Source organism: Melozone crissalis, unplaced genomic scaffold (genome assembly GCF_028551555.1).
Source record: "Melozone crissalis strain CALT ecotype California unplaced genomic scaffold, PUWL_Pcris_2 ptg000023l_1, whole genome shotgun sequence".
NCBI lineage: Eukaryota > Metazoa > Chordata > Aves > Passeriformes > Passerellidae > Melozone > Melozone crissalis.
The window spans coordinates 39,916,587-40,040,594 of record NW_026535801.1 but is presented as its reverse complement, the minus strand read 5'-3'; the positions used below and the strand labels follow the sequence as shown (position 1 = coordinate 40,040,594).

Genomic DNA, 124,008 nt, shown 5'->3' with positions numbered 1-124,008 from the left:
AGCCCTCCTGGCCCCCTCAGCCACAACAGGAATAACTGCAGAGCAAAACACACCTGGAATATTTCACACAATGTTTCCAAAAGCACCTCTAAGCACATCCTGCCTTTGTCCCAGTGCCAAACAGTCCCAATTTTTTCTGGAATTTCAAACATTTCATCTAATACATTCGATAGATCAGATGTAGATATCTAATGTATCTACATACTACGACACTACACAACATCTCCAAAATTCCATTGCTAAAGATTAACACACACATTATGATTCATTATCCAACAAAGAGAATTTTTCTGGGCTGTTCTAAAATGTTTCAATCTCTTAATTTTGTTTTCCATTTAAGCTTTGGATTTCAACCCAATTTATTTGGGGAGGGAAAAGCAAGCACCCCTCTCCTGCTTGCTGAGCTCTCATGAATGCGTTCTCCTGCAACTGTTCTGGGGGCAAAAGCTGTGATTTCTTGTAAATTAGCGATGAATAAAGCTGAGGTTTCTGCAGTATGGATGGATGGATGGGTGCTGTGGTGCTGGGAAAGGGAATTCACCCCACACTGAGCACGGACCCAGAACTGGGGTCATTCCACACCTGAACATCAGATTTTGCTTCATCTCCTGCAGCACCTGGCAGCAGCCACTCCACACAAAGGAATAAAAAGCCCTGGATCTTGTGTCTCCCAGAGATTAAATCCCAGTTAACAGCAGGGGTTGTAGCATCACCCCTGAGGAGTTCAGAGTCAGAGGGAATTCCCAGCAGGGGCATGGGAAGGGAAATGTCCTTCCCCAAGGTCCAGCACTGCCAGCACTGGGAGCTGGGATCCAAACCCTTCCCATGGCTCAGGAGCATCCTGACCTGGAAAGCTGAACTCTCCCAAGGAGGCACATCTGGAACCAAACCAAGAAAAGCCACAGAGCTTCCCCTTGCAGCTCCAGCTGTTTGTCCCATCCTTTTTCTCCGTGAGACGCAAACAGGGTCAAAAATCCTGAGAGTTTTGCAGCCCAGATCCCACCCTGTCCTCAAGGACCTGCTCCCGCCTTCCACCAGCACTGGTGACATTCCAAGGTCCCTCCCAGCCCTGGGAATCCCAACCTGAGGGGAAGGTGGAGAGAGAAAAAGCCCAGAAGCCACCAAACCACGAGGCCACGCCAAGTCTGGGAACTCTCAGCTCTTTTATTTGCCCATGTAAAAGTTGGAAAAGCACCTGCAGCACTTCCTCTCAATAAACACCCATCTGGAGAGCTACAGTACAATATATACAGATCAGAATCCCACAGGGAAAACCTGGGAGCTCTGGCTGAAGGTCTCCAAGCAGCAGCAATGCAATCCATGCAATTAAAACTCCATAAATTATTACCCAACATCTGCTGTGAGTCTGTACACAATATACAAAGAGCTCTTGTCCAAATCCATCATTTCCTCACGGAAAAGCCTTCCCACCAGGAGAGCTGCTGCCAGCAAAGGCCAGGGGGCGCAGCCTGGGGGGCTCTGCAGAGTCTCTCCTGTGCAAGCACATTTCCTCTGAGCTTGAGTCGTACAAAAATACATGGAAAAATAGATCCAGTACAAATCCCAGGCTCCTGCAGGAGGGAATGAAGCCCAGCTCAGCTCACACAGGCTGCCAGAGCTCCAGAGGAGGCAGCTGGGCCAGGAGGGGGCAGAGCTGGCAGCTGCAGCTCTCAGCCCGCTCTCAGCAGGAGTTTGCAGCAGTAAGAACACTTTGGGTTTGAAAAAAAATAATTTAATTACTCTGTTGGTTTGGTTTTTCACAGTCTCTGCTATTGCACAGCTTTGTCAGGTTTTCTTTCACGGCCTGAAAGAAAGATGCATAGCAATCCCACAGGAACAGCTCTGCAGGGAGGGAACCGGCCCACGGCTCTGGGAGGGGGAGGAACCAGCAGAAAATAAAGGCAAAGAAATAAAGGGCAAAGAAAAAAAGGGGGAAAAAAAAAGGCAAAAGAAAAAAGGCAAAAGAAAAAAGGGGAAAAAAAGAAGGGGAAGAAAGGAAGGGGAAGAAAGGAAGGGGAAGAAAGGAAGGGGAGAAAAAGGAAGGGGAAAAAAAGGAAGGGGAAAAAAAGGAAGGGGAAAAAAAAGGAAAGGGAAAAAAAGGAAAGGGAAAAAAAAGGAAGGGAAAAAAAAGGAAGGGGAAAAAAAAGGAAGGGGACAAAAAGGAAGGGGAAAAAAAGGAAGGGGAAAAAAGGAAGGGAAAAAAAGGGGGAAAAAAAGGGGGGAAAACAAAAAGGAAACAAAGAGGAAACAAAAAAGGAAAAAAAAAAGGAAAAAAAAGGAAAAAAAAAAGGAAAAAAAAAAGAAAAAAAAAAAGGAAAGGAAAAGAAATAAAAGAGGAAAAAAAAAGCTAATAAATCCACGAAGATGTTAAGAAACTCTCCTCCAGCCCCAAAGCAGCAGCAGGTGAGCAGCGAGGAGCCCCGTGCGGCACCGAGCCCCTCCCGGGCGGGCGCGGCTACTCGGGGGTGCCCGCGTGGGGGGGGCAGTGCCAGCGGCCCCGCAGGCTCCGGGCGATGCTCGCGGCCATCCCCAGCAGCTTCTCCTGCATCTCCAGCAGCTGCCGGCCCGAGTAGGCCCCGAGCCCCTCGGAGCTCAGCTGGGCTGCCAGAGCCTGCACCTGCCCCGGCAGATCCACGGCGGGCGGCTCGCTGCCGCTGCTGCCGCTGCTGCCGCTGCTGCTGCTGCCGGTGCTGCTGCTGCTGCCACTGGTGCTGCTGCTGGTGCTGCTGGTGCTGCTGCTGCCTGCGTCCACCAGATCTGCAGGGAGGGAAAGGAGACAATGCAGGGAAATCCGAGCACAATTCCAGCTGGTTTTGTACAAAATCACATCTCTGAGCAGCCTGCAGTGCATTTATTCCAGGGGAAACATTCCCAGAAAGGCACTGCACCCTGCCCTTCCTCAGGGTTAGAATAAACCTAAACCCAAAATAATTCTCTCCACTGATAGTGGAACTCTGGAAAAAGTTAAAGATGGAATCTAAAATGTTCGGCTTTGCGCTTTCCCAGATCAACTGCACCTGCGTAAGCAGTATGATAAATTATATAATTGTTAGATGTGATGATTGCTTAGTAATTAAATGTAATTATTATATAACCATAAGAAGAATAGTGAGAAACTATGTTGGAAATTCAGAGAGGGGCTAAATTTATGTATACAATAGAACAATATAAGTTTAATAATTAACATGAAAGTTATGTAACGATAGAGTATAAAACATGATCATTTGGGATGTGTGGTCAGAGTCAGGTTTGGGTTGAATACACCCCGATTCCCAGAGCTCTTAATAAAAAGCACCGCATGTAATCCCCCGTGATCGTGTGTTTCTGAACGCTACCACCACCAGGACAGCAGAACCCTCCAAATCCAAAGCAAAAAGCCACCAGCAGGTACCTGCTGCAAGTTTTTCCTCATCTCCACTCAGAGATTTCTCCTCCACATCATTCCCAGGCTTCTCAGCATCTTCGAGCACTGCGCTTTCCTCCAACACCCGAGATTTCACCTGGGCGTGTTTGGGGGAGAGAAAACATTTTCAGATTGAAAAAAGAATTAAATTACATGGTGAGTAATAAATAAATTGTAAATCTCAATAAATTTTAAATATCATAATAAATCCAATCACTTTTCCTGTTAATAATAACAGTTTAACATCTTGAATTCATGGTACTGAGGCAGGCAAGGATTAGGTTTTACAGTGCTGTTTTTAATGAAGGAAAAAGGCACCATTCCTGTTACAGGGAATGGGATCAATTTTGGCTCCCAGGGTGCTGAAATCCCACTTTACCTGCTGCTCATGGTATCCCTTCAGAGCTCTTTTGACATTGGAGACCTTGGGGGAGCGGATGGGGAGGGTTTTGATCTCCAGGGCTGTCAGAGTGCTCAGGTCTCCCACGGTCTTGATGTTCTTGGCTCGGATGAGCTGCCCCAGGCCCCTGGCACTGCAGCAGGGGAAGGAAAATGGGTTATTGGTGCACAGTCAGGGAATATCCCCAGCTGGAGGGAGCCACAGGATCAGCAATCCAACTCCTGGCCCTGCACTAACTCCCCAAACCTGGGGAGCTTTTCCGTCACCAAAAAAGTTGAAGAACGTCAAAATATTCAAGTCTCTTCCTCACCCAACCAACCCCAATCCCTTTAAAGAATTCTGGCTAAAACTTAGGCTCAGTAAGAGCTCAGTCTTTACTGAAATCACCTCCAAAAGCAAGGAGCCACTGACCAGATGTTGGATGTGATCTGAGGTAAAATGACATCCACAGGGGCTTTGCAGCCGGCCAGGGCAGGGTACACAAACTCCGAGAGGCACGGCAGGGACTCCTTGGCCATCTCTGTGATCTGGGACAACACAGGCAGAGCATTAAATTCACTGTCACCCACTGAAAACAGGGAAAAAAAATAGAAGGGAAACATGAACTAAAGCACTTCTTACTAAACACTTCTTTGAGCTCTTAAATTTAAGGGTACGAGATCCTGGGGACAGAAATCCTTTGGTTGGAGTGGTAATGTGCTGGATAGAAAAAGAGGAAAAAAACATCTCAGGGTGGTAGGAATTGAGTCAATGGTAGGAATTCAGTTAACAGCAGGAATTCAGTTAATAGTGAGATTTTAGCCCCTGAAACCTCAGAGTTCACAGTAACAGAATGAGTCCGGCTAAGGCAGTTTTGTTTCTTACACTTCTGCTCCTCAGCCCTTACAACTGTGTGTAAGTGATTACAAACATGCACCAAAGCCATGCTGTTCATGATAAATACACAAATACTTGGGACACACAGAATATTGTACAGGATTTACCCTGACCTGCATGTTGGAGAGGATTTTAAGGCTCCTGGAGGAGGGTGAGGAATGGGATCTGATGACAGGACTCCTCCTGTCGATGTCGTCTGCCAGGCCCTCCTGGAAAATGGGGTTGGCAAAAGAGACTCGACGGATCTGAGGAGAGAGAGGGAGGTTTCAGAGTGGGAACTCAACCCAGCACAGCCTGGGGAAGTCACTCTGAGGAGACAAAAATAATCAGCTTGGAATCACTGAAGTTCTTGAACGACCCAGGGAATGTTTCAGCAAGGACAGACTGAGGATTCCCTCAGGAATCTCTGTGTACAACCCTGAGCGTGCTGCTCCTGGCTGTGCAGTGATCCAGGGTGCTCTGGTTCAAAATAAAACCCTCACAATGCAAATCTGGCACATTCCAAACCCAAACCTCACCATTCCTGTAAGATCGTTCACACCAGTCACCAGTTATTTAACAGATTTGGAGTGATTTCAGTTCCCCATGGAGCAGCACCCAGTTCCCAGGGCGTACCTTGTTGGCAGGGGACAGGGAATCGTCCTCCTGGCTCCTCTTGACCCCTCTCTTGAGGATGCTGGTGGAGGGGGAGGCTGAGGGGGACCACGTGCAGCGGGCCTGGAGGCTGGTGGGGCTCTCAGCCACCTGCCCTGGGGCAGCCCCTGCCCCCTTCAGGGGGGAATCCACGCTCGGCTCTGCCACGGCCACGCTCTCAGGCACTTTGATTTCCTTCTCCTCCAATTCCTCCTTCATCTCTTGATCTGCACCAACACGAGTTTCCCCAGCAGAGTTCTCAGCTTCTCCTTTATCCTCCTCATTTCCTTCCAGCTCCTTCACCTCTTTTTCCTCAGGTTTGCTGTCAGCACTCAGCTCCTCAGGCTCCAGCTCTCCATTCTCCTTTATTTCCTCCTTTTCTGCAGCTGCTGGTTCTTCCCCCTGCTCCCCTGAGTCCAGGCAGCTCTCCCTGGGCTCTTCAGGAACGCTCTCAGGCAGAACCTGCTCTGTTTGCTCCTTCTGCTCAGCAGGTTCCTTTATTTCCTCCATGGACTCGGTGGTTTCAGCTGCTGAAGCCTCTGGATCCTCTGGATTCTGCTCCTCCACCCCCACACTGCTTCCCTGCAGGTTCTCCACGTCCATCTCCTGCCTGTCCAGGCTGAAGGTGCTGGGTTCCTCAGGAGGGTGCAGTGGAGTGCTCATTCCACAGGGAGCCAGGGCCAAGCTCTCCTCCAAATCTGAGGCACCAGAAACATTCTGGGCTGGGGTATCAGCTGGGGTCTGGGTGCTCTCAGGCTCCTCCAGCTCAGCTTTCTCCATTTTAGACTCAGAGAGCTTCGATTCAGGCACCTGCTGCTTTGGCTTTTTGAAGCAGCAATCGCAGCTCTTGATTTTTTTCACCCTTTTGCTCCTCTTGTTGTGGCACTCGGGGCTCTGCACAGAGGAGGGCTCAGCACCTGGGGCACAGTCCCCCGAGCTGCTCTGCCTCTCCTCTGCTGCTCTCCCATCCTGCTCAGGCTCACAGGGGCTGCCCAGGGACTCCATGGATGCATCAGCCTTGTTGGGCTCCACGCTGGTGTCCCGCAGAGCTCCTGGACTCTCAGAGCTGCCAGAGCCCTCAGCCTCTGCAGCAATTTCCTGCTTTTCCAGGCCACCAGGCTCAGCTGGCACTGCGGCCCCTGTGCCCAGCTCAGGCTCACCTTTACTGGCCTCCAGGGCACTCTTGGTGTCGCTTCCCTGGGCAGGTGCCTCAGGGCTCTGGCTGCCTGCCTGTCCCTCTTTCAATTTCCCTTCCAGAGAATTGCTTCTGCCTCTCACTTTCAGAGGTTTTTTCTTCTTTGTGCTCTCCTCCTTGCCCTCAGAGCTGTCAGCCTCAGAGTTTTCTATGCTGGCCAGCAGCCCTTGGGAGGATCTCCTGGTGTGGTACCGTGGCCGCTCCACCTTCGGCCCTGCTGAGCCTTCCCCCTCTGCCCTGGGGGCCTCCTCTGCCCTCCTGCCAGCCCTGCCAGCCTCCTCCTCCAGCCCCCTGAGAGCAGGGGAGTCCTTGGAGCCCCACTCCTCTGCCACTCTCTCGGGCTGGCTGCTCTCTTTTGTGTTCTCCATGGTTTTCCCGGGAACTCCTTTCTGCTTCTGGGATCCATCACCTTTCCCCTGGGACAGCTTCTTCTGGCCAGCTTTCTCCTCCTCTTTCCTCCTGTCTCTCTTGGGGGGCCCATCCTCCCTGTCCTGGCTGCCCGAGGAGCTCTCCGCGGGCTCCGAGCGTCTCCTGGAGGAGCGTCTGAGCTGCTTCTGCTGCGGGGACGCCTGTGGCCCCTGGCTGTCCTCCCCTGGGGGCGGCTCAGGGCAGCTGCTGCTCTCTGGGGGGGTGTTTTCCTTCGAGTCCGTGTCCTGCCCCCGGGCCTTGTCCATCTCGGCGATGGCGCCCTCGGCGCTCTGGATGTCGGCCTCGGTGGAGAGCAGCGCCTGCGAGTGGCTGAGCAGGATGTGCTCCACGTCCCCCACTGCAGAGCCCAGCTCAGCACTGCTCTCCAGGCTCTCAGGGGCCGGGGGCTCCCCTGGCCTGCCCTGGAGTTTGGCTTTGCTGCCCTGCAGCTCCATCCTGCTCTGCCGGCGCGTCACCCTGCGGGCAGGCGCGGCGGCCTCGGCTTTTGGGGGGTTTCTGCCCTCCTCCCCAGATTTCTCTGCCTTAGCTCCGGCCCTGCTGTCACTGCTGCTCTCCCGTGTGGCTGCCTCAGGAGGGCTCCCAGGCAGCTCTGACACAGAGCCCAGCGGGGCTGGGCTGAAGGGGCTGCTCTCTGCAGCCCCGAACTTCTCCAGCGTGATGAAGGACTGGCGCCGGCTCACGGGCTGGGGCGTGCCAGAGACAATGTCACTGGAGGCTGAGCTGCTGGTGACATCTGGGGTGTCCTCCTTCCCTGCTGATCTGCTGGTGACATCTGGGGTGTCCTCCTTTCCTGCTGAGCTGTTGGTGACATCTGGGGTGTCCTCCTTCCCTGCTGAGCTGCTGATAACATCTGAGGTGTCCATCTTCTCTGCTGAGCTGTTGGTGACATCTAAAGTGTCCTCCTTCCTTGCTGAGCTGTTGGTGACATCTAAAGTGTCCTCCTTCCCTGCTGAGCTGTTGGTGACATCTAAAGTGTCCTCCTTCCCTGCTGAGCTGCTGGCATCCAGGTGTCCATCTGAGGTGTCCTCCTTCCCCGCTGAGCAGCTGGTGACATTTGAGGTGTCCTCCTTTCCTGCTGAGCTGCTGGTGACATCTGGGGTGTCCTCCTTCCCTGCTGAGGCCTCCTGAGGAGCTGCTTCCACAGAGCTTGTCTCCATATCTTCTCCAATGGAGGTTTCCTCTGGGATCATCTCTGCTATCTCGTTTTTGGTCTCCTCCTCGCTGGTGCAGGCTGGGCTCTCCTCTGAGTGAGATCCTTCACTCCCCACGTGCTCCTCCTGTCCCAAAAACATCAACAGCAAAAGGTTTGTCCCAGGAATCAAATGGAACAGTTGTACCTGCCCAATGAATATTATACAATAATCAACTGCAGTTCTGGTGCAATAGAAAACAACACACCCACAAGGTTTTTCTAACCACCACATGATTTATTATGTGTGTTTTGACAGCTATAAAAGACACTTTAAAAAGCCATTTAATCCCAAAACAAATAACCACAAAAATGCTTGAAGTTTTGCTGTATTTCACCTGCTCTGAGTGGCTGTTAGCACAGCAGCTGTTCAGGCAAGTCCGCCCCAGAAGGAATTCAGGATTTACAACCTTTACCCCAATGAAATACTGTGGCAGCAGAGGCACGTGGGGGATCAGAAACTGCTCACATAAATCCTCCCATCCTAACATCAAATACACAATGATTTGGCCTCAATGATACTCTAATTAATCCTAAAGGAATAAATTACATAAAGCAGAACACGGCACTGCAATGGTGTTAAAATTCTCTCACTTGGTGTTGAGAACGGAGAACAAATCACAAAACCTGTCACATTTGGTAGAAACTGATTTTAGTGACCATCAGACAATGGGAAATTACCTGAGGTTGGTTTGCAGGGTCTTCTTTGGCAGTTTCTACTGCAGGTGGCATTTCCCTAGAAGAGAATGACTGAAATCAGTGCTGCTGCCAAAGGAGAACCCTTCAACAACCACAGCTGGGCATTTGTACTCACAGAGAATCCTCCTGGCTCTGGCTGTACTGGGAGAACGAGCTGGTGTCCTGGGAAGCATCCAAGTTGTTGTACATGGCAGGAATGTCAGCTCTGGAACAACACCAGGAATGGGAATTTATTATCTCCTTATTTCAAGGCCATTCTTATCAGCTGCACGAAATCTTTATTTTTGGGGAATAAAAGCTGTGATTGGGATTCCCTCTCTGCAAAGAATTCACCACAGCCCAGAGCAGTTCCTGCCTCACGTCCTGCTTACACTGCTGCTGCTGCCCAAGCACAGAAACACACCAACATTATCTTCTCTCATTAAAAGAGATCATTCCAAAGGTTCTTCTGCAATCAAGGTGAGTCTTGGGAATACCCTAATTCCTGACCTGCTGTGACTCAAGAAATCCCTTCCTCAGATTGTTTTACCCAATCCTTTCATTTCCACGATTTATGAAAAATGACATCTTTTATTTCACACTCTGAGTCACAAAGTAAAAATCTGGACTCCAAACAGACTAGAGAGAGTGTATTTAACCAGAAGAGGAAATGCCATTGCAAGGATAATTTGGTTGCTTTAAAACAGCAAAGCAAGGAACTCTCTTAGCTTTAAACTCCATAGCTGGTATGGAAGAACAAGACTCAATGGCCTGGGGTGCTGTGAGAACAGGAACTGAAGTTAAGTCAAGCTCAGCTACTCAAGGAAAGACATTCCACATGAAGTTTAAAACAATAAATGACAGACCTCTTTGACCTAAGCACTTCCTTCTGATGTTCTGTCAATATTCTTGGTTTTGTTTCTGGAGGAATAAACACAAAATCAACAGATTTCTCCTCTTCCAGAAGCGTCTCACTTGTTGTCTTAGGAGATGGAAATTCTAGTTTTAACTGCAGAAAGATAAAAAACCACCAAATCCTGGGTTAGGAACAAGAGAGGAACTGGAAATCAGGAATTTCTGAAGGGCATGGCCTATCTCTGTGAGGGATCTGCCAACCCCAGAGCCCAGCAAAACCCCAATCTGTCACAACCAGCACAGAGAATTCTGACAGGAATGTTAACTGACTCTGCTGGGCAGCCCAAGCTGGAAAGAAAAATATTTCAGCATCCCCAAAGTGCTGATTTTGCCCTGAAGAGCCTGGATTAGATTGCAGGACCCCTCTCTGGGAACATTTACCTTGGCAGGTGTTGCTTGCACGTTGCTGGGCTTGTCCTTGCCATCACTTCTGGCTTCACTCTGTACCAAGATTGAATCTCGTTTCTGTCCCACCTTCACCTCCATTCCACTGATCTTTGCATCCAGCTGGGAATTCTCCATCTGTCCACACAAAACCACACTGAGTGCGCTGTGGGAAGGAGCTCCAAGCTCACAAACCCACCCTGTGGTAATTTCTAGAATAAAACCATCCCACACCTACCAATTTCTTTTGAATTATGTAGAGGGCAACTTAAAAAATTAATTATTTCAAAGAAATTCCTAGAACTCAAATTCCTAGATAACAACTTAAAAAATTAATTATTTCAAAGAAATTCTTAGAACTCTAAATTTACAATGCAGGAAGTGGCAAAACCAAGCTGAGTCTTTTGATATTGCTAACCCAGCAGAGTTTATCATCCTTAATACGAAACCAGTGCAGGTCAATCAGATCAAAAATCCCAGCTGACCTTTCACTCCCTGCTGAACAACTCCCAACAAAACATTTACCAGGTCAGAGAAGGGGCCACTGCACTCCTCAGACACCTCAACGCTCTCAAAACCAGGCAGCAGCAGAGGGATTTTCTTTTTCGCTTGGCTTAACACAGACCTGCTCAACAACAAAGAATTGAAAATTATTTTAGATTTATGGGAGGGGAAAGGTGCAGCAAAAGAGCAGCAGCTTGCCCAGGGAACCAGAATGGCACAGCACCATTTATGAGAGGATGGGAGCAATACAAAGCTGTGTTGTAGTGTGTTCATTAAGTTCATTTTAATTCCTCCCCCATTTTATGTACCCGCTCCCCCCCATGTTGTGTAGGGTGGTTCTGCCCTCCTCAGTTTTCCCGCCACAGCCCTGCCAGTTCTATTGTCAATCTGTTAGGTTATGCAATTCCTCCTCCCCTTTTTCCCTTACATGTATGCTTTTTCTCCTCCCTGGGCCAAGTCAATCACCCCCCCCACTCCACCTAGCATTCCAGAAGCTTCTCCTCTTTGGGGGTTGTGGTTGGCTGTGGTCCCGGGGCCCCTCCCATACCTGGTACCCATTGGGCTCTCCACTATCTCATTTGTGTTAAGCTCATCCCCTCTTCTCCCCCCATTGGTCTTCTGTAAACCCCTCCCGGGTCCACCCCTTCCCTTTATAACCCTGAAGCACCCTTTGTTCTGGGTCATTCTGTGGGTTTCCCAATAAACCAAGTTTAGCCCCCAGCGAGTGTCCAGCTCCTTCCTTCTCGTGTTTAGCAGCGATCCCGTCCTCAACCAGCACAGCCCGAGGCCTCGCGACGCCGAGGGTGCTGGCAGGATTGCAGCTGGGTGTCACCTTAACCTCAGCCAGCCGGGCTCTGACCTCCTCTGCTCTACAAGGCCAAAACACCTCGCTGCAGAGCCGTTCCTTACTTGAGCTGCTGGGGGTAGGTGAGGGAGGAGGCCTTGGCGAAGGTGCAGTTCCAGAGCTGGGCGCCCTGCTGGCGGATCTGCCGGTTCCTGTGCTGGAAGGCCGCGCACAGCACCGGGCTCAGCTGCTGCAGCAGCTCCGAGTCGCACGAGCCCGGGCAGTGGCACTGCAGGCACTGCAGGATCTCTGCCAGCAGCTTCTCCAGCTCGGGGAGAACAAAACATACAGGGTTTAATAGACATTTCCAAATCAAATCTGAAATATTTGAATTACAAGGTAATTTTCGACATTAAATTACAGCGCGAAATGTCACATCGCATTAAAGTCCCAGGGCTGAGTGCTCCTCGCTTCTAGAATTTCAATTTTAATTTTTTTAATTTAAAATAGTTTATATTTAAATTTAAAATAATTTTTAAATTAAATCTCTACCCTCATCACATTATCTTTTCTTAACACAGCGCCGGGCTCAGCTGCTGCAGCAGCTCCGAGTCGCACGAGCCCGGGCAGCGGCACTGCAGGCACTGCAGGATCTCTGCCAGCAGCTTCTCCAGCTCGGGGAGAACAAAACACAGCAGGGTTAATAGAAATTTCCAAATAAAATTCAAAATATTTGAGTTACAAGGTAATTTTCAACATTAAATTACAGCGCGAAATGTCACATCGCATTAAAGTCCCAGGGCTGAGTGCTCCTCGCTTCTAGAATTTCGATTTTAATTTTTTTAATTTAAAATAATTTAAATTCAAATTTAAAATAATTTTAAAATTAAATCTCTACCCTCATCACATTATCTTTTCTTAATACAGAAGAAATGGTAGAATTCTGCTATTCCGCATCTCCCCCAAATCCTTAGTTCTGCAATTTAAATTTTAAACTTAAAATAATTTTAAAATTAAATCTCTACCCTCATCCCATTTTTTATTTTATTACAGTAGAAATGGCAGAATTCTGTTGTTCCTCATCTCCCCCAAATCCTTACTTCTAGAATTTAAATTTTAAATTTAAAAGAATTTTAAAATTAAATCTCTACCCTCATCACATTATCTTTTCTTAATACAGCAGAAATGGCAGAATTCTGCTGTTACCCATCTCCCCCAAATCCTCACTTCTAGAATTTAAATTTTAAATTCTTTAAATTTAAAAGAATTTTGAAATTAAATCTCTACCCTCCTCATCACATTTTTACTATCTTTTTTTAATACAGGAGAAATGACAGAATTCTGCTGTTCTGCATCTCCCCCAAATCCTTACTTCTGCAATTTAAATTTTTAATTTTTTAAACTTAAAAAAGAATTTTAAAATTAAATCTCTACCCTCATCGCATTTTTTATTTTATTACAGTAGAAATGGCAGAACTCTGCTGTTCCGCATCTCCCCCAAATCCTTACTTCTAGAATTTAAATTTTAAATTTAAAAGAATTTTAAAATTCAATCTCTACCCTCCTCATCACATTTTTCATTATCTTTTTTTAATACAGAAGAAATGGCAGAATTCTGCTGTTCCGCATCTCCCCCAAATCCTCACTTCTAAAATTTAATTTTTTTTCATTTAGAAGTTTTTTTTTTAATTCCAGGAGAAACGGCCTGAAGAACTCTGCTGTTCCCCATCTCCCCGAGCCCCAGTGATTTCTGCAGCAGATTTACCTTGTTGTTCAGACTGCTGTACACTTTGGGTACCTCAGGGAGCCTGCCAAAACAAATCCAATTTATTTCTCTTTTGCTGTCTCATTTATCCCGAGCATAAAAATGTAACAAATTCCAGCACTGCACGCTGGTTTTAGTGAGTAACTTGATGGAATAATTCTGTGAAATGAGCCTCAGTTGGGGACTAAACAATTTCCTGATGGAGTTTCCCAGATCATCCTTTAAATTCCATGATATGCTGACTTCAGGAGGAGTTAAAGGAAAAGTCAGTGGTAATAAGTACAAATTTAAAATTAAAGCTTTTCTTATAGATGAACTTCTAATTGCACTCTAAATGCTCTCCTTAAACACATTTGCATTGAAAAGCTGAAATACTGGCATTAAAAAGCTGAAGTACCCCTGAGCAATTCCATAAACTAAACAATTCCAAATAAACAAATAAATAAATAAATAAATTCCATGTACAAAAAATCCTTAGGTGAGGTGCACTTAGCCAGAAAAATGTGAGCAAAATGCATTTTTTAACTTGTTTTATAAGCCTGTGAAGCTTATAGAGCTCCAAGCTGATGAGATTCCCAAATTTTTATTTGCTTCCTCATGTTTTTCTTTAAAAATATTTATCCAACTTCTCCTTTTTCAGGAATAAATCTTAAAAAAAAAATGATGCTCAGAAAATAATCTTTTCCATTTTTACAAATAAATGCAAAGAAAACAATGCTCAGGAAAAAAGCACCAAGCAAAGTTGTTCCAGTATTTTCTTCTGCTTCAAAACGTGAAGGATTTTGGTGCACCTCAAGAAATTATCAATAATTTCCTAGAAAATTTAATGCAAAATTTTTATTTTTTCCTGAAAAATTTTTATTTATTTCTATCAATAAATATCTTTACTGCAGGGTATGGAAAGTAAAATTTTGAGCCTTGCAGAGATGCCAACAGAGTCACTCTGAAGAGATCACAACGTGAAATATGGAGCTTTTTTCAAGCCCTGCAGACCCTGAGCTCCACTGTCAGGGAGATATTTTATGAAAAATAGTTTTGCTAGAATTATTTCTCTTGGGAAGCTGAGAGGCCTCAGTGGAAAAGAAAATCAATGGTTATCTGCTGCTGTGGGATGCAACAGGGGCATCTGGGATTGGGCTCATGGGGTTGTTTCTAATTAATGGCCAATCACAGTCTGCTGGCTCAGCCTCTCTGGTCAGTCACAAGATTTTATTATCATTCCATTCCTTTTCCTTACCAACCTTCTGATGAAATCCTTTCTTCTATTCTTTTCGTATAGCTTTAATATAATATATATCATAAAATAACAAATCAGCCTTCTGAAACACGGAGTCAGATCCTCGTCTCTTCCTGGCAACACCACAATCCATCCCACACAACTCCAGTTTTTTTGAGTTTCCCACCCTGTCGCAGGTATTTTTTCATAGAAATCTTTCTTTGGGACTTGTTCGTTTTCTGGGAAGCAAGGGCCCCAGAAAGAGAATGTAAACAATTGTTATCAGCTGCTGTGGGATGCAATGGGATGCAATGGGATGCACCTGGGATTGGTTCATGTTCCATGTGTACAATTAAGGGCCAATCACAGGAGCAAGCTGGGGACAGAGTCCCTGGACACAGAACTTTGGTTTAGATTTTTTTTCTTTTCTATTCTTAGCAGCAGCCTCTGCAACTTCTCTCTGCATTGTCCTGTTCTATCACAAAGTAAACATTTGGGGGGACATAATAAAGAAATAAATTGGCTTCTAGAGAATCAACATTCAGCTGCAAAGAATTACACATTGGTAAAGGTTAACCAATAGGAAACTGTTTTTATTTGTGATTCCCAGATCATGACCTGCAGACTGCAGTAAGTTCTGTCTGTCCTGTGCTTGTAGTTGTTTCTAAGTGTCGCAGACGTTTTTTCACAGAAATCCTTTCTTTGGGATTTGTGCATCTTCTGAGAAGCAAAGGCCCCAGAAGGAGAATGTAAACAATTGTTATCAGCTGCTGTGGAATGCAATGGGATGCACCTGGGATTGGTTCATGTTCCATGTTCATAATTATGGGCCAATCACAGGAGCAAGCTGGGGACAGAGCCCCTGGACACAGCTTCGTTAGAGATTCTTTTTTTCTATTCTTAGCTTAGCCTAGGAAGCAGCTCTGCAACTTCTCTCTTTATATTCTATTTTAGTATAGTTCTAATGTATTATATACCATACATCAATAAATCCAGCCTTCTGATCAAGAAACAAGATTCTCGTCCATCTCTCACCCCCAGCGACCCCATGCAGGGCGCTGTAATACCCCCCCAAATCCCCAGGCCCCCCTCAATCCTGACCTGTTTTTCTCGTAGAACAGCGCCAGGGGTTTGGAGAAGGTGCCCAGGGTGGTGCCCAGCAGGGAGGGCAGGGAGATGTGGCTGATGACGCTGTGCAGGGCGGCCAGCAGGGCCAGCCCCGGGGCCAGCAGGGGCTCCGCCGGCTGCTCCCCGCAGCTCAGCTCGTGGAACCAGTTCAGCAGCAGCAGCAGCAGCCTCAGCAGAGAGCTCAGCTTGCCAAGGGGCTCCTTCTTCTTCTTGGCCCAGTCCGTGGGGGTCTGCGGAGCTGAGGTCCAAAAATTCATTAAAAATTGGATTTTTTCCCTTAACCGAATTGAAAACACAGCTGAACATTGAGTCTGCGTGAGAGGAAGAACTTTGATTCCCAAACCAGATCTACATATAGTCTAAAAATTGATTTAACAACTTAGCCACATTTTAATCCATAATTTTATCTGATTTCTATTCTTATTTATATTTTCTGGCTGCTCAGACTCTGCTTTTAAGGATTTAATGCCTGCTTGAAAATAAACAACTCCTCAGCACCAGATACACAAATTCTGGAACTGTGAACAGGAGGGAAGGAGAAATACAATCCCTTATTACTTTATCTATTTGGAAATCAAGTTTACATTATATTCTTCCTCCACTTTGCTTCACCTCCCAAACTAGATCTACATATAAATAGTTTAAAAATTGATTTAACAACTTAGCCACAATTTTAATGCCTCATTTTATCTGATTTCTGGTCTTCTTATTTATATTTCTGGCTGTTCAGACTCTGTGGGTTTTAATGCCTACTTGAAATTTTTAAGGTTTTAATGAACTTGAAATTTTTTACTTGAAATTTTTAAGGTTTGAATGGCTACTTGAAAATAAAAATCCATTCCTCAGAGAGCAGCTGACACACAAATTCTGGAACTGTGAACAGGAGGGAAGGAGAAATACAATCCCTTATTACTTTATTGATTTGGAAGTCAAGTTTACATTATGTTCTTCCTCATCAAAATTTCCAATTGCAGCATTTCATTCCCTCAGCAGCCCAACACTGAATTTTACCACTTTAACAAATTCCCATGGGGCAGGTAGATTTTAACTCCTTTTTTACTGAATTATGCTTTTTTGGGAATTATTTCTTCAGCTTTAACAGTTTTAGTGGGAAAAGGAAACAAAGCAAAGAACGTTTTATACCAGCGACCTTTTGTCTTCTGTTAAACTCTAATTTTTAATTTAAGTATTTAAAATTTAATGTAAGTATTTCCTTACATCTGGTTTTGGGCTGGAATTTAGTGCCATAGGGGGCAAAGTTGATGCAGTCAACCATGACTGACACAAGGTGGGTGAGACCTTCCAGCATGGAGAACACCTGAGAGGAAACAGAAACAAAATTCAATCAATCAATCAGCAGAAACAGAAATCAATCAGAAAAAACAAAAATCAATCAAGCAGCAGAAACAGAAATCAATCAGAAAAAACAAAAATCAATCAGCAGAAATAGAAATCAATCAGAAAAAACAAAAATCAAGCGGCAGAAACAAAAAAAAATCAATCAATCAGCAGAAACAGAAATCAATCAGAAAAAACAAAAATCAAGCAGCAGAACTAAAACTCAATCCCCAAAAGAGCAACAATGACAGAAAAAACCACCCTTGGTGTTCAGGACAGCAAAGAAACTTTTAATTAAAGGTGGGTGATTGTTTTGCATGATCAGTGAGGTTGATAAAATTCCATTTTAAATACACATTTACACTGAGGATGGGCTGACTAATTCTAATAATTAAGATAAACAGAGTCTAAAGCAGCCAGCAGTGGCAGGCAGCTGGGAGAAGCAATCACATGTAGGATAAATCAATTAAAAACCATTTATCAATTTTTCTAATTTATCAATTTATCATCTATCAATTAAATCATTTATCCACATTTAGGATCAATCAATAAAATTAAGGTTCAAAGCCCACTGTGTGCTCAAGGATAAAGCCTGGATGCCAGAAAAGTCATTACAGGCACAACAATTAAGTCAAACCACAAATCACAAATAATTTTTAGTGCATAAAAAGATGTGCAAAGTTGCTTTTTTCCCCCCTCTCTTAATCCAAATTTTCCTAAATAAGTCCAAACTTGCTTTAAAAGGAACACTGATATTGTGAGCTAAAAGAAGTTGCAATATAACTTCCCACTGAACTTTTAAATTGTTTGTCTTGTTTAGTATTTATTGATTTTTAAAAGTGATATTTATTTATTTATCAGGATACAGCAGCATCCAAGGTAGGTTGCAATGATGCAATCCTCTCAATTTCAGGCTTTTAAATTCAATTTTTTTTGTGTTTTTCACAGTATTTTTTCCAAAGTGAACTTTGTGCATGAAGGGTTTTATATCCCAAACTAAATGCGGTGCGATTTTGGGAAAAGGAAATTTAGGCAACAAAACCACCGATTCTTTCAAAATCTTTATTTTTTACACAGCTTTAGGAGTAAAATCCCTAAATTTTAGAGTACAAGGCTGATGGTTCCATGTTCTCCTTCCTAACTGCAGTGCCTGGGTTTGTGGTATTTATAATCACATTTCACCTGGACAAATCCCACTTACCACCACCATGACACTCATTAACCATTATCATTAATTAGAAGACAAATCTAAAATTTGCTTAACTCTCTGAATATTTAACCTTTATACTTATTTTCATTTTTTCATTTCTCTACCAACTCCTGCCAGCAAAAAGAATTCCTAAAGCTCCAATCCCCCCCAAGGCACTCCACACTGCAGAAATCACCACGTCAGGATTTACACACACATTCTTAGATTCAATTAAAAAGAGATCTTTTTAAATGATCATTTTATACTCACTACTGGAGTTTCACCTTCTAGCCCAGCCATGATTTTGGCGCACAGCTCCTCACAGCACAGGTTTTCCTCTGCTGTGGCCACCAGGGCAGCACAGCGAGCAAAGGCTCGGTACAGCTCGGCCCAGGAGCGCAGCAAGGACTTCAGAGTGGCCTTGGACAGAGAGAGAAAGGTGGGAAACAACAATTTCTGTGCACAGAAAAACCTGCTTTGGGTTTTCTTCTGCTGGCAAAACCTGGGGTTTTAAGCTGGAGGTTTAGGGTTGAAAGTTGGAAGTTTAGGGTTTTAAATCCATGGTGTTGCACTGAGCCCAAACCCAGCTGACTGAACCCAATGTCAGCTCTGAGAGTTCAGAGATTTAATAAATCCCACGTTGTTTTGAATTAATTTGATTCATTTGATTGATTTGCTGTTACCTGTGGGAATCCCTGAGTTAAATCCACGTGTTATACTGAACCCAAACCCAGCTGACTGAACCCAATGTCAGCTCTGAGAGTTCAGAGATTTAATAAATTCCACGTTGTTTTGAATTAATTTGATTCATTTAAGCTGGAGGTTTAGGGTTGTAAGTTGGAAGTTTAGAGTTTTAAATCCATGGTGTTGTACTGAACCCAAACCCAGCTGACTGAACCCAATGTCAGCTCTGAGAGTTCAGAGATTTGATAAATCCCACGTTGTTTTGAATTAATTTCATTAATTTGATTGGTTTGCTGTTACCTGTGGGAATCCCTGAGTGGGGAAAATGTGGGACACTGGCAGCAACAAAGCACTGTACACAGCACTGAAGTTGTGCTCCAGGGCATCCCCCTGGTTCACCTCGTTATTCTGCAACAAGAAAAGAGTTTTATTAATGTGATTAATTTTTCTTCAGACTTGTGAATACTTTGCTTGTTAAATAATCATTCTTTTCCTCTGTTCTCCAAGGAGACTATCTCCCAAACACCATTATCTTCTGGGAGAGGAGCTGCTAAAATCTGCTTTTATATAAGAGACCCCCTGGGGAAGTCACCTCCCAAATTTTGTCTCCAACTAGGACATTTAAATATTTAAATTTTATTCTTATTTTCACTCCCTTTTTTCATTTCTCTTCCAACTCCAGTCAGCAAAAAGAATTCTTAAAGCTTCAACTCTCACCCAAACCACTCCAGGCTACAGAAATCACCACATTAGAATTTACAGCACATTTTTGTATTAATTTAAAAGAGATCTGTTAGATTATGCTTAGCAAAGCTAAAGCTGCAAAATTGGGCTGGCAAATAAGGCTGCTCCTGATTCAATGCAGGTTGAAATCAGATGTTCTGCTCTTTCAAGAGCTCGGGAGGATCCTGCCAGCAAAGGGTAAAAAGCCAAAATATATTTATTCCCAGAAAACCAAATCTGGGAAATGTTTGGGGTTCCTCACTTATTTCAGCTGCAGGGAGTGATGACAACCCCAGAGAATCCTGGCATGGGAGGGCTCAGGAGGGACCTTAAATCTCATTTTATTCCAACCCCACTGATCCCATCCCACCCTCCTTGGGCACTGCCAGGGTGTTCAAGGCACGGAGAGACAAAAAGGTCCCACAGCCAAGGACCATGAGGAAATGGTTGTTAATCAGGCTGTTATTAATGAGGCTGTAATTAATTTTTAAGTCAGTCTCTGTTGCTGCAGTTTGGGATCAGGCTCTGACCTGACCACAGCATTCCCTCACTGAGCACTCTGAAAATGTGGAGAACAAAACTTGAAGCAGGAATCATCTCCATGGACATTTCAATTCCTGGACACCAAATTTTACATTTGCTGATCAATAACACAGATTTCAGGAAGGCAAATTCCATCCCAGCCCCTGCCCACCCTCCCAGGCAGGAATTCCCAATTCCCAATTTCCCATCCATCCCTGCCCTGGCAGTGGGGAGCAATTCCCTGTGCCCATGCTGCTGGAAATGGTCACAGCATCTAAAAATTTCTTCATCAATTCCATGATTTTTATATTTAATGAATAATGAGGATTAATTAATTCACCAACTCCTACACTACAATCGGCTTACTTCCAGTAAATAAGGTGCTAAATCTCCCAACTATTATAATTTATAAGGCTTTTATTACTCTAAAGATGTCCAACATGAGTAAAACTCTGCTCTAATTACATCCTGAACATCCCAATCTGGGAATAATTTGATTTTCACACCAAGCAATCCAACCCATGGTATTTAAAAGTTAACAATTCCTGGGGGGAACCTTTCCATGGTTTTCACCAGCAGGATTATGCCAAGCTATGCAATTCCAGCATCACTTCAAGACATGGAATTCCTCAAAAAATTCACATAAATGCTCAGCAAAATTCCTTTAAAAATTCAGAGAAATGCTCAGCAAAATTCCTTAAAAATTCAGAGAAATGCTCAGCAAAATTCCTTAAAAAATCAGAGAAATGCTCAGCAAAATTGCTTATGCTCAGTAAAATTCCTTTAAAAATCAGATAAATGCTCAGCAAAATTGCTATAAAAATCAGATAAACGCTCAGTAAAATTCCTTAATCAGATAAATGCTCAGCAAAGCTCTCCTGTGGGGATGTCAGTGTTGGGAAGAGAACTGAATCCACTGCTGAATGATTTATTCACGATGAATGAATCAATGAATGAATTCATTCACTGCTGAGTTAATGAATGAATTACCTGATTGATCCACTAAGTGAGAGGATTCACCGCAATGAATGAATTACCTGATTGATCCACTCAATGAATTACCTGAGAGGATTCACCGCAATGAATGAATTACCTGATTGGTGAGAGGATTCACCACAATGAATGAATTACCTGACTGATCCACTCAGTGAGAGGATTCACACAATAATGAATGAATTACCTGACTGATCCACTCAGTGAGAGGATTCACCACAATGAATGAATGACCTGATTGTGAGGATTCACCACAAGGAATGAATTACCTGGAGAGGATTCACACCACAATGAATGAATGACCTGATTGAGAGGATTCACCACAATGAATGAATTACCTGACTGAGAGGATTCACCACAATGAATGAATTACCTGACTGAGAGGATTCACCACAAGGAATGAATGACCTGACTGAGAGGATTCACCACAAGGAATGAATGACCTGACTGAGAGGATTCACCACAATGAATGAATTACCTGGAGAGGATTCACCACAATGAATGAATTACCTGACTGAGAGGATTCACCACAATGAATGAATTACCTGACTGAGAGGATTCACCACAAGGAATGAATGACCTGACTGAGAGGATTCACCACAATGAATGAATCACCTGGAGAGGATTCACACCACAATGAATGAATTACCTGGTTGATCCATTCGGTGAGAGGATTCACCACGATGCTCCACATCCTGCACAGGTGCTCCTTGCTGCCCAGCTGCCCCGCACTCTGCTCAATGACCCCCAGCACGGACTCACTGAAAGCCAGGGCAGAGGTGGGCCCAGACAGGGCAAACCCCACCAGGGCCTGCAGGATCCCGAAGAACCTGGCGAGGAAATGGCACAGTCAGAGGTTGGCTTTTCCCCAGCTGCAGTAAAAATGGTGAAATGAAGAGTTTCTAAGCTGCAGTACCTCTCATCTGTCACACAGCTCTCCAGCAGGTTGTTGTGGAAGGGCAGCTGGATCAGGAACAGAGCTGGGGTGCCCTTGGGACAGAGAGGGGAGAGGTTAAACGGCGCTGGGGGATGCAAGGGCAGCCTCAGCTCCACCAGGAGCTCTGGGCTGCATTGCACTGAGCCCCAGGGCACAGTCAGTGTAATTAGCCAGAAATTCACTGCCATTATTAGCCAGAAAATTCCCCAATTATTGTTATTCCTATTACCCAGAAATTCACTATTATCTCTATTCTTATTAGCCAGAAAATCACAATTATCGTATTACTGTTAGCCAGAAATTCCCAATTATTGTTACTATTATTAGCCAGAAATTCCCAATCATTGTTACTATTTTTAGCCAGAAATTCACTATTATTGTTACTATTTTGTCAGCCAGAAATTCCCAATTATTGTTACTATTATTAGCCAGAAATTCCCAATTATTCTTATTCCTATTACTCAGAAATTCACCATTATCTTTATTCTTATTAGCCAGAAAATCACAATTATCGTTATTACTGTTAGCCAGAAATTCCAACGATTGTTACTATTATTAGCCAGAAATTCCAATTATTGTTACTATTAGCCAGAAATTCCCGATTATTGTTACTATTATTAGCCAGAAAGTCACAATTATTATTACTATCATTAGTCAGAAGTCACAATTATTATTGTCATTCTTATTAGCCAGAAATTCAGAATTATTATTGTTCTTATTAGCCAGAAATTCACTATTATTGTTATTCTTATTAGCCAGAAAAATCACAATTATTATCATTATTAGCCAGAAATTCACTATTAATATTAGCCAGAAAATCACTATTATTGTTATTATCATTAGCCACAAAAACACAATTATTATTGTTATTCTTATTAGCCAGAAAGTCACAATTATTATTATTGTTATTCTTATTAGCCAGAAAACTCACAATTATTAGCCAGAAGTTCACAATTATTATTGTTATTCTTATTAGCCATAAAGTCACAATTATTGTTGTTATTCTTACGGGCAAGAAATTCACAATTATTGTTATTAATTACTGTTATTAAAAATTCACTACTATTATTATTAGCCAAAAATTCACTATTATTATTCTTATTAGCCAAAAATTCACTATTATTATTCTTCTTATTAGCCAGAAATTCCCAATTATTTTTACTGTTATTAGCCAGAAAAATCACTATTATTATTGTTATTCTTATTAGCCATTAAGTCACAATTATTATTATTATTAGCCAGAAATTCAGTTATTGTTATTAGCCAGAAAAACCACAGTTATTATTATTATTATTAGCCAGAAATTCACTATTAGTATTAGCCAGAAAATCATTATTATTGTTATTATCATTAGCCAGAAAATCACAATTATTGTTATCTTATTAGCCAGAAAACCCACAATTATTAGCCAGAAGTTCACAATTATTGACTGGTTATTGTTATTAGCCAGAAATTCCCAATTATTGTTACTATTATTAGCCAGAAATTCCCACTTATTATTACTATTGTTAGCCAGAAAGTCACAATTATTATTGCTATTCTTATAGCCAGAAGTCACAATTATTATTATTATTAGCCAGAAATTCACAATTGTTATTAGCCAGAAATTCACAATTATTATTATTATTAGCCAAAAAATCTACAATTACTATTCTTATTAGCCAGAAATTCACTATTATTGTTGTTATTGTTAACCAGAAATTCACAATTATTATGACCCAGAATTTCACTATTATTATTATTATTATTATTAGCCAGAAATTCAGTTATTGTTATTAGCCAGAAAATCGCTATTATTGTTATTATCATTAGCCAGAAAATCACAATTATTGTTATTCTTATTAGCCAGAAAGTCACAATTATTATTATTATTCTTCAGAAATTCACAGTTATTAATGTTATTCTAATTAACCAGAAAGTCAAAATTATGTTATTAGCAAAAATTCAGGATTACTGTTATTCTTATTAGCCAGAAAGTCACAATTATTGTTATTCTTATTAGCCAGAAATTCAGAATTATTATTATTATTAGTCAAAAATTCAGAATTATTATTGTTCTATTAGCCAGAAATTCAGTTATTGTTATTAGCCAGAAAAATCACAATTATTGTTATTATTATTAGCCAGAAATTCACCATTAATATTAGCCAGAAAATCACAATTAGTGTCATTATCATTAGCCAGAAAATCACAATTATTATTACTGTTAGCCAGAAAAATCTACAATTCTTGTTATTATTATTAGCCAGAAATTCACAATTATTATTATTATTAGCCAGAAAAATCAAAATGATTGTTGTTATTATTAGCCAGAAATTCACTATTATTGTTATTATTAGCCAGAAATTCACTATTATTATTACTGTTAGCCAGAAAATCTACAATTATTATTCTTATTAGCCAGAAATTCACAATTATTGTTATTCTTGTTAACCAGAAATTCACAATTATTATTACCCAGAATTTCACTATTATTATTATTATTATTATCAGCCAGAAATTCAGTTATTGTTATTATTATTAGTCAGAAAAACCACAATTATTATTATTAGCCAGAAATTCACCATTAATATTAGCCAGAAAACCACAATTATTGTTATTATTATTAGCCAGAAATTCACTATTAATATTAGCCAGAAATTCACAATTGTTATTATTAGCCAGAAAAATCAAAATGATTGTTGTTATTATTAGCCAGAAATTCACTATTATTGTTATTCTTATTAGCCAGAAAATCCACAATTATTATTATTAGTCAGAAATTTCCAATTATTATTACTATTATTAGCCAGAAATTCCCAATTAATATACTATTATTAGCCAGAAAAGTCACAATTATCATTGTTATTCTTATTAGCCAGAAATTCAGTTATTAATGTTATTCTAATTAGCCAGAAAGTCAAAATTACTGTTATTCTTATTAGCCAGAAATTCACAATTATTATTATTATTTCTATTAGCAAAAATTCAGAATTATTATTGTTATTATCAGCCAAAAATTCACCATTATTGTTATTATTAGCCAAGAAATTCACTATTATTAATACTGTTAGCAAGAAATTCACAATTATTATTCTTATTAGCCAGAATTCACTTTTATTGTTATTCTTGTTAACCAGAAATTCACAATTATTATTACCAGAATTTCACTATTATTATTATTATTATTAGTTAGAAATTCACAGTTATTGTTATTATTTTTAGTCAGAAAACCCACAATTATTGTTATTATTATTAGCCAGAAATTCAGTTATTGTTATTAGCCAGAAAAATCACAATTATTGTTATTATTATTAGCCAGAAATTCACCATTAATATTAGCCAGAAAATCACAATTAGTGTCATTATCATTAGCCAGAAAATCCCAATTATTGTTATTATTATTAGCCAGAAATTCACAATTATTATTACCCAGAATTTCATTATTATTATTATTATTATTATTATTATTATTAACCAGAAATTCAGTCATTAGAAGTTGTCATATCAGCCCTTTTTCATTATAATAATTATAATTAATACAAAAAAAAAAATCAAATTAATTTCATTAATTACACAGTTCAATTAGCGAGGCCTGCAAACGAAGTTCTGTGCAACATGAAATAATTTGATTTTCAAAACTTTTCAGCTTAATGAAGTCCCAGAATTAATGAACTAACTAATCAATGAACTAATAATGAAGTAATTAATTAATGAACTAATTAATTAATTCACTTACATTTAGAAGATCCATATCAGCCACCTGGTAAGCTGGGGACCCAAAACTTTTGGGGGCAGCTCCTTGACAGTGATGTCAATGAGAGACTGAATAGGAGAAAATTAAAATAAAATACATTTAAATGATTTTTGCTGAGGGTTCAAGTTATATTTTTTTGTATTTTATTTGTACTTATTATATTTTAAGCAAAATGTAGTAAGTACAGATAAAATACAAAAAACACAACCCCCCCCCCCAAAATTACAAAAACCACAAAAAATATACAAAAAATACAAAAAAACCCCAAAAATACAAATAAAATACAAAAAAAATACAGATAAAAATACAAAAACATATAAAATACAAAACCCACCAAACCTACATAAAAACCCACCAAACCCCAAAATACAAAAATTACAAAGCAAAACAACAAAAACCCAAAAAAAACAAACAAAAAACCCCCAAAATTACAAAAAAAACCCAAAACAAAAAAAAAACCCCAATACCAAAAAATTACAAAAACAAAGTTACAAAAAACCCCCCAGAGACAAAAAATTATCAAAAATACCAAGCCCCCAAATACAAAAGATTACGAAAAATACCAAAAACTTACAAAACCCCCCCAAAAAATTTTCAAAAAACCTCAAAAAAATTTTCAAAAAAACCCCCCAAAATTTACAAAAAATAGCAAAAAATTTACAAAAAATTACCAAAAAATACCAAAAAATTTACAAAAAATACCCCGAAAATTTACAAAAAAATACGAAAAATTTACCAAAAAACCCCCAAAAAATTTACAAAAAAATACCAAAAAATTTAGAAAAACATACAAAAAATTTACAAAAAAAACCCCAAAATTTACAAAAATTACCAAAAAAATACAAAAAAATACAAAAAAATTTTCAAAAAACCCAAAAAATTTACAAAAAAACCCCCCAAAATTACAAAAGATACAAAAAAATTTAGGAAAAAACCCGAAAAATCCACAAAAAAACCCAAAAAATTACAAAAAAACCCCAAAATTTTTTCACAAAACCCTCAAAAAATTTACAAAACCCCCCCCAAAAATTTACAAAAAATACAAAAAAATTTACAAAAAAATACCAAAAAAATTACAAAAAACCCACAAAAATTTACAAAAAAACCCACCCAAAATTTACAAAAAAATACCAAAAAAATTACAAAAAACCCCAAAAATTTACAAAAAAAACCACCCAAAATTTACAAAAAAATACCAAAAATCCACAAAAAATTACAAAAAAAAATTGACAAAGCTGCAGCTGCTTTTCAGGCAGAACTCACCAGGACTTTGTGCGCAGGCAGGGAATTGGAGCTCACAATGTTCTTCAGGGCCTGCAGCAACAGGGTCAGAACTTCTGAGCCTCCCTTCTCCTTCTTATTTCCTGAAATAAAAAACATTTCTTATTTTCTAAAATAAAGAACATTTCCAGTCAGAGCACAATGGTCACTCTGAGCATCAATCAAACTTTCAGTGGAAAAAACCAAAAAATTCTGTGTAAATTTGTAAAAATTCAGCAAATCCTTCCGAGATTCAGGTGTGTTCTGCTCATAAATTCCAAATTTTCAATAAAAAACCTTCAAGTCTAATTAGGAAATGGAAACATCTTTGTTCCATTAAGGATCTGATTTTTGGTACATTAAAGTTGGTGGTGGGGGGAATTTTGTATTCATCCAAAGGATGGATGAATTCTTTGTGTTCTGATTGATTTTCAATTCAAAGTTTGCATTATTAAGTATGGTTATTTCTTGGATAATGTTCTTTATCCAAGGAAAGTCCAGAATATGCTTAATAATACAAATTTTTTCTTATTTTTAAAATCAGAAACAACTTTTATACATCTGCAGACTCTACAGTTCACTGTGGAACAGAGTTTCAATGAAGAAAAAAGAGTGAAAATCTTTTAATTTTTGTCTCCATTTCTCAATACTAAAGACTTGAGGGGAAGTTGTTTTTCTATTTAAAATAGAACAGAATTATTGATTCAGACTGAACCCGAGCAATGAACAATGAACAATTTCTGGTCTAGGCTAAAAATGAACCACCTGGGAGTGGTAGCAATGGCAAACTGAAGAAAATTACCCTTTTTTATTAAAAATAAACCACCTGTGAGTGGTAGCAATGGCAAATTGAAGAAAATGCCCTTTTTTATTAAAAATGAACCACCTGTGAGTGGTAGCAATGGCAAACTGAAGAAAATGCCCTTTTTGATTAAAAATAAACCACCTGTGAGTGGTAGCAATGGCAAATTGAAGAAAATGCCCTTTTTTATTAAAAATAAACCACCTGTGAGTGGTAGCAATGGCAAACTGAAGAAAATTACCCTTTTTACCTGCTTCAATTGCTGTCCTTACAAATCCATTGATGTCCTTCCAGATAACACTCAGCAAACAGTCTGCAAGGGAACAATGGCTTTATTCAGTTTGCAACAAAAACATCCAACAAAACTGCAGCTAAAATAGAAATTGTGTTAAAGAACAGGTTTGGGTTGAAGCCAGAACTCAAATTTCAATGCAGTCAGACCAGTTCTGCTTTTTCCAACATCAGGACATCACGAAGTGTTGGTTTCTTATCTTTCCCTCGCCCACTTGATTTCCCAGGAAAAGTTGGGATTTCCCCACTTGTCCCGTTCTCGGCTGTTTTTGGTGGCCTGGAAAGGCTCGGGATGGCCCTGGTGCTGCTTTCTGACGCCAGGCAAGGCGGCCTGGTTCTGAGGGACGGCACGGCGACCCAAACTCTCCAGGGTCGCTCGGGCCAAGAACACACGCGGGCACCAACGTGGTGGACGGTCCAAAGGCCTTTATTGCCCCGTCCCGTGGGGTTTTATACTCCCACGGGGAGGTTTTTCTCTATGTCAGGGGGTCTTACCTTACTGCAATTGGTTAGTAAGGAGTGGAAGGTTACGAGTGTTAGGGGGGTGTACATTCTTGGGTGAACCCTTATCACCGGGCGTTAGGGGAGAGGAATCCTGCTGCTGTCCCTGACATGGCGGGATTTTCCGAGCGCCTGCCCCTATCTACCACACCTCGGGACAGCCCGCGCTCCAAAGGACGAAAGGAGGCTTCAGGTTTTTTCTCGGCCTTCAGGGTTTATTAATTTTTATCTACAAGATTTTCTCTCAACCCGACAGAGGTCTGCACAGCACGTCGGCCATGGACACACTGACTGCCTTCAGGGCGGTCACTGATCTTTATACCCTAAACTACCTGTAAGATATTTACCTATTTTCCCCAATGCTTTTCACCCTTATTGACCAGTGCACTTTTATTAAGAACCAATCCCAAAGTGCCACCACCACTGTCCCGTTCTCGGCTGTTTTGGATGGCCTGGAAAGGCTCGGGATGGCCCTGGGACAGCCCGTACTCCAAAGGACGAAAGGAGTCTTCAGGTTTTTTCTCGGCCTTCAGGGTTTATCAGTTTTTATCTACAAGATTTTCTCTCAACCCGACAGAGGTCTGCACAGCACGTTGGCCATGGACACACCGAGAGCACTCTTTATCTTTATACCCAAAACTACCTATAAGATATTTACCTATTTTCCCCAATGCTTTTCACCCTTATTGACCAGTGCACTTTTAGTAAGAACCAATCCCAAAGTGCCACCACCACCACAGAAGATGGAGGCCAAGAAGAAGAAGAAGAAGGACAGGACACGCCCCAATTCCTCCATCTTGTTTCTCTAGACCCCTGTCCTGGGGTGACGTTATGATGCTTGTATCCCCATTCGTCTGTTCTGTGCCTTTAAGACTGGCTCTGAAGAGTGGAAGTTTTGTTTGGGTTTCTCTTATCAGGGACACAGAGACAGGCAGTAAATACACAGGGCTGTTTTTCACTTCTTGCTTTCAGCTTGCTGCCTTGCTTGCTCGCTTGCTTTCCTGCTCTCGCTTTTGCTTCTGCTTATTAGCTAGTTTAGCTAAACAGTCCAAACTCCTTCCCGGACTGTTTCTCCTCTCCTGTTTCTGTGACCATCTCGAACCTGCTCCGGACTGGGAACACCGAAGGTTTGGCTGCAGCAGCTGCCCCAGCGCCGGAGGGACTGAGAACAGAGCAACCACCCCCGAAAGAGACTTTCTGATTTTGTCATCTTTCTCAGAGCGGTGTCAGCTGGTATTGTTCATTTTGTGTGCTGGGGGGTGCTGTGCCTGAAATAAACAGGTTCTTTCCACCTCTCTCCAAGGAATTTTTTCCCGAACCGGTTGGAGGGAGGGGCCGTGTGGGTTTTGCTTTCTGGAGGGGCCCCCTTTGGAGACTCTTTAACAAATTTGCCCTAAACCAGGACAACCCCCCTGTACCGAAATTCTAAACCCTGTGTTTCACACTGTAATTAACCCATCCCTTCACCATTTATCCCAGTGTGACCCTCCCATCCTCACACAGGTGTCGTCTCCCGTGCAGGATCACAGCCCAGCCACCAGACACTGCTGGCAACGTCCAGGACCTCCGAGCCCCCCAAGGGTTGTCTCGGTGACTCTGCACATCAGGGCTGATGTGCTGAGATCCCACACAGGGGCACTTTTAGTAAGAACCAATCCCAAAGTGCCACCACCACCACAGAAGATGGAGGCCAAGAAGAAGAAGAAGAAGGACAGGACACGCCCCAATTCCTCCATCTTACTTCTCTAGACCCCCCTGTACCAAAATTCTAAAACCTGTGTTTCACACTACAATTAACCCATCCCTCCATGGTAATTTCCAACCCTTCAGGTGGATCTCCATGGTCACTCCCAACCCTTGAGGTGGATCTGTGTTTCACACTGTAATTAACCCATCCCTTCACCATTTATCCCAGTGTGACCCTCCCATCCTCACACAGGTGTCGTCTCCCGTGCAGGATCACAGCCCAGCCACCAGACACTGCTGGCAACGTCCAGGACCTCCGAGCCCCCCAAGGGTTGTCTCGGTGACTCTGCACATCAGGGCTGATGTGCTGAGATCCCACAGCCACTGAATTCTTACCAGGAACTTCTTTTCCAATGGCCACAAAGCCATCCTGAACAGCGTTGATCAGAGTGCTGGCATGCTTGCAAAAAAAAGAAGGGCTACTGATCAGTGGGTGCTGCAGAGGCTCTACAAGAACAAAAAAACACATTCCATAAAGCTCTTACTTTGCAGTTTGCTGGGAAAACAAACCTTAACAATAATAAAATTTTTGTGTATTTACAGCATTTTTAACATAAGGATATCTTCAAACTGACAACAGTTATAAGTTTAAATCATTTCAGTCTAACAGACAAGATTTGAGATGACGTCAATATATTTTTACAGTTAAATATACATATATAAAAATATAAACTGTACAATTAGAAATATAAATATATAAAAATATAAGGTATATATTTATAAATATAAAATTATTAAATTATATATAAACAAACATATAATTATAAATTCTATATAAAAATATAAAAACATTATATTATATATACAAACATCATACTATATTATATTATACTATATTATATTATACTATATTATATATAAAATTATATATAAAATTAAATTACATATAAAATTATATATATAAAATGATATTATATAGGATATAAGATATAGGATATAAGATATAACATTTATATCATATCACATTATATTATATTATATCATATAATATTATATTATATCATATCATATTATATTATTATATCATATCATATTATATTGTATTATATCGTATTATATTATCTCATATCATATTATATTCTCATATCATATCATATTACATCATATCATATAATATTGTAATATATCATATTATATTATCTCATATCATATTATATTCTCATATCATATCATATCATATCATATATCATTATTATATTATGTTCTATTATATTATATCATATATCATATTACATCTTATATCTTATTATATCTTATTATATTATATTATATCATATTACATTATATCATATATCATATCATATGACATTATATTACATTACATTACATTATATTATATTATATTAAAATTATATGATATAAATATTATATTATGATAGTAAACTATTAAAATACTATAATATTTATTAATTAATTAATATTTAGTAATTTAATAATATTTAAATTATTTAATAATTAAAGTCATTTAATACTATAATTATTAAAATGTTATAATATTGAAATATTACAAATAAAAATATTATATTACATACAAAATATAAATATAAATCCCACATACCTAAACTAAGCACGAGTTTGTTGTGCTTGGCAAACTCCACCACGTGCGGTCCCATGAGGAAGTGGAGCAGCATCTCCATGGCCAGGAGCTGGATGGAGGGGAAGAGCTGCGCTCCTGCTGGGCTGCTCAGGGCCATCCTGGGGGTACCTGGGCTCACAAACACCAAAGGGCCTGAGGGAGGGCACACACATGGGGAACATCACAGAAATCCCAGGGAGGGCACACAAATGGGGAACGTCACAGAAACCCCAGGGAAAAACCCCAAATCCCCCAGGGAGGGCACACACATGGGGAACATCACAGAAACCCCAGGGAAAAACCCCAAATCCCCCAGGGAGGGCACACAAATGGGGAACATCACAGAAATCCCAGGGAGGGCACACAAATGGGGAACGTCACAGAAATCCCAGGGAAAAACCCCAAATCCCCCAGGGAGGCACACAAATGGGGAACATCACAGAAATCCCAGGGAAAAACCCCAAATCCACCAGGGAGGGCACACACATGGGGAACATCACAGAAACCCCAGGGAAAAACCCCAAATCCCCCAGGGAGGGCACACACATGGGGAACATCACAGAAACCCCAGGGAAAAACCCCAAATCCCCCAGGGAGGGCACACACATGGGGAACATCACAGAAACCCCAGGGAAAAACCCCAAATCCCCCAGGGAGGGCACACAAATGGGGAACATCACAGAAACCCCAGGGAAAAACCCCAAATCCCCCAGGGAGGGCACACACATGGGGAACATCACAGAAATCCCAGGGAAAAACCCCAAATCCCCCAGGGAGGGCACACACATGGGGAACATCACAGAAACCCCAGGGAAAAACCCCAAATCCCCCAGGGAGGCACACAAATGGGGAACATCACAGAAACCCCAGGGAAAAACCCCAAATCCCCCAGGGAGGGCACACAAATGGGGAACATCACAGAAATCCCAGGGAGGGCACACAAATGGGGAACGTCACAGAAACCCCAGGGAAAAACCCCAAATCCCCCAGGGAGGGCACACACATGGGGAACATCACAGAAACCCCAGGGAAAAACCCCAAATCCCCCAGGGAGGGCACACAAATGGGGAACATCACAGAAATCCCAGGGAGGGCACACAAATGGGGAACGTCACAGAAATCCCAGGGAAAAACCCCAAATCCCCCAGGGAGGCACACAAATGGGGAACATCACAGAAATCCCAGGGAAAAACCCCAAATCCACCAGGGAGGGCACACACATGGGGAACATCACAGAAACCCCAGGGAAAAACCCCAAATCCCCCAGGGAGGGCACACACATGGGGAACATCACAGAAACCCCAGGGAAAAACCCCAAATCCCCCAGGGAGGGCACACACATGGGGAACATCACAGAAACCCCAGGGAAAAACCCCAAATCCCCCAGGGAGGCACACAAATGGGGAACATCACAGAAATCCCAGGGAAAAACCCCAAATCCACCAGGGAGGGCACACACATGGGGAACATCACAGAAACCCCAGGGAAAAACCCCAAATCCCCCAGGGAGGGCACACACATGGGGAACATCACAGAATCCCCAGGGAAAAACCCCAAATCCCCCAGGGAGGGCACACAAATGGGGAACATCACAGAATCCCCAGGGAAAAACCCCAAATCCCCCAGGGAGGGCACACACATGGGGAACATCACAGAAACCTCAGGGAAAATTCCCAAATCCCCCAGGAAAAGGACACAGCATCTGAGGGAGGAAGGGCACACAAATGGGAACATCACAGAAATCTCAGGGAAAATTCCCAAATCCCCCAGGGAGGGCACACACATGGGGAACATCACAGAAACCCCAGGGAAAAACCCCAAATCCCCCAGGGAGGCACACAAATGGGGAACATCACAGAAACCCCAGGGAAAAACCCCAAATCCCCCAGGGATGGCACACACATGGGGAACATCACAGAAACCCCAGGGAAAAACCCCAAATCCCCCAGGGAGGGCACACAAATGGGGAACATCACAGAAACCCCAGGGAAAAACCCCAAATCCCCCAGGAAAAGGACAAATCATGGAGTGCTGGTGTTGGAAGGCACCTCTGACAGCCAGGCTTCTCAGCTAAGCAGGGTTTGCTATCACAGCTCTATTTTCCCCAGGATTTTAAATATCTGCCCCAAAACTGTCAATTCTAGGACACCAAAGTTTATTTTGGCCATACAAATCTCCATGGAAGCTGTGGCTACACAGCCACCGAACACTTGTATCAATCTGCTGCTAACAAAACAGCTTCCATTGGAAATTGTCACCCGGAATACAAATTTAAGAGGACTTGGCAAAATACTTTGACCAACTCAGCTGTGATCTCCCAGGACTAAGATGAACTTTTTTAAGAAGGGGAAAACAGGAAACTCCCCAAATGCAGGATCCCTGAGGCTCCTGATTACAGCACAACACAATGGCACAAGCCATGGGTGCCAGGCTTCCAGAAAGGGAAGGAAAACCAGGAGTTCCTCATTGGATATTTAGAGCTGGTTACTTTCATTTTCAATTAAAAAGTTTGCATTATTAAGTATATTCTGGACTTTTCTGGGATAATGTCCTTTATCCAAGGAAAGTCCAGAATATACTTAATAATGCAAACTAGAGGTGGTTTTACATGTGGTTAAAGCATTAAAATTCCTGCTGGATCATCATCCCTGGGCAGGGTTCGGTGGGATTTTGGGATTTGGGAAGGAATTCCTGGCTGGCAGGGTGGGATGCCCATCCCTGGAGTGCCCAATAGTGGGAGGTGTCCCTGGATGAGCTTTAAGCTCCTTTCCAACCCAAACCATTCCAAGGTTCTCTGCTATTCAGGCAGAAACTAAAAATGCTACAGAAATAAAAGGGCACATATAAATAGATGAAAAAATAGTTGAAAAAATAAATTTCAAACCAGAGCTCTCTTGTAACAGAGAACAGAATTCAGGCCATTAAAACTGGTCCTCAAACTGTGATTTCACAACTTGTGAAACTTTAAATGATGACTGCAACAGCCTCACTTTCCCCAAATAAATCATGCAGTGACCATGCAAAAACTCAGTGTTCTGAAGAACAAGAATGAGAAGTGGAAAAGCAGAACATGGCAAACAGAGGAGATGATTCTCTATATGTGAAATGGAGCTGAAATTCCCACAGGTTGATGTTTCAGTACCTGGTTTCTGCCCAGGGGTCCCTGAGCCCTCAAGTGTGATGGGCACAACTTTTGAAACTTTAAATAATGACTGCAACAACTTCACTTTCCCCCATATAAATCATGCAGTGACCATGCAGAAAACTCAAATGTTGTGAAGAAAAAGAATGAGAAATGGAAAAGCAGAACATGGCAAACAGAGGAGATGATTCTCTACATGTGAATAGAGCTGGAAATTTCCACAGGTTGATGTTTCAGTACCTGGTTTCTGCCCAGGGGTCCCTGAGCCCCCAGCTGTGATGGGCACAACTTTTGAAACTTTAAATAATGACTGCAACAGCCTCACTTTCCCCCACATAAATCATGCAGTGACCATGCAAACAACTCAGTGTTCTGAAGAACAAGAATGAGAAGTGGAAAAGCAGAACATGACAAACAGAAGAGATGAGTCTGTGCATGTGAAATGGAGCTGAAATTCCCACAGGTTGATGTTTCAGTACCTGGTTTCTGCCCAGGGGTCCCTGAGCCCTCAACTGTGATTGGCACAACTTGTGAAACTTTAAATAATGACTGCAACAGCCTCACTTTCCCCAAATAAACCATGCAGAAAACTCACTGCTCTGGAGAATTATAAATGGAAAAGCAGAACATGACAAACAGAGATGAGTCTGTACACATGAAATAGAGCTGGAAATTGCCACAGGTTGATGTGTCAGTACCTGGTTTCTGCCCAGGGGTTGCTGAGCCCAGGCTGGGGTTGTTTGGCCGTGAGGGCGTCCCGGGGAAGGCAGCAGCAGGATCCACACTCAGGGTGCTTTGGATGAGAGGGACACAAACCTGCAAAGGGACCCCAGCAACAGCTACACCACCAGCAAGGCACAAAAATCTCATTTCAGTCAGCACCAACTGGGCTGCTGCTCACTAATCTGGGTATTTAAAATGAATTAGAAATGTCTAATCAAACAAAAATTTCTGGTGGATGCAGTATATTTTAATAATGCTAAGAAAATACTTTTCCCTCCCTTTACTCCCATCTTGAAGATGAATTCAATGGAATCCAGGTGTTGAAGAGAAACAGGTCCATTCCACTTAGAGTGACTAGAAATGCAACACCTGCATTATTTCTATCTTCCTAAATATTTATGGTCTTTCACCACTTTTCCTGCGACAGCCTTTTCCAAGCCCACACCTCCTTGGTGAAAGGAGGACACAGCCTTTATTGAACACACCTATAATCCATGGCTGCACTCAGGGCAGGTTTTCAGAGATGCTCACAGGGCATTCCCACAGACTCCCCAGTATTTTGGGGCTGTGAGTCCCAGATATCCCTTCTACACAATCTGTAGTCACACACAAGCACAAATCGGTTCCTTGAGGGATTTGGTTTCAGTACCACAGCAGAAAGTGATGAAGCAGGAATATTTTGCACTCTGCTGCACAGGGATCAGGATTCCTGTCCCCTGAGTTACCTGCTCAAAGTTGGAGGGCAGGTGAGGCCCCAGCCTCATCAGCAAATACCACCAGACCTCCAGCTTGGTCAGGGCCAGAGCCTCAGTCCTCACGTGGATGGAGCTCAGGGGCTGCATCAGCAGCTTCAGCCTCTTGGCACTGCACAGGATGTCTGGGGGATCCAAAAGGTGAATTTTAAACAAGCACAGCTCAGCAAAAGCTGATTAAACCATTGCTTTTTCCCCAATACCTTTTAGCTTCAAATTCAATTATCTGCAAAACTCAACCACACCAACCTTTCAAATTCTCTTACTGCTCTAATTATTGCTCAGAACAACTCTGCAAAAATCAAGGATTTCTTTGCAATACAAAGACTGAAATTAAATTTTCTGCATTGCAACCTGACCCCACTCGAGAAGGGAGGTTGGACCCAGCCTGACCCACGTTGGGATTCTGGGATAAACAGAAGAAATTCCCTCTTGCCTGCTCTGTTAGGTCCCATCTGCTCCAGGGACAGCAAAATCAAACCCTGAGTTTTCTCTTCAGAACACAGAGAAGCACAATCAAGGTAAAAAATATTGTATATTAACAGAAGGTAGAATAAAAACTTCAGATTCAGGTTACACCTTTAGAACAACTTTTTTTAAACTTTTTAAAATTTTCTTCTGGAATTCTGAAGTGTTGCCTTCCTCCAGTAACACCACATCATCCAAAATAAAACACACAGAACGTTTCATTCTCTATTTCACTGCTCTTTGGATCATTTATATCATTACAAAACACAACTTACTAATTTTATTCTATTTCTAGCATTCCCAGCACAAAAACTAGGATAGAACAAATGATCAAACTATCACCTTGCCTCAAAAGGAAAAGAGAACAAGGAAAAAACCAACAAAAACTTGAATTTTAGCTATGTACATAGACAATGAATTTTTCTGCAAGATTATGTGGATATCCAGTGGTATACAAATATCTAACAGATTTTTTTTCCAGTTATGTATTAATACAAATAACGTATTTATCATTAATTCCAGCAGGCATATTTTTCCAGCTATGCATGACTCGTATGAAAACAAATCAGGCTAAATATTTTGTTCAGACCCACCTGGATTTAGAGCAAAGTTATCAATGAGGCTCTTCCATGCAATGAAGGCAATTTTCTTCACCACAGGGGAGCTGCTGCGGAAGCCCAGCTCCTCCAGCTGCAGCAGGGAGTTGATGAAGCTGCCACTGCGGTGCAGGGTCTGAGCAGGAGGAAATTCACAGTTAAAAGAGATTTCTGCTCCTCAAAACTCCTCTCCTAAAGATTTCCTGATTTTCTGCTCACCTTTCCAAGCAATCTGACAAACAGGGGCCACAGCTTTAACACGAAGGTCTCGTTTTTGGAGGAAAACAATTTCTGAAGTTCGGAAATTAATTTCTGCAGGCAGAAAGAAACAGAATTTCTACAAGAAATGGATTTTAAATGTTCTAAAATCTACACACTCATACCAATGTCTGGGGACACAACCAACAGACAAGATTTGAGATTATGTAAATATTATATATATAATATCTATTTTTACATATTTTATATATATAGTATTGCACTATATATATTATATACATAATTATATATTATATTGTAATATATAATACATATTATATTATATATAATACGTATATTATATATCATTATGTAGTATATATTACATAATATTACATATTATGTATATTATATATATTTGTATATTATATTTATATATTATTATATATTATATATATGTATATATATATTATGTATATTATATATATTATGTATATTGTGCAATATATTATATTGTAATATATATTGCAATATAATATATTACATAATATATAACATATTATTATATTATATATAATATATATTATATATTATATATAATACGTATATTATATATCATTATGTAGTATATAATATTACATAATATTATATATATTATGTAATATATTATATTGTCATATATATTGCAATATAATGTATTACATAATATATATTACATAATATATATTATGTAATTTTATATACTACATGATATATAATATATTATACATATTATATATAATATAATAGATATTATATATATTACAATATAATATATAATTATGTATATAATATATATAGCAATACTATATATAACATGTAAAAATGGATATTATATATATATAATGTTATGTATAATATATATAATATATATATTTTTATGTATTATATTATACATAACATAATTATATATAATGATATATAATATAAAATTATATATAATATTATATATATTATATATAATCATATATACATAATATATATAATTATATATATTATATGTATTTTTTACAATGAAATATATATAACTTATATACCTAAACTAAGCACAAGTTTCTTTTGCTCAGCCCAATCCACAGTTTTTGGTGCCATGAGGAAGTGGAGCAGCATTTCTGATGGTCCCACATCACAAGGATTTCATTCTGTACCACACAGAATTTGCTACAACCTGATTCTCTTTTTAGTTGAAATTTATGGCTCTTATTGACAATGGCAAAGTCATTCAAACAAAGCGAAATACATTTCTTCAAATATTTGCATTTCCTCCAACTCTGAAGTCAAAACACGCCCTGTCCCCAAACACCCCCTTGTTTGGTTGGGTTTTGGGTTTTTAGCAGAAAATAAAGCAAAACAAATGAGCCGAGCGAGGCCAGTCCTGGAAGCGAAGGGGAACATGAACAGCTCCATCAAGGACACCCAGGGGCTGCTGCTGCTGCACAGGATGGGGACTCAAAGGACATGGAAAAGGCTGAGCCTGCTCTGCTTTCCTGCCTCCCTCTCCAAACTCTGTGTCCCATCCCCTTTGTTGCTGGGCACTTCTTGGCAGTGAATATTTACATTTCTATTTTTTCCCATTAAAACCAGGCAAGAAATTGCTGTCAAGGCACAGGAAATGGAATGAATGCTCCCCAAGCAGTGTCACTCACTGTGGTCATCAGGTGCTCGGTGACAGCTGCCACCTCCTGCTGCCTCTGCAGGAGCAGGGGCTGCTGCTGCTGCACAGGATGGGGACTCAAAGGACATGGAAAAGGCTGAGCACGCTCTGCTTTCCTGCCTCCCTCCAAATTCTGTGTCCCATCCCCTTTGTTGCTGGGCACTTCTTGGCAGTGAATATTTACATCTCCATTTTTTCCCATTAAAACCACTGGCATCACGAAATCGCTATCAATGCACAGAAAATGCAATGAACGCTCCCCAAGCAGCGTCACTCACTGTGGTCATCAGGTGCTCGGTGACAGCTGCCACCTCCTGCTGCCTCTGCAGGAGCAGGGGCATGCCCATCTCCAGGGCAGTGGCACCTCTCAACTGCACTTTGTGAGAGGAGTGGACAACCAGGGGGATGATCAGCTTGGCCCACCTCACAGCCTCCGCTCCCATCTGGGCTGGAGCTTGCTCCATTAAGCTGGATCCAAAAAAAAAAAAATCAAAGAAATTGAGATTACAGAGCTCCAACAGCAGCTCAGGAACTCAGGTTATCTGTGTATCATCAATAAGTGCTCTTATTCAATAAAGGTTTTATAGAAAACCATCCCTAATTTCTTAAATCAATTTTTAATCCCAAAAATAGGGATTACAGAACTCCAACAGCAGCTCAGGAACTCAGGTTATCTCTGTATCATCAATAAATGCTCTAATTCAATCCAGGATTTATAAGAAACCATCTCAAATTTTCTAAATCAATTTTTAATCCCCAAAAAAATAGAGATTACACATCTCCAACAGCAGGCACTCAAGTTACCTGTGTATCATCAATAAATGCTCTAATTCAATCCAGGATTTATAGGAGACCATCCCAAAATTTTTAAATCAATTTTTAATCCCAAAAAAAAATAGAGATTACAGATCTCCAACAGCCATTCAGGCACTCAAGTTCTCTGTGTATCATCAAGAAATGCTCTAATTCAATCCAGGATTTATAGGAGACCATCCCAAAATTTTTAAATCAATTTTTAATCCCAAAAAAAAATAGAGATTACAGATCTCCAACAGCCATTCAGGCACTCAAGTTCTCTGTGTATCATCAATAAATGCTCTAATTCAATCCAGGATTTATAGGAGACCATCCCAAATTTTCTAAATCAATTTTTAATCCCAAAAAAAAATAGAGATTACAGATCTCCAACAGCAGGCACTCAAGTTATATGTCTGTCATCAATAAATGCACTAATTCAATCCAGGATTTACAGGAGACCATCCCAAAATTTCTAAATAAAGTTTTAATCCCAAAAAAAATAGAGATTACAGATCTCCAACAGCCATTCAGGCACTCAAGTTATCTTTGTGTCAATCTCTGATACAAAGATAATAATCAATAAATGCTCTAATTCAATCCAGGATTTATAGGAGACCATCCCAAATGTTTTTAATCAATTGTATTTTGAGATTGTAGTAAAAGTGCAAAGTTCCAATGTAATTTCAGATAAACCTCTCCAGAAGCACAGCAGCCTGACAGAGCTGTGTTTTCCATTTCACCCCAACACTTTGGGCCCAGGAGCTGAGAGCTGCCAGGAATTCCCAATGGCCAGGGAAGGCTTGGCCATGAAGCATCCCTGGAGCTCCCAGGCAGCTCCCACACAGGTGGAACAGCTCCAGCAGATCCTGGCCAAATCCAAACCAGGGCTGCACACACTCCTTCAGCACTGGCTGCTCAGAGCTCTGATTTTATCCTCCCATTCCCAAACTGTTACAGCGCAGCATGACAAAATTCCACACGTTTCCACCAGCCCACTCGCACCAAAAAATGTGCAAAAATGGGAATATCTGGCATATTTTCAAGTTAGCCTTAATCTAGAAATCCTGGAATTTTTTAAAGTCCCCTTTTCCCCAGGAAAGTCAAAATCCCCATCTCTACAGTTTAAGGAGAATTTGCTGCACTAAGGAAAAGTTCTGCCTTTCAAGTCATTTTATTAAAGCCAAAGGACAAGAACTGTTTAAAAGAACTATTTAAAATGGATTTGCAGCTCAAATCCAATGCCAGAAGTTAAAGAAAAAACTTAAAAATGAGTAAATATAGAAGCTCTATGTATTTACTAATACAGAAATTAAATTAGCACTAAATAAAGGTAAAATTTGAATATTTCAGTTCTGCTGACCAGAACAACGTGCTCACAGTGATGGTCCTAAAAAGTCACTTTTGGAATTTCAACAGGAATTGAATAGACAGGAATTTCAACAGTGTGATGGGAAACATTGCACTAAAATGTGTTGCCAAGGGGTTATTTCTAAATAAGATATTTTTAAATAAACCCCCAAATAATGGCAGAGAATTTCTATTTCTCAAGCAGGCAGGTTCTGGATACAATATGAAGAACATGACTTGGAAAGCACAGGTGAGAGGTGGGAAGTCATTCCCACAGAGCCACTAAAAATGAAAGCAGTATTTCTAATTTCTGCCTCAGGATGATGATGTTATAATTAAGGCAATATTTTAATTATCATAATACACCAAACAAGTGGTGCACAGCCCAGCAGCTCCCCAGCTCACCCTGGGCACAATTCCATGGAATATCCCCTGGCCAGCAGTGCCAGCTGTGTCCCCTTGTCCTTGACTCAGAGCAAACTCTGCTCAGCACTAACTCCAACAGCCCCGGTGTTATCAGCACCATTCCCATCCCAAATCCACCCACAGCACCCAGCAACCACCTCCAGCCCAGTGAAAACCAGGAGACAAACAAACCTAAACACAATAAAAACTTAGGAGTTTTTCCTTTAGAGCATTTAGTGCCACCTGGGTTTTGTATAAAAAGCTTCCCCCCTGAAATGAATGCTGCCAGTGGAATATTGCAGAGCACTCACCGGATAATGACATTAAGTGCTTCATACTCAACCACAACAGACTGAACTTCTCCTTTAGTCAGGATTGTTTCCAGGGTAGAGAGAATATTGGACACCTGAGGGAACAAGGGAACAGCACAGTGAGCACCTGGACACAAATCATTCCAGGAGGAGCTGGAATCGGGACATTTCATTTTCCAGGATTCCGTTTGGATTATGCCAGGTGTCATTTTAAACTGGAATATTCATAATTTTCTGCCCTGTGATATTTCATTGCTTTCTGATAGAACTGCTCACATTGCAGCTTTCCCCTCAAGGAGAGCAGTCATTTGTGGCTCAGGTTTTCCAAGAATTGATACTTGGGTGTCAGATTTGATGGGAAACAACCTTTGGATTCAAAAGCTACTGAGTGGAGAGTGAGAAATAATTTGCCTCCTCTCTCTAAGAAAGGGCAGCACCAAAAGGAGAAATGAAGAAACTCATCTTCTTTTAAACAACTTCTGAAGGCTCCTCTCTGTGAGAAATGAGACCACCAGAAGAACAGTGTAAAACTTACCTCCTTCCTAACAATTTCAGGAGGAAATGCCTGCTTGGAGATGACCCAAAGTGCCCGAGTGCGAGTGTTCTTGTCAGAGCATTTCACAGCCACGCTGTTCACTGCTGCCAGCAGCTCCTGCACGTCGGTGCCTGAACAGAGCACACACACAAACCCTCACAGTGCCTGCACAGAGCACACACCAAACCCTCACAGTGCCTGAACAGAGCACACACCAAACCCTGACAGTGCCTGCACAGAGCACACACACAAACCCTCACAGTGCCTGAACAGAGCACACACCAAACCCTCACAGTGCCTGAACAGAGCACACACCAAACCCTGACAGTGCCTGAACAGAGCACACACCAAACCCTCACACTGCCTGAACAGAGCACACACCAAACCCTCACAGTGCCTGAACAGAGCACACACCAAACCCTGACAGTGCCTGCACAGAGCACACACCAAACCCTGACAGTGCCTGAACAGAGCACACACCAAACCCTCACAGTGCCTGAGACAGAGCACACACCAAACCCTCACAGTGCCTGAACAGAGCACACACCAAACCCTGACAGTGCCTGAGACAGAGCACACACCAAACCCTCACAGTGCCTGCACAGAGCACACACCAAACCCTCACAGTGCCTGAACAGAGCACACACCAAACCCTGACAGTGCCTGAACAGAGCACACACCAAACCCTGACAGTGCCTGCACAGAGCACACACCAAACCCTCACAGTGCCTGAACAGAGCACACACACCAAACCCTCACAGTGCCTGAACAGAGCACACACCAAACCCTGACAGTGCCTGAACAGAGCACACACCAAACCCTGACAGTGCCTGCACAGAGCACACACCAAACCCTCACAGTGCCTGAGACAGAGCACACACCAAACCCTCACAGTGCCTGCACAGAGCACACACCAAACCCTCACAGTGCCTGAACAGAGCACACACCAAACCCTCACAGTGCCCGAACAGAGCACACACCAAACCCTGACAGTGCCTGAGACAGAGCACACACCAAACCCTGACAGTGCCTGCACAGAGCACACACCAAACCCTGACAGTGCCTGAGACAGAGCACACACCAAACCCTGACAGTGCCTGCACAGAGCACACACCAAACCCTCAGAGTGCCTGAACAGAGCACACACCAAACCCTGACAGTGCCTGAACAGAGCACACACCCAACCCTGACAGTGCCTGCACAGAGCACACACCAAACCCTCACAGTGCCTGAACAGAGCACACACCAAACCCTCACAGTGCCTGAACAGAGCACACACCAAACCCTGACAGTGCCTGAACAGAGCACACACCAAACCCTGACAGTGCCTGCACAGAGCACACACCAAACCCTCACAGTGCCTGCACAGAGCACACACCAAACCCTCACAGTGCCTGAACAGAGCACACACCAAACCCTCACAGTGCCTGAACAGAGCACACACCAAACCCTCACAGTGCCTGAACAGAGCACACACTAAACCCTCACAGTGCCTGAACAGAGCACACACCAAACCCTCACAGTGCCTGCACAGAGCACACACCAAACCCTGACAGTGCCTGAACAGAGCACACACCAAACCCTGACAGTGCCTGAACAGAGCACACACCAAACCCTGACAGTGCCTGAGACAGAGCACACACCAAACCCTGACAGTGCCTGAACAGAGCACACACCAAACCCTGACAGTGCCTGAACAGAGCACACACCAAACCCTCACAGTGCCTGCACAGAGCACACACCAAACCCTGACAGTGCCTGCACAGAGCACACACCAAACCCTCACAGTGCCTGCACAGAGCACACACCAAACCCTCACAGTGCCTGCACAGAGCACACACCAAACCCTGACAGTGCCTGCACAGAGCACACACCAAACCCTGACAGTGCCTGAACAGAGCACACACCAAACCCTGACAGTGCCTGAACAGAGCACACACCAAACCCTCACAGTGCCTGAACAGAGCACACACCAAACCCTCACAGTGCCTGAACAGAGCACACACCAAACCCTGACAGTGCCCGAACAGAGCACACACCAAACCCTCACAGTGCCTGAACAGAGCACACACCAAACCTTGACAGTGCCTGCACAGAGCACACACCAAACCCTGACAGTGCCTGAACAGAGCACACACCAAACCCTGACATTGCCTGCACAGAGCACACATCAAACCCTGACAGTGCCTGAACAGAGCACACACCAAACCCTCACAGTGCCTGAACAGAGCACACACCAAACCCTCACAGTGCCTGAACAGAGCACACACCAAACCCTGACAGTGCCTGCACAGAGCACACACCAAACCCTGACAGTGCCTGCACAGAGCACACACCAAACCCTGACAGTGCCTGCACAGAGCACACACCAAACCCTCACAGTGCCTGAACAGAGCACACACCAAACCCTCACAGTGCCTGAGACAGAGCACACACCAAACCCTCACAGTGCCTGAGACAGAGCACACACCAAACCCTCACAGTGCCTGCACAGAGCACACACCAAACCCTGACAGTGCCTGAACAGAGCACACACCAAACCCTCACAGTGCCTGCACAGAGCACACACCAAACCCTGACAGTGCCTGCACAGAGCACACACCAAACCCTCACAGTGCCTGAACAGAGCACACACCAAACCCTGACAGTGCCTGAACAGAGCACACACCAAACCCTGACAGTGCCTGCACAGAGCACACACCAAACCCTCACAGTGCCTGCACAGAGCACACACCAAACCCTCACAGTGCCTGAACAGAGCACACACCAAACCCTGACAGTGCCTGAACAGAGCACACACCAAACCCTCACAGTGCCTGAACAGAGCACACACCAAACCCTCACAGTGCCTGCACAGAGCACACACCAAACCCTCACAGTGCCTGAGACAGAGCACACACCAAACCCTGACAGTGCCTGCACAGAGCACACACCAAACCCTGACAGTGCCCGAACAGAGCAAACACCAAACCCTCACAGTGCCTGAACAGAGCACACACCAAACCCTCACAGCCACTGCAACCCGTTCCAGGTCATTCTGCTCACTTCAATGTGCCCACAACCCATTCAGCTGCAAGTCCCAGTGATTTACTGCCTTAAACATCACTTTGGAGCAGCTCCTCTCCTACTAAAGTAGCCAGAAAGCTGGAAATATTATTAGCATTAATAATATAAAAATCAATACACAACTATCACCTATTAATATTAAAATATTACAATATTAATATATATTAACATTATAATAATATTCGATTATATTAATTATAATAAAATTATTTTCATTTTATTACCAATATAATATATTATATGTTATATATAATATGTATAATGTATATGTATATAGAATATACTATATATATAACATAACATAATATAATATTATATAAACATTATATCATATTATATGTAATACATAATATAATATTATTTTACATATTATATATAATATACATTATATATAATACTATATTACATATTATATATAACATGCATTATATATAATATATTCTATATTATGTACATCATATATAATATATAATATATTATATACATATAAATTATATATAATATGCATATAATATACTATAATATACAATGATATATAATAATATAATATACAATAATATAATATACAGTAATATAATATACAGTAATATAATATGCAGTAATATAATACATAGTAATATAATACATAGTAATATAATACATAGTAATATAATATATTATAATATAATTTATTATAGTATAATATAATATAATAAAAATATTAAATGTATATTCATATATATAATATCGATATTGATATAATATAGCTATATAGAATATAATAAAATAATATAGAAATATAAAAATATATAATGTAAAAAAATATAAAAATTTGTATGTGGATATATAAAAGTATTTCATATAAAAAATAGAAAAATAGAAAAAATAAAATAATAATAAATTTAATACATGCATTGCATCTGTATTACCGTTATAAGAATCTATAAAATTAGAAGCCAGTTTTAGTTAAATACACCTGAGCTAAAGATGAATATTTAATTATTCAAAACCTCTTGGATTTTAAGTGAATTTAGCAGCACTTTGGTCATAACTTGACATAAATTTATTTTAGAGCCTAGAAGAGCTTTTTGTTACTGAAGTAACAAAATTGTAGTAAAATTGTGGTAAAATTGTAGCTCATTACATAAAAATTAATAAAGTTAATACAGGACTTAGATCCAACTAAGAACACAGATGGAGAAACGTGTTCCTTTAAAATTCAAGGGTAAAAAGTCAGATTTTTGGCAAATGTGCACTCTGTGGGTGACTGCCCCCACAGTCAGAGGAATGGAAGGACACTCTCACTCCTCTCCCCAGCCAAAAGTACACTCAGAGGTACAGGAGCTGCTTGTCCTCCCTCCCTTCCCAACTCCCCATTGTTTCCAGGGCTTTGTGACTTCTGGAGCCTGACATTCTGTAATAAAATTGTTATTTATCAGCTGGCTAGAAAAAATGAGAGCAAAGAAAGATAGCACACAGACATTTTTAGAAATGCCTCGTTCTCACAGGAAATCAGGGGGAATTTTGCATTATAGGAAAGCAGAAGGCACTGAAAAAGTGGAGTAGAAGAACTAAAAGAACCAATTTCAAACAGGAGAAATGCCCTCTCCCCTGGTACCAAAAACCTGTGGTTTTGCCTTGAGGCAAAGCCTCAAGTTCTCAAAAGCAAAACCTTTTGTGAAGGGGATTTAGCACTTTCTAGGAATGCACATTATAAGATTTTGGATTAATTTGACATAGCTGGGGCTGGACTAGATGACCTTTAAGGGTCTCTTCCAACTCAAACCAGTCCATGATTTGATGGAACACAGAAATCTCCAAGAAAAAGCTGGAAAAGCTCTACTGTGCACTCCCAGATCCTACAAACAGGTTCTTCACTCTTTTCCCATAAGAATATATTTTTTTGATCACTAATTCCACACAACTAATTACTGTACTAATTGCTACCAAAGCATTTAATGAAACCAGAAGTTTGTAAAACAGAATCGGTGTAACAGCATGAAAAATCATCACCACACTTATGTACAAGATGTAATTAATAAACTCATCACACTGTTCATATTATAAACAAATCCTGGCCAAAATGAAAACAAATGCTAAGAAAAACATAAAGAAAGAGCTCTGGTGATATATTTATAGTCACAGTTTGTTTGCTCACCAGATAATTCAGCTGTGTTGTTGGAATTAAAAGTGCAGAAGCCCAAGGCCTGCAATGCTGCATTACTGAGCTCCAAGTTTGGACTGGAAATGTGGGCCTGGAGAAAAACAATAAAAAAACCCAAATCCACAGAATGTCAGGTTAGAAAAGTAACAGAAATCTTGAGTTTATTGTCTGAATACCAACAATGCTGGGAAGCTGGGAAAAACACACACTTGGTGAAAAACCCACCCAGGCAGGAAACCCTCCCTGAATTCTGGACACACCAAATCAGTAAAACAATCTGAGGGGCTGAAGGCATTTTTGCTCTCTGTAATAAAAGCATCTTTAATGAAATAAATCCCAAACATCCCAAGGTTTTCACTTTGGCTCTCTATGTTGTATTCCCACACCTGACTCTCCAATTGTTTTTAGGCTTCTGAGACAGAAGGGAAAAATGGCTAAGAACAACCTGGACATTACTGCTTAAAAAGCCTTGACATTTTCTGCATATTCTGAATTCTGAAATGTTTCTAAGGCACTCAGGACACACTGTCCCTCCTGGCTGGAAGATTAGATTTGACTGTGGGATGCTGCCTGACCACATCCAAGCCCCAGCATTTTGGTTTTTAATGCAGTAATTCTTCATCACAAGAATGATCTATTATGCCAAAAAAACCCTTTCCTGCTCTGCATTCCTATTAAAGGTTGGACTCCGTGACTCAGAGGTTTTTTCCAACCTTAATGATTGTGACTCTATAAATGAACTGAAATTTGAGTCTTTCTCTGCCCACTGACCTTGCTCACCAAAATATATCTTTGTTCACTGAAGTGGAAGAGAACTGAGTGTAAAAACCATACCTTGAACACCTTGCAGAGTTGAGGGAAGTGTTTCCTGAAGTCTGCAGTGAATGCTTTGCCTCCTTCACCACTCAAGCGACTGCAACGAGGAGGGAAAACAAACAATATTTTCACGTTAAATACTTCGTAACTGACTCAACTTTTATCTTCTGACACACAGCAGCATATTTTCTTGAAGGGAACCAACAAAACACTGAAAGAGCTAAGGAGCAGAAATGCCAGCACAAGGTCTGACCCAGCAGCAAAATCCTATGTTATAGCATAAAGTGAGTAATGTCTCCTTTTCTGCCTAAAGAACACTCATAAAAACATTAAGGGCTTTCATTTTGTTGGCCAGCTCCTATAACAACGTTAAAATTTAGCATGCAAACTTTAAATGACTTGCTGCAAATTAGAAAAAAACAGAAGTACAGGAGCTGAAAAAGCATCTTCCTCACGAGCAGTCCCAGAATGCAGGAAAATCCTGGTCTGACCAGCAGCAAGGATGACTTTGCTCATATGTGAGGAACATTCTTGGAGAAAAGCTGCAATTATCCCATAAAACGTTAATCATCAGCTTCTCACTGCAAATCCCAAAGCGTGCTGAGTTCAGTCAGCCAGGGACAGCCTGAGAAACCTGTTGATGTTTAATATTTACATCGGGAGGGTTTTTTTGCTGTCAGTTATTTCTAGAAACCTGTAAAATCTGCTATGTGAGTAGCTACAGTTTTAAATTCACCGCAGGACCGGAGGGAGACACTGAGAGAAAGGGGTCGTGCCTTTGCACATGGTAAAAGCGGCCAGATGCGGGTAAAGGCACAAACACATGGCAAGATGCAACTTCCAGAAAGAAATGCAATGAAAACATGGCAATTGCTAACTAAAAACTTCATCCTTACAGTCATAAATTCACTGCAGGACCGAAGGAAAACACTGAGAGAAAGGGATCGTGCCTTTGCACATGGCAAAACCGGGCAGATGCGGGTAAAGGCACAACCTCATGCGCAAGATGCAACTTCCAAAAAAAAATGCAATGAAAACGCGGCAAATGCTAACTAAAAACTTCATCCTTCCAGTCATAAAGCTGCAAAGCTTTATCGTTCCAATAAAGTTATTATTTCCTAACGTAACTCTGACGATCCCCCAGGAATCCAAGGGGCAGCGAGGCTCTGGGATGCGCAGATCCTGTGGAGATGCGCTCCTTCCTCCTCCTCTTCCTCCCCTCACTCCTCCCTCTCTCCCTTCCCTGCTCCTCCTCCTCCTCCTCTCCCTCCCCCCAGCCCCGCATGTCCCCCCTCGGCCACGCTGCCCCAGCCATGCCGGCAGGTCCCGCTCCGACGGCCCTCCCGGCTCTCCCGCTCCGCACGCCCGCCCCGATCCCTCAGGGCCGCCCGCTCCGCTCGGGCAGCGTGCGCGTCCCCCGCGCCCACCTGACGATGGTGAGGTGCGCGTCCGTCAGCTCTCCCGGCGGCGCGCCGGGGTCCTCCAGCGTGCGGAGCAGCGGGCCGAGGCTGGAGCCGGCGGCGGGCTGGGGAGCGGCGGGTTGGGGCTCGGGGCCGGGCGCGGCGGGCTCGGGATGGGGGCCGGGAGCGCTCATGGCGACACCGCCACCACCGCGCCGCCTCCCCCCGGCGCGGCCGCCCCTCAGCGCCGCGCGCCTCCCGCGTTAAGATGGCGGCGCGCGCGGGCCCGGCGGCGCGCGGGCTGCGGCCAATGGGAGCGCGGCCCGGAGGTTCCCGCGCCCCGCGGCAGCCCCGCCCCTCGCCGCTGATTGGAGGAGGCGCGGGGGAAGGGCGGGGCGGCCCGGGGGGCGGGCCCGGCCCGGCGCTGAGGGCGGAGCGGGCGGCGCGGCCCGTGGGTGCCGGGATCTGAGAATAGCGGCGGAAAAGGGCGATCATCCATGGCCCCCTCCCGGCCCTGCCCGATAATCCACCCTGAGAGCGCTGTCCAAACGCTCCCGGAGCTCCGGCGGCCTCGGGGCCGTGAGCATTCCGCGGAGAGCCTGGTCAGGGCCAGCCCACGCTGTGCTGGGAGAGCCTGTCCCTAATTTCCCACCAAAACACGCCCCGGCCGTTCCCGGGCTCCCGTCCCCGGTCACGAGGCCGGAGGTGACCCGCGGGAGGAAGCACGTGAGGTCAAATCCCGAATTAATGACTGGGAATGAGCTCCAGCTCCGTGGGGGCACAAGTCGGAATTCCTTGAGTTCTCTGGGGTGAAATGGGAAATCCCGAACCCCAAATTGGAAAGCCCTGGAGCTCCGGGCCATGGCTGAGGCTGGGTCACCTCCAGGGCTTCCCTGTGCCACCAGACATGCCCAGCGGGACTGGATCTCCTGGGTTTCTTCCCCCAAAAATTATCCCTTGAGGATTCCAAGTGTTCCCTGATTCTCATCCCTGTCCATCCAACACCTCTCTCTTCCCAGTTAAAGAAACAACAACAAAAACCCCGCGCCGAGGTCATAAATAAAATATTGACATTCTCATTCTCCCCGTGCTTTCCTTATTCTCTTCCCTATGGACGAGCGCTGTGGCTGATCCTGGAAAATGGGAATTCTGTGGTACAGCGGGCGCTGTGAACACAAGGTGGCAGGATTAAAAAGCACATTTTAAATAGTTACATCCCAGAAATGTGGTGATACCAAACTCGTTTCGTGGAGCACGAATAACGTGTTGGAAGTAACCGGGAGAGCAGCTGCAATGTTCTTCAGTACTGCGAAATTATATTCCCAGTGAAATGACAATAGAAGCTCAGAAATGAAATAAATTAGAAGAAATAAAGCAAAAATGGGGCTAATTAGCTTAAGATCTTCCTTGTGCAAAACTATGGGGATTGGGGAAGGAATTCCAAGTGAGTCAGAGATGGGAGCGCTGAGGTTTTTAGATTCTGTGGTTTATTTTTCTTCTACACAGGCAGGAATGGTGAATTTGGTTCACAGCTTCATTGCATGGCCCAGAAAGTCCCAAGACCCTCAGTCACAAGACTTTTAAAGGATCTATTGACCAATAAAGCACTGCCAAAAAGGATATTTATGGTTTTGACCTAATCTTTAAATATTTCATCTTATGGACTCATGTGCGAGCTTTCTTAGCCATCACGTTATGGCACACAAACCCACAGTGCTGCATCCTGAACTCCTTGTTCACCTCTGGAACTACTTTTGTTTTTTCTATATCTTAAACTCTAAAACTCTGAACTTTCCTCTTCCTACCTTATTATGTCTTTGCTTTAAACTATAAATCCACATTCTCACTTCTAGCACCTGAGTTTGGGAGCCTTTTCCAAGGTCTCACACCAAATCCTGGTTTGAATTCTAACCTTTGGCCCAAAGTTCTGAGAGTTCCTGCATTTCACGTTCCAACACAAAACCATTCCTGATGAATTCAGGTGATGAGGAATAAAAATGCTGCAAACAAAATGGAATTCACAGGAAAATTCTTAGTGGGCATCAGATTTCAGCAGAGCTGGCGTCAAGAAAACACTCAGAAACAAAATTTATTCTTTAAATTAATAAAATTAATTACATTTGCAAGAAACAAAAATAACTCACTGCAAACTTGGTGGGATTAGACCAGAGGTAGCTTTAATGCTGCTTCAGGTAAAAACATTTGGAGAAGGATTTAAAATCAGCAATTTCAACTAGAACAGTCTTAAAATATTTAAATTCAGCAATTTCAACTACAACAGTCTGAAAGGATTTTAAATTCATAGAGCAGTCTTAAAGGATTCAAATTCAGCAATTCCAACTAGAACAGTCTGAAAGGAATTAAATTCAGCAATTTCAACTCGAAGTCTTAAAGGATTTTAAGTTCAACAATTTCAACTAGAACAGTCTTAAAGGATTTTAAACTCAGCAATTTAAACTAGAACAGTCTGAAAGGATTTTAAATTCATAGAACAGTCTGAATGGATTTTAAATTCAGCCATTTCAACTAGAACAGTCTAAAAGGATTTTAAATTCATAGAACAGTCTGAAAGGATTTTAAACTCAGCAATTTAAACTAGAACAGTCTGAAAGTATTTTAAATCCAGTAATTTAAACTAGAACAGTCTGAAAGGATTTTAAATTCATAGAACAGTCTGAATGGATTTTAAATTCAGCCATTTCAACTAGAACAGTCTGAAAGGATTTTAAGTTCAATAATTTAAACTAGAACAGTCTTAAAGGATTTTAAATTCAATAATTTCAACTAGGACAGTCTTAAAGGATTTTAAATTCAGTAATTTAAACTAGAACACTCTGAAATTATTTTAAATCCAGTACTTTAAACTAGAACGGTCTCAAACCCATGTAAACAAGGTCCAGCACCTCGGTGGTGTCTTCTGAACGTGCTTGGTGAGAAGTTCCTCCTGCTGCTTCCTCTCAGCACTTTTATTCTCTTTACCAAGTCATTCCTTTAATTCTTTTGGAAGGACTTCATTCTCTGGATGAGGAAACCCTGACAGAACCCATGGATGTGACAGGAAAATGGAAGTGTGGATCCAGCTGATCCTGTGCTCTCTGTGCTGCTTCCCAATCTTCACCTGGTGGCTGCCAGGCCATCCACAAGATGAATTTTTGTCTTAAAAATAACCTTACACTGAAGGCCCTTCCAGTTCAAGAAGACCAGTTAATTAAAAAAAATAATAATGTGTAGAGAACAGGGAAAAAAAAGCAACAGTCTAAAAAATAAATATGTGGGAATCAAGGGAAATAAGGAGAGAAGAGCCTGTTAAGTTTTAAAATAATCAGGACAGACACACAAAAAGTTTGTTCAAGTGGTGCCAGAAATGAGGAAAAGGAGCAGTTTATATAGAAAAAAATAAATTTAAAGTCTTTGGTAGCAATGAATTCTTTGATTTTTACAGTACTTGTATTCTAAAAATAATTCTCTATTATCCATGTAAGTATATTTTATAATTTATTCCCTAGTGTAGTTTATTACAAAACATAGAAAAGGCAAGGAGAAAAATTCAGAAAGAGAAATGAAAAAATCTCAGATGAAAAAAAAGTCAGAAAAAATCTGAATTTTTTTTCAGTGTTCAGTCCAGAGCCCCTTTCTGTGCCTGGAGTTCTGCTCACATAATCCCAAATTTCCCAGCCTGGAAGGTGTTTTTGCCCTGTGCTGAGGCATTTTTGGCTGGGGCAGGCGTGTCCAGGGCGGAATAGCGGATCTGGAACCCCCCTGCAGTCACTGAGCCGTCCGTCAGGAACTTCAGCGTCATCACGTTCCCTGCGCAGGAAAAATCAAATTTTATGGGCTTGGGAGCAGAAAAATGGGGGGTTTCACATGCATTTTGGGGGTTTTAAATTGTTTTCACATTTATTTTGCTTTTTTCAGAAATATTTTGGGCAGTTTTAATTTTCTTTATTTAATTAATTATTTTTTAAACTATTTAAAAAAATTTAATTAATTTCAGGGTTTTTTTTCCCAGATATATTTTGGGCATTTACTTTTTGTCACATATATTTTGGGTTTTACGTTTTTCTCAATTCCCACAAAGAGTGCAAATAATTTACCTGTGCTAATGATGTCATCTGGCAACTCATCTCCACAAAATCTGGGAAAATAGGAAATGCTGATGATTAAAGTATGTAATATACTATAGTATATATCATATATAGTATATCATGTACTATAGTATATATACAATATAATACGTAATCTATGATATATAATATATAATATATAATATATGATATATTATATATTATAGTATATAGTATATCGTATATAGTATATAGTATATAGTATATATAATGTATAGTATTCTATAATATATTGTATCATTAATAATATAGTGATAATAATATAATGCTATAGATATAGCATTAATAATTATTGTATATTGTAATATATAGTATAGATTATATAAATACTATATATAGTATATTTATTATACTATATAATATGTACTATAATATATAGTATATGATATTATTATATTTTATATATTATTATTAATAATATAGTAATAATAATATAATAATTATATAATACTACTAATATAGCATTAATAATTGTTGTATATTGTAATATACAGTATATATAGTATATACTATATATAATATATAGTATACTATAATATACTATATATTATATAGTATATGACATACATACTATAGTATACAATATACTATATACTTTATACCATAAATGTGACAGACAATATATATAATATATACTATATACTATATACTATATACTATATACTATATACTATATAATATATAATATATAATATATAATATATAATATATGATATATATTATATATTATATATTATATATAATATATAATATATAATGCATGAGATTGAGATATGAGATATGAGATATGATATTTTATATGTTATATGTTTTACATTTATCATGTAAATGTTAAAATTTATAATTAATAAACAGCATTCTTCTGAAGGGGGGTACAAATTTACCATAAATCTGCATATCAAATGTGCTTTACCTGCCCACAAATCCATTGACATCGTCGTAGCTGTCGTAGACCTCCAGGAAGTCACCCTGGCAGGCAATGTCATCCTCCACGTCGAACTCCAGGAACTGCAGGTGGATCCTCTGCCCGTACCTGACCCGGATGTGCCAGTAGCACACCTGGTTGTTCTCGTACTCGTTCGGGTAGCCCGGCGACTTGAAAACATATTTGGAATCTGTGAAGACTCCACCACACTCTTTTCCTAAGGGGGAGGTAAAAGCAGGGAGAGTTGGTGTTTTAATTCTGGCCGTGGTTTGAATCTTCAGGCACTTGGAGCTGGAGGTGTCTAGGGAATCACACAGGGACATCCAGAGTGACAAGGATTCTTGTGGATGGGCTTAGCAGCTGCTCTGCAGGTTAAACAACTGAATTAGCAGAAGAAGAAATTGATAAAATATTAATTTATCTACAGCAAGGAAGAAAGCAAGGCTGTTAGCAGGGAAACTGATAAAATAGATACATAAGGGATATTTGCAGCCTTAGTGAGCAGCATTTGTGCCTTAAAAATTTGTTACTAATTCCTGCCAATTAATTATTGACATTAATTTTGTACCAATAAAACACAATTAGTTATTGCTTTGTCCATTGAATATAATGAGCTATTTGATGTAACTAATGACTTGGTGAATCCTATCACCATCTGTCAGAGGTGGAGCAGTTCTCTGCTGTCCATTGGGCAGTTTTTCTTTATCTCTCCTACAGCCAATCCTCCCTCAGGAGATCTCTTCTGTTCATGGGCCATTAATTATTAATTATCTTCTGTCCATGGGCCATTAATTATTAATTATCTTCTGTCCATGGCCAGTGAGTGTCCCTGCATGGCTGATCCAATTCCATCATCCCATGGGGAGATGCTCTGCCCAGGGGAGGAGCCAAGCATTCCTACCTGGATACAATCTGAGCTTTGGGACAGCACAGCAGCCTCTGCCCCCTGCATTGCCAGAGGAGCAGCTTTGTGCTGCCCTGCATTCCCAGAGGAGCAGCTTTGTGCTGCCCTGCATTGCAGAGGAGCAGCTTTGTGCTCCCTGCATTCCCAGAGGAGCAGCTTTGTGCTGCCCTGCATCCCCAGAGGAGCAGCTTTGTGCTGCCCTGCATTCCCAGAGGAGCAGCTTTGTGCTGCCCTGCATTCCCAGAGGAGCAGCTTTGTGCTGCCCTGCATTGCCAGAGGAGCAGCTTTGTGCTGCCCTGCATTGCAGAGGAGCAGCTTTGTGCTGCCCTGCATTCCCAGAGGAGCAGCTTTGTGCTGCCCTGCATTGCCAGAGGAGCAGCTTTGTGCTGCCCTGCATTGCAGAGGAGCAGCTTTGTGCTGCCCTGCATTCCCAGAGGAGCAGCTTTGTGCCCCCTGCATTCCCAGAGGAGCAGCTTTGTGCTGCCCTGCATTCCCAGAGGAGCAGCTTTGTGCTGCCCTGCATTCCCAGAGGAGCAGCTTTGTGCCCCCTGCATTGCCAGAGGAGCAGCTTTGTGCTGCCCTGCATTCCCACAGGAGCAGCTTTGTGCTGCCCTGCATTCCCAGAGGAGCAGCTTTGTGCTGCCCTGCATTCCCACAGGAGCAGCTTTGTGCCCCCTGCATTGCCAGAGGAGCAGCTTTGTGCTGCCCTGCATTGCCAGAGGAGCAGCTTTGTGCCCCCTGCATTGCCAGAGGAGCAGCTTTGTGCTGCCCTGCATTCCCAGAGGAGCAGCTTTGTGCCCCCTGCATCGCCAGAGGAGCAGCTTTGTGCTCCCTGCATTCCCAGAGGAGCAGCTTTGTGCTGCCCTGCATCCCCAGAGGAGCAGCTTTGTGCCCCCTGCATTGCCAGAGGAGCAGCTTTGTGCTGCCCTGCATTCCCAGAGGAGCAGCTTTGTGCTGCCCTGCATTCCCAGAGGAGCAGCTTTGTGCCCCCTGCATTCCCAGAGGAGCAGCTTTGTGCTGCCCTGCATTCCCAGAGGAGCAGCTTTGTGCCCCCTGCATTCCCACAGGAGCAGCTTTGTGCTGCCCTGCATTCCCAGAGGAGCAGCTTTGTGCTGCCCTGCATTCCCACAGGAGCAGCTTTCTGCTCCCTGCATTCCCAGAGGAGCCCAGGCCCATCTGCAGCAGCCCTGGAGCTGCAGAGGAAAACTCCCCCCTTGTGCAGGATCCCTGCTGCAGCAGAGCCACAGCTGGCACTGCAGGAGGGCTGAGCCCCCATGGGATGGGGCTGGGACACCGCCCTGACACACAGGGGACAGGGCATGGTCTGACTCTGTCAATGTTTTGTTTTCATTTGTACTATTATATTTGTATTTTTAATTTTCCTAGTAAAGAGCTGGTATTCCTATTCCCATATCATTGACTGAGAGCCCCCCTTAATTTCAAAATTACAATAATTCAGAGAGAGGGGGTTTACATTTCCCATTTCAGGGGAGGCTCCTGCCTTCCTTAGCAGACACCTGGCTTTTCAAACCTAGACACCCAGATTTTGGAAGGAGATATTTTGGAAGCAAGAGGCGTGATCCAAACCTCACTGAATTCACAGGAAAAGCTTTCATTGCCTTCAGTGGGTTTGGGGCCAGAGCTGTGTTTTATGTGAGAGGCTTTTGGGATTTCTGGCTCTCTCCAGCTTTACAGCTGTACTTGCACATCACACTGACACATTCATCCTTTCTTCTTCAAAAACCCCTTGCAAGCGTGTCTCAAACAAAAACCAGCTCGTGATCACAGCCCTGCTGTTGTACTGCTGCTGTTCCTGCTGCTCCACATTCCCTTTGGGATAACACCACTCCTGCTTTGATCCAGTGGCCATTTGGGCTTTGCCAGCTCCCTGCCAGGGGGGCTCACCAAACTGGGAATTCCTGCCTGAATTTAGGATTTATCCCCGTTTAGAGCTGGGGAGAGGGAGGTGCTGTGTCAGGGGATTCAGGGCACAGGAATTAGGAGCAATAAAATGGATTAATCCCATTGATCCCCTGAGTCTGTACAGTGTCCACAAGCCCAGAACTTCCCAGCTCAGCTCCTGGAGAGCTCAGGGGCTGCAACACAAGAAAGACTTGGAACTGCTGGAGAACCAGGAGCTGCTGCAGGGCTGGAGCCCCTCTGGAGCCAGCCTGGGAGAGCTGGGAATGTTCCCCTGGAGAAGGGAAGGCTCCAGGCAGAGCTCAGAGCCCCTGGCAGGGCCTGAAGGGGCTCCAGGAGAGCTGAGAGGGACTGGGGACAAGGGATGGAGGGACAGGAGCCAGGGAATGGCTCCCAGTGCCAGAGGGCAGGGATGGATGGGACATTGGGAACTGGGAATTCCTGGCTGGGCTGGGATTGCCAGAGCAGCTGTGGCTGCCCCGGATCCCTGGCAGTGCCCAAGGCCAGGCTGGAGCACCCTGGGACACTGGGAGGTGTCCCTGTGTCCCTGCCCATGGCAGGGGTGGCACTGGATGGGCTTTAAAGTCCCTTTTAACCCAGCCCATTCCATGATTCCATGATCACTGCTAGGTGGGATGAACACTTCCAACACCCCAACAATTCCCCAAGTTCCTCCTGCCCTCTTTGGCCTCCTGGAGCAGGGCACAGGCTCAGTTCTGTCAGGGATTTGTCCCTGTCCCCCCAGCTGCTCGTGTCCTGCCTGCTGACAGCCCAGCCAGCTCCACAGCCCCTGCACACCAATCCCTGCAGGGCTGCCGGCTCGTGGCTCTGCACTTTTGGCAGCTCTGCTTTCCTTTGGAGCTCTGACCAAACTGGACAGCAATTCCCCGTGGCCCAGAGCGGACAAAGGAACGGTCCCACGCCGAAATTCCGAGGGCAGGAGCGTCCCTGCAGCTCTGTGTGGAACATCTGGCAGGGCCCCCACCCCACAGAGCTATTTGGTGAACAAAACAAGCCCCAGCCCTGGGAGCACAAACAAAATGTGCACAGCTGTGCAGACGTCATGGCCCGGCCTGAGAGCCTGCCATGGGAGCAGCAGCAGGGCCAGGCTGAGCTTTGCTGCCCTGCCTGTGCCACCTGTGCCTGTCCCTGCTGGCTGGAGGGACACCAGGAATGCTCTGCTGGGGCTCTTGTCAGTCCTGCTGGAACTCTGGTCTGGAACTGGCGGGAGTTTCTCTCAGAGAATCACAGAGTTACAGGACGGTTTGGATGGAAAGGGACATTAAAACTCATCCCATCCCACCCCTGCCATGGCAGGGACATCTCCCACTGTGCCAGGCTGCTCCAAGCCCCGTCCAGCCTGCCCTGGGACACTGCCAGGGATCCAGGGGCACCCTGTGCCAGGCCCTCCTTCCCACCCTGCCGGGGAACAATTCCTGCTTAGGAATTCCCCCCAGTTCCTCCCATGGATAATCCTCCTAAGAATGCCAGTCCCAGGCAGGGCATTCATTTTCAGAGCTGTTCCATCTCAGACCAAAAAAAAAGGTTTAACCTTAAATTTACCCTGTTGCAGGCAGAATACCTCAGATTACGGGCAGAAAGCCCTTAGATTATACAGATAAATTTTGGATTAAATGCAAAAGAGGACAGAAAAGGACAGAAGGACAGCCCCATGATTGCTCAATCCTCCTAAGAATGCCAGTCCCAGGCAGGGCATTCATTTTCAGAGCTGTTCCATTTCAGACCAAAAAAAAAGAAGGTTTAACCCTAAATTTACCCTGTTTTGGGCAGAATCCTCAGATTACAGGCAGAAAGCCCTCAGATTATTCAGATAAATTTTGGACTAAATGCAAAAGAGGACAGAAGAGGACAGAAGGACAGCCCTGTGGTTCTCCTCACCGTTGGGGTTGTAGCAGTAGGCGTCCCACCTCTCGCTCCTGTTGAGGCGAATCCCATAATCAACAATCCCAGTCTTGCCAAAGCCACAGTTGGCTCCAGCTTTCACTATGGGATAGCCAACTCTGCCCTTGGCCATCCAGCCAGCAGCACACACGTGGAAACCTGCAGCAAAGGAGGCAGAAAATGGTCAGAACTGGGCTGCGCTTATTGCACCAAGTCTCACTCAAAGGCCTGGCTGTGATGGGCCTGATGGAAATTGAGCTAAAGGGGAGAACAGGATGTTGAGAGGATAATTTTAAATGCAGAGGGCAAAACTGAATTGTGTTCTCCACAATGTGATTACTGGTTCCTCATCTGAAACCCCAAATCAAATGCAGATGGACTGTACAGTCAGGTTTAAGTGCTCTACCAGCACTTGTAATCAAATTAGCCATTGGATGAGTTTTCCAAGGGTGTTTTCTGTTTCCCTTTTGAAGTCAGACAAATTTACTCAATCCCATCTCAAGGGTTCTCAGCATTAAGTTCTAAAAATAAATAAAATACTACAGACGGCTAAAATCCCCAAGCATTTGCTTAAAACACTTCCAATTTAAATTTAAATACCTGAAATGCCTCGGGGATTTCTTGCCAAACAAAAAGATCCCCTTAATGCATTTTGTGGCTGAGAACTCAGCACCAATAGCCAAAGAATGCAATGTTGTAGAGACCCATCCAGTGTTTTCATGGAGAGGAGCTGGAACATATTTGTGGCATCTCAGGGCTCAGAGCTCCTCAGAAGAAACAAAAGTGCCCTTTTCACATGTGCTGCTGCTGGGAGCCAGCTCCTGACTCAACAGCAGAGTGAAAAAATGTCTGGAGTGGAGGATATTTTCCATTGTTTTCCCAGTGCTCTGAATGAATGAAGAACTTCTTAGGAATCAGCTGGAAATGCAGGGGAGCTCTCACTCAGCTCCACTTTTCACTCCAAGCACAGAACTCATTCCCTTGCAGACAAAATATCCTGATGGAAATAAAAGTGGTTGGAGCAGGTCCAGAGGAGGTCAGGGAGATGCTCCCAGGGCTGGAGCCAGCCTGGGAGAGCTGGGAATGCTCCCCTGGAGAAGGGAAGGCTCCAGGCAGAGCTCAGAGCCCCTGGCAGGGCCTGAAGGGGCTCCAGGAGAGCTGAGAGGGACTGGGGACAAGGGATGGAGGGACAGGAGCCAGGGAATGGCTCCCAGTGCCAGAGGGCAGGGATGGATGGGACATTGGGAATTCCTGGCAGGGAGGGTGGGGACACCCTGGCACTCCTCCTGCTCCTTACCAAAAACCCTGTGGAGTTTCCAAAGAGCCCCAGAGCTCGGGACAGAAATGACAACACCCACCCAGCCCCCTCAGAAGGAGCCCTGTGTTTTCCAGACCTATTTTCCGGGCTGCCTCCAGCTGCTGCAGTGTGGCCAGGTGTCCTCCCTCGTACTCGCACACGGCCTTGGCCTCGGCGAAGGTCAGCCGGTACTTGCCCGAGCGCGCCTCGCGGTGGTACACGCCGGCCGCCCGCTCTGCGGGGACACGGACGGGGACACAGCGTCAGCTCTCACCTCTGCCACACAATCACACAACCACAGAGAATCACAGAGAATCACAGAATCACAGAATCACACACAATCAGAGAATCACACAATCACAGAATCACACACAATCAGAGAATCACACACAATCATACAATCACAGAATCACACAATCACAGAGAATCACAAAGAATCACAGAATCACACAATCACAGAATCACAGAATCACACAGAATCACAGAATCACACAGAATCACAGAGAATCACAGAGAATCACACAGAATCACAGAACCGCACAATCACAGAATCACACAGAATCGCACAGAATCACACAGAATCACACAGAATCACAGAATCACAGAATCACACAGAATCACACAGAATCACAGAATCGCACAATCACAGAATCACACAGAATCACACAATCATACAGAATCACACAATCACAGAATCATAGAGAATCACAGAGAATCACAGAATCACACAGAATCACAGAATCACAGAATCACACAGAATCACACAGAATCACACAGAATCACAGAATCACACAATCACAGAATCATAGAGAATCACACAATCACAGAATCACACAGAATCACAGAATCACAGAGAATCACAGAGAATCCCAGAGAATCACAGAATCACACAGAATCACAGAATCACACAGTCACAGACTCCCAGAATCACAGAGAATCACACAATCCCACACAATCCCACACAGTCCCACAATCCCACAGAATCACAGAATCACACAGAATCACAGAATCCCAGAGAATCACACAATTACAGAAAGATGAGGTTGGAAGAGACCTCTAAGATCATTGAGTCCGACCCGTGCCCCAACACCTCAACTATAGCACCAAGTGCCATGTCCAGTCTTTTTAAAATTTAAACACATCCAGAGATGGTGATTCCACCACCTCCCTGGGAAGAGCATTCCAGTGCTTTGTTATTCTTTCAGTGAAAAACTTCTTCTTAATATCCATGTCACTGTAGAGCGTGACAGCACAAAGCATCAAGGCTCCATCAGAAGGGTGCATAAGAGGGGTTTGTTATAGCAATCTGTTGCTTTTATAGTTTTCCAAGATATTTACATTCACTCAACATACACATTCACTGCCCACTGGTTATAGGAAATAAACAAAGTTCTCAGTAGGTGAACAAGGATCCATGTCACTCTGTGAGCCAGCTGGAGTCCATATCTCTTAACTTTCTCTCCTTCATCACCTCTCCATGGTGACAACCTTGGTGTCTTCCTCAGCAGAGATGGGGCTTCCCTTTATCTTCAGGAGGCCTTGCTGGCTCACAAGAACAGCACAGAATGCCTTTCCTACAATCCAACCTCTGCCTTCCCTGACATAGCTGGAAACTGTGTCCTCTGGTTCTGTCAGAGACCAACCCCACCTGTCCACAGCCTCCCTTCAGGAAGGTACAGAGAGCAATAAGGTCACCCCTGAGCCTCCTCTTCTCCAGGCTAAACAGCCCCAGCTCCCTCAAACCTTCCTCACAGGGCTTGTGTTCCAAGCCCCTCACCAGCCTTGTGGCCCTCCTCTGGACGCACTCAGTATTTTCTGAAAAAAAAATATTTTTCTGAAAAATCCTCTTTGCCCAGGATTTTCTCCTGGGAAGCTGAGAAGCCTCAGAGAGGAATGAAAACAATAATTATCTGATTGCTTCTCCTGTGTTTTGCTGCTTTGGAATGCGATTTAGACATTCTTTACCAACAGGTGAATGTTTGATTGGTTCCATGTGAATTGTTTTTAATTAATGACCAATCATAGCCAGCTGTGAGTGACTCTCTGAGGAGTCACGGGTTTTTTTATGATTCATTCTTTTCTACCCTTCTGATGCATCCTTTCTCTTTAGTGTAGTTTTAGTATAGCAATATAGTATAATATTGTGTAATATTATATAGTATAATATAATATTGTATAATAGAGTACAGTATAGTTAATATAGTATAGTATATCAGCCTTCTGAGAACTTTACTACTATGTCTAAGCTAATCAACAACAGAAATAAAAACTACATCTTTGTAACAAAGTTACTTTAGCATTATACATATACAATCTATTTTAATATTTGCAAAAAGACAATATTTTAATATTTTAAAGTCAATATTTTAATTTCTCCTGTATCTATAACACAGGTGAAGAGGAAATGTTCACCTGTGCCGCCCAGGGAGCATCAGGAAAGCTCAGCCCTGCAAACCCCACAGGGATGTGTGTGACAGCCACAGGGGTGTGTGAGACCTAAAGGGGTGGATGTGTGTGATGCCATAGGATTTTAGCTTTTATATTTTTCATGTATTTGTAATACTGCTGTTCTTTAGTGTAGAACTCCAGACTCCATGTCCTGTGTCAGCTGCTGTTCTCCCATTTTGTCAAACAAACAATTCCTCTCCAGGCCTGGAGATCGAGGACACCTCACTGCCTCAGGCCCTGAGAGATGGAAACAAAAGGGAGTTGGGGGCAGCAAACTTGGGGTAAATGACTTCATTACCTGAAGCTGGAATTGGGAGATTCAACCCCAACATGCAAATGGACCAAACTTATAAAAGTCTGAAACCTGTGACCAGTTGACCATTTTGAGTTGTCCATTTTGAGCCCCAGGGGCTTTGTCTGCCTTAAATGTACCTGAAGGCCCTTCAATAAATAAACTGCTTCTTATTCCCTTAATTCTGTCTGGCCTCTGTTTTTAGGTAGCCCAAAAAGGGATTTGTGTGACCCATAGGGGTGTGTGTGACCCCCAAAGGGATGTGTGTGACCCAAAGGGATGTGTGTGACCCACAGGGGTGTGTGTGACCCAAAGGGATGTGTGTGACCCATAGGGGTGTGTGTGACCCCCAGAGGGATGTGTGTGACCCATAGGGGTGTGTGTGACCCCCAAAGGGATGTGTGACCCCCACAGGGATGTGTGTGACCCAAAGGGGTGTGTGTGACCCATAGGGGTGTGTGTGACCCAAAGGGATGTGTGTGACCCACAGGGGTGTGTGTGACCCATAGGGATGTGTGTGACCCCCAAAGGGATGTGTGTGACCCATAGGGATGTGTGTGACCCATAGGGATGTGTGTGACCCATAGGGATGTGTGTGACCCAAAGGGATGTGTGTGACCCATAGGGATGTGTGTGACCCACAGGGGTGTGTGTGACCCAAAGGGATGTGTGTGACCCACAGGGGTGTGTGTGACCCAAAGGGATGTGTGTGACCCATAGGGGTGTGTGTGACCCCCAGAGGGATGTGTGTGACCCATAGGGGTGTGTGTGACCCCCAAAGGGATGTGTGACCCCCACAGGGATGTGTGTGACCCAAAGGGGTGTGTGTGACCCCCAAAGGGATGTGTGTGACCCATAGGGATGTGTGTGACCCCCAAAGGGATGTGTGTGACCCAAAGGGATGTGTGTGACCCATAGGGATGTGTGTGACCCCCAAAGGGATGTGTGTGACCCAAAGGGATGTGTGTGACCCCCATAGGGATGTGTGTGACCCATAGGGATGTGTGTGACCCCCATAGGGGTGTGTGTGACCCATAGGGATGTGTGTGACCCATAGGGGTGTGTGTGACCCCCAAAGGGATGTGTGTGACACCCAAAGGGATGTGTGTGACCCACAGGGATGTGTGTGACTCCCACAGGGATGTGTGTGACCCCCAGAGGGATGTGTGTGACACCCAAAGGGGTGTGTGTGACCCATAGGGATGTGTGTGACCCCCAGAGGGATGTGTGTGACCCACAGGGGTGTGTGTGACCCACAGGGATGTGTGTGACCCACAGGGGTGTGTGTGACCCATAGGGATGTGTGTGACCCAAAGGGATGTGTGTGACCCATAGGGATGTGTGTGACCCACAAGGGTGTGTGTGACACCCAAAGTCAGGATTTGGGGTGGAAGAAGTTTAGGCCAGAGCCAGTGAGAGCTTGGAGGGTTTGTGAAGAACAGCAAATCAACAAGAGCTCCCCTGGGATGCTGCAGGGGCAGAGCTTTGGGGACAGTTTGGGGCCAGCACCCCCAGCCCTGTGTGCCCTGCCTGGCCCAGGGGAATCCTCCTGGATCCCTCTCACAGCATCCTCCTGGCTGCAGCTCCCACAGCCTCTGCAAGATGAATCAGAGCTTTGTTTGGAATCTCCAGAGAAGTGAAATCACAGCTACTTGGAGAGAGGAGAGGCAGGAATGAAAGGGGGGAAAATGTCAAATAAAAATATCTGAGCGTGTGTCACCGAGGGCAGGACCAGAACAATTGCTGGCTGACATTTCTGCTGCACGGAAAATTAAAGCAATTTCTTCATTATTTTTTACTTTGCCACGGCAATGCCGAAACAAAACAGCTTTCCAAGGAAACCTAGAAACTGCCAGGGCTGCTGCGAGTTTTACAATCTTTGCATGTTGAGCTTGTCTGGTGCCATATGTATGGAAATCTGTCTCAGCAGCAAGCTGCATGTCTCATCTGAGGGGTTTTTTGTTTAGGTCTCACTTCTATTTAGCAGAATCTGAGAGGAAATAAGGAAAGCAGGATTTTTACAGCAGTTATTTGCAGCATAAAAATAAAGAATGTGTTTTCTAGGGACACGCTTGGGGTCGGTGATTTTGGCTGGGTTAGGGGAGGGTTTTAAAAAAGCCTCTGAATTGTGGTTGGGAATGGTGAGAGCCCTTAATAGACAGAGGATGATGTTTGCCAGGGTGGGTTTTGTGCCCAAATAAATAAATTATGTTGCTGATATCAGCCTGAGGAGAGGGAGAGCCTCCCTCTGCAGCATCCCTGGGAATATCACTGCCATGGGATAACAGATCCTGAACGGAAAAACCTTCCTGAAGGAGCCTAACAACTCACAGCTGGGGGATTGTGGCATGTTCTGGTATTAAACTCCTTTTTAATTAAGAATTTATTCATAGGAATTCATTCACGAGGCCTGATTTTTAAATATACTGTGAAAGGGAGTAGCATCCTTCACTAAAGATGGATCTTTGCATGGATAATTCAATTTTACACAACAGGTCATGGACAGGGAGCCAAGGATCTCCAATTCTTGATGCTCAGAAAATGCCTTGGGAAGGTGAGGAACCACTGTTCCCATGCCTCCACCAGGATCCAAAGATGATTTGGGATGATCCCATAAATGTGCCTGCTACAGCTTTAAAATATCTTTTGGGATTGGCCAAACACCCACTGGCACTCCATTTAAACAGGTGGAAAATGGTTTTTTGGGGGCTGTGTTGGACAAACATTTGGTATCTAAACCTGAAGCATTAACCAAAGTCACCCAAACATTTGGTTTAGGTTGGCAAATTGGGAAATCTGCACGGCTCAGAGCAAGCAAAGCAAAAAAGCAGAAGCATAACTTTTGATTTATTCACAGGAAGTATTAGTTTTCAGTCAGTCAGCAGTCTGTCATGGCTGAGCCCATGAGAAATCAAGATAAATCAGCTCAGTGTGTGTGTGCAGGGCTGGGAATGTGGGGTTGGGAATCCCCGAGTCCCCCAGGAGCCAGCTCAGAGCTGGGCCTGCCTGCAGGCTCTGCAAATATTTTCATTTTTATTTCTATTGTAAATTTGTATTTACAGGTGCAGATGATAAAAAGCTGATAGTTTGCTCGATGTATAAATTATGCTTTTACTCTTGCTTGTTGGATTATGCCCTTTTCTCATTTTCTGACTCAGAGGCATTTAAAAAACTTTTATCCTGTTTTTAGTCTCATGAGAAGGGTGAGACAACACAGATGTTATAACTCACGTAATTACAAGCTAACCATTTTTAATTACAATACACTATAAACGTAATTTAATTTTCTATAAATCCATTTCCCACGTTTCTCAGATGACAATTTAAAGAGTTGGGATGATTTTTTTCCCATGTTTGCTGTGTTTATCAGAGTGGGGAAGGATCTGCAGAAGGCAGCAAGAAATGGTCCTGGAAGTGTCTGAGGCACAGAAAATTGTGTTGATTTTCTTAGAGAATTCAACACATTGAAGATTTTAAAGCACGGTGTGAGGGACAAGGACTGGGAACAAAAGTTCTGAAGAATTTCTGAAAGTTTTCAATTTTTTTAAAAACTTTTTTAAAGTTTTAAATTTTGCAAGAGTTTGTTCTCAATTCTGGGCATGAAAAGCATCAATCGTTGGCCTGGAAGCCTGAAATGCCCATTATTGATCCTTGCAGAGCCCAGGGAAGGGGATTGGAAACCACTGATTGTATTCCCTGAGCTCTCAGAGCTGCCACTGAGATCTCACCATTTTCAGTTGGGTTTTTTTCACCTGGCAGTGTTATTTCCAGATCTTATCACTCTAAAGGTATCTCCCCACACTTACTGCTGGAATTTTTTCAGGTTTTCCAGAATATTGCTGTTGGTTGCTGAGAATTTCAGATTTTCTTTGCTGGGAATTTCAGATTTCTGTGCTGGCAGGCACTGACCCCCAGCAGAACACTGCACTGACCTGAGGCCGTGGAGAAGCTTCCAGAATGGGATGATGGAACTGGGATTGTGGGTGTGGAGTTTGGATAGAAGTGTGTGATAGCACAGGCTGGGAAACTCAGAGTTTAAGGGTTTAGAATAGAGAAATGTATACAGAGCAAGGTGGAGGGTTTAGGGCAGAGGCTGCTCCTTCTTTACCTTCCCCTCCATGGGTTTGGGTGGTTTTGTGTAATTGGATAAAAAGTCCCCATTGCAGGCCATGAGTGATTGGTTTTTGGGTTAAACTGAAAATAATTGAGGTGTCATTTCTTAATTGGACAGTTTATCCTTAAAAAGCCTTGTAGAGAGAGACACAGCTCCATTTTTAGTGTGTCAGAGTGAAGTGCTGCAGAGCTCAGGGTTTGTGAGACTGTGACAGAGATAAGAACCGATAAACACCTGAGTCCCAACAAGAAATCCCATCTCATCCATTTAATCCTGACCTAGGCAGAAAATAAGTAAAGAATGGACATATTGCTGGGGAGGTTCAGTCCTTCAAGAGTCTGCAAGGCTGAATGCAGCAGCAGCAGCTCCACCCTGTGAGGAGTAACCAGCCTCCATCCCTTTTATTCCTCTGCAACATGGCAAAACAGCCTCGGGAAAACAGACCACACACATCCTGCCCCAGCTCTGGGTGTCCCAGTCAGTGACACTGACAGAAAATCCCAATTAACTGTGGGATCTTGCTCTGGCAATATTCCCCCCTCTCCCTCCTTAATTCCACTGTGCAGGGAGATAAACTCAGCATCAGCCACGGAGCTGGGTCAGAGCAGGGTTAACTCCTCATTTCCATATTTATGGCTCTGGAAGCGCTCCCATGCCCACACTGACAGGAATTGCTGTTCATGGAGGTGGGCCCTGAGGATGAACCTGCAGGAAATGTTGATTTTTCTGGCAAGCACAAGCACGTGCCACAAGGCCATGGGTCACACTTCCCAAAATGCCTCCTTGGAGCCCAGGGACAGCAGGATCCTGCCAGGACAGGGACCCTCAGCTCACCCACAGCAGCAGGAAAGGGTGAAGTGCAGCCAGCCTCTGCTGCACAAACACAGGCAGCACGAAATTTGGCCAATAAACGACCTGAAATATGCACGAGACCCGTGCTAAATGCTAAATAAAGAGGAATATTTCACTTTTAAGCAGAGGGTGGCCACGCAGAGCTCCTGGCAGGGGCCTCTGCTGCTCAGAGAGCTTCACCAAACGGGGCTGGTGCAGCTCCTAAACCCTCCTGAGACAGGGAGTGGGATGGGAAAGGAATTGGAATTGTGAGCAGAGGGCAGCAGCTGGCCTGGAAAACCCCACAGCGCTGAGAACTGGCGCTGGGATGAGCCCAGGAGCAAATCTGGGCAATAAACCCCTCTCACAACGGGCTGGGGGCAAAAAGGAGCAGCACCAAAGTTCCAAGGGCACCAGGAATACATCCCCAAGGAGGTGACAGGGGCAGCAGCTCTGCCTGAGGAGCAAGAGGGGCTTTGGGACAAGGAAAAAGGTAAAAGGAAAAAGGTGAAAGGTAAAAGGAGCGTTTCCAGAGTCACGGCAATTCAAGATTTTATATGATTTTTATATATATATATATATAAACATAAATAAAAAGCATTATATATATAAAAATATTTTAATGTCTTTGTATATTTATAATGTCTATTATATACATCATGTTATATATATTATATATTAGATATATAAATATACATAATTATATATTAATATATACTCATGTATAGATAATATATAATATATAATTATGTGTATATATGAAATATATAAAATAATGTATATAAATTATTTATATATTTATTATATATTTTATATATATGAATGCTACGGGTTTAAGGAGGAAAAAGGTAAAATGGAAATTTTCCTGAATTTTGGGTTTGGTTCTTTAGCAGAAGAGGAGAAAAGCAAAGCTCAGATGTCACTGTGCATCCCCAGCTTTTATTCCACTGATGCTCGAGCACAGTGAGGCTGAGATTGGGGTGACTCCTTTTACTATTCAAGTTATTTTATTTTAAATGCAAAGAAGCATGAACTGGATGGCTGTGAATTTGCCAATTTTATCTTCATTTATATACAGAGTCACTGAATTCCACTGGTGATTGAATTAACTGCACTCTGAGGTTCATTTCAGTAATGTTATTGCTGCACTTACACAAGATGCTGCATTTCTATTTTGGTTTGTTTACTTAGCAAAAGCCATCAGGTTTTTTACCCCCTGGTTTATTTTTATTTACTCTCCTGCTAAATGCTTGGAGGTGTAGCCAAACAGAATTTTATCATGCATTCCAATTAGCACACAGTTGCTCCATTTTAAGAATTTTAAAAGATTTGCCTTCAATTCATGAAACTGCTGAAATGATGGCTGTTATCCCAAATTTCTGACCAGCAGAGGTGGAGCCTGGAGCTGCCAGGCTGCTCTTTCCTGGAGCAGCCTCAGGAATTGTGAGGCACAACAGGCAGGGGGGAAAGAGGAGCCACTAAAAGAGCAATTTTCTTATCTCTTCCACACTCACTCCTCCCTCTGGGGGGACATCTGCTGATAACAGGCCATTGAATGTCACTGCAGGGCTGATAAAACATCTGCTGATAACAGCCACTGAATGTCCCTGCATGGCTGATAAGAACTGCAGCATCCCACTGGGAGATGTGAGCCCAGAGGGAGGAGCCAAGCATTCCTACCCGGATATAATCTGGAGATTCTGGAACACCAGCACGGCTTCTGCACTGGATTCCCCAGAGGAACAGCAGCTGCCTCTTCTTCCCCTGGATCTTCAGAGGGACACTGCACCTTTCTGCAGGATCCCTGCTGCAGCAGAGCCACCCCTGACACTGCAGGAGCTCTGCAGCCACAATTCCAATGGGATTCTCCAGGATCCCTGCTGCAGCAGAGCCACCCCTGACACTGCAGGAGCTCTGCAGCCACAATTCCAATGGGATTCTCCAGGATCCCTGCTGCAGCAGAGCCACCCCTGACACTGCAGGAGCTCTGCAGCCACAATTCCAATGGGATTCTCCAGGATCCCTGCTGCAGCAGAGCCACCCCTGACACTGCAGGAGCTCTGCAGCCACAATTCCAATGGGATTCTCCAGGATCCCTGCTGCAGCAGAGCCACCCCTGACACTGCAGGAGCTCTGCAGCCACAATTCCAATGGGATTCTCCAGGATCCCTGCTGCAGCAGAGCCACCCCTGACACTGCAGGAGCTCTGCAGCCACAATTCCAATGGGACTGCTGCCACCACCCTGACCCACAGGGTGTCAGGCTGTGCTCCGACTCTGGCAGTGTTGGTTTAGTTTACTCAATGCAATGAACCTCAGAGTGCAGTTAATTCAATCACCAGTGGAATTCAGAGACTCTGTATATAAATGAAGATAAATTTGGCAGATTCACAGCCATCCAGTTCATGCTTCTTTGCATTTAAAATAAAATAACTTGAATAGTAAAGGAAGTCACCCCAATCTCAGCCTCACTGTGCTCGAGCATCAGTGGAATAAAAGCTGGGGATGCACAGTGACATCTGAGCTTTGCTTTTCTCCTCTTCTGCTAAAGAACCAAACCCAAAATTCAGGAAAATTTACATTTTACCTTTTTCCTCCACAAACCCTTAGCATATCTATATATTATAGATATATTTTTTATATATATACATAATTGTTTATTTTATCTTTTTATTTTCTTCCCAATTAAAGAACTTCTTTGTTATTCCTTAATAACTTATATTACTTCTATATAACATATATATTATATATAACTTATATAACTCATATATATATATATATATATATATATATAAAACTTATATAACCATATATGTTTTTTATATATATATACACACACATAAAACTTATATAACCATATATAACTTATTGTTATTTCCTGCTCCCATGTTTTTGCCCGAGAGCCCCTAAATTTAAAATTTATAGCAATTCAGAGGGAGGGGGTTTACATTCTCCATTTCAGGGGAGGCTCCTGCCTTCCTTAGCAAGCACCTGCCTTTCCAAACCAAAAGAGCAGCCAAATGGAAAAGGATCCTTTCTGTGCCTCGTTTGTGCTCCTGGTGCTTTGCAGGCCCCTCTGAGAGGGGCTGGAGCCCCGTGGTGGTGGCTCATGAGACACCTGAGCACTGCCAGCTCCAGAGATTCCTGGAAATCCTCAGGGAAATCCACAGCACTCAGTGGGGATGGGGGATTTGGAAGCATTTGTCTGGAAAACAGAGCACTCGGTGCGTGCCTTGATTGTGGCATCCCCGGGCAGGCTCTGGGCTGAGTTAGCTCTCTGCTGCAATGGATAATTACAGTGAGCTATAAAAGAGCCCTCAGAGCTCTGGAGACCCTCTGGAGGTAGCAGAAACCTTCCCACAGCATTTTTGTCTTGCCCTTTTGAAACCTTCCCCAAACGACGCGAACAGCCCAAACATCCCCGTTTCTGCACTTTTCAGAGAGCCAGGAAATGTTATCACTGTTATTTCCACATCATTTAGCTTCACATGCAGGACCCCAGGCATGGGAAGTATGTTCATGCAGAAAGCAATTCATTCCTTTGGCAAATGTTTCTTTTCAGGCTCCTTTTCCCTCAAAACAAAGCTGCTGTTATTTAATGAATGCAGTTTTCACTTTACCTCCCGCTGCACGAAAATACATTCATATGAAACGTTCTATAATTACCTTTTTAAATAAATAAATAACTTTTGCTGCAGGAACATACATTCAGATGAAATGCTCTATAATTACCTTTTAAAATAAATAAATAACTTTTCCTACAGGAACTTACATTCAGATGAAATGCTCTATAATTACCTTTTTAAAGAAATAAATAACTTTTCCTGCAGAAACATACATTCAGATGAAACGTTTTAGAATTACCTTTTAGAATAAATAAATAAATAAATAAATAAATAACTTTTCCTTCAGGAAAATGCATTCAGATTATATATTTTATAATTACTTTTTAAAATAAATAACTTTTCCTGCAGGAACATACATTCAGATGAAATGTTCTATAATTACCTTTTAAAATAAATGAATAAATAAATGAATAAATAAATAAATAAATAAATAACTTTTCCTTCAGGAAAATGCATTCAGATTATATCTTTAATACTTATTTTTTTAAAATAAATAAATAACTTTTCCTGCAGGAACACACGTTCAGATGAAATGCTCTATAATTACCTTTTAAAAGAAATAAATAACTTTTCTTGCAAGAACATACATTCAGGTTATGTGTTCTATAATTACCTTTTAAAATAAATAAATAAATAAATAAATAAATAAATAAATAAATAAATAAATAGCTTTTCCTGCGGGAAAATACATTCCGATGAAATAAATAAATAAATACTTTTCCCGCACTTCCGTGAAAATGTAACGCATTAGTAAGCTTGTAGAAGGTGACAGCTGCTATTCAGATAACGCGATTTCAATGAATTTCAGTGCAGATAAACACTGGTGTCAATGCCCAGCTGAGTTTTGTGCTGCTGGGTGCTCATCCTCGCCCTGCTGGGCAGACACAGCGATGCTGCAGCCCAGGATGGGCGATGGAGGGGAGGTTTCTTACCCATCCTGGGCCGATGAAGGGGAGGTTTCTAACGCAGCCAGATGGAGCTGTGCAGCACTCCATCCTCCCCTGCTTGCCCTGCTGGGCAGACACAGCGGTGCTGCAGCCCAGGATGGGTGCTGAGGGGATGTTTCTTACCCAGCCAGATGGAGTTGTGCAGCACGCCATCCTTCCCGAGGCCCCAGGCTGCAGCCCGGTGCCAGAGCAGGGCAGAGAGCAGCAGCAGTGCGAGCATCCCGGGGCTGGCGGTGTCCTCTGTGCCTCTGCCGGCTGCGCTGCGCTGCCCCAGCCTCCCGCAACATCTGCGAGCCAGATCTTAAATACACAGCTCGGCTCTGAGGTCACGGGGCTGCTCCAATTGTGCTGCTGCGCTTCTTACCCAACCTCTGCGGTGGCTGCGGTGACTCACGGCTGGCTCTGCTCCTTCGCAGCCTGGCCAAGAATCCTTCCCGTCCCGTCCCATGCCGTCCCTCAGTGCTGCGGCACACGCAGACACTGCCCAGCCAAGCTCTGCTCCTTCCTCAGCGCTCGCTGCCTTCAAATCCCGCACAATGAAACCAGGAGCCAGCCTGTTCTGCTGGGAGCGCTCCACTCACACATTTACAGCAGCCACGGGATCCCACACACTCCCCCTCGTCCTCATTTCAACATTCTCTCCTTCAGGAGATCCCACACATCCCTCTAATCCCCACTGAAACATTCTCTCCTTCAGGAGATCCCACACATCCCTCAAATCCCCACTGAAACATTCCCTCCTTCAAGGGATCCCACACATCCCTCTAATCCCCATTGAAACACTCTCTCCTTCAAGGGATTCCACACACTCCCCCTAATCCTCATTCCCTCCTTCAGGAGATCCCGCACTCCCCCTCATCCCCAATTAAACATTCCCTCCTTCAAGAGATCTCCCACACTCCCTTGAATCCTCATTTCAACATTCACTCCTTCAAGGGATCCCACACACTCCCTCTGATCCCCATTTTAACTTTTCCTCCTTCAGGAGATCCTACCATACCTCTCATCCTCATTTCAACATTCCCTCCTTCACGAGATCCCACATATCCCCCTCATCCCCATTTCAACATTCTCTCATTCAAGGGATCCCACAAATCCCTCTCATCCTTATTTAATCCCATTTCCTCCTGAAACACCCTTGGAACCCCAAGAATTAGAGCTCCTGGGTTCTGTGAAAATGCATTTTTGTGTTAACTGTAAATAAATCAGTCTAAAGTTTGGGATGTTTCTCCCCTATCACCCTGTGTATAAAAATCAAACCTTTTGGTGCAACTCTACTCCTGGCAGCCTTTTTAAATCCAGCAATGCCCCCCTGCAGCTGCCATCAGGAATGGTTTTGGCTCTCCTTTTATAGAGAATTAGGGTTTATTTTCCTAGAGGACTCATTTTCTCAGTGGGTCTATTTTCACAGTGACCTGATCAATGAAAGGAGGCAGGAGAGAATATTTTCCATGTAATGTTTGAGTTCAGTTTCCCCACACAGGATCTGTAATCGCAAACCCCACTCCCTCACCAGAGCGAAGCTGCCAGTGTCAGAAGCAGCTGCTCTTTGTTCTGCGGTGGGAGCCCAGAGCTCCCCTCCAGAGCAGGGAGCAGGGGCTGATTCACAGGCTGACAGCTGCCTGCCTTCCTCCTGGCTGCCCCTGCCTCCTGCAGCTGCTCCTGCAGCCTGGGAGGGGGACGGGGCTGGAAAACGCTCTGGGCTCCACGCTCACGAGCAGCCCTTGGAAAGCTCTGCCCCTGGAAAACTCTGCCCTGCGGTTGTGGTAACACAGCTCCTGAGTCAGGGGCTGTGCACAGAGCTGTGCTCACCACCCGGCAAACACTCAGCAGGGTGGGATGGATGGAAAGGGAAGGGAAGGGTGGAGGTGTCTGTGCCCACTCAGATGAGTTGTGCCACTGAGCAAGGTTCCTCACCACCCCAGCCCTCGCGTGGTGGATGCTGAACTTCCAGGCCTGGTGCTTTATCTGTGCTTGTTTTCTGCTCTACACAATCCCAGGATCTCTGAGGTTGGAAAAACCCTCCAAGGTCAGAGTCCCAGCTGTGCCCATCCTCACCTTGTCCTGAGTGCCACCTCCAGAATTCCTGGGACACCTCCAGGGATGGGCACTGCAACCCTCCCTGGGCAGCCCCTGCCAAGGCCTGAGCACCCTTGCCAGGAAGAATTTTCCCCCAAGATGCAAAAATGGGACTTTAAGGGCTTCCAGGACTCCTTTTCTGTTGTTGGCCTGGGCACCCTTGCCAGGAAGAATTTTTCCCCCAAGATGCAAAAATGGGGCTCATTTTCAGGCTCCTTTCTGTTGAAGGGTTTGGAGCTGTGGGGGAACACAAAATGTTCCCTGCCAGAAGGGGCTGGGGCAGGGACACCTCTGTTGCTGGGGGTTGGATTGATGGATATTCCCTTCTGGGAAAAGCCTTGGTGTCTAGGATCCCAGAAATGAGGTGGGAAAACAGCTCCAAGGTCCCAAAGTCCCAGCTGTGCCCATCCCCACCTTGATCCCAGCCCAGAGCACTGAGTTCCTCCAGAATTCCTGGGACACCTCCAGGGATGGGCACTGCAAACCTCCCTGACCACCCTTGCCAGGAAGAATTTTCCCCCAAGATGCAAAAATGGGACTTTAAAGACTTCCAGGGCTCCTTTTCTGTTGTTGGTGTGAGGGGTTTGGGGCTGTGGGGGAACACAAAATGCTCCCTGCCAGAAGGGGCAGAGACACCTCTGCTGCTGGGGTTGGATTGATGGACATTCCCTTCTGGGAAAAGCCCTGGGGATTCTCTTTTCCACCAAATCCCCTTGTTTAACGGCCTTATTAATTAATCTCTGCACACATTGAAAGGTATCATGATTAAGACAATGATTATCAAAATTGCCACATACATCCCTAACCTAAAAAGAATTTTTTAGTTAAAAAAACCTTAGCCACTAAAGGCTCAGGCTTGATCTTTATAAACTAAAACCATTCCTGATGGCAGCTGCAGGGGAGGCATTGCTGGATTTAGAAAATCTGCCAGGAGTAGAATTGCACCAAAAGGTTTGATTTTTATACACAGGGTTATAGGGAGAAACATCCCAAGCTTTAGACTGATTTATTTAAAATTAACACAAAAATGCATTTTCACAGAACCCAGGAGCTCTAATTCTTGGGGTCCCAAGGGTGTTTCAGGAAGGTATGGGATCAAATTTGTTTTGGTTTGCTTTCCAAAATTTTTTGTGTAAATATTGGTGTAAAGTTCTGGAGGAGCTCTGCACCTCCAGGGAGCTGCAAAGGAAATTTTCTACCTGCAAACCCCAGCAGAGCCTCTCACCACCAGGAGGACATTCCACAGCTGGACACAGCATCCAGCTGACATTCTTCAGCTCTCTTCCAAGTTTCCCACATTTAAATATATCCCAGACAAATCTTACAGAAACTGCAGTGGGATTTGTTAACTCTTTCCTTAACTTTTTACTTAACTCTTTCCTCATTAAGAAATAGTTGGAAAGCTTTTCTTTGGGTTTCACCAGCACTCAAAGTAAACCCTAAATCATCTTTGGGAATCACCTAAACCACACTAAACCATCCTAAACTACCTTTGGGAATAACCTAAACCAACCTAAACCACCTAAACCACCCTAAACCAACCTAAACCACCCTAAACCACCTTTGGGAATCACCTTGATGATTCCCAAACTGGTGTGACACCCACAGTGATAAAAGAGAGAAAAAAACCACACAGGAGTTTAATGAATGAAGTTTAATTCCTTCATCCACTGAGGAAGAAGGAATTTTTAAAAAATAAGCATATGTGGGTCATGAATCTTTTTACATTAATTTAAATATCGAGCACCTAAACTTTTCTTTCTTCTTCTATTTATATACACAGGGAGAATATTTATAGACAAAGTTTGGCTTTTAGGTTTTGTATTCATATCTTATTGTTGGTGAATATAGAATATATTACAATTACATTGTTTATGGCTTTGAGAATGATCCCAAGAACAATCCCAAAAATGATGGATTTAAATGGAAGGAATGCAGTGAAAAGCCTTTCATTGGGATTTTTTTTTAAGAAACCGTAATCTCATTCAGAAAAAATTACTTGGAGGGAAGTGTGGGGAAAGAGGGAGTGGGAGAAAGCTAAAAAATCAGCTGCTGTGAATTGAATTTACTATTTAAATTTATCTGGGGGGAAACCTGGGAATGGAGGAAGAACTATTGAACCAAAAAAGAGAAAAAAGCCTGACAACACAAACATCCCCATCCCATCCCATCGCATCCCATCACATCCCATCCCATCCCATCCCATTCCATCCCATCCCATCCCATCCCATCCCAGTTAAATTTAAAAGATAATTTCAAACCAGAAGTTGGGATAAATTTTAGAACAGCCAAACAAGAAGAATGCCTGGTTTACTCTGGATATTTGAGGAGGAACTTGGACTTGATGTTCTTTAAACATCGAGGCCACATCCACCTCTTTTATCTTTATCCCATTTTAAACCAATTTGATTTCATTTTAAACTTTTTTCCATAAACTGAGGTTCAAGTCCAAGGGTTGTCCCAGGACCTCCATGGAGAACTTCAGAATCCTCAGATCCCAACCAAATGGCAGAAATAATCATCATTATTGATAATGATGATGATTATTAGTCATTGTCATTATTAATAATGATTCATCATTCAATCATAATAATATCATTATTAATAATGATCATTATTGGTGATCATTATAAATATCAATGGCAGAAATAATAATGAATTATTCCTGCTGGATACTCAAACTTTCCTTCTCCACAACATCTGCTATTAACTCAATCTGTCCTGCTGCAACCTCAGCTTATTTCTTCTTTTTCCCTTTAGCAATTTAACACATTTTTTAGTGCCACTTCCTAGCAGGAAAATTATGTTGCAACTTTAATTGTCTCTTGTTTTAGATCTCCTTAAAAACCACCAGGCTGCTCTTTCCATCCCTCCTGCAGCTCATATTTTCCAGACTCTGGGGTCATTCTCATTCCTGTCCCTGCTCCTTTCCCAGGTGTCCTGCCTCCTTCTGGGTGGGGATTTTAGAAACAATTTTGAATAAGTTAGAGACGGCACTTTTGACTTTTTAGATGATGCAATTTATTTTTTTAATCTTTTATACAGCTAGGAACAGTAAGTTCAGCTCACATTTTTATCACGTAGCTCAGAAAGTCACAAGCCCCTTAGTTACAAGACTTTTGAAAATTCATTGACCAGTAAACCACTGCTAAGAAAGATATTTATGTTTTTGACTTATTGTTTAAATATTTCATCTTAAAGACTCATAAGTTTTCTTAGTTAATCATGTTATAACACACAAACCTACAGTACTGCATTCTAAACTTCTTTTTTACATTTATAACTACTTTTATTTTTTCTATCTCTTAAACTCTAAAACTCTAAACTTTCTCCTTCTTAACTTAACGTGGTTTTGTTTTAAACCATAAATCCACATTCTCACTTCTAACACCTAACTTTAGAAGCCCTTTTCTAAAGGTTCAGATCAAATTTTGTGTTTAATTCTGAACTTTAGCTTACAGACCCCAAGTTCTGAGAATTCCCTGCATTTCAGATTCCAACACTTCTGGAAGAGCCTCGCCAAGAAGGGAACATGGAGCTCCAACCAAGGCTGGGCCCTGTCTATGATATTTATGGATATCTTGTTGTTTAGACACAAGATTTCCAAATTTTGCACACATTTGTTGTACTTAAGGAAAGACAGGAGAATTTTTAATGATATTTCCCAACTTTTTCTGTCCCTTATAGGCTCCAGATGATGCAATTTCAGAAGAATTTGATAACGTGAGAACTTCTTGGCCAATGATGTTGCTATTTACTGGCCCAGGGTTAAGTTAATCTTTCAGGGAGGATTTTCTCTTAGAACTAAATATTTTTAAACCTTCTCTCCTTTGTCTTGTAGTTGAATTCTCCTTGAAACCGGTTGCCATTTTTATCAGCAACATCAATGAGAGACAAGAATGGAGCATTGTGTGTAGTGGTGCTTTGGTTTAGAAAAAGCAAACAAAAACCTTCATGTGGAAGCTGAACAAACCCCAAACATTTGGGATTATTAAGAGCAGATGTGAGCAGAGAAGAATGGATTCACTCATAAAAAACCTGAAATTTTGCCAAGTGCAAATATTTGAAGTCCTATAGTGACAGTTGCTCTGGAGAAAAGAGATGAACCTATCAACATTTAAAATGTATATACTGGATTGATGTAAAACAGATATAAAATTAACAAATGGCTCAGGGATGCCCTTCTGGGTTTCCATTTTAAAAGTGCAGAAATCCAGTCAAAAAGGACAAAATGCTGTAAACAGAGCCTGTGGTACTGAGGAATAGGTAATGGGGTAGGGGGGTGCCAAGACAAACAGGCTCCAAGGATTGCCAAGAAACTCTGAAAATTAAAAACAACTCACAGCTCCAGCCAAGGCAAAGCCAACTGCAACAGCCTGGGGGGTTTATGAAAATATGAATGTTCAAGTGCAAAATTAATGTATGCAGAGGGTCAGATGTACAGAATTTATGCCTTTGGCAGCACAGGTAGGAGATGAGAGATTTGTCCCTTGGGTATTAAATAGAGACCAAAGAATCAGAGGTTTAAAAATTATGGCCTTTCACAGAATGTATTATATATTATTTCTTTCTTTATATATCATCTATCTATAAATATCTAATATTATAAATATTTATTTGCTGCTGGAGAAATGTCCTTTAGGAATAAGTCAGGCTTTGAAAGCACCTCTTTCACTTAAAATGACTTTGACAAGGAGATGCCTTAAGCAGGAAAATGCATCCAAAATGAAAGCACCCAATGGGATTTGGCAGGCCTAATGTAATATATATTTATATAACATATATTATGTTTTTATATATATAAAAATAAAAATATTACTGCCTGGCAGACGTGCATGAAACATCTGGGATTTACATTGCAGGAATTTTTAAAGCATTTTATATTAATTATTTTCACGGTGCTGAAAGGAAGGTTGGAGTTGAAGCACTGGTGAGCATTCAAGCTTGTGGAGACAATTTTTGGGAAAAAGACTCTCTATTCAAGGAGTTTGGGGGAATCAATATTCCTGTAAGCTCCCAAGCTTTAAAAATAGGGAGTTCTAAGAAATCCTCCCATGTGTGAAATAGTAGAGATAATTATTTGTACCAGCAAAGGCACAAATAAACTGCAAGGAATAATTACTTCTGAGAAAGGAATGATAACAATTCCATTCATCCCCTAAGCTGTGCATAGGCAGGTTGGGAGTTTTCAGAAGCAAAATATTGCCATGAGTTTGGGAATGAAATTGAGAAAATGCTATTTTTGGGAATGATAATTGAGAAAATTTAGATGGGTCTATGAATACTTTGGAAAAACTGGTCTTTTTAACCATCATCCAAATGTCCCCTGCTCTGTGTTCTTGATGTTCCTGATCAATATTCCTGGTAGATGGATTAAAAAAGGAATTTATTAGCCCCAGGATGGAAGTTTGTGTGGAATACCACTTTGTGTGGTATTCCAAAGCTTGTGGCTGAATCCTGGGATCCTCCACAGGGATAATCCAAACATCATCTTATCAGCCTGGACACTGCTATGGTGGTGGTGGAACCTGTCCTTGTACAGGGTCAGAACCTCCAGCTCCACAAAAATCAAGTTCACACACTGATCTGCTTTGAAGTTTCAGTCTAAATTCCCCCTGAATCCCAGTGAGATGGATTTGGTGACAACACACTGGGATTGCTCTCAGCAGCATTGCCTGGGATGTCCCTTCATGTCTGCAGCTCTCATTTAAGAGGATGTTAATAGCTTAGGACAAACCCTCCCTGTGTCCTGGTCTCCCAGCAGGTTCCTCCACTCTTCACTTTGTGTGGTATTCCAAAGTTTGTGGCTGAATCCAGGGATCCTCCACAGAGATAATCCAAATATTAATTTATCACCCTGGACACTGCTATGGTGGTGGTGGGATCTGTCCTTGTACCAGGGCAGAACCTCCAGCGCCACAGAAATCAAGTTCAGACACTGATGTGTTTGCAGTTTAAATTCCTCCTGAATCCCAGTGAGATGGATTTGATGACAACACACTGGGATTGGTCTCAGCAGCATTGCCTGGGATGTCCCTTCACGTCTGCAACACTCATTTAAGAGGATGTTCACAGTTTAGGACAAGCCCTCCCTGTGTCATATCCTGCTCTCCCAGCAAGGCCATCACCAGGTTCCCCCACTCCTCACTTTGTGTGGTATTCCAAAGTTGGCTGCTGAATCCAGGGATCTGATTATCCACAGGGATAATCCAGATATTACCATATCAGCCTGGACATTGATATGGTGGTGGTGGAATCTGTCCTTGTACCAGGGCAGAACCTCCGGCTCCACAAAAATCAAGTTCACACACTGATCTGTTTTAAAGTTTCAGTCTAAATTCCTCCTGAATCCCAATAAGATGGAGATGGTGACAACACACTGGGATTGGTGTCAGCAGCATTGCCTGGGATGTCCCTTCATGTCTGCAGCTCTCATTTAAGAGGATGTTCACAGTTTAGGACAAACCCTCCCTGTGTCCTGGTCTCCCAGCAGGTTCCCCCACTCCTCACTTTGTATTCCAAAGTTTGTGGCTGAATCCAGGGATCCTCCACAGAGATAATCCAAATATTAATTTATCACCCTGGACACTGCTATGGTGGTGGTGGAATCTGTCCTTGTACCAGGGCAGAACCTCCAGCTCCACAGAAATCAAGTGCACACACTGATGTGTTTGCAGTTTGAGGCTAAATTCCTCCTGAACAGCGAGATGGATTTGGGGATACCAGGCTGGGATTGCTCTCAGCAGCATTGCCTGGGATGTCCCTTCATGGCTGCACGCTCATTTCCCACCCCCTGCCCATGGATTTTCTCTCCTCTCTCCAGCTGTGCGCTCCAGCTGCAGAGGAAATGAACTTTCTGTCTTTTCCTAATGACTCAAGGCTTCATCAGCTTTTTTGGGGTACTCTTAATTCATTTCTTTAGGTGTGATGTGTGAGACCTCAGTCAGCATTGCCCGACGTCTGTGAAGGGTTGGGCTGTGGGTTTCCTATAGCCATGGGCACGGCTCCCACCCTGTGGGTTTGGGAGGAGCCAGCTGCTGTCTCTGCATGGCCTCACACACGTAATTCCACGATTGCAGCACCCAGTGGTGCCAACTCATGCTCCTGACGTTGCCTCCTAATCCTGGAAATTGCTGCTTGCACAGCTTAGCTGGAAATGGGTTTATGATGTTTGGATTATTCAATTTTCTTCTGAAACAATGCTTGGGGTTTCTCCTCCAGGTGGTCCCACTCAGCATTTTCCCTATGGAATGCCCTGCTGGAGGTCTGGGCTTCCATAGGGGGCAATCCCATCTTTCCAGCCTGATGATTTACTGGGTAAATTATCTGCTGTGGGTAACTCACACTTTCCTCTTCTCATCCTCCTGTGCTTCAGATATTTCTCTACTTCCTGTGCCTGTGAGCCACTGTCTCCTTCCCAGATTATCCTGGCTGTGTGGGTTTTTTATGGAGTTGGAATTCCCCTTCTTTACTTCTTTTTTAAAGTCTATTTTCTCTCCTATCTTTCTGAGTATGAAATAAAATGGAATAGCCTATCCCATGGTAACATCACTCCATTAAAGTCATTTTTACATGACTGTGGCCTCAAGCTCCTCTTTACACATTTATTAAAATTCCCCTTTGCTTTCTTCACACACTTGGCAGGCTGTGACTGATCACATTTTATTTTTATAACATTAATTTGTCTTTATTTTTCATGCTCTGCCTGTGCTTCTCTTCATCTGCCAGCTTGAGAGCCATCAGAACACTTCACCCCTGAATAACAATTCCAAAGGCAAACCAATCCCCTTCAGTGAGGTTAATTCCATTGTACAAACACATCCACTGACTCGAGTTCTTTTAAATCAACACCACATCCAAAGTGTCAAAAATGGATCAAAATAACCCAGATAATTGCTCTGAAACATTCCCAGTCATTCTGAGGCTTCATTTGTGAATGGAAAACACAACTTCCCTGTTATTTACAATAGAATTGATTAATATTCCTCTGATATTTATCTGGCCCAGGAGTAAATATTATTAAACATCACTCCAGGCACTGTGGAAAAAAAAATATCAGTGGGGTAATAAGTGGAAAATTATATTTCTTGCCACTTAAAGATGAAAAGGTAAAACAAGAATTCTTGCAGCTGTCACAAAATAAGTGAAAATGATTTCTTTTCTCAGTGTGAGGAGTTTATAAACAGCACCAAAGTGCCCCAGTGGGGTATAAAATACTGCATTTAAAGATAGATATTCATGAGTTTACAATTTTAGGTGAATTTTGCACTGTCACAAACCCAGTGTGGCTGGCTCAAGTGACAAACTGGGGTTTGCATCCAGGCCAAAAGCAGGATGGAAATTCAGCCTGAATTCAGAATCTTGGAACGAGAGGATCTTTAAGGTCCCTTCCAACCCAAGCCTTTCTATGATCCCATGATCTCAAAATATTCAAATTCAGCCACAGAAAAACTGACCATCAAAGCTTTCCTTGATATCATTGCCACAATGGACTACCCTAATGAAAATCAGATTAATTTTTGTTTTCTTCAGTTTTATTCCCATTTTCCTAATTTTTTTCATGTTCGTGCTTCCATCCTGGTGGAACACGTGTGGAGTTTGATATCCAGGGGTTTGCTGACCAGATCCAGGTTTTTTCCAGGAATCCCAGCCCAACTGGAGCAGATTTCCAAAGTTCCCCAGCTGGCAGTGTCACCCCAGAAACCCCATTCTCTCCCTTCTCTGAATAGTAGCAGCTGTGTCCCATTAAATAAATCAATATCCCAAATTTAGAGCAGGGTGATGAGAGCACAGTGAATCATCTTTCCCCAAAAGCTGGTGATACAAATTTACCAAAATTTCCTGCTTGTGGAATATCCGAGGCTTTGATGCAGGATTCCTCCCGCCAGCACACTCATCCTGGGAAAGGTAATTCCTGAGGAATTCAATATATTTCAATATATTTTCTTTTTTTCCATAACTCCTTTTAACCCAACTTTTTAAAAAGTTTTCTCCTCCCTAAAACTTAATCAATTTCGTGTGGTGAAATAATAAAAACACAAATTCATTCAGAGAATTTTAAGGCTGTGAATAACATCAGAGCAGATACTTAATGTTGAATTAATGTGAAACTTGTCAGATCTAAACCAGAAAATTAAGGATTAGGAGCCACTTCTTTTAGAGCTGGACACAGGAAAGTATCTTCAACCAGAATCAGTGCCATAAAAACCAGAGTTTAAAGAAATCCTGTAAAAATAAAGCAGTTTTTAGGAGTTGGTAACACTGGGAAATGAACTGGGCTGAGAGCTGTTGGTGCTTTATGTACATGAGTGAAGGGGAGAAAGTGAAACATGAGTGCATCCAAAACAGTGCAGCTCTGGGTTATTTGGGAAAAACGTGGAAAAAATTAAAAGGGAAAGGGAAAAGAGGAAAGGAGAAAAGGGAAAAGGAAAAGAGGAAAAGGGGAAGGAGAAAAGGAAAAGGGGAAGGTGCAGGAGGAGCTGCCTGCCCTGAACTCGGGAGCCTCTGGCTGCCAGTGCTCCCAGTGAGGGTTGGTGAGGTGGGAGACGAGTCTGGAACGTCAGGGTGAGATCCCAGGCTCTGTCAGGACTGGGGAGTGGGATGAACTAAAGCAGGGGTGTCAATGAACCCACCCCAGCACACCCAGCTCTCATTCTCAGAAATGACCTTTCCTCACCACTCACTGAATTTTTTTCCAGGAACGTGTTGAGGACAAAGCTCTGGATCACTGGGATTACTCTCCTTCCTAGAAATATCTACACGAGCAATTCCCATGTTTTAACTCGCACATATTCACTTTTTAATTCATCTCAGCTGCACCATGGCTTTCCATTTAGGACTTTCCCCTTGACACTCAATCAATGTTTCTTTCAACAAGAATGGACGCTATAAAATAATTTTGGGGAAAAAAAGGGGGGGGGGGGGTGGAAATGTCACAACTGCTTTAAAAAATAATTTCTAGAGACAGAGGCACTTATTTAAGTATTACCAAAAAGATTACCTTGGTAGTTTTCATTCAGAGTTGTAATCTTTCAGAAATCCCGCTGACTACAAAGTTTGGCAACAAACAGAAAAGGTGTGGGTTTTTTAATAGGATCATGGAATTCCAGAGGGATTTGAGTTGGAAGGGATATTGAAGACCAGGGGCAAAGACACCTTTAGCTATCCCAGACTGCTCCAAGCCCTGTCCAGCCTGGCCTGGGACACTGCCAGGGATCCAGGGGCAGCCACAGCAAATCTGGGAATTCCCTCCCAGCCAGGAATTGCTTCCCAATATCCCATCCATCCCTGCCCTCTGCCAGTGGGAAGCCATTCCCTGTGTCCCACAGAATGATAATTTTGTCAGGCACATCTCCACACCTGCTCTCCTGCTTTCCCTGCCCTCTCATTTCCATCTTCTCAGCACAAAGCAGGCTGCACTTGGAATTTATTCTGCCTCAATAAACCACTAATCCTCCCTGCAGCACCAGCAGTGCCATTTGCAGAGTTTAATTCATTATTTCATTAACATGCAGTGATTTTCCAAAGAACAGGAACGGGATTCAGGCCTGCCAACGTGCATCTCAGAGGATTCCTCCTGCATTGTTTGCTTTCAGCAGCCGAGCTGGGATTCATTCCTAGCCCAGGGCACTGCCTCACAGCGCTGATTCCCGGGAAGTACACAGCCCAAGGAAGCTGGAACTCCCCCAGCTCCTGCTGGAACCCTTCCTGGGAACCACAGAGATTGGTAAAGAGTGTTCATTTCATCCTCCTGCTCGTGTGGGGAAGGTAATTGCAATTTATGAGGCAGAATAAATTCACCTAAACTCAGGGTGCTCCTTGTCAGGTCTACTTTCCTCCTTTGCCTAGCTAGAACTGAAAAGGGTTGAGAAAAGGATTGAGTTTGTGCTGCCTACAATGTTGGCCCCTTAAAACAATCTGGAACCTGTGCTGGGTCCCCTGTCCCTCCTCAGAGGAGACTGAAGCCCTGTCACCCTGAACTCAGTCATCCTTCACCCTCCCTGAGCTGACCCTGCTGCCCATCACCAGGAGGAGCAGGAGTGGAGAAAGGAGCCAGCTAAACCCAGCTTGATTCTGGGTTAACTTTGAGCCTGGTTCATTTCCCAGCCTGGGCTGGCTGCATGAGTACTCAGGGGAAACAGGGAGGTGAAGGATTGGAAACTTCTTGAGGGATCCACGTGGTTTTGGAGTCCCGTTGACATCAAGGTGTGAGAACTCCAGATTTTGGTTCCTCAGCAAATTCATATCCTGGTGGATTTTCATGCTGCTTTCTGAAGCCTAAATTATCACCTACAGAACACAATAAATGGAAGACCCCGATCTGCTCCTCAACACTGGCACAGCACCAAGGACAGAAAGATTTCTTTGCTTCCCTGAGGTCTGTAGGGTTTTTCCTCAGTAATTTAGTTGGGATTCCTGAGGATGGGAGGTGGTACAGCAGTCCCCACTGTTGTCCTGCCGGTGTGACAATGTGCAGCTCCTTAAAGAAGAACCTGGAAATTTATTTCCTTTTTCCCAGGTCTAATAAAATACAAAAGCACCTCAAGCTACAAAAGGCCCATTTTCCAGACTGAAAATCCTGGAGATGTCAGGGAAGACACCACTAATCCCAAGCATCTAATTTCCATTCACTTTCCTCTTTGAATCTGTTGTAACTTTAAAAGAACCCAAATTTTCTTCCTCTGAAGGTAACTCCATGAGATTCTTAACTGAGCTATGGTGAAGCAGTTTTGGTACCAACAAAAGGCACCTCATGGCTGTGAAACTTCCTCCAGGTTAATCAGAGTTTTCTTGCTGTAGATGAGTCCTGATCATGATATTCTTCTCAAGTTTCCAGTTCAGCCTCCTGGGCTCATCCAGAGTTTTTCAGGCTCCTGAAGAGCAAGTCTGGAATCAATGCAGGCAGCTCAGAGAGTGGTAAAGCTTCTTATACTCCATGCTGTATTTTACTCCTTGATTTTCCCCTTTGGCAAAACTCCTCAGAGTTATGAAATTCACACTTTTCCCTCTACTCTGCTTCACATGTAACACCATAAATCCACAACACCCAGAAATGCACTAAGATCTCAACTCCAAGGCAACCCCATTTCAGTTCAGGAACTTGGCCCAGGTCAGCATCTCCAATAAATTTCCTTTACCAAACAAGCACAAACACATTGTTCAGCTCAAATCCCAATGCTGGCCGTGTAGCCAGGCTGACGTTGCTCGTTCCCTGGAGTTCAGGGAAATAAAGCTCCTTCAGATCCCAACATGAGCACGGCCACTGGAGAGCAGCCCACCACTGTGACATTTGAATCTGAAAATCTGCGGGGCTTAGGTCATAACAGAACCACCTCCTCCTCCCTGGCTACTCCAGCAAACCTCTCCCTTTTACTCATTGGTAACCAGCTTTGTGTTTATAAAGCAATAGTAAACATTGTTAGCCATTGTCAAGGCAGAAAATAATAACAAAAACAATAATAATAAATCTTAAAAGCAGGGTCAGAGTTTCAGCCACTTATCTGGAAAAACAGATAAGGACTTTTGAAGTTGCCATAACAATCACGCTGTGGGTAAAACTCCCAGTGAATCTGGTGGCATGAGGTGATCACTATCCAAGCAGGGGGCAATCCAAGATCCCCTTTGTGGAGCCAGTGAAAACAAAAATTCAGAAGCCCTTAATCTGGCTGCTCCAGCCAGACCTCCTCGAGTGTGCTCACAGAGCCCAACCAGTTCCACCACAGAGCTCCGTTGTCATCCAGCTCCGTCTGCTTTTCCTCCGAAAGCACAGTCCACATCTGCAAAGTGACAAAGTCAGCGTTTACACTTGTCCCAACTATTTGGCGTATTTTGAATTTTTGAGGATTAATTTCGTGAACAGTCAGCGCTGTTTGGCTGCAACGCAGACAAAATCCTTCGGCCTATGAGTACAAGTCTGTTTGCAATTTTGAGGGGAACACTAAAAGATCCGTCTGCTTAGTTTGAAAGGAAACCTGAAAGTAATATACTTCATTTTTCTTCTCCGTCTAGGATATGGACTCTTTCTTTTAGTTATCTGTGTGGAATCATGGAATGGGTTGGATTGGAAGGGACTTAAAGATCCCATTCAATCCCTGCCATGGTAGAGACACCTTCCACTGTCCCAGGCTGCTCCGAGCCCCATCCAGCCTGGCTTTGGGCACTGCCAGGGATCCAGAGGCAGCCAAAATTCTGGGAATTCCAGCCCAGCCAGGAATTCCCAATTCCCAATGTCCCATCCATCCCTGCTCTCTGGGATTCCCTGGGTCCTGTCCCTCCATCCCTTGTCCCCAGTCCCTCTGCAGCCATTTACCCTCCCTTGGATGAGAACCAAGTGCTTTCTCTTCCTCAACACGACTAACACCACTTCCTCAACGCCACTGAAACCCAAGTGGGTTGATTTTTTTCCAGAAACCTCTTTAGAGGTCACATTTCGGTGACAAGCCGACACTCGGTTATCCAGAATTCTTCTACACGTTAATTTCTTGGAATGCGGCATCTCCATGCGCAAGGGCTCTTTCTGTCCGGGGCGCTTTTTGTCACAGAAATAAGCCATATTCCTTATAATACACCACGTAATCCCAGAGAATTACAAGTAAATAAATAAATAAACACACAGACAAACTCAGCAGAGTCCGCTAAGTTTGTGTTATTTGATTTCACAGCCGGGACGGGCGAGCAGCGGCTCCGCCGTGAGACGATGACCGCCCTCACGCCCGCCCTCAGGGCGCTGCCCCAGCGCCCTTTCCCCGCCTCTTCCCGGGGAAAAAACAGGGATTTCCCCGTTTTCTCCACATTTGTGCCCGTTAGCCTCATCAGGGCTCGGCTGAGGGGCGGCTCCTCCCTCAGCCCACTCGGACAGAGCCAGACACACCCCGGTACCCCGGCGGCTCCCCGGTGTGTGAGGGGGCCGGCCGGCCTCCAGCCCCTCCCTCCCCCGGGCCGGGAAGCGAAAGCGAAAGGCGGCCCCGAGCCGGCTCCGGAGGTTTTGAGGAGCCGCCGGCAGCTGCAGCAGCCCCGGCCGTGCCCCCAGCCCGTCCCGGCCGTGCTCCATAGCCCGTCCCGGCCGTGCCCGCCGGGAGCCGAGCGGTGAGGGAGGCCTCAGGTCCCTTGGAGGAGTCGTGGATAAACCAAAGAACAACTATTGTTCATTTCTGCTTTCACTTTCCTTTTTTTCGTCCACAGAAAACTGTACAGAAGTGTCTGAATTTTCGCTGCCCGATCCAAACCAGAAAGGGATTCCGGGCTCCAAAACCTCAGTTTCAAGCCTCTGAGTGAGAGCGGTGTCGGCTCAGAATCAAGGCGAGGATTCCCAGGTGAGAGGGTCAGAACTGCCTGGATGGATCGGGAATTTGGGCTGCTCCCGCTGGGATTTCAAGGTCAGGCTGTGGAGTATCCAACTGTGAAAAACGCCAATCGCTTGTTTTTAAAATTTTAGAAGTTTAGTAGTAGTAAAATGGTTATAAAAATAGTAATACAATTAGATTAATAATAATTTGGACAATTTGAATTAGGACAATAACGAGACAATAGAAACAAAGAGTTATGGACGTCTGGGTACCTTTTTCTGGGCAGCATAAGCCTGAAAGAAGCACACATTAACAGAGGATTAACCCTTAAAAACAATAACCTGTTGCATATTCATACATCTTATACATGATGCATAAATTCCATTCAAACACAGGATTGTGTCTGATCAGTGTCAACTTCTTCCTCTGGATCCTAAAGGCATCATCTGCCCGAGCGAGGCAGGAAGAAGTTTTTTTCCTGATAATGGAGCAATAAATTCTCTTTCTCTGAAAGATTCAGGTGTCCTGTGGCTGCTATCTCACTACAAGTCCTTTCTTTAGAAAAAACTATCCTCCATAGCATAGTTTCTATTTTAACATTTTGTTACACTCTAAAACTATATTTAACACACTACTTAAGAGAATTAATACAGCATTACTTTCTAACACAACACGTGTAATATTCATTTTAATATTTGTGAAAATTATTGTGAAAATATTTGTGAAAAAGGAGGCTTCAGATATGCAGTATCTGTCACTTTTGCATATGGAATTACACATTTATGTTTAAAAATTCTTTCAGCTTAGCACAGCTTGTGGTATTCCTGATATCAGTTGCATAAAAAATACACACAATGTCGTAATTTTTTTTCCTGGTCCCTCAGGTTTCCATGGATTTTACCAGCCCTCCATTATCTCTCCAAGACAATGGTTTTGTAAGTATTTCCTGATGTGCTGCCTGGGAGTGAAATCTGTATTTGACTTTCGTATCTCTGGCTGGAGGTTTGTGCTCCCACTGTTTCTGCTTGTCTCACCTTCTTCCACCCTTTAACACTTGGGACATTCCCCATTTCCACCTCCTGTTTCCATGGGGAGAATCCCATTCCCAAGGCTCTGCATCGCAGATTTTCCCAGAACTTTCTGTCCTGCCTCTCTTGCTCCTCTGTCTTTGTGGAGGATTCCAGGGGAATTTCCCTTTTCCTGGGATTCAGCTCCAGCAGTGCACAAGTGGTTTGGATGGGACTTTCCCTGGCCTTTCTTTTGTTTTCTTGGTTATTTTTTTCCTTCTTTCAGTATGTGTGAAACCATTCTTTTAGTAAAAAATATTTTTTTTTTAATCTTCCAGCTGTTGGCATGTGCATCCTTTTTATTCCCTGCACTCGGTCCCTGGAGTGAAGGAATATTTTTCCCATTGTAACTGACACAGATGGATATTTCCTTCTTGCTTAATTTGAAACTGGAAGAAATACTTTCTATTTTATTATTTTTAGGAAATACCCAGCATTATCAAGAGAACTGACAAGATCATCTAATTCAGATATTTTCCATAAATTATCTAATTTAGATCTTTTGCTATTTCTAAATTTCATGGTTCCCATTCAAGCTTTATGTAATCTTGAGTAAAAAGGGAGAGAATATTTCAGCAGATCTTTTTGGATTTTTTTTTTTCCTGCAGAACATTGCAGCCATAGAAACAAATCAGAACAGAGATTTTCCCTTGCTTTGGGCTTTGTAGTTTCCCTGCCCCTGTGAACTTGTGCCCTGAATTTCAATTCTGAAATGGTTCTTTTATCACCTTCCTTGATATTACCTTTTATTATCCAATCTCCCTGAGCTTGGAAGATCAAAATCCCATTTTCACTTTTATTTTTTTTTATTGACACCTCCTCCTGGAGGAACTGCTGAGAAAGCACAGAGCTAAACATTTATGGGTTTGAGGGGCTTAGTTCTGTGTGGAAGAACATGGAGACAGCTTGATTTATTATTTAGCTAAATATTCACCTGTACATTAGCAGCAGTTAGATAATTAGCAAATAATAATGGCTGGCCACTAATTCACAATTTCACAGATTTTTGTCCTGTCCAGCCATTAAAATAATTCAACAATTTGACCTAAGTGAATGATGTTTTAAAATTTTTTTTTTGGTTAAGCTTTTTAATTTTTTAAAGATTGTTTTGGAATTGTTTGGGGTGTCTCAGCTGTTGGCCAGGAGAGGAGAAAACCAATATGTTCCTCTTCTCTCTGCAGAGTATGGTACCCACTGATCCACTTGGGACACCCCTGGAAGAGATTGAAAAACTCAAGGAAGAGCTGAGGATGTGGAAGGCAAGTTCTGTACATGGAATCATGGAGATTTGCTAAAATACAAAGATTGGTGCATCCTTCTAAAATCAGATCAAACCCCCCACATTTATAACACCTTTAATTTGTTCTGCTCTTCCATGCTTTGTGCTTGTGTTGATGGCACTCTTGTGAGTTGAATATTTACCCAAAGTGTTAAAAATTAATAACTGCAAAGGGCTTACTCAAGCTTTTGTTCGTTCCTCTAGAAATAAACCTTTAAAAAACTTAAAATCTTCTTCTTTTTGCTCTCCAGATAAGACTTGAAGATGCTGGGAAGGTAAAAGCTGACCTGTTTCACTCCAAACTAGCAGCAGAGGCAGAGTGCGGCAGAGCAGAGAAGCAGCTGGCAGAGCTGAAGGAGCAGGAGAGGCAGAGGAAGGACAGAATCACCAGCTGTGAGGTGTGCAGGGGGCTGGAGGTGTTTGCAGGGCTGGGAGGGAGCTGGGGCTGGCAAAATGGGAGAACATTCCCAGTTTCACTGGCTGACCAGTGTGCAGCTGTGCTGCTCGGGTGTTCCACGTGTTTTTTGCTGCACTTCAGTTTTTCACCGGCAGGCAAAGGGACTGCAATAAACTGGATCTGTTTTGGGGTGAAACCTGCCAAAAGCAGCCTTGCTCTTCCAAGGTTCTCCCCTGTGGATGAGTTTCAGGTCTGGGTGAAGGGGATGAAGCCCAGTGGGATGATGCCACTGCTTTGCCAGCTCCCTGCTCTGCACCCAAAGGATCAGCATTTCTTAGGTGCCAGTGAGCTGGGCAAGAGCCAGGGCCTGTCTGAAGAGGGATTTTCCTTCTAGAACTGCTGGTTCCAGAACCCCTTGGTTCATTCCCTCGATATTCCACGGGCAGGAACAGCAGAAGGTCCCACAGGCTGCCAAGGAGGTGCTTCCAGTGAGCTTTGGTGGATCACTGATGAGAAATTACAGCTTTAAGCCATTACAATATAATTAATAGCTTAAACACGCTCAGGTTGAGGGGAGATTTTCTGAAAGCTGATTTTTGGTTCTTTAATCACAAAAGTTTGGATTTGTACCCAGGAAAGGTCATGATCACCATGTGGCTTTGGCCTTCAGCTGATGGGAAGTGCTCCAAGTGTCTGCAGTGGTTGGTGACTTCCCAGGAGCCACCACGTGATGGTGGAAGAAGGTGACAACATCTGACAACATCTGCTCTGCTTCCTTCTCATCCTCTCACATTCCCTGTCCAGGAAATCCTGGATTTGCTCCCAGAGCTTTGTGTCCAAGCAGGATTCCTTGTTCTGGAGGAATTACGGAGCAGACAGGAGGAAGGAGAAGGACACGAAGAGGGAAGAGCAGCAGCATGGCAGAAACTGCCCAGATGTTGCTGAACTATATTTCTGTCTTTATTTAAGTGTTTAACTCTGCATTTCATCTTTTTGGCCTGTAGCAGGAACTCTTGCTGCTAAAGCAAGAAAACTCTGAGCTGAAAAAGGAGATGGAAAAGCTCAAAGAAGACCTGGAAGAACACAGTTCCCAGGATAATCCGGTAAAGGAGGTGGAATGTTTGGAAACTGGTCTTTTAGGAGAGCAGATTTTTATTTTCAGAGAATGGTTTGGGTTGGAAGGGACCTTAAATCCCATCTCATTCCAACCCCAGGGACACCTCCCACTGTCCCCAAGCCCTGTCCAAGCTGGCCTGGGACACTTCCAGGGACCCAGGGGCAGCTGCTGTGGGAAACCTGAGCCTCCCCCCTGAATCTGTCCCTCTAAAGGCTGCTGGGCCACTTGTTCAGCATTTGAACCTCTACTAATTTCAGTATGAAATAAACCTGAAAGTGTCTTGTTTTTCCTGGCAAGCCAGTTTGAAGCAGGGAGAGGACGTGGAAATAAATCCAAGAGGTACTGGAAGTGTGAGAGGAATGGAAGCAAGCAGACGTTGATTCAATGGGAGGCAGTGGAATCAAAAAATATTCATAGCATTGGTAATATTCAAGTTTTCTTTTTTTGTGTCAATTCTAAAGTTGGAGGTTAAAAAGAAGGTGGCAGAAATGCAATTGAAGTTCACTCACCTGGAAGAGATGAAGGATGGTGGGGCAGATGAGGATATGGACACCCACTGTGTCTTTGGGGTGGCCACAAAAACCCCCTTCAGACTCAACCAGAACCAGGCACTGCTGACTTTTGAAGATGAGGAAGGTAGGATGTGTATTTTAATTATAAAATTAATGTCTCTGATGTATTTCACCTGGTAGTGGTGGGGTTTTCCCCCAAGGGTGTTTTGAATGGAACAGGAAAAAATCTTACAATATTTTATACAATAAGAGCATCTTTCATCAATTTAAAAGTTCTACTAGTCCCACTCAAAATTTATTTTTATATGTAGAATTAATAATATATTTGCTCTATTTATTGTATATTATTTTAATAACATTGTTTATTGTTAATTGTTATTATTAAGGGTGATATAATATTTTGTTATTGTATTATTTGGCTTACATAAAACCACAGAGATTTTATGGAAGTAGACATGGATGCTTGGGATCTGGTTGCCTAATTATTATTTATTTCTCCTTTACTGATGCAAAAGGAGATTTTTTAAGAGACTGGGGAATAATTTGGGGTTTATAATGATTAAACAAAGCTTTTCATATCTGAATTCTCTCAGTTGCCCAGAGGCTGACAAAGATGAGCAAGCACTGTGTGAACCTGGACAACAGAACAGCAAATGTGACAGTGAAGCCTTTTGAACTTGACATGGGATTCCAGTTTGAGGTAAACAGCTGAAATATGCAACTCTCAAAATCTGAGCTCTTTAAAAGCCTTAGGGTCTTTTTTTTTCAGTGTTTTCGGTCACAAAGTGCACAAAAATTTGATGTTTTTAGCTCCACGTCACTGTGTCTGGAAAGAAGATCAACATTTCAGACATACCTGAGCTTCCCATTCCTGAAGAGTGGATGAGAGACAAACTTGAGCTGCATTTCTACAAAACTGAGCAGGCAGAAGGAGGAGGAGAAATAGAAGAAGTGACCTACAACAGGGGGTCTGGGACAGGTGTCATCACATTCCTCAAGCCTGGAGGTAGAGTCTGGAATATTTTCTTATCCAAATCCAATATTTTCTTGTCCAAATCCATCAAGTCCATCCTGGCTTCCATTCTGGGGTCGCCACTGAGTGTTGCAAACTCTTCCCACAGGGAGCTGATGGATCCCCCAGGGATGTGGGGAAATAAAGCAGTTTTTCATCACATCCTTTTGGAGCAGACACAACCTGCTCACAGTTCATGAGCTTTCTTTCACAACTTTTCCTAAAAAAACCCTGATTTTTTCCCTCTGCCTTGCCAGACACTCATTCTGCAAACAGCAAATCAGGAAGATGAGTTTGATTTTAGGTCCTGCTGCAGGACAGTGCACTTGGACAGGCATTTCTGGTGCCCAGCTGGATGGAATTCCATGATCAATTCCTCATCCACTTGGAGCAGCTGCTTTAGATTTATTTCAGAGCTTTGTGGGCATTTCATGATTTTGCTTTTTGTTTTGGAAGTGCCAAATAAACTTCTTGCAGAATGCACATAAAGAATCTACAGGTGTGCCATCCTACATTAGTTGGGTGAGCTTGGTCATTGAAATGTTTATAAAATACTGGTTAAATTATATTAAATAATTAACTGGTTTTTTTTAATTCTCTTACAGCAAGCTACAACTTTGTGGGATGCACTAAATACCCTTTCTGTGCAGAGGAAAGGTGGTTCATCATTTCTGTCTCACCACATTTTGATTTCCACTTGATGAAGTTTCAGGTAAAAGAATCTACTCCAGGCTGATAGAACAGATAAGTGGGAAATAGGAGGAGGGGCAGAATTTTCACTCCTTTGTGTGAACTTCACAGCCAGTGTGGGTGTGAAATGGGCTGTTGAGTTCATGTGAAGCTGCAATTTATTTTTAAAGGGTGTGCTTGTGTTTCCTTGATGGAATTATCTCAGCACTCCCCCATGGCTGTGCTGCGCTGTTTGGGAAGGAGCTAAAGCACAAAGCTCTGCCAGGATTGTAGTGTAAATCCAGACCCTTCATGGCAGTGTGAATCCAGAGTTCCAGACCCTACATTGTAGTGTAAATCCAGACCCTTCATGGCAGTGTGAATCCAGAGTTCCAGACCCTTCATTGTGTAAATCCAGACCCTTCATGGCAGTGTGAATCCAGAGTTCCAGACCCTACATTGTAGTGTAAATCCAGACCCTTCATGGCAGTGTGAATCCAGAGTTCCAGACCCTACATTGTGTAAATCCAGAATTCCAGACCCTTCATGGCAGTGTGAATCCAGAGTTCCAGACCCTTCATTGTGTAAATCCAGAATTCCAGACCCTTCATGGCAGTGTGAATCCAGAATTCCAGACCCTTCATGGCAGTGTGAATCCAGAGTTCTGCTCTTCCCAGAGAAATTCCCACTATCTAAAGTTTTCCCCTCATCAAAGATCCCAGCCCCACCTGAGCAAGGAATTCAATTCCCATCTCTCCCAGTTCCCTTGAGTGCACAGCTGCAATATAATCCAGGTTTGTTTTTCCTCCCCAGTCACACTGCAGGGTTTCCAAGAAAACCATTCTGCTGAAAGGAGTCCCAGAGGTGGAAGAGGACGAAGAAAGTGTGCAGGACATGATTGAAATTCACTTCCAAAAGCCAAGCAATGGTGGGGGGGAGATAGAGAAAATCAAATACCTCTCCAAAGGAGCAGCCTATGTTTGCTTTGAGGAGGACACGGAGAATGCCAGCTCAGGAACCACGGAGGACTGATGAAGTTTCAGGGATTTCTGTAGATATTGTGCTTTAATGCTCTGAGATTGATACTGTAGCAAAGGAATCCCTGCCTTCCTGCCTTGTCTCGTGGCTCTGGCTTTGCACAGGGAGTCAGCAAAGCTCCCTGCCTGTGTTACACGTGAAAGGCACCGACCCAGCCTTCAGCAGCCCCTGAGACAGCTCACATTTTCTGCAACTTTGTATATTTTATACCTTGCACAGTTAAAAATACTCCAGAGTGGGATGAATGGATTATTTCTTATGTTCTGGATGCAAAAGCCATATTTAATTTAATCCAAATCCAAGCCTCCTCCCAGTCCTGCTTTAAGTGCCAGAGTTTCAGAAGGTGGCTCTGACACAGCTCCAGTGCTGCTGAGGTTGCTGAGTGCCACCAGAACTCAAACACCTGAAAGCATCCTGTAATTTCATAAAAGCCACCTTATCAAATCAGTGATAGAATTAAAATAGAAAATGGGAAGAATAGAATAGAATTAAAATAGAAATTAAAATAGATAGATAGAATTAAAATAGAGAAAAACAAGAAATTGCACTTAAGAAATGCCCTGGCATCTGCTGCCTTTAGCTGTTTGTAGCCTGCTTTATTGTTTGATTTTAATATTTGTTTCTGCAATTCAATTTTCCTACTTTTTGTTCATGATTTTGGTTATTTTAAACAATTTCAGCCAAGGATTGAGCTGGTGCTGTACCTGGTTTTGTAACAGTGCTGCTGAACAGCCCTGAGGGATCTGGTGATTGGAGAGAGTGATTTTCCAACAAGGAATGTTTTTCCTTTTTTTGCTCTCATCCTTGGAAAACAAATCCTCCTCTGACTTTGCAGTTTTGCCATCCTTGGGGGCTGAAATGGTTTGGCCCTAATAGTCTTGTCTCCAAACTAACATGAGCCTGACTTTGGAAATAATTTCATTTTGGGGTATTTGACATCTTGATGTGCAGGGAAAGGAGAGGGAATACCTCAGGGATTATTATTCCAGACAAACTGTTAACTGGCAATGGATAAAAGTTGAATATGGAAAGTTAAAAGGCTGCAAACACCAGAGTTTATTTTGAATTTGCTGTTGAGTGAGATCCATGTGACTGTAGCACCTCTCACTGTTTAGGGCATGCAAAGGCAGGGTTTGATTACCTGACCACTGGAAAATAATAATAATTACTTCAAACAAAATAGTGCTGAAGAATTTACAGAAATTGTGCACTTTTGCACTCTCAAAAACATGGTAAGACCAGACACCTTAAAAAGAGAGGGGGAAAAAACTGAGGAAGGTAAAAAATGTCATGAATTTCAACTGTATCTCACTGATAAATTTTGACAAGTAAATCATTAAAAAGGAAAAAGCTTAAAATTCTCATAAGGTGTGACTCATGAGGAGTAGTGAGAAGTTGCAGGTTTTAAAGCCCAGAAAACCAGATTTTTACACTTTAAAGACAATGTCTGTAAATGTCTTGCCTTTGTCTCTGATGAATTATAGCTTGTAATGATTACCCTGTTAAATTTTAAAGCAGCAATGGTGCTTTAAAGGCTGGAGACTGGTTTTAATGATGAAAAATAAGAATAAAGTGTCAGTGATGTGTCTATAAATGTCAATATCCTTTTTTCCTCCCTGCTGGTGTGCCTTTCTCTCGGGGCTGGGTGGTTTTTATTCCCAGATTACACACAGGGACATTTCCCAGCTGCAGTGTTCACCCCAACATTGCTGTCTAGCCAAACCCGGGGCTCTTTGGAGCCAGGGGAGCTGCGCAAGTGCAGCCTTTGGGGTGCCAGGGGGGTGTCCCTGGCCATGTGGGACAGGGGGAAGGAATTCCTGCCTGGGAGGGTGGGCAGGGCCTGGCACAGGGTGCCCAGAGCAGCTGGGGCTGCCCTACATCCCTGGAAATGTTCGCTGTCCGTGCATGTCCCTGTCCATGCATGTCCCTCTCCACTCCTGTCCTGCTCCACGTGTGTCCCTGTGTGTCTGTCCCTGTCCACGCCTGTCCTTCTCCATTTGTGTCCCTGTGTGTCCTTCTCCCTTGTGTCCTTCTCCATGGGCATCCTTGTCCATGTATATGTCCCTGTGTGTCCCTCTCCATGTGTATCTCTCCATGCGTGTCCCTCTCCATACCTGTCCTTCTCCATGTTTGCCCCTCTCCACGTGTGTCCCTGTCCCTCTCCATGCATGTCCCTCTCTCTGTGTGTCCCTGTCCCTGTATATGTCCCTCTGTGTGTCCCTGTCCCTCTCCATGCACGCCCTTCTCCCTTGTTCCTCTCCATGTGTGTTCTTGTCCATGTATATGTTCACGTCCCTGTCCCTGCCTGTCCCTCTCCCTGTGTGTGTCCCTCTCCCTGTGTGTCCCTGTCCCTCCCTATGCACGCCCTTCTCGCTTGTTCCTCTCCACGTGCGTTCTTGTCCGTGTATGTGTCCAAGTCTCCGCATGTCCCTGTCCCTGCCTGCCCCTGTCCCTGCCTGCCCCTGTCCCTGTGTGTCCCTGCCCATACCCCGGTTCCCGTTCCCCCCGCAGTTCCAGCCGGGCAGGGCGGGCCGGGCCGCGCGGTCCCCGCCGGGCTGGGGGCGGCCTCAGGGGCGGCCCCGCCGCTTCCCCGCCGCTTTCGCTTTCGTTTCCCGCCGGGCCCGCTCGTTCCGCGCCCTTCCCGCCGAGATCCCGTCCCCGTGGGATCCCAGTCCCGGTGGGATCCTCGTCCCGGTGGGATCCTGTCCCGGTGGGATCCTCGTCCCGTTGCGATCCCGTCCCGTTGGAGCGGCCATGGCAAGTGCCGGGGCCGGGGGGGAGCGGGGGCCGCGCACCGCGAGGGGCAGGGCCGGGAGGGGCTGAGGGGAAAGCGCTGGAAAAGGAGCTGGGGACGGGCTGGGGACAAGGGATGGAGGGACAGGAGCCAGGGAATGGCTCCCAGTGCCAGAGGGCAGGGATGGATGGGACGTTGGGAGTTGGGAATTCCTGGCTGGGCTGGGATTCCCAGAGCAGCTGTGGCTGCCTCCGGATCCCTGGCAGTGCCGAAGGCCAGGCTGGACATGGGGGCTTAGAGCAGCTTGGGACAGTGGAAGGTGTCTTTGCCCATGGCAGGGCTGGATTGGGATGAGCTTTAAGGTCCCTCCCAACCCAAATCAGGCTGGGATTTGCCATGGAGCGCCAGCAGGACCCGTTGTCAGCAGAGCTGCTGCTCCATCCCTCCATCCCGGCCCATTCCCGGCCCATTCCTTCCCCATTCGCGGCCCATTCGCGGCCCCTCCCGCAGCGCCCATCCCTGCCTGGGAGCAGCTGCTCGGCACAGACGCGTCTGGGGAGTGATTCAGCACAATCCGTGTGTTCTTGGGTTGCTTTTTTTCCCCTAACCCCACTAGCAGGCCCGAGTGTTGCTCCCAAACACCAGCTGGGAAGGTGTGAGGGCTGTCTGGCAGCCGAGCCGAGCTCCGGCTGTGCCAGGCGTGAGAAAATCCCCGTCTGCATTCCCTCCGTGCCGCCTCTCGCACGGGCCTCACCGCCTGCTTAATTGGCTGCTGTCATTAATTAAAAGCTCCTGGCGCTCGGAATTCCATGGAGCCTCTCGCTGGGTTTGCCCCCAGAGCCGTGGTGGTGTCCAGGATTGTGGGCAGGCATCGCTCCCTCAGCAGCACCTGCTGGAGCTGCGATCCTGTCCTAGGCAGCCCAGGAAAAAAACAACTTAAGAGAAGTTTAAATCTTAAAAGAAGTTTAAATCTTAAGAGGAGTTTAAAGAATTCAGATGTAGTGACTGGCCTCAAGTGCAGTTACTGACAGCTCGTTCCCACAAATTTGTCTGCTTTTTTCCGAAAAGTCAGTGAAGTGATAAATGTAGTCAGTGCTCCACAATGTGCAGTGATATCGAATATCAGAATCACAGGAAACCACCTTACCAGGTTCAGTTTCTCACCTCCCAGGTGGGAAACTGAAATTTAGGGCTCATTGTTCCTGCTTTAAGAAGATGCTGAGAGGGTTTAAAAGGCTGAGATCCCGAATTTAACAAGGAATCTGCCCCTTCCACTCTGCAGGGAATCAATCCCTGCTGAACATCACATGCAGTTACAATTTTTTATTTTGATGTTAAATATCAGAATCAGAGGAAACCACGTTACCAGTGGGATGTTCCAGCTGAGAAACTTAAATTTAATGTTCATTTTTGCTGTTTTGAGAAGAGGGTTTAAATGGCATTTAAAACCATTTTTTAATGCAGGTGCCTGAGGCAGCGTGGCAGGCACTGAGATCTGATTGGGCAGGATTAATTAACCCCTAAATGCACATTGCAAAGGCTCCTAAAACAACTGAGAAACTGAAAAAAACCAAAACAAAGCAAAGAAGAAAAAGAGACTGTAATTCATACCATTCACACCTAAAGCCTGAATTTTAGCTGTTTTGAAAATGAACTTGTCTCGTTACATGGAAGCAACAATATTTATTTATATAATATATTTTATAATATATAATATATAGTATATAATATATATTATATATATTTATATAATTTATACATAATATAATATAATATATAATAATATATAATATAATAATAATTATTGTAATATTTTAGTATATGTTATTATATATAAGATATAGTTATATATAAAATAATACATTATAATAAAATATAGTATAATAAAATATATAATATTATATAAAATATAATATATTATATATCATATATTATATATTCTATGTTATATATTATATATTATAAAATATAATATGTAATATATTTTAATATGTATACAATTCATATCTATAAATTATTATATATAATGTTTTTTATATACTAATGATATTATAGAATATATATTAATGATAATAATGTATATAATATATTATTCTGTATTATATCTTCTATATATTATATATATAAAGCAAGGAATTATATATAGAAATTATATATTATATATATTATTTTATATATTGTATATTATAATATATATTAATTATATAATAATTATATAATGTATAATATTTATATTTTATATATTATATATATTATATATATTATATATTTATATATATTTTATGTATTATATTTTATATATTATATTTTATATTATATACTATTTATATATATTATTATATATTTTATATATTTTTTCAGAGATTATGCGTTCTTCATGGCTACTTTCATGTATTGCTGCTTGAAAATGCAAGTTTCCAAACTTGAAATATGGGTGTGAACAGTGTGTATCAATTCAAAAAACCCCATAAAATAGCTGGGGGAGCGGGAGCCTCTCCAGGGTGGGAGTCTGGGGGTCCCTCCTGACTTTGCCCTCCCTGCCCAGGCTGCCAGAGGCACGAGGACAGTTGTCATCGCTGGTGTCCCAGCTGGCCTCCTGGAGGATGAGCTCCTGGCTGACATCCTCACCATCCACTTCCAGAGGTCCCGGAACAACGGCGGGGACGTGGAGCAGGTCACGTATCCCACACGGAGAGCCGGAGTTGCCTACGTGACCTTCGAGGATGCAGGAGGTATTAAATGGGTGTGTTTAATATTGAAGTACAGCTGTGCCCTGGAGAGTGGGCCCCAGAACGGTTTGAAACTGGGGTTTTATAGAACCCGGGGGCTGTTAGAGTTTGAAATGCAAAACAGTGTTAGAACTTGGATCTGGGTTTGTTTTCAGTTGTGGAGCGTGTTCTGAAGAAGGATCAGCATCTCCTGCAGGACCAGAGGCTGCCCGGGCCCTTCCCCCTGACAGTGACCCGCTACTGCCACCAGGTGAGCTCCTCCCTGTGTCATTGTCACTGCTTTCATTGCACGGATGGCACCCCAGTCGGGCTGAAAACAATTTATGGCTCAGGTAAACATCAGTCTCAGAGGCTGTGGGATTTATGGCCAACAATCGGCCATAAAATATGGTCACAAGTTCTTTGTTACAGGGCAGTATATCACTTTATAACCCAATGGACAGTTTCAAAAGTTTATTTTGCTTTTCTAACCTTTCACCTTTACTTACTCCTGCTGCAATGAATATACTTTTATCCAGTGGGTTACTCTCACATGTACACAATAGATGCTTCTATTACAACTTCTCAACTCTCAGCTTACTCTATACAAGTCCATTTCTACCTTATAAACCCTTCACCATCTTATCAATAGTTTCTTACTTAACTAAATTACTTGAGATGTTCCTCACTCCTTCTCCTTACTTACAACCATAGAAACATAAGTTTAAGATTTTTCTGTTTAATGTCTGTGTGCTTTATTTTTACATTCTTCCAAGGCTGCAGATAAACCCTCCTGTGTCTGTTGAAGTTTCTGTCTTTCCATTTCCCACACCTAATTCATCTAATTGTGCTTCATGCTTCATTAGCCACTCCTTAACTTCTCCCATTGACAATTCCAGGCCTTCCTCCGGGTCACCTCCACCCTCAGCATGGCTGTTTTCAGAGACCACTTGGTTTTAGAAGATTTGGTGGAAGAGATGAAGCAGCAGAGCCCAGCTTTGAATTTTGGGCCTTTGCAGCGTGACGGGCGCATTGCTGTGCAAGGGCCCTTCCCAGCACTCCGAGTGCTGAGAGATTTCCTCCTGCTGAAGGCAAAATCCCTCCCAGAGGAGGACAAAAGAGAGAGAAAGCCCCACCAGAGACCGAGGAGGAAGCTGCAGGAGCACAGAGATGCTGCAGAGGTGAGGAATCCCACCCAGAATGCGCAGAGGGAGAAACAAGTGCTGGTTCTGGACACGGATATCTATCACTACATGAAGCACTTTCACGCCAAGGCTCTGCAGAGGAATGATGCTGTCATTTCTGGTGTCACTGATGGTGACATCACCACGGTGTGCATTGAGAGTGCTGCTGATGCACAGGGAATAAAAGCCAAGAAAATGATAGAAAATTACTCGGTGGAGCTGCAGAAGATTTTACGGAAGGAGAGGATCTGCTTCAAGGAGCCCAGCAGGGCTGGGAAGCAGAGGCTCAGGCAGCTCTGTGAGAGGCTGAAAGCACGCTACCCCAGAGTGCTGATCATCCCTTATGACACCCACCTGGACGTTGTGGGCACCTCTGCAGACGTTTTTGAGTTCACAGAGGAGGTGAAGAGGCTCTCCAGGTAGGGGCGAGGGCTCCTGGGGTTTGGGTTTCTCACCCAGACTCTGCCTGTGGCGCTGGGATGTCACTTTGTCCCACTCACAGGCTGGAGAGTGACCAAGCCTGGCTCCCCCAAACACCAAATTAAGGTCAGGACAATAAATCAGTGATTTTCGCATCTTGCATGAACTTGGGGACCACATTTCCTTTTGGTACCTCAGAGCATTCTCACCCCAGCTTGCTGTCAAGGAGTACATCATGAAAAAAGAGATTTTTATTACTTTTTTTTAAGCTGGGTGTGCCAAGCATGTAGGAAACACTGCAGGGGAGTTGTGTGTGAGGTTCTGTGAGGAGGTGAGCACAGCAGCCAGGAATGGGGACCTTTTCTGGCCCTTGAGCTGCAGAGGGACCCCTGGCAGAGCAAAATGCACATGGAATGGGCAGGTTGAGAAAGCCTTGCTGATTCTTCCCTGCAGGAAACAGGCCAGTTTGTTTTCATAGGAGCAATAATGAGGTTTTTTTCCAGCTGTAAAGGCTTCTGCAGCATCTCTTGACAGCTCATTACTTAGACATGAAAGTGTGTCCAGAGATTGGATGGGAAAATGTGGGGGCATTCAGACTTTGGAATCAGATTCTGTTTATGCAAATCTGTTTCTGTATCCATTACAAGGGCACAAATGGAGGGTTTTATAAACCAATTTAGAAAATAGCTTTTATTTTGTGATATCTGTGTGCTTAGAATAATTTCTCAAAACATCCAGAGCAGCTTTTCTGTCTGATGTGCAGTTAGGGGTTTATGCCATTAAAGAAAAGTGTTGTCCTAAACATTGTGTCTGTGTTATTTTAACCAAATCCCAGATTTTTGGTTGGAAGCTCAAGCCTGAAGCCCCAGAAATGCTCGAGGCATTTTCTTGTCATGGCTGATTCTCTATTTCAGTGGAGCCAGTGAGAGGTGTTAAAGCACCTTTGTGTACTAAAAATGTATTAAAAGTGTACTAAAATGAATTAAAATTGTATTAAAAATGGGTGTCAAAGCAGCAAGCTGATGAGCTTAAGTGCTTTGCTGAATTGGGAGAGGGGAGCAATATTTAAATGTATTTAACAATAACAATAACAACATTAACAAATTAACAACAACAACAATAGTAATAATAGTAAAAATACTAGTAATAATAGTAATAGTAATAATAATGATAATAATAATGATGATAATAATGATGATGATAATAATAATAATAATAATAATAATAATAATAATAATTCTTCATCCTTTCCAAGTTCCCCTGTGCTCTGCAGGTTCTCCAGGGGGCTCAGGGATGGGAAACTCTGGAAAACTCCCCCAGAGCTCAAGCAGAGATGGGAAGTTTTTCAACCGTGTCCAAGAGAAAATCCTCAATGCAGGATAATCCTTTAATGAAATTAGTGCTGTTTTCCAGTGTCCACATTGAGCTTATCTGTTTTTTCTGAACAGCCTCATTTTTTATTTATTTTTTCCTGATTCAGAGCTCTGCTATTTCCTATTTTTTGCTCAGACCAGTGGCTGTGGTGTGTGTGAGCCCTGGCTGGTGGCTGCTGCCTGAGGTGGTTTTTGGTGGTTTTTGGTGGTTTTTGGTGGTTTTTGGGTCCCTTTGGGCACCAGCACAGCTGGCAGCAGCACTCCAGGTGTCCTTCAGCTCTGCTTTTGTGCCAAACAGCTCCTCCTTCCCCCAGGACCTGCAGGCACCACCTCGGAGCCTTGAAATCACAGCTGAATTAAATGTTCCCTTTGAGTCCTGCCTCAGCTCCTCTTCCCATTCCCTGTGCCCCCACGTCCTTGGCACCCCCTCAGCTTTATCCCATTGTTCCCAGGGCTCTCCATCTGCTGCTCTCATTCCCAGGATGTGCTGCTGGAGACAAAAAGGGCTTTTCTGCCTGGGCTGTTTTGTTTGTGGAGTGCTTTGGAGAGAGGCATGTGGGGAACTGTGCTCCAGGGCTGCTTTTCCAGCTTGGGAATGCCCCACCTTTGGCCCTGGGACGGATCCAGGGCTGCTGGTTTGTGAAGCGCAGCCAGGACAGCATCACCAGTGGAACACACATTGCTTCCCTCACCATTCCACAGTTCCCAGTCCAGAAAACAATGGATATGCAGCTAAAACCCGTCCAGCCGGTCACCGCCGTGAATATTCCAGCAAATCCAACCAAACAAACCCTGTGTTAGGGCTGCTCAGGGATTTGCCAACTCTCTTTCTCACAGTTATTTTTATGGCAAGCAAGGCTCTGCTGTCTCTATGAAATTCCACTTGAAAAATATTTGTGTGTGTTGGATAATATCCTGGGAAGCAGCTGTTATTCCTGGAGCTCTTGGTTGACTCAGGACTCTCAGGTTTGCACATTAATTTGAATAAAAATCTTGCTCAGGAGACCTCAACAAAATATTTGTGCCCTTCCCCAGAAAGGAAGAAATAAGAGTTGTAAAAATACAAAGCCTAATTTTGATTTGAGGCACAACTCCCGCTGGAAAATAAATTTAAAAATTACTTTAAAAGCAGCAGAGTGTGAGCTCAGTTCCTGGCAGCACCTGGCTACAGTCAGTGGGGAAAACACCTTAAAAACACCCTAAAACCGGCTTAAAATGCATTTAAACAACGAGGATTTGAGGGACATCCCTCAGCAGGAAAATCTTGGCCAATTTGGAGGCCAAATCAATCTCGTGGCTGTGCTGGGGGAGGCGATGCAGCAGGAATGATTGACTGGAATCCCTCAGCATCCCTGACACAAAGGGCTGCTCCTGCAGGGAGGGAGCACAAAGCCTCCCTATTCCCATGGCACCTGTGCATCCCATTGTGCTGCAGCAAGGATGGATGGATGGAGCCATTCCTGCAGGGAGGAGGGATTTCCATGAGGAATAAAAAGCTCTTTCTGCAGATTTCTTGTCCCCAAAGCTGCCCCTGCCACCTTTGAGCTGCGCTCAAACTTTGTGGGTTTGCTCCAGCTGCAAAAGATCTCTCACATCTCCTGAAAAATTGCAATCCCAGAGGAATATTCTGCTTTTGAGAACCATGTGTTTTATTTAAAAATAACCCCCAGAACAACATGTAAGAAAAGTAAACAGAGTTAATAACAATTATCTCATTATCTGAGGCAACTTTCACACCCACACCTTCCTCGGGCCACGCTGGACACTGGGAAGCATCCAGCCCAGATGGAAATGGGAATATTCACCAGCTGAGGGCGGCTGGTGAGTCCCTGCAGCCATCCAGGGCTGGGGAGAGGAGAAGGATTCAGCAGGGATCTCCCTTGGCTCCAGGAACAAACCCTGGTTCCTGTTCTGGTGCACGTCTTGTGTGGGAGAAAAGCAGCTGGGACCCTGCCCAGGGGGGCTGGAAATGCTGGGAAAGGCTTGGAAAAGCTGGGAAAGGCTTGGAAAGGCTGGGAAAAACTGGGAAAAGCTTGGAAAAGCTTTCTTAATGCTCAACCCTTCCGAGGTGGCTTCCCCCTCACATCCAGGGTGGTCGGTGTCCCAGGATCCATGGCTTCCATCCAGTTTCATTCCAAATAACTCCTTTGGGCTTCGTGTGCTGCAGTTAGCAGTGAAAAGTCCTTTCCCACCCCTCTCTTTTAAATTAGAGAAATCCCCTGGGTGCACTTTACCACCTTCACCTAAATTGGAGAATGGGAGTCTTCCCTGATTTCTGAAGATAACCAGGCACCCCGGCCAAGGGGACGAAAAACAAGCATTAATTTTAATTGTGATTTAAAGCAAACCAGAAAAATCGAGTAAGACTGCACAATTCAGGGCTGACAGCACCTGGTCTGCTTGTACTTAATTTTCCCCTGAGTTGTAGGAGTTGTAGAACATCTGCTGGAAAACAAATCCCTTTTTCTACTTCCCTAGCCCAGCTTTCCTTTGTCTCCGGACACCCATTAGTGACCTTTGAAGAAATCTCCAGAAAGGAACCTTTAAGGGAAAACACCAGTGCTGGGTGTTGCATTAAATGCAGTTTCCAGGTGCATTTTCCCTGTCCTTTCTGCTCCTGCCTTTGCCATGGGAGCAGTGGGGATCAGCACCTGGGGGAAGTGAATTTCTAGAGAATTCTCTCACGGTGTGGCAAAAGCGGATAGGCCAAGAAACATTTATAATGTGCTGTAATTAGGAAATATTTGGCTTCTGATTGTGGTGGTGTGAATTATAACATCTGTATTGTCTCACCCTTCTCATGAGACTGAGAATGTAATAAAAGTTTTTAAAATCCCTCTCAGTTACCCATCTCTGGGTCAGGAAAGGGCTTAATCCAACAAGCACCTGCCACCCACGATACCAAAAGGGGAAAAAAAACCAGGATAAAATATTGGAAAAACAAAGTTCTGTTGTGTTTGCACAGCTGGAATAGTTTCATTCTCCTGAACCCCTGGAGAAGGAATGCCGGGGTGGGATGTACAAATGGCATCCCAGTGGGATGGGGCAGGAGAGGTGGGATTTCTCCAGGCTGGGATTTCCGCAGCTCAGCGCTGATGGAGCAGGCTGTGTGTGCTGGAGCTGCTCTCCCCATTCCCCGTTCCCTCCGGGTGATCCCCGAGTTGTTCCTTTTGGGGTCACTCCGGGCTCTCAGCCGCCGCTGGATCAGACGGGACAGGAGCAGGTGCCACCAGCCCGAGCTCGTCCCATCCTCCTGCTCCTGCCAGCTCGGCGACACAAGAGGGAGCCAGATGCTTTGGAGAGGGAATTCTTTGGAGCAGGATGCTTTGGAGCCGGAATTCTTTGGAGCCAGATGCTTTGGAGCCGGAATTCTTTGGAGCAGGATGCTTTGGAGCGGGAATTCTTTGGAGCAGGATGCTTTGGAGCCGGAATTCTTTGGAGCAGGATGCTTTGGAGCAGGAATTCTTTGGAGCAGGATGCTTTGGAGCGGGAATTCTTTGGAGCAGGATGCTTTGGAGCCGGAATTCTTTGGAGCAGGATGCTCTGGAGCGGGAATTCTTTGGAGCAGGATGCTCTGGAGCGGGAATTCTTTGGAGCCAGATGCTCTGGAGCGGGAATTCTTTGGAGCAGGATGCTTTGGAGCAGGAATTCTTTGGAGCAGGATGCTTTGGAGTGGGAATTCTTTGGAGCAGGATGCTTTGGAGCAGGATGCTTTGGAGCCGGAATTCTTTGGAGCCAGATGCTCTGGAGCGGGAATTCTTTGGAGCAGGATGCTTTGGAGCAGGAATTCTTTGGAGCAGGATGCTTTGGAGCAGGATGCTTTGGAGCAGGAATTCTTTGGAGCAGGATGCTTTGGAGCAGGATGCTTTGGAGCAGGAATTCTTTGGAGCAGGATGCTCTGGAGTGGGAATTCTTTGGAGCAGGATGCTTTGGAGCGGGAATTCTTTGGAGCAGGATGCTTTGGAGCCGCAATTCCAAGGTCTGCACCGTGTCCTGCCCCGCTGCGGGAGGAGAAGAGCCGGGAGCGGGTCCTGCTCCAGCCTGGGGCATCCTAAGGGGAGCCCGGCTCAGATCACCTTGCCCTGGAGGAGATGTTGGGACCAGGTCCTGCTCCATCCCGATTTCAGCTCACCTCTCCCTGGAGCTGATTTTGGGACCAGGTCCTGCTCCATCCCGATTTCAGCTCACCTCTCCCTGGAGATGTTGGGATCGGGTCCTGCTCCCTCCTGGAGGTGCTGGAAGCCGAGCTCAGCTCACTTTTTCCTGCAGGAGATGTTGGGACCAGGTCCTGCACCATCCCAGAGTTTTGGGAAGCTGATTTCCGCTCACCTTTCCCTGGAGGAGATGCTGGGATTGGGTCCTGCTCCATCCCGATCTCAGCCCACTTTTCCCTGGTGATGTTGGGATCAGGTCCTGGCTCAGCTCACCTTTCCCAGGAGATGTTGGGACCAGGTCCTGCTCCATCCCGATCTCAGCTCACCTTTCCTTGGAGATTTTGGGATCGGGTCCTGCTCCATCCCGATCTCAGCCCACCTTTCCTGGGAGGAGATTTTTGGGATCGGGTCCTGCTCCATCCCAATCTCAGCTCACCTTTCCCTGGAGATTTTGGGATCGGGTCCTGCTCCATCCCAATCTCAGCTCACCTTTCCCAGGAGATGTTGGGACCAGGTCCTGCTCCATCCCGATCTCAGCTCACCTTTCCCTGGAGATTTTGGGATCGGGTCCTGCTCCATCCCAATCTCAGCTCACCTTTCCCTGGAGATTTTGGGATCGGGTCCTGCTCCATCCCAATCTCAGCTCACCTTTCCCTGGAGATTTTGGGATCGGGTCCTGCTCCATCCCGATCTCAGCCCACCTTTCCCTGGAGCTGTTTGCGGCCGCTCCTTCCCCCCTTTCCCTGCCCAGGCTCCTCTCCCAGCCCCTCTTTTCGAGGCGCTACAAACCCGAATTTCACCTGACACCGTGGGTGTGTGAGAGGAGCAGGAGCTGTGATTAACCCCTCGTTAAACACAGAGTAATTAAACCGTGCTGTAACCATCCCGTGCCAAATAAACCCCGTTATCCATCCCTGGAGCCAGGTGAGCTGGGAGCACGGACTGAGGGGGTCTTTGGGGTCCTTTCCACCCCAAACCCCTCCTCTCTTTGTGTGGGATGTCCCTTTATGTCCCACTGCTCTGATCCCGGCTTACCTGGGCTCCCGATCGCTCCTAATCCCCTCCCATCTCTCCAAAAATGGATTTTGGAGGGGAGACACCTCCGGCTCCACTGCACCGAGCAATTTAACCCTTCCCTTCTTCCCTTCTCCTCCAGGCTGCACTCAGGGGCACCAACACTGTCACTTTGGACACCCTGAAACAAAAATTAAAGAATGAAAAAATTAAAAAATAAAAAAGTTAAAAAATAAAAAATCTAAAAATCTAAAAATCTAAAAATCTTCATTTCCACTTTGATGTGGATTGTGACACGATTTTCCTGGTCTAACAACAAAAGCTGCTGCTCTCTTTAATGTTACAGATAATTGTGCCTGCACTGGGAGCTTGTGTGCATAAAATTTCACCTTCACCATCACCTGGGTGCTTTTCTTTCTCAGCAGAAAGCTCTTGTGTGGATGCCAGCAGTCCTGAGCAAGGGGAAATTTTGAATTCCCACACTAAACCCTCCCTGAGAGGCTTTTCCCTTTTTCATCCGTTGGATGAACATCTCCAACATCTCCATTCTCTCAGAATCCCCCAAACTTTCTGAATAACAAACTCAGAGACTCCAGCACCTGCTGTGCCAGCCCAAAAGAGAGCAGGAAGGATTTTCCAGGTTAATTCCTGGTATTGACAGGCCTGGAATGGGATTTCCATAGGGGAAAAACAACGTGGAGGAAATTCTGGGATTTACAGGAATTCCTGCAGGGCAGGGGGCTCATCTGGATGGAAAAAAAAGCAGAATTTTACTCAGATTTGGTTTAACCCGAGCTCCCAAATCCACACAAAACCAGGGCTGGAAATGCTGGTTTGTGCCTGCTGCAGGATTTCCCGCACACGTGGAGACCAAACCAGGCTAAATCAGCTGAGGATTGGAAGCTGAAGATGGAAAGATGAGGAAAACCCACAAAATAATCTCATTTTAACCCTCCTGAAGTCACAGCAGAGTAGCTGCATTTATTCAGCTGCTGGCAGAGCTGTCCCCAAATTGTCCCCAAATTGTCCCCAAATTGTCCCCACGTCCCCAAGCCCAGCCTGCTCTGCACCCCTGTGTGCAATGTCAGCAGCCTCAGAGCTATTTGAAGTCTTGCCAATTTGGGGCTTGTGAGATTTCAAGCTGTTTTTTTAAAATTATTATTATTTGTTAATTTTTTTTTTTTTTTTTTTTTTTTTTTTGGTGCCAAGTTCTCGGATTTTTAATGTGAGTAACCTTGAAGAGCTCCCAGACTTGCAGCGCTGCCGTGGGAATCACAGATTGAATACCTAATCAAATGAGGGATCCTCAGGGATTAAATTTGAATTAAAATCAGGAGAAATGTGGGTGGGGAGGGACCTTAAAGCTCATTTTATTCCAACTCCTGCCACATCCCACGGTCCCAGGGTGCCCCAAGCCCCATCCAGCCTGGCCCTGCCTTACTTTGCAGAATTTCTGAAGTCATTTTCCTGAAATAATTCTGTTTTTGGTGAGGATAGGCAGCTCTCCCGAGGGATAATTGATCCCCCTTTGGAATAGGTGAGGTTTTGTCTTTAACTCTGAATTTTGGGGATGCTGAGGGGGGCTGGCAGTGCCTTTCCTGCCTGTGTGCCAAGGTGCCCCACATTCCATGCACTGCATTGCCTGGCAGCAGGGACTGAGAAAATGCTTAAAATTATTATTATTATTATTATTATTATTATTATTACTATTACTATTACTATTACTATTATTACTATTATTACTATTATTATAATATATATATTTATATAGATTATAATATATATAATATATATTATAATAATAGTATTAATTATTATTAATACTATTACTATTACTATTACTATTCTATTATTACTATTACTATTCCATTATTACTAATATTTATTATTATAATAACAAATAATGATAATTATTTGTACTAATTATTATCTAAGAAATATAATAGTTATATCCGAAAACTACAATAATTACTATACCATTGTTAATAATAACAATGATTATAAATAATATAATATTTATTAACATTTATTTAAATGATGGATTTCTAGAAATTATTTATATAAATATTTATATAAATCCTGTTTCTTTCAGGCGCTCAAATTGCATGTTACTATGGGAAATAGCTCCAGAGGAATAGGGTAAAATTTGGGTGGAGAATAATAATATTATCTATAAATAAATAAATAAATAAATAAATAAATAAAGATTATATATATAAAATTATAATTATAGAAATTATATCTAAATAATATAATGATCAATAATATTTATATCATTATATAAGATTATCATTCATATTTCCATTTTTGGTGGGTTTTAACAGCCTGGGCTGAGCTCTGTGTCCCAATTGCAGTTCTGAGGCTCTCCTGGACATCTCCCACTAAAATTCCTGGGCTGGGAAAGAGCTTGGCTTAACACACCTGGCACCTTTTAACCTTTGGGACCTTTCTGAACCTTTGGGACGGGCTAAACAAAGCTCAGACTGACAGAGGAGCTGAGGCTGGGAGCCCTCATCTCCCATCACTCAAATAATTATTGTTATTAAAGGAAATATTGTTATTGAAGTGAGAGGAATGGTGCATTTGTCTTTCCAAAAGACTGGTGGGTAAAACCAGCACTGGGAGAGAAAAGAAACAATGGGGAGGATTGCACTGATTGATGAAGGGAAAAAGAGATTTGCTTTTACAAATAAACTCTAGGTTGGCTGATGAATGAAATTGTATATTGGAAGATGAAAGAAACAATGGGGGAAAACCCCATTAATTAAAAATGAAAAGAGAGGGTTGTACATTAGAGGGGAATCATTGGTATCAAGCATCTTTGGTATCTCAAGAACCTCAGAAATGGGGAAAGAGAGAGGGAAACACAGCAGGGAAATTGGGATAAAAAGGAAGCTGCTTGCTCCAAAAATTGGAGAGATCCCAGTGGAAATGCCCCATGGCCTCTCCCTTTGTTGGAATAAATTTCCAGGGCTCCTCAGTCTCATTTTTGGACACAAACCTCTGGTGTTTGTGGATTCATTTTCCTGACAAAAGTGAGAGCAATGGGGGATTTGTCTTTCCAAACCAGCTCTGGGGCTGCTGGTGGGTAAAACCAGCACTGGGAGAGAAAAGAAACAATGGGGAGGATTCCACTGATTGATGAAGGGAAAAAAGGTTATTTGCTTTTACAAATAAACTGTAGGTTGGCTGGTAAATGAAATTGGATATTGAGAGATGAAAGAAACAATGGGGAAGAAAAAGCCCTAAATTCCGTAAGAACTGAAAATGAAAAGGGAGAGTTATGCATTAGAGGGGAATCTTTGTTATGAGGTGTTCTGGGAAGTCTGAACCTCTCAATTACCTCAGAAATGGGGAAAGAGAAGGAAATTAGGATATAAGGGAGGCTGTGTCCTCCAAAAATTTGCCTTTACAAATAAACCTTAGGTTTGCTGATAAACGAAATTAGACATTGAGAGATGAAAGAAACAATGGGGGAAAACCCCTAAATTCCATAAGAACTAAAAATGGAAAGGGAGGGTTGTACATTAGAGGGGAATCTCTGGTATCAGGTGTTCTGGGCAGTCTGAACCTCTCAATTACCTCAGAAACGGGGAAAGAGAGAGGGAAATTGGGATAAAATTGAGGCTGTGTCCTCCAAAAATTGGAGACATCTCAGTGGAAATGTCCCATGGCCTCTCCCTTTGTTCAAACCAAGTTCCAGGGCTCCTCTGTCTCCTTTTGGACACAAACCTCTGGGGTTTGTGGATTCCTTTCCCCACAAAAGGAGGAGCAGGAGGCTCAGGGAGCAGGGAGCTGCTTTCTGACTCCCCTTTTCTGGTGAATTCCCCCCAGGATCGGCAATCCCAGCGCATTCCCAGGGTGATGCTCCATCTCCCCCAGCTCCCAGCACACTTATCCTCCTGATCTCGGCATTGCTGGGAAGGCTGGCTGGATGTCAGGCATAAAAGCTCAATAAGTGACATACTTTACATTTTTTCGGTGCAATCGAGTCTAAAAGCTTCCACTCAGTTCAAATTACCAGAGGTAATTTCAACACAGCTGTCAAGGCTTGGTGGGGTTTTTTTTTCTTGGTTTTGGTGGGGTTTTTTTTTTCCCTCCTAGAAATGGGATTTTTTTTCCTAATGTGCTTTTACATTTCAGGGTAATTTCTTTGTGTGCAGGTAGTGCAGGGAGAGGTGAAGCCTCAATTTCTGCTGGGAGGGCTTTTTTTTGTGGTGTTTCTGTCACATCCCTGCTGCTGGAAATGATGCCCCGAGTTCTTCATCATGGGGTGGATTTAATTCTGATCTGCAGGGCTGAATTTGTGGGGTTGGAGTGAGGAAAGCTGAACCAAAAAAAAAAAATCCATTAAATTCGAAAAAATCTTTAATTTTTTCCTGAAATCCCCGGGATGATCCTGGATGGGTGCATGGAGCACTCCCAAATCTGTATTTTGAAGGAAAATGTATTTTGAGGGGAAATTCCCCTTTAAATTGCCTGGAATTCCTAAATTAAAAGACCTGGAATTCCCAAATTAAAAGACCTGGGATTCCCAAATTAAAATGCCTGGAATTCCCGAATTTAAATGCCTGGAATTCCCGAATTAAAATGCCTGGAATTCCCAAATTAAATTGCCTGAAATTCCCGAATTTAAATGCCTGGAATTCCCAAATTAAATTGCCTGGAATTCCCGAATTAAAACGCCTGGAATTCCCAAATTAAAATGCCTGGGATTCCCAAATTAAAAGACCTGGAATCCCTCACACCTGCTCAGGTGGATGAAAACCCCGAATTTCAGCGCCTGCAGCTCCTGCTTCTCCTTCAGGCATTGAAAAGTCCTCGGGGTGGGTTTGGGGTGACAGAAAATCGACATTTCCATGGGAACAGGAGGGGCTGAGCCATTCACGCTGACAAAACCAGCGCTTAACCCCGAGTTTAAGCTTAAACACTTTGCTAGACCCGGCCTAATCAGCGCTGACTTTTGAATATTCCATTTTCTTTGGCACCCGGGTGGATTTTTGGGATGCTGATGTTCCTGGAAAACCCCCCTGTTGCGCTTGAACCCCAAATTCCATTTCTGAGGTGATCCAAGACGCTTCATCACCAAAAAATATTTGTCTCACCCTTTCAAGGAGCGATGGGGAATTTTATTTCTATTTTTTTTTTTTGGGTGGTTTTAGCTCTGGGGAAGTGTTTGGATTGCCTTGGGGCAAATTGGGGGTGCTGGAGCAGCTCTGGACCCCAATTTCCCCAAATTTCCCAGGAATTCAGCAACCTCAGCAGCTCCTCAGCAGTTCCCTCTGCAGGATCCCATTAAAAAAAATAAAAGGCATCGAATAATCCTCATTAAAATGATGATAGAAACAACTTTTGGGGGTTTTAAAAGGATTTTTCTCCTATTTAGATGAACCTGATCCTCCAAACCATGCTGGGGACAGCCAGCACCAGCCCAGAACTTCACCCTCTTTTTTACGACCTTGGTGCTTGATTTTGTTCATTTTAAATTTTTTAAAAATTTTGTTTATGTTGTTTTGCACTCAAGGGCAGCCCCTGGGTGCTCAAATTCCCGTCTGGGATTGTTCCAGCTCCTAAAGGATGGGAAATTGGGCTCTGGAATGGCCTTGGCAGCACCATCCTGAGACCCCATCCAGGTTTCCATCCCATTTCTGAGGGGATGGAAAGGGATTTTTAAGGAAAGGTGGAATGGCAGGGATGTGAAAATAAGGGATTTTCTCCCCAAATCCTGGCTTTGGTGCCAATCCTGCCCATGGGAAGTTCATTCCTGGTGTTCCAACTCCTCATGAAAGGTGGGAAAAGGAAAAGTGCTGCCCTCCATGGGGTGAAACCTGCACAAATCCCAAACAATCCCAGGAGGAATTTTATTCCCTCACAAAACCCTCATGCAAGGAGACAGGAAAGACACAGATATATTTAAAATCTTGATAAAAATAAGCATTGAAACAAGAAAAATAGGAAAAGGAAAGCACGAGAAAGGGAATTATTCCCCATATTTAGCTGAGTGTAGTGGAAGAGTTTAAGAAATGGAGAATGTTTAAAGTTTGGTAGAAGGTTTATATCGTTTGTGTTTGTATGCAAAGTTTGAGATAAGAAATGTTGATTCAGAGCTGTTATAGCCTTGACTTTCTCTTGGAAGGAAAATGGGAATTCTGGTTGTTTTTCCTGGTTTTTCCCCAGCAGACAGAGTTCAGGAGCCGTGTCCCATGCACACTCCCGCCTCGGTGGTGACAAACTGATCATTAAGATTATTTCTCATTCTAAAAATAGAACCCCAGGCATGCATCCTGTCAGGTGGATAATGCTGGGATTTGCACGACTTGACACAAAAATGACAGAGCTGGGGATTCACAACTTGCCAGGTTTGTTCTGCTCACTGCTTTAAATGATGTTTTTTCCTCTTCACCTTTTAAAAATCTCTTTTTCCTGCAGTGGAGAAAATCCCACGATTGGTTGATCACCAGTGGTGAAACCAAAAAAGTCGCCACAGCTCAATTCTGCTCCTATTTTTAAAATTTTTTTGGGGAAAGCAATTATTTTTTGTTAAGGAGAAGTTCCCAAACAACTAAAAATTAAAAATCAAAAAGCATGAATAGAAACTTCCAATAAGTATATTTATATATTTTATACATTTTATATATTTTATATATTTATATATTTATACATTTTATATATAAAATATGTAAAATATATTATACATACTTTATATACTATTTACATTTTATAAATTCTATAAAGTATATATAATATATAAAATATATTATATTTTATATATAATATATTTTATATATTCTATAAAATATATAAATATATACAATTTTATATTATATAAAATACATTTTTATATAGTTATATAAAAATAGAGTTATATATTCTACATAGTTATATATTTTATATATTTAATAATTTTATATTTATATATTTACACATATTTATAAATGATATATTTATCATATTTATATTTTAAAATTTTAATATTTTTAATTTTTTATTTTAAATATTTAAAATACTTTTATATTTTTATATTTATGTTTATGATCAAAAGAGTGGCCAAAACATGATATGAGTGGAATGTATGGAGAGAAAAGGTCTTGAAGGAGTGGAAAATTTCTGTATCCAGGCTCTGTTGGGTTGGAGATTAAAATAAAAGTTATTAAAAGCATCCAGGAAAAGGCAGCTTTTGGAAATGTAGCAGAAATTTAGGATATGTAGGAAGGGAACTTGAAAAGAAAAAAAATAGCATTTTCTGTAAAGTTTTGTTGGCCCTGAAATGAGAAATTCAGAAATTTGGAGGATTTGAGGCGCAGCTTTGTGTAAAAATAAAAATGTTGAGAATTCCAGATTTAGCAAAGGGAAAATAGAACAGAAATGTGCTTGGAGAAATCCTGGGAGATGGAAAGGAAGCGATGGATGGAAAAGTGGAAGTGAGATCCATGGAGGGGCAGATGGAGGCTGGGATCACTGTAATGGGATTAACAGCGATTAAAGAATCGAGCAGAAATCTCATTTATTGGGCCCTGACCCCTGAACCAGCTGGGGGAGGTGAAAGCAGCAGAAAATTCCCTTGGAGGATTTTTGGGAGCAGCCCTGGATGGGGGGAAGGAATTCCTGCTCTTCCAGAGGGGCAGCAGGAGCCGGGGTGGGTTCCAGATTCTTTAAACAAAATCAAATTCAGCCCAAATTTCAAGCCTAGCTGTTCATTGTGGGCCTGTCGGGGTGGAAATGAATATGGAATTAATAAATTAATAAATAGGGAATAAAAATCTTGGAAGTTGGGGCTCCAGGATTTGCTGGGATTTGCTGGCCTGGGAATTGCTGGGGAGGGAAATTGTGGAGGGGCAGGGACAAGAGAGCCTGGGAATAATTCCTGAGAGGATTTTCCATCAGGACAGGATGCAGAACCTTCTCATTTCCTCAGGAAGTATTTTTTCCCCTTTCCCCCACTTTATTCCTCCCTTTTTTTCTCTTTTTTTCCCTTCTCTCTCCCTCTTTTCCCCTCTTCTTTCTCTTTATTCCTCCCTGTATCCTTCATTTTATTCCCCCCTTTTCCCACCTTTTCCCCCTTTTCCCTCCCTTTTCTCCTCTTTTTTTCTCCCTTTACTCCTCTTTTTTCCTCCTTTATTTCTCCCTTTTTCCTCCCTTTTTTTCCTTTTTTCCTCCTTTTTTCCTCCCTTTTCTCCTCGCTTTCCTCCCTTTCCTCCCCTTTTTTTCTCCTTTATTTCTCCATTTTTCCTCCCATTTTACTCCCTTTTCTCTCCTTTTCCCCTCCTTTCCCCCTTCTTTTCTTCCTTTCCTCCCCTTTCCCACCTTCCCCCCTTTCCCCTTTTCCCTCTGTATACCTCTTTTCCCCCCTTTCTCCTTTTTCCTTTTTTCTTCCCCTTTTCCCCACTTTTTTGTGCCATATTTTTTCCCATTTCTCCCCATTTTTCCTGTTTCTTCCTCTTTTCCTACCCTCTTTCCCCTGTCTCCTTTTTTCCCCCTTTTCTCCCTTTTTTTCCTTTTTCCTCCCCTTTTTCTCTACCATGTTGACCTGCACCGTATTTACTGCTAAGTGTCCTGGAAAGAGGCTCCTGAAAATAAACTCAGCGTAAAGATTCCCTAATGGGAGAAAAAAAAGGATATTCCAACACTAGAAATTATTAATGCAAGGAAAATTAAAATACTCCCATCAAAATTAGCATATAAAGAATAATAACCAGAAAATGTGCTGGAAAATGGGTGTTAAATATAAATTAAATATATAAATATATGTATATAGGTGTGTATTTGCATAAATTACAATGTCTGTATGAGGAATTTCTGGGATTTTAAATGTCAGATCCACTGGGGAAGTTCAGCATATTCCCATAAAATATGGGATGAGACTGGAGGACACCAATTGGGTTGGACAGCGTCAATTCCTGGGAAATCCAAATCTCCAGGAGACCCAAGGAATATTTTTGCCCTATTCCAAATGTGCTTTGAAATACAACCTCCAAAAAAAAAAAAAAAGGGATTTTTGAGGAAAACCCACACGGTTTTGGGAGCACTTCCATGATTTTCTTTTTGCACGTCCACCAGCAACGGTGGCTGTGCTGGATTTCTGTGGAAAACCAAGGAGTGGGAGCCAGGAAACGGCCAGGATTGGGTTGGGAAGCTGAAAAAGTGGGAAAATCCAGGTGCAGGGGAAAAAAGTGGGGAAATCCAGGGGTGTTCCCAGAGCTGGGAGCAGCGGGAGCTTGGATTGGGATCGGCCGCAGGAGGGAATTCCCAGCTCAGCCCCGGCTTCAAAGGGAACCTGCTGGGACGGGATGCAAATCCCTGTTTAATAATTGAGCAGAACAATCTGTAAGCTGCAAAGCGCTGCCCTGATCAACCTAATTGCCACTTGGAGAGAGGGAAAATGCAGGGAGGAGGAGGAGGAGGAGGAGGTGTGGATTCCAGGAGGAAGGCTGGAAAGGGGAAGGAGAACCAACAACAGAGGCCTTTGGTTTATCCAGCATGAGGGAATGGCCTCACACTGAAGGAACATTGATTAAATGGGATTTTGGGAAGGAATTCCTGGCCGGGATGGTGGGCAGGGGCTGGGATGGGATTCCCAGAGAATTCCTGGATCCCTGGAAGTGTCCAAGGCCAGGTTGGACATTGGGCCTTGGAGCACCCTGGGACAGTGGAAGGTGCCAGAGGTGAAACTGGACGGGCTTTAAGGTCCTTCCAGCCCAAATTCTGGGCTCCTGTGAATCTGTGAAAATAAGGCTGAATTCCTGAATTCCTGAAGGGAATCCATGGCATGGGACAATCCATGGCTGCCTCAGGAGTGTTTGGCAGAGCCCTGCCATGGATTGTTCCATGCCATGGATTCCCTCCCTTCCCAGATAACTGGAGCAGTGAAAAATGACACTTTCCACCCAAAATAACACTTTCCACCCAAAAGGACACTTTCCCACCCAAAATTCCAGCTGATTTTTATGAACCCAGACAAACTGGATTTCCCAGCTCTCAGGGAGCAGCACCTGCCCTACCATTTCCATATCTTTCTCCAGATCCTCTTCCTTGTCCAGCAGGAATTGCAGCCACCACCCCAAGCTCTGATCAGCACTGAAGCAGTTGCTGAGCAACCAAAGAACCTCCCTGCAGCAGGCTGGGAACAAAACCTGGGATTTGTGGGAAATGGGGACAGCTTTGGAAAGGCAAAGTGTCCTCTGCCCACCTGCCTTGCACCTCTGGAGGGTGTGGATGGCTGGGAGTCCAATCCAAGATAGACCAGGCTCTTCCCAGTTCTTTATGGGATGATGCACCTGGAATGGGGATTGGGTTTGTCGTTTGGTCCCTGGAAATCCAATGCAAGGCTGGCCAGAGTCTTCCCAGTTCTTTATGGGATGATATCCCTTTAATAGGGATTAAATCCTATTTAGGTTTCTGGAAATCCAGCCCAGGGCTTACCAGGCTCTTCCCAGTTCTTTATGGGATGATGCACCTGGAATGGCGATTGGGTTTGTCGTTTGGTCCCTGGGAATCCAACCCAGAGTTGATTACATTCTTCCCAGTTCCTTTTGGAATGATATCCCTTTAATAGGGACTAAACCCTCATTATGTTCCTGGGAGTCCAATCCAGGTCTTGACTGTGCTTTTCCCAGTTCCTTCTGGGATGAAATCCTTGAATGTGAATTAAATTCTATTTAGGCCTCTGGATGTCCAATTTAGGGCTTGACTGTGCTCTCCCAGCTCTTGGAATGACATCCCTCTAACAGGGATTAAATCCTAAGCAGGTCCCTGGGAGTCCAGCTCAGGGCTGGACTGCGTTTTCCCCCATTTCCTCTGGGATGAAACCCCTTGGATGTGGATGAGCTCCCAGTTCCCATTCTCCAGAAGCCTCAATGCCATCCAATTCCATCCACAATGCCCTCATTCCAGCTGAGTTTTAAATCCTGAGAGTGTCAAACTCCATGGGAAGGGATGTGCCAACCACAAAACAGCTTTTGGGGCCAGAAACCGGAGTGAATCCCAAGGTTTTGGCTACTGGGAGTGTGGATTTCCCTCAGGGTGTTCCTCCTGTGAACAAGATAAGGAGCAGAGCAGTTCCCTTTGGTGACAAATTGTGTAATGTGACAAAAAAGAAAATGAAACAAACCACTGCACAAAAATTACTAATCCTGCCACGCTGTAGGAATATGAATTTTTGGGATTGCTGCATTTGGGGCTAAAGATTTCGGGATGTGCATGAGGTGCTGCAGGGTTTTATTTTAGGTGAAGCTCCTCCTGGGACAGCAGGCACAGATTGACTGGACCTTGTGGCAATAATTTGGGGCTTTTTAGCATTTATGAGAATTAGAGCTCCAGGGACAAGAATTGCCCAGGGAGTGCGGGGAAGGGAAAAGCCCTGGAGTTGTAGGATTGATTCAGGAATGTTTGTTTTTCCAGCAGAGCCTGCAGCCATCAGATATTTGCCATCTTGGGAAAAAAACAGCCTGGATTCCCATATAGTTTTCAGTGGCTAAAACCTGAGATTTTTAGGAATTAATAGTTACAATTTTGGAGTTGCCTTTGGAAACCTCCTGGGAATTCCGTCTCCTCCTGAGTTTTCCCCTGCCAGCTGAAGGGGCCCAGGACTCCACATTTATAAAACCTCAGAGTTTAATTACTGAAACCTGCGAGTTTAATTAATAAAACCTCATAGTTTAATTAATAAAACCTCATAGTTTAATTAATAAAACCATCTCCAGAGGAGGAGCTCAGTGCTGTGCCAGGGGAGGGGGCGGAGCTGGGCCTTTGTGCACATCCAACCTGCTCGGGGAATTTGGGAAGATTAAACCAGCAAGGAGTTCTTCCAAATCTCTGTGCTGAGATGGTCCCAGCTCTGTGGAAATGTTCAGATATGAGTTGGGATGGGGCTGGGAGCGCAGGTGTTTCCCTGCTCTCTTTTCCCAGCTCTCCCTGGTGAGGCGCTTGGCTCTTCCCGCGTTTTCCTGCCCAATATTCCGTGTGCAGGGTTCAGCTGTGCACAGGCAGCTGGGGGAGATTGCCTGCAAATCCAGTGAAATTCCAAAGGCAGGGAAGAGCAAGAGCTGGCTCCAAATCCTGTTTGGCTCTGGATCCCCCTGCAGGGGCTGGGCATCCAGGATGCCCCTGGGACCACAGGGAGAAGGGATGGTTGTGGTTGCATTTCACCAGAGCTGAACCTCTATATAAATTAATTATAATTATTTTAACCAGCTGGATAGAGAGATTTCACACTGATAATTGTGTTGTTCTGCTGTTTCTGGCCACACAGAACTAATCTGAGGAGCTTTAGGAGCTGGGATAGAGCAGCAGGAGTGGCAGGGAATGTGCTGCCCACTGAGGGCACGAGGGTGAGAGAGATGTTTCCACCCTTTCCAGAAAGCAGAGAATCCTTTCCAATCCCCCTGCATGGATCCTGCACCCACAATAAAATTATAGAAGGATTTTTTAGGATTAGTCCCTGTTGGGAATGCGGGGTGGGAGCACGTGCTGTTCTCAGGAATACTGAATGAAAACAAGAAATTAATGTGACAGTGATGTTTGGATTACAGGCTGGCATTTCTGCCAGGAAAGGGATGTGCCAGGAATGGCTGGCAGCCCTTCAGCCCAGAACAACCTGGGTGCTTTTGTCCCACTTGTCCCAGATCCATGGATTTTGGCTTGGCATTCCACATTATCTCCATCCCAGACCCAACCCCACAATTTTTGTGGAGGCAGGATGGTGCTCAGGGCCTTGGAGCAAAGGCCCTTGGAGCAAAACACTTCCCTTGGAGCAAAACACTTCCCTTAAGTTAAAAAAATATCATTAAAGCTTTTAAAAATCCTTCTGTTTTGACAACATTGATTTTTTTTCTGGTTTTTTTTTTTTCCCCCTGAAATTTTGATTATCTGCAAGGCACTTTCAGCAGGAATTGTACTGGGGTTGAGAAAGCTGCAGATACTCAAGCTCCAGGCTGATATTTGAGCAGGATCAAGTCCCACACGGAGCCCGGGCGATGGATTCCAGATGTTTGCAGCTGTCACGTGGTAGCAGTTGATTTCATCAGTAAGAGGGCTCCCTGAGTATCTGATTTTGGCAGAGAGCTCCACTTCTGACTACAGAGGAGCTGCAGGAAGTCAGAGAGCACAGGACAAAGGGGTATTTTTAGCTAAGTCAGCTGAGAAACTGCAGAGGGAGGCAGGGAGGGTTGGAGGAGCAGGATGGGGATGTGCTGAGGGCACTGCTCAGGTTCCTGCTGCTCAGGGCACAAAATCAACATTCCTTCCCCTCAGGGCCTCTGCCAGCACTGAGGCTGCCCCAGGACTGCTCCTGCTCCACTCTTGGATAAATTGCTCTCCATGAGTTGCCTCACCCTTTTCCTGGCCCTGCCTGTGGGGACACTGAGATCTGAAGGCCCTGCCCTCATTCCCAGCTCCCAACAGCTTCCTGAAAACCCATTTGGGGATTTCCCTGTCGCTGAAGGGATATCTC

At 43.5% G+C, this 124,008-nt stretch overlaps 4 protein-coding genes across 4 annotated transcripts; 2 read left to right on the top strand and 2 right to left on the bottom strand.

The window, feature by feature from the left end:
• Positions 1–2,455: 2,455 nt before the first annotated feature.
• RIF1 (replication timing regulatory factor 1) lies at positions 2,456–50,384 on the bottom strand. Its single transcript, XM_054278411.1, is given in 38 exon segments — positions 2,456–2,652; positions 2,731–2,757; positions 3,392–3,500; positions 3,783–3,936; positions 4,215–4,330; positions 4,425–4,502; positions 4,793–4,924; positions 5,295–7,799; positions 7,989–8,213; positions 8,807–8,861; positions 8,940–9,029; positions 9,670–9,812; positions 10,100–10,240; positions 10,628–10,727; positions 11,516–11,718; positions 13,156–13,198; positions 15,473–15,737; positions 16,718–16,817; positions 18,297–18,446; positions 19,011–19,118; positions 21,598–21,778; positions 21,865–21,938; positions 25,604–25,647; positions 25,650–25,689; positions 26,885–26,985; positions 27,934–27,996; positions 30,558–30,668; positions 31,780–31,926; positions 35,638–35,755; positions 36,388–36,539; positions 37,476–37,614; positions 37,698–37,790; positions 39,648–39,837; positions 42,231–42,325; positions 42,766–42,896; positions 47,969–48,065; positions 48,809–48,887; positions 50,218–50,384. Coding segments are annotated over 38 exon segments (6,963 nt in total).
• Positions 50,385–52,954: 2,570 nt separating this feature from the next.
• TNFAIP6 (TNF alpha induced protein 6) lies at positions 52,955–73,954 on the bottom strand. The gene is made up of 6 exons (XM_054277614.1): positions 73,643–73,954; positions 61,360–61,497; positions 59,963–60,124; positions 55,228–55,456; positions 54,285–54,325; positions 52,955–53,997 (listed from the first exon to the last, which is right to left on the bottom strand). Exons 1-6 carry the CDS (start codon positions 73,737–73,739, stop codon positions 53,843–53,845), a joined length of 822 nt encoding a protein of 273 aa, XP_054133589.1. The 5' UTR covers positions 73,740–73,954; the 3' UTR covers positions 52,955–53,842.
• A 16,816-nt stretch (positions 73,955–90,770) lies between these two features.
• NMI (N-myc and STAT interactor) lies at positions 90,771–96,968 on the top strand. Its single transcript, XM_054278410.1, has 9 exons — positions 90,771–90,818; positions 92,132–92,209; positions 92,481–92,627; positions 93,631–93,729; positions 94,205–94,379; positions 94,849–94,955; positions 95,066–95,261; positions 95,873–95,979; positions 96,750–96,968. The coding sequence occupies exons 1-9, from the start codon at positions 90,774–90,776 to the stop codon at positions 96,966–96,968; spliced, it is 1,173 nt and encodes a 390-aa protein (XP_054134385.1). The 5' UTR covers positions 90,771–90,773.
• A 1,927-nt stretch (positions 96,969–98,895) lies between these two features.
• On the top strand, positions 98,896–104,762 carry RBM43 (RNA binding motif protein 43). Its single transcript, XM_054278408.1, has 5 exons — positions 98,896–98,925; positions 99,486–99,668; positions 102,254–102,440; positions 102,593–102,687; positions 103,316–104,762. The coding sequence occupies exons 1-5, from the start codon at positions 98,896–98,898 to the stop codon at positions 104,021–104,023; spliced, it is 1,203 nt and encodes a 400-aa protein (XP_054134383.1). The 3' UTR covers positions 104,024–104,762.
• The last annotated feature ends 19,246 nt before the right edge of the window (positions 104,763–124,008 follow it).

What these genes read in the sequence shown, in the direction of transcription:
- NMI (XM_054278410.1), top strand. Translation starts at nt 90,774, where the DNA reads ATGGATTTTACCAGCCCTCCATTATCTCTCCAAGACAATGGTTTT. An exon ending in GACTTTTGAAGATGAGGAAG is followed by an intron (nt 94,380 to 94,848) that starts GTAGGATGTGTA and finishes GAATTCTCTCAG; the next exon opens with TTGCCCAGAGGCTGACAAAG. An exon ending in ACATGGGATTCCAGTTTGAG is followed by an intron (nt 94,956 to 95,065) that starts GTAAACAGCTGA and finishes TGATGTTTTTAG; the next exon opens with CTCCACGTCACTGTGTCTGG.
- RBM43 (XM_054278408.1), top strand. Translation starts at nt 98,896, where the DNA reads ATGTCCCTCTCCACTCCTGTCCTGCTCCAC. An exon ending in CCACTCCTGTCCTGCTCCAC is followed by an intron (nt 98,926 to 99,485) that starts GTGTGTCCCTGT and finishes TTCCCCCCGCAG; the next exon opens with TTCCAGCCGGGCAGGGCGGG. An exon ending in TGACCCGCTACTGCCACCAG is followed by an intron (nt 102,688 to 103,315) that starts GTGAGCTCCTCC and finishes TGACAATTCCAG; the next exon opens with GCCTTCCTCCGGGTCACCTC.
- TNFAIP6 (XM_054277614.1), bottom strand. Translation starts at nt 73,739, where the DNA reads ATGCTCGCACTGCTGCTGCTCTCTGCCCTGCTCTGGCACCGGGCTGCA. An exon ending in CTACTGCTACAACCCCAACG is followed by an intron (nt 55,457 to 59,962) that starts GTGAGGAGAACC and finishes CCTCCCCCTTAG; the next exon opens with GAAAAGAGTGTGGTGGAGTC. An exon ending in AGATGACATCATTAGCACAG is followed by an intron (nt 53,998 to 54,284) that starts GTAAATTATTTG and finishes TTTCCTGCGCAG; the next exon opens with GGAACGTGATGACGCTGAAG.